The sequence below is a fragment of the Vidua chalybeata genome, chromosome 3 (assembly GCF_026979565.1).
Source record: "Vidua chalybeata isolate OUT-0048 chromosome 3, bVidCha1 merged haplotype, whole genome shotgun sequence".
Classification (NCBI taxonomy): Eukaryota; Metazoa; Chordata; class Aves; order Passeriformes; family Viduidae; genus Vidua; species Vidua chalybeata.
The window spans coordinates 56,295,499-56,422,331 of NC_071532.1; the positions used below are offsets into that span (position 1 = coordinate 56,295,499).

A 126,833-nucleotide genomic window follows, 5' to 3' on the forward strand; every position below is an offset into this window, starting at 1 on the left:
AAGGGCTCCCTACCTTCCAATGCTCCAGAAGATACTGCCAGCTGCCTCGAGGATTGGTCTGTTGGGAAGTGCAGATTAATGACCAGGTTGCTGCACAAGAAGAGGAATGTGTGACCACACTGGTTTGCCACACACAGTGATAGTCTGGCTGACAGTCCAGACCTATACCCTCTTTTAATACAAGCTCCTTGTGTTAAAAGGGCAAGGTCAAGTGAATTGCTCAGCTGTGCACATATTGTCCATATGTGCTTAGAGGCAAAATGAAACTGCCTCAAAGCTTATACCCAGGCTGGGCTTTCTCAGCTGCTCGGCTCAGATACAGAATAAATACTTTACTGCTGTTGCACTGCATCCTACTCCAACACACAAGCCCCCAGTTCTTGTAGGTACCAGTCCTTATAGGCAGTATTTGGGATCTGTGTAAGAAGGATGGCCCAAGAACCAGCCAAGGAACTGCACAAATCCATCAGTGATGTAAAAAAGAGGACATGAGAAAGTTGTGCGTAGTTCCTAATTTAATCTAATATAGTAAAGTTGGCAATAAACTTTCATTTACCTCTGGCTAAAAGGACAATTTTCTTGAAAATCCAAGCCATGAACCTTGTCTTTCCTACTCTCTAGTCAATTTGTGACCTGGGACATGTGCTTGGGTTATTGATTTGGGCTGCATGTATAAAAAGCCCCAAAACCAGTATAGAAACAATCATCACGTGGGGAAAAAAGAAAATATGTAAATTTATCCTCTCTCTCCTTGATTTAGAGTGGATATTTAAACTCATTTGTCCTACCTGATGGCTGTCCAGTCATGGGGAGAGGTACTTTACTTAATCCCAATTAGAAACATTAAATTAATTCATGAGAATAGAGAAGGAACCTGCAATTTCATCAAACGCATTTTCAATAGCCTACTCTGTGGCAAGGGAGGAAAACAGAATGTGGTCTGAATGGCACTGACTGTTTCTCCCACAGGGAATGTATTAACCTTGATTATTCACGTGCACATAAATTAGGGTCTGGGGATGCTTTGCAGCTGAGGATTCATCCTATGAAGAGACAGGTCTGTACTGAAAGAGAGAGGCAATATAGAAGGCTGAATGATGTTGTTTAAAATAACTACCTCTATTTGCAATGCTGGAAACTTTGTAATAGCTCAGTGTTCCAGAATAACTTTGGCTTCCTTAGAGGTAATATTCATTTTTCTTTTGTAGGACAAAGAAAGAAAGAAAGTTAAATAAAAGTCCCTTTGGTATTAACATAAGCAAAATGTATTTGTTGTTACATATTGAAAATTGTTAGGTTGCACTTCAAACCCACAGAAACCCCAGCCTACCTTGTTTAATTAAAACCTGAATTTGTTTAAATAACTCTATACTGTAGACATTTAAAACAGAAACATGGTGATGTCTTGAGGAACTATCGGAAAGGGTGGGTGGAAGCAATTAATTTTTGTACAGTAGCTTTCAATCAGTTTTTCTGTAAGATTTTTTTTTCAATCCAAGCTTTATGGAAATGTGATTAGTATTATAATGGCAAATTCAAGAAAATTTAATACAATTATTTCTTCTGTTCTACAGCACAAAACCTGTAGAAACCCTAAAAAACTAGCAGCTGAATTTTTGGGGTTTTTTTGAGTCTCAAAAAAGTCAGGAGAACCTTGCAAACAGCCCTACTCCTAGAAATTAATGGAGATTTTCTGAAAAACATGGAAAGAAGTTAGAAAATGTTGATAAAAATACAACAATTGTGAACATCAAAGTACTCCACTATTACTGCAGGAAAAACATGTAAGCACTCCTAAAAGGTACAGACAATCATACTAAAGGATTCTGGTCCCAAAACACTTTCTTTAATATTTCCCATTAAATCCTCTGGACAGCTGTTTTTGTTCTGAAGGAAAAAGAAAAAAGTACTCTAGTATCAAATATAGCCTGTATTTTTCTTACTCAAAGTAAAAAATTGCAATGAGCAAATGCCAGTAGAGGACAGACCCATGGTGGAACAGTCACACAACGACCACCCATGGGCACGAGACTGCCACGTGGTGGGCACTTGCACCATTGTAGGCTGCAAGGACACTTGAAGGCAACAAATGACACCTGCTCATCACACATTTTTACTTTCAGAAGTCTCTTTATTGGAGAACTCTTAGGGCTCCTTATTCAGTGCTGCAGAAAATTAGTAAGATCTAAATGTTCAAAAAGGGATCCAACACATCTATTCAGAATTGATTAACTATCAAAGGCTAAGTATGGTAGTTAAAACACCTAATTTAGGAAGTCTCTGAGACTTAGGAAAGCATATGGAAGGAGGGACCATTTCATGCAGTCCTTAGCCTTCTTGTTTTTCTTACTTTTGGCCATATACACACAGGCTATAGCATTTGATATCCTCGCATGGCTAGGATTTGGTATGAGAAGTTGTTGTGGTGTAGGAATGGAATTACATAATTTACTGCTCCCACTAAAATGAAAACCACAACCCACTCCTCTCCTCCCCCTGCCTCCAGTGAGACAGACAAAGGGCAGGTATCCTTAGTTGAGATACGAAAAATTTACTGGAAACAGCAATGAAATAGAAAACTATGTTTGCTTCTTGCCTGTTGGTGGGAACACAGTTGGTATTTTGCTGTTTTTTGACCATGTCCATGAGAATGTGACAACAATCATCTTGCCATTTTACTCCAAAGACTTGAATTTCCTGGGCAGGTCCTTTAATCTTACTTTGTTTTATGGCAGAACTGGCCTTCAGGAGGATCTGGGTTATCTTCTCCCCTTTCTCAAAAATTTCCTTTGCCATGTTGCTCCATACAATGATGTCATCAAAGAACTGCAGGTGTTCTGAAGCCTCACTGTTTTCCAGTGCAGCTTGGATCTGTCTATGGCAGATGGTGGGGCTGTGCTTCCACCCCTGGAGGAGTCAATTCCCAGTGTACTGCATGCCCCTCCAGGTGAAAGCAAACTGAGGCCGGCATTCTGCTGCCAGAGGAGTGGAGAAAAACACATTGGCAACATCAACAAGCCACATCATCCTCCTTGGAAGGGAGAATCCCTTATTTCTCCCTCCCCCTGATGAAGTGGATGGCATAGAGTAACAACCTAGACACACACACACACCTCCAGGCTCTGCCACCTCGTGGCTACAGCTAAAAATTAACCTGTCTTTGGCTGAAACTAGGACAGAAGTCTTACTGTAGTCAAAAACAGATCTATATTAAAGAGAACAGTAGTAAAAATAGAAGAATGCTCACAGTGAACGTACAGAGAGCAGAGTAAGATGAATGAGATACTTGCAATAAATCTGTGAGTCTGTAAGAGAAAACATGGTTTTGGGTGCTGGCTATAATTCCCATTGCAAGTGTCCTTTGCTGAACATTCTGAGTTACATACCTACAAGGAACACAAAGTCCCTGTTTGGACCCTCAACTGATATACCAGTATGTGGTGATGAAAGGGTCCACAAAAAAAATTTCTCTGTTTATAGCTAGAAGCAAGAAGAATTCACTACTGGGTTTTGTCTAGAGATGCAGCAAAATACTGCATTTGCTTCAGAAGTGAGTTTCACACTGAAGCTTGTGTTTTCAAAAAAAAAATTCCAAAGGCTATTTCAATGCCATCCTTGGTCAGCTCCCAAGTCAGTATATGCCTGCTGTGGACAAGGCAGAACCATTCATGGACTACTTCATCCAATTTCCCAATCAACACATTGAGACAAATGTCTGGAATCAGCTGAAACTTATCTATTAGGTATCAGCATTACTAAAAATATCATTAGCTTAATAAGCATCTCCATCTCTGTGACATAGCTAGGAATCCCCTCCTGCCTCTGCCAGTGACCAGCACACAGTGCTTCTGAGCAAGGTGACCCTCACTTTTCTGCTGCCTCTTGCCTCTTCTTGCACTCACACCCCTTGCCCCGAGACAGCTGTATGATCTCTTTATGACCCCTGGAGATATCACATATCTTGCCCTGGAGCATTAGATTTGATTATCTTTTTCATTAACTTAGCTCAGATTGCCACAAATGTTATTAGTGCTTATGAACTACCCTTTTGAAATCTAACAGTACAGTGGGTAATAGAATTACATCCCATAGCAACGAAAGCACAAGACAACAGAGCACCATGCAACAGAGCAATTCTTTCCATTTGTCCTCAGTATAGCACCCTTCACTTGCAAACTCCCTGTTTTTATGTATCACAGGCAGAAGAAATTCTTAACTGTAGATGTGATTCACTAGTATCTTTCTAAATAGAATAATCCATTTATTAGGATCTGTCTTATCAGATACACCATTAGTTGTTCTCAACAGGACAAAAAAGTGCTCCTAAAAATATTTCTGATTTCAGAAAATAAATTTAACCCAGAGACTAATTTGCCCCCAGATTCATAGCAGAACAAGAAATTTGCTGTTGCTGTACCAATGTTACCACCATGAAGCTGTAGGAGTGAGTTTCCACATGGCAGGAATCTGGTGGACACTTGTAGTGCTACTTACTGAAGTAAAGCTGCATGACTGAGCTTTCAGAAACTCACTAAAATTCTAAACAAAGACCTGGAAAACATCACTGAACTTAAATGGAAACCACCAAGGGACTGCAAATAACACAGACCTTGAAAGACATTTGCCCCAAACTGGGGCAAAATAAATACAAAATATTGTTTTTTCCACAATCACTTTTAGGCACAGACTCATAATAGGCCATGTTCAAATCTGTTTTATTCTATGAGTAACCTTTGATACCAGCTGATGGGGAAAAGTAAAGCCCATTTCTGAATAGCCCCATTCACAGGGGAGCACATAGCCTAATAGAGACTGGTAAAACCTCCTCAGAACAGGGGTGTTTAGGGAACAGGAAGGAGGGGTAGCAATGGTCTCCTCCCACTGGCCAGCAGGCTGAGAATAGCTTCTTTCAGATAAAATATCACAGGAAACATTCTCCGCATATTGGGCTAACGAGGGGCAGGGGCAAATGCAGAGACAGAAATCCAAAAGGCAGATTCTGTATGACTATGCTGCCCAAGGTGTGTGCTGAAGCATATGTATAGGTAGACCTAAACCAGCTCCATTATCAGAGCCAGCACAGTTACCACCATGCCAAAGGCTTACCCAAGACCTGGGCAAAGACTCTGACAGCACCTCATTCTAAGCACCCCTGCAGCTCCCCAGCCTTCATCCCCATACCTGCTCTGCCTGGGCTTCTGACTGCAGCACTGGTGTCATCCCAGATCTGTCTTCCCCATCAGCCCACAGTGCAGGAGAATGAGTGTTTATAGCAAATTTACAGTCATGCCCCACATGATCAGACTTTTCAGATCATGATGTCGAGTGAGGTAACAGCAGTAAAGAAATGATAACTAGATGTCCTTTGTAAGAAACATTGCTATTGTCTTTTTGATGCTAAGAAGAAATACAGGGAGAAAAAAATAGAATAAAAATATAAAGTAAAAGGTAAAAGAGGACAAAAATTATCTCCTCTATTTTTTTAGAGCTGGATTTTTATTTCCAATTGCTAATATATCCTTCTTTTTGTATGTTCACAGAGAGGAAAACTGTCTTTTGTTCCATACTGCTATGACAGGACAGCATGGAGCATTTTAAATCAGCATTTCAAAGCTTCAGCTGTTCCAGGAATAGCTATTCCTATTACTTCACTTCTTACTTGCACCAAATCAAAACACAGCTTAGCTTATTTGAAGAGTTCCTTAGCTGATTATATCTAAGCCTCTAAAACTTTATCTAGGAAAACAGTTTCTAGCTATGAACATGAAGGAAGCCTTGAATTCCTATGTAATCATAAATAGCAATGTTCAAAGGGTTCAGGGTTTTTATGGGTTGCTTGTTTCAATTTTTTTTTTTTTAATTCTCCTTTACATGCTTTGAATGAGTTTCATCTCCTAGCCCCCTGAAGAAATCTATCACAAGTCTGAAGCCCTGTCCTTACTGCCAAGGGTATCCACAGCCTCCTCTCATCATTAAGGTGGGTCTGTCCTTCATTAGCTCGACCCTCTCCAATTCCTCTTGTTCACAGGAGCCACACCTTGCTGTCTATAGGGTTGGCTTGGATGCTGGAGTAGCCACATAGGCTCCTCACTCAGCCTAACAGAGAGCATCTCCCTAAGGGGACTTTGCAGCCCCCTGGAATTACCTCCAAGTGAAACCCTTCCTCCCTTCCCACAGCAGAATCAGTGGCCAAGGATCAGCAGTCACTGGGACTCTGCTTCATCTGCATCAAGGATGGTGCTGTTCAGTATTTCCCTCTGCCTTGCTCCAGCACTTGTTGCTTATGAAGGGAAGCTGGGAAGTAAATGCCTCTACAATGCACTAAGTCCAGGGTCAGCACATATGCTGACCCAACTCTCAGGTAAACCACAGAGACATCAGACACCATGGGAGACATTTTTAGAGTGTCTGATAATGTCAAATATTTTGGTACCCAGGGAGGGTGGGATAGCTGGGTGGTCAGGTCAGCATGTGCCACAGCAGTCCTGAGGCTGGAAAGTCAAAGAGAAATCCCAAGAACACAAAGAATTTAAACAATATTTCTTGACAAAGATATTTCCACCCTTTTCCCCAAGGCCAGAAAGGAAAACATTTTCCCCACACAAATCACTGACCTAAGAGTTCAGGAGATGCAGATCTCTTGCCCAACTCTACTGTTACTTTTACCCTATGTGTAAATATTTATTAACCTGTCACATCAGCAAATCAGTTCTCTTGGGTTGCAATCTGCCACCTGACAGGTTGCCAAGGGGTGATTAATATTCACCATCTTCCCTCCTACAGAAAGAAGCTGCCACTTTCCCTGGCTGGTCCAGGAAAAAAAAAGCAGCCTTTTTCACAATGACACTTCAAAATCCCAGCACTGTTCAAACAATTCACTTTACTCAACTAACACTTCTTTACAGACAATTGCTCTCTGAAATTGAAAGTGGATATTATTGGACTATTTGAAAAATACAACTGTGTGGGACAATTAGACTTCTTGAAGTTTGCTATTCTACCAGCCAGTGAACTCGGCATGTGGTTTCTTCCAGTGGGGTCAGATCTGATTTATGCATACAGAGCTTGGAAATGGGCTTATCTGAAATTTTCCTCTGGATCTTTGGGATCGAAGTTCATTGAAAAGATCAGACTAACTACATAGGCAAAACCCACTGTGAAACTCTTCACATCACAGATATATTATGACTGTAGTCATTGGTATGTGGAAGAAGAAACTCAGACGCCACAGAGGTTCCGTTACTTAAAAACTTATGAATGGGTATTTCTAGAAAATACAATGTGCACCATAAATGAGTGAACTCAGAGATCCAGGCATTCTGCCAGCATCCTTACCCTCACCTTGCCTTGTCACCAAAACAGTGACAGAACAGACTTCTGCCCTGCCTGATGCTCCCAGATTATCTTGCAGCAACAACACAGTCCCTGTTCACTGCACGTGGAGTTCAGCTTGGGACAGCTCTGCACACGTGGCTGATGCTCTTTTAAAGATTGCCAAGGTGCTGCCCCAATACCAAGTGTCTTCCCACCAGCAATCAATCATATCTTACCTTGCAATCAGTGCCCTGCAGTCCATTACAGTTAATCAATGCTGGAGCATCTTCTGTGTCCAAAGAGATAAATAAGCTCATTTTTTAGTATTGACTGCAACTGTTTGCTTTTCAGTGTGATTTCACTCCAAAATAAAAAATAATTAGGACCTATATAGTGCTTTCTCTGTATTACAGATTTGTCCTGCCCCTACTAACTGTGAGAGAGTCTGTCATCCTGTGCTTTGCCAGCAGGGACACACATACACCGAGGATCCTACTTTAGAGCTTTTTGCAGCATGAGAACCCAATTGCTCATTTTAGTCAGGTTCGTCTCAGTAAATGAAAAAGCAGCAAAGCTTTATCTATGAAACCAGGCAGGGCTCCTGTCCAAGCCCTGATGTTAATTGAGGTGACCTCTGAGAAGCCTTACCTCCCACCCAAAATCAGCTGCCTTTGAGGTTGTGCTGATAGCAAAAATAGACGTCATATGTGACCAGCACTTGGTTATTTCCCCTTCCTCAGCTAATGCCTTATTATACAAGACTCTGAGGGCTGTGGCTGTACAACTAACAATCTGTGAAAGCATATTTCCCCAGCGGTTCCTTCCGAGCAGCATGAAAGTGTCAGATGAGGACAGAAGCTGGCATTATGCTACTGGCATGACTGAATCACAACAGGAGCTCTGTTGTTAACCATTTAACTGTCTAAATATATTGCACAGCACTGTCCTGTCTGGTTTCTGCCCAGCATTATTCCTATTAGAGAAGGTTCAGGGAGCTAATCGTCCAGCAAAACTGTGTGATGAGCCTCTGAACAGACACCAAACTGAGAGATCCAAGCAACTGTTCAGCAACCTAGCAATGGTGGCAAAAAATGCCTCAGATTATGCTAAATCCTCATCTCTTTCAAAACCAGGTGCATTCATGGCAATGGTTATGGCAGATCACTGTAATCTCTGAAAGTATGTCAGCCTTCTCTTCAGAAGGCAAAGGCTTGAATTACCATGACCCTTCTTGTGCTAGTTTACAATTATAAGTGGTCTCTTTATTTCCGTAGTGCTATTGCTCACTGCACTGCAGTACTTCCAGCCTCGGCAAGATTAAAGGTAGTAAGAATCTTAACCTTACATTTCATTGCTCTTGTCAGTTCAAGTTAGCTACACAATGTCATTATGCTTTTATATATAATACAGAAAAAACAACTTGTACTTCTAGTATTCTTTTTAACTAAATCCATTCCTTTTCTAGGCAGGAGATAGCAAAAATTAATGTCTGCTCTCATAATATTCCCTGGTCGCTGAATCAATTAGGATTCATTGACTCCTATTAATGGTTAACAGGGCACTGTGTTCTTCAAGCAGACCATAATAATGAGGCTTTGACTCTGTGAAACCACACTAGATAGCCAGGAAGTCATTTAAGTTACATGCAAGACTTGGTTTGCTGGAATCAAGAAACATGAATACATTTTCTTCAACACATTGATGCCAGCCAAAGTTCTCACAGCACAACTTTAAAACATGATGTCCTAGGTTCATCATTTTTACATAATCCCTTTTATTATTTAGTTGTGTTTCAGGAAGACAGAAAGACAACTTTTCTGATCACTGTCAGACACAAGACATGAGGAAATTCAGGGTCTGTAAATTTTCAAAGAATATTTTTAGGAAATACTGTTCCCTAATATTAGTGCAACAGTCCCATTGGCAATTTAAATTGATACTCTAAGTGATAATAGGGCCATCTTCATTTAGAATTATATATACTTCTGTTCATACAGTTATACAGCCTGTCATGAAAAGGTTCTGAACAATTTTGCTTGTATACTTTAAAAACAAAAACCAACTTTGTGCTGAAGCCCATACAACCGTCCTTGAAATGTGATGCTAATAAGGAAATTTTTTGTTTTTCTACTTATAAAGTTTAAGAAGCAAATTAATTTGTCTCACTTGTGAGAACAGCATCACCAGTTCCAGTGGTTGTTAGCAGTGTAAAGCAAATAAGGTTGGGATCCCTGGACACACTGTGCTTCTCAGAAATAATTGCTCTCTTGAAAGAGTTAAGAGCCTCTGCCCTTTCTAAATGTGGCACAGTAAAAACATTGCTCTCACTAACAAGTGTGGTTCAGTAATTGGAAAGTAATTTAAAATTCTAATTCCAAGTAATTTGATTTGCAGGAAATGGCAGTTAATTACTCATGCAAATGCCTCTGTTAGGTGTGGCTGGACTAATGCACAATGCATGGAGCAGGGAGAGCACACCGTTCAATGTCCCTCAGACAGCCTGAGATATCTCTCATAATACCAAGTAGACCAATATTTTCTCCTGCAAATCACTACCTGTTGAAAGTAATTTCCACATAGAAGTTTAAATTAGAGGTGTAGTGCAACATAAGGAATAACTGTACTCTAGCCAGTTTTAACTACTCTTTGCAGTCTCGTGGCCAACATGCCCCTCTGTGACAGTCCCTTTCTGTTTTTCTATGTTTCACAAGGCCTGGCCCTTTCTGCCATCACAGTTTCATCTCCAGGCCATGGAGAACTTCCAGCATGTCTAAAGGTATGGGTTTACAACCCTAAGCAGGCCCTAAAGCTCACACACAAAGGGTCAAGTCAGACAAAAAAATGCCCTGTTTGGAAAATCCTGCCTAAGGCAATGTTTTGACAAGGGTAACCAGCACCTTTTCCATGTGGAGAGGTTGATCCTACTGTGCTCAGCCAGGGCTTTCCCACTCCCTCTTCACAACACATTTGTAGCGTGCTAGCCCTCACTCTGTCACACAAGGTTAGCAATGCTCCACTGGTACTGTAAGTACACTCACACACCTATTTTTGGCTCTACTATGGCACAGATTCCAGTAGTAAATAAGGTTCTTGCTATCTGCAGTCTACTTATCCAACCCTAACCCTGTGAGCTGGGAAAATACCACTACACCCACAGCACATGCAGGGAGAGAGGCAGAGAGAGACTGAGCTGTGGCACAGCAGGACTGAACACCCCACTCCCATGTAAGCACACAGCCTATCCTACCTGTCTATGCTTTAATAATTTTTCTTTCTCCGAGCACATAGGTTTTCACTTGAGAACAGTGTGATGTGTCCTGTGTACTGGCCAAGGATGGGGCCAGGACACCAGCAGGCTGCTGAGGTCCTGGAGACCATCTCTCTTCAGCTCCAGGGTGCATTGCAACATTCAGTCACAGCTGTGGGTCAAAGCGGCACCAATTCCTAAAAAATTATCAGAAGCGACATAGGAAAAGCAGCCTGACCTATGAACCAAGAAAATTTGGAGGAACTGTAGTAGTGAAAAAAAGAGTGGTCAACTAGAGAAGCACAAGCTACTTGGGATGATCAGAGTATGAAAAGTTAGTAGGGCTTTTATAATGAGAAAATCTTTCTTGCTCTCCCTGGAGAACTGCAAAGGGATCCACAAATCTGAAGATAAGACTAATTTGGTTGACACTGACTGCCTTGATTTTCAAAAACATCTTCTAAAGCATTAGAAGAAACCAAGCATCTATGGAAGGTCTTTGCCTGGTTAGGAAACAGAGTAGCAACATTTTCTCAATGAAGAGTAAGCAACAGTTCAAGAGGGGTCTGTGCTGTTCAGTGTATTTATGGAAAATTTAGAAAAGGGTGAAGTAAGAAAACTTATCAAGAATACCAAGTTATTCAGGATAGTAAGGACTAGCACCAGCTGTGAAAAATTGCGGAGGAATCTCATACAACTGAGCAAGAAAATCCCTCAAAAGCTTTACAACAGAACTGGCAAATGTTCAGAGGAAGGCAGAAGAGGTAGAGAAATCAAAGGTAGAGAAATCTGCTGTACAAGGAACAAATGAGTGAGGTAGGACACATCAGTCTATGAAAGAGGTGACTTCTGGGTATACAAAAAAAAGTCTGCAAAAAGACTGATTGTCTGCTTCTCTAACAGTACCAGCAATAGGGGGTCGTCAGTTGAAGCTTGAAGGAGCCAAAATAACAGCAAAAAGAGCAGCAGGAGCTCCTTGACAAAGGGCACTACAGATGGTACAAGTTTTTGTGGCTTCAAGAGAAGGCTGGACATATTCTCACAGAGGGCAACTGCCTGGGACCACGAAGCCATGAACACTCTGACTTCAAAAGCATGAAGCCTGGGAGAACATCAAGTGTCACACATACCTGTCTTGCTCAGACTCTTCCATAGGTCTTCACCTATGGATACTGTCAGAACTAGCACTCTGGGCTGGGCGAACCTGGGTCAGGGTCTGCATAACCAATGTTATATTCTGGAATAACTAAATTCTCTTTCTTACAAAGAAATTTCAACATCTTTCTTTATGAATTGACTTACTTCTGGGGTTCTGTGTCAAATCTACCATTTTCCTTGGCTCCTTCCCCCAACAATTTTCTAATTTTGCCTGAATTGCATATTTTTTTTTAATTTCATACCAGAGGCAAGCTTGGCTAAATCTCCCAGGCTCACAAATAAGAGCACCAACACAAAAGAGCATAAACATAATTTTAATATAACTTACAACTTCTATGCTACTGATGATTTCAAGGCTTGCAAAAAGTTTTACTGCTACTGCCAAAGTTCAGTTTAAGTGAAGAAAGGCCTTGCAACCAGAATATACTGGCATTGCAAAATTCTGTCTCAAGTATGCAAAAATGCTTGAGAAAGACTGTGTGACACATATGAGGACAAGGAAGACATCCATGAGATGATTTGTGAAATATATTTCAGTCATTCTCTTTGTTCAAAGCTTGAAAAAAAAAAAGAAATTGTTGAAATGGGACATTATTTTACACATGAAGTACTTGGAGATCTGGACGCAAAAACTATTCGATTTTAGTAGGAGTCCAGTCATTATGTAGTGCTGAGCAAAGCCTGTGTGTGCTTAATAATTTTTTTTCTCCACCAGATTGCTGCCTGGATTCTCAAGCAAATCAGTATGCCAGGCAGGGGAGAAAGCATACTGCAGCAAGAAAAGAGGGAAAGGAAAATAATGCTGTCATTTTCTATTTGCACATTTCTGATGCAAAAGGAGAGATATAGAGGTTATCCCTTAAAGCAGAGCTTGCCTGGTATTTTTGGTTCCCTTTTCACAATACTCACAAGGAAGATAAACAAAGCTTCACCAGACAGAGCTTCTGCAGGAGCAGCTGTAGCTGGAAGACATCTTGTTCTTGCTCAGCACCAGCATCCTACCTTCTTGCCCTGAAAAAAGCCAAACAAACCTCTGTAAAAAAAAACCAAAAAACCCCAGACAAACAAACAAACAAACAAACAAAACAAACAAACAAAAAAACACCCCCCACACAAAAAAAAAAAAAAAAAAAAAAAAAAACACAACAAAAAAAGAGATCTAAAAAAAATCCTGATGTAGTTCCAGGTTCTGATTGTGGCACCAGATGACCACTGTAGCCAGCTGACCAGTGGCCACCACAGGGCCAGCATGGCACAGGGTGTCCAAGGAGCACCACACTGAGTTGCAGCGCCCAGGCCTTCCTGGGTGCCTCCTGCACAGTCCCAGCTGGGCCTTCCCCATCCCACCTGCTCTGCTTTAACAGCCCAGTTTCTTTGTGACATCTTACTTTATTAGCAGAATCAGGGAAAGGGCTGAGGAGGGTTTTGTATTCTTGAGTGTTGCGCTACACATGAAAATTGTTGATATAAATGCACAGAGATTCATTCCCTCTCTCCCTTCACACAGCACTGACAAGTTGTTCCATTCCCAACAAGATTAATGAAGCTGGTTTCCTGGTGATTAATATTCTATATCTCATGCACCCTCCTGATCTCAGCACACCACCTCCACCATGGTGGCCTCCTGGAACCACCCCAAACACCTCTGGCTCTCTCCACATCCCCCCACCTTGTCGTGCTTTCTGCTGGCTGCTGAACTGAGGGCAACACCTGCTGCAGGGGGTTTGAGCCCTAGGTAGAAGCTGCACGGAGAAGCTTCTATGCTCCTGCAGAGCCTCTTTGTTCCTCCCTTCTGACTAACCACCCTAACAGAACTTGGAACAACCCCATGGCTTTTGAAACCCCATGCTTCCATCAGATCTGCTCAAGTGTCTGGTGGATTCAAAAATTACACCTGGAGGAGGAGGGATAGGCAGCTTAGAAAGACAGTGTAGCTGCTCAAGCTACATTTCCTTTGGGAAGTTTGACTAATCTTTCCACATTCTAGTCTGAATTTTCATTCAACTGTTCATCCAATATTTAACACTCTGTGAATTTTTTAAGGCTATTATTCCACAAACTTGAACATTTTCTGCTTCCATGATGTTCGAATACACTCTGACTGGTGAGTTCAAACAAGGTGACATTTTGGTGAGCAAGATGAAACACTGTAATTGACCCTGTTTTCCCATTTACTTCCCTTTTTAAAATCCCAGTAAAAATAGAATTCCCTCAAGGAGGCTTCAAAAAGTACTTGAGGTCCTTTTTTATGAATTGAAAGGATCCACAGGAAAAAAAAAAAAAGAAAGAAAAAAGAAAGAAGACATTTTTCATGTAGAAAATGGCACTTATAGAAACATACATGCAAGGCTGTAAGCAATCAAGCCGCATGCCCCGAGGGCCATAACTGTGCTGCACTTAACTTCAGCTGAAGCCACTTTACTGGGGTATTTGATTTACTCTAATGACTACTACTTAGCTCAAGTTCTATCAGTAGAAGTCCCATGTAATTGGGGACACATTTATCTGGAGCTGATGGACTGTGTAATGTTTAACCAAGTATTAAACAAGTGTGTAAGTTTAATCTCTTTTTGATTGATAGAGGAAGAGAAGATTCACAAAACAAGCAAAGGCAGAACACATTGAATTTCACTTTTAGAATTGTCTTAACTAATTTGTTTCACTTTTACTCTCATATTTTTTTAAACCCATTTATATTATTTTCATGACCTTCAGGCTTACTCTATAGGAGTAAGCCTGAAATATAGGAGGTCAGATTAGATGTTCACATCAAACCCATAGAAACTGAAATCTGCATAATCTCAGAAGACATGATTCTTCCAGCACCCAGGCAGTGATGGAAAGGATCTGCATGCATTTGCAACTCAGAGATTAGGCTGGAATGCCTACACTTCAACTTGAAATGGAGAGCACGTGGCACCTTCACTGGCATCCAAGGGCAGGTCAGTGCTTATGCCCCATAAAACCTCAATTATGACTAAGCAGACAATTGCCTCTTAAACCTTGAAAGTTCTGTCTATATCCTAAGGAAACTGGTTTGTAAACTAGGCTAGATCAAAGACAGAAGCAGGGACAGAACCTTGAAGGTAGGGGATAACAAGAATCAAACCAGGCTGAGGTATAAACACATTATCTAATCACTGTAACAGTATGTGCAACCAGTAACCAAGGGGAAAAAAAAACCAACACAAAAAGGACGTTTTTCCAGACTCACCACAAGTACTCAGAACATCACTGTGCTTTAAAGGCACAACTTGCTTCAATCCAGTTCAATCCCTCTCTTGAGGAATTGCTCCCTTCTTGTGCCGCCAGCATCTCCAGCGGAGCCAGTCCCACGGCCATTCCTGCTGGCTGCAATCAGGCAGTGGAGCCTGGCAGCCTGTGCCAACCTCCACAGCACAGCCTGAAGCAGGAAGATAGGCAGCACACTGACTTGGTGTGGAAACAGAGAACACAACTTGTGCATTCCAAGAAATCCAGAAAACCAAGAAAACCAGAAAATTTACTGTGAAATAGAGAAGACTTGATGCATCGTTTTCAGAGAGCACTTGTCTGTGAATGTGAATGGGACAGGAATGCCCCAAGAGCTACAGGCATAGATAAGAAAGGTGTTCAAAAGGCAGAAGACCCCTATTTCTAGACATTTAAGAGTTACCTTAAATTAATGACAGTCCTGCAGACCTCCTCAGCTGGGGGGAAAGAAAAAAAAAAAGAGAGAGAAAAAAGTCTTAACCAAGTAACCATTAATATGCTGCACGTTGCCTCTGGAAAAGGCAATTGTAAATGCAGTGTTTGTAATGAGACAGTCTGGACTGAGACCCAAGAGAGCTTTACCCAAGCATACAGGCGTGTAGGATGGGTTTGCTCCTGCCAAGAGATCTGTACAGGTCTCTCCCATAAGTTACAATTTACATGCTCCTGAGTAATCAAACTCATATAGGGGTTTTCTTGGAATGAGCAAGGAAATGAAGTGACATATTGATGCTGTGGGAAGAGCGTATGGACACGGAGGGAATGTGTCATTTTATACTTCTCTACAACCAGAGGATGTGAAACATAAGCTACAGGAGATGTTCACATTGCACTAGAAGTTCTTGAGATGTGAAGCTTGATTTATCAGCTGATAAGCTGATAAACAAAATATGTTTTAAGGTAAGATAAGGTAAGGTGGGCAAAACTGGAGTAGTTGCCAACATCAGAGTCCAGCCAGGACACAAAAAATGAAGGAAACACTGGACTGATTCAAAATGTCTTTCCTTCTGTGTCTGCAATAATTATGAGCACTGAGGCAAATCTCCACAAGATGATTATAGTCATGGCCTTCGAGGCTCAACCAGATACCTGCAGAACTCAACATCAATATTAAATTTGATGTTGAGAGGTTCCAGCTGGACTGATGAGAAGGAAACTGGGCAAAAAGATTTTTTAATCTTTTCTAATGATTTGTTTTTCATACTGTTTTCAGCTCTTCCTTATTCCTCTACCAAGTGTGCATACATGGATGCACATATATCAACCTTATTTTCCTCAAGCACTTCTCTTCAGCCTCTCTTCTTCTAACAGACCATTTTTGTTTCTATTTCTGCTTTCCAACTTTTTTCCTTCTTTGTTCCAGTTTTCTCCCTTGACTGATTATTCTTCCCTTCATTCACCGTGCTTTTCTCTCATGGCCTAAAACTCTGATTTGCTCTCCTTTTAATTTCCTAACCTTTCCTGCCTTAGTGTTTCCACCTCCCACACCACACCCACACCACACCACACAAACATAGAGCACCATAGAAACAGCTTTAACCCTGATGAGCTCCCTCTTGATAAAAGCTTGCAAGGTTTGGACTGACTCTATTTACAATGTGTCTTTCAGATGAGAGAGGGACTTCTTCCTTAAAAATAAAAAAATCCCTTGTTCCTTCATTCTCCTTAGCCTTATCATCCATCAAAGCAGTCAACCCTTTATAAGATGAGCTGCCATGAGGGGACTCTGTTGGCAGGGAACCTGCTCTGGCTGGGAAGCTGCCAAAGGCTGTAAAAGCACTGACAAACATCATGAGAGAGAGAAAAGGAAGCCATAGCCAGCATCTTAGAGACGTGTTAGTATTATAAACGGGATAAAAGGCACCAAGATGCTTCAGAGTTAGTGTCCCTAGTGCAAAGCCACAACATTTTAGAAAAAGAGTGATTTAGAAAGGATTCCTTTTCTCAGCAGTTACCAGTCCAGAGCTAGCACTGCTCCTCTCCCCCACTTCTAGATTCAAATACAACCAGCAGCTGTTCTTCAAATCCTATGATGCTGACAGAGCAATATCTTGTCATCAACCAAATTCTCCCCACTTGGAAAACCTCCTATTAATGAGTGTTTGCAAAAAACAGATGTAAAGAGTCTCCCAGATGTAACAAATAGAATATTTATTTTCCTCTAATTCTTTTATACAAAATTCTACTTGAATGTCCATCTGATCTTCCACATCAGATGAGATCTAGGGGGAAAGTGAGAACAGCAAGTTAAAGAGGTGATGTTTGTATGCAAGTACTACAAATCATTCAAAGCCTCTTAACTACATTTGCTTCTGGCCTGCAAATGTACATCTGTTCCCACAGCTACTTTTTCCATTCACGTTTCTCCGTTCTTTTCAGCAGTTTGCTCTGTCCATTCATAGTGTCTTGGCTCCACTAGGCTCTAAACGATTTGGCATTCCCTGCCCAGCACCTGGCAAACTGGGACCCCAGCACTGACAAAAGCCTGGTGTGCTCTAACTGCATAGATAACTGCTTAAACAGAGAGACATTTGTTCATGAAAAGGATGGATCTAAAAGCCAAAACCTGAAAGTAGAACAGTATTTAACCTCACACCCATTTTTTCCCCTTCCCTTTATCTGTGTGAAGAAAGAGGTTTGAGTGAAGCACATTTTTAGGCTGCACTCCGGGAATTTTCTATGCTCTTTACCCCAGCATCACAGAATCAGTGTGATGTGCCCATCAGTCAAAATGGTCTGCTCATTACCACTAGCAGTATTGAATCACTTTGCCCCAAAGGACGGGATTACAGAGGAAGAGAAGCTGGAGACACTTACTGCAAAGAAAACTCATTTTAATATTTGGGATTTCCACTTCTCAGGAAGCTGGTTTGAACAAGCCCAGCATCTGCAGAAGCTACCCACAGAGGCTAAAGGGCTGTAAAACTGATCTGTCTTTAAATTGGAGAAACCTAAATGGTGATTTGAAAAGCATCAGGGTATGAGCCCACTTTTATCTCTACAAATAAACTCAGGAATGTTTCACACACATGCAAAAGAGACCAGGAGAAAGGTCCAGGCCTTTTGCCACCTTCAAGAGTTCATAAAGATAGTGCAGAGCCCTAAAAGAGAGCCCTAACCAGAGGGGAGCACCTCAGGCAGGGATTTCTGGATTTGCCTCATGTCTAATTAACAGGATGTTCCTGCTAAATACAAACATAAAGATGGTCTGTCAGGACATCAACATTCATGTGTCCCATTCTTGTAGTGCTAAATATTTTCCCTTTCAGATCTGAAGGCTAGAAGTCAGGACACAGTATGTCACCTCTTTCAGATCTTCCTCTGCTTCTGAAGCCCCTGGCAAAAGACAGCAATGTGTACAGCTGCAGAAGCTGAGTACAGAGTAGATGTCCTCAGGGCACTTGAATCCCAAACCTGGCAATTTCATTCAGCTAGTTGTACTGGAATAAGCTTTCTGCCCTTTTATAAAATATGCTGAGCCTTTTTAAACATCTTCTACTGCAAGTTTCTGAACAAATAATTCATGCCACCCTCTAACAACCTTTCCTTTCTACAAAGACTAACATCCACATTGATTTGTATAATATTTAGACTATTTTTTTCTTTCAAAGTTAGTCTGTATTTAAAACAGATCATTGTGTTTCTACATATTTAATGAATATGACTCATAAAACCTATTTCATCTGGGATTTTTTTTTGTTATCCTTATGTTTTTTTGATGTTGTTATTTTTGGCTACCAAACAAGACTATTTTGGTGAGGAAAGAGACTCTGAATCTTATGGACCTCACAAACATTATAAGAAAAGATAGTGCTCATTCAGGTATACATTAATAATTCATAATGCAGCCTCATTTTTAGCACCATAAATTCAACCTATTAATTTGCAAATCCATTTTTGCATTATTCATTTTCTTCTAATTGCAGAAAACCTTAAATAAAGTAGGGAAACACTGCCATGCTAGGAATTGTTAGAAGTTAGAAACAAATAATATTTTTCCTTTAGAAGAAAACCAAGAACAGAGGCACATTTTCCAATGTGCGATATTTGACTTCGGGGCTAAACACAGCTTGACCTTCTTAGCCTAATTTTTTTGTGGAAATACAGCCAGTGCAATCCCAGTGTGTGCATGTATGCGTGTGTGTGCCTGTTACGGGTTTCTTAAACCCACAGGCCAAATTCCATGAAATTTCACAAAAGAGCAAAATGCCCTTATGCAGTCTCAGTAATTTTCATCTATTTCAAGTTGTTTGAAAATAGATAATCACAATAAATAGCCACAAAGAAAAGTGATATTTTTTTCTTGCTCTGGCTTAACACACGTTTAATTAGAAACTGGAGAAGCCCCATGGAAGGGAGGTAAAAATACCCCATTTACAGGAAAAGCTCATTCAGCTCTCTTTTTAATTTCAAAGGCTGATGTTTAGCTCAGAAAGAACCATCTATATTGGCAAGCATCAAAACACATCTGGTTTTGTGCTACAGTACATCTGTACTGTATTCTCTGGACCAAGGGCAGCTACTACATGTAAAGGTCATGCCTATGACAGAGACTTGTCACAGTGATCTTCATCCTCTGATTTTAGTTGTAAGTAATTCTGTCTAAAGAGCACACAGATCAGCCAGGCAGTTCATATAATTCCCCCAATGTCCTGACTCACCAAACCTGGATGTCTCAGGCCACTGCTGCTGAAGGAAAGGCCAGGTAAGCCAGTGGCTTCTGATAGGTCTCTCTTGCTGGCCATCTAACTTAATACCAGATAGCATAAATTTATTGAGACAATAAAAAAAACCAAAACCAAACAAAAAAAAAAAAAAAAAAAAAAAAAAAAAAAAACCAAAAAAAAACCCCAAAAAAACAACATTAGTAAAGTTACTTATCTCTTACAGCACCACCTCAGGATTATTGTGTAATCGTCTGCCCCCTGCAAGAAACCCTACAAGGAAATCCACAAGCAGAGCACTGGGAAGTTCTGAAGAACTCCAATAACTGTTTGCAAGAGAGTGGATAAATACTAGTTTGACTCTTGCAACAGCTCATGACTTATTTAGCATCTCAGAGGCTGCAAGATGTGTGTCCAGATTCAAACAGGGCTGTGACTGCATTCAGCTACTTTGGCAGCCAGCCAGTTACCAGAAAGGATTGATATATGTGTATTTACATGCCAGCTGTGAAAACATGTTGAAGGTATCGAAGTAGGTATCAACTGCACTTGATATCTTACAGAAAAAATAACAATAATTTTAACAGACACTGAAAGATATGCCTCAGCCTCGCAACTTTGTCATCACTGATATAAATGGCAATTGCTATGAACCTAAACGGGGCCTTACTTTGGGCCAGTCATGCGTAGTTTTCTACACACACTGCACAGTGGGGTCCAAATCAGTATAGCCCCTGCCTATGACATGAGAACAGATTTCTCATAAGACCAAAACATTCACTATTTGTACAGATTTTGGATATCATGCTCGTAATTAATATTTTGGATTTTCTATCAGTTGCTTAGTCAAGAATAATGTATAATGAGAGTGCCTGAAATGTAAATTATCCATATGAGTATATATCCAGTGAGAAGGGGTACACTACCTGGAATCTGGCCCTGTAGGTATCTGTTTTAAAGAAATATTTAAGCTGGGAGAACTCCAGGAGGTAATGAGGCTGCCACTGCCACTTTGTTGCTGCAATGGTACAAGGACAAAGAAAATAAGTTGCCTGTCATTCCCTTCAGGGAGGCTAGAGCCAAGAAGCAGCACTAAATGCTCGTGGTCCTGAGCTAAACACCCCTTCCCTGCAGCCTGGTCTCTTCCAGTTAAAAATATCTCTGGTTTCCCTCCAAGCGAATATTAAGCTTATGGTTTGAGAAAGCATTTGGAAGAAGATAAATGCAATTTCAGCATTGGGATTTTGAGGGTTAGCCACCACATTGATTTTAAAGAGTATTGTTAATACTAATTCTCTCCCTCACCCTGCACAAGCTCACACCAAAGGGCATTAAGCCTCAAGAGACACATCTGAGGACATTCCTAAGGCAGCCCTAAAACCCCAGTTTCACCTTCTACAAGGTAGTATGAGGGCCACAACCCTAGATATTAAAAAAAAAAAAAAACTTACACGAGATCTGCAAAGACAGAGCATACCATCCACTCTGTCCTGCTTCTTTTTTCCTCAAGAACACCAGCAGGAGTAACAAACTCTGAGACTGACCCCAGCACAAAGAAAACTGTCCACCAACAATGACTTGTAGGGCATCCAGGACATTCCAGTGCACACACGTGCAAAAAACTGGGTCACCACTACTTCTTCCTCCCTTTTTTCTTCTGCAGGCGCTCTGCAGCATGAGGTAAAATCCTGCAACTAGATCAGCAGGATCACAGCATTACAAAACCCATCAATAGATCAAGTGCTCAGGGACACAGAGGTCTAAAACACATTGTGAGAGCCTTTTCTTAGCCAGAAGCTTCCCATTCATCTTATCTGCAGTTCAGTGAAGCAAAGTATTCAATCAGAATTAATTCTTACTTTATAAAAAGTGAAACACTGTACATTTTAAAAACCTTAACAGAGCTTTATATCAATAACAGAGGCAGGCAACAGGAAAGTTCTCTACAGCAGATGCAATTAGGAAAAAAAAAACCAAAAAAAACCCATAAACATTTCTCATAGTTCTTTGGAAACATCTATTCAAACCAACTACACTGGGCAGAGCTGGGGTTGTAAAAGTGCTCTTGGTTCAGGATATGTTCCATCACCACCCACACTGGAAAAACCCCACACAAGGGCATATTTTCTCTTCCTGCTATAAAAAGGGGAAAATGAAAAATTTTAGAGCTTGGAATGACTTTCTTCGGATGTGAAGGTTCCCTGGGCTGAACTATAGTTGGAAACATTCACTAAAGGATTGGGCAAGGGGATGTGAGAAACTTTAGGTGGAACCCCACAGAATAGCTGAGGAGTGCACCTCATCCTGCATCAGTGAACATGTCCACAGCAGTAATGCTGCAGCCCCAGCTGCAAGCCCCCTGAAAAAGCAGGCAGATCAAGAACAGGGGTTTCCCCCTGGAAACCCTGCCCTTCACCACTCAGTCATTGTTTCCCACACAGTCTGGCATGTGGGGCCTTGTATTCGCTAATTTTAATCTGGGTAACAGCATTTTGCACAGCTTCCAACTTTTACTTCTGCAGTAGTCTGAGGGGGAAAAAACTCTCCACGCTGACTTAGCCAACTCACCATGATGTTAGTGACAGAAGGAGGCAGGATAAGGGTGGGGGATTCAAGGACAATCCCTCAAAACATAAATGCCAACTTGGGAAAGGTCAGCTGAAAGAGATTCTAGACAGAACTGAAACAGGGCTGAGCAGGTAAAGCATACATACATTTTCTGCTTTGCTGGAAAAGAGCAGAACTCTAAATCACATCTTTAGATATAGGTATTTAATAGGCATTAAGAAAAAGAAGGTTTCCATAAAAATTCTTCCACTACACCCTTTTTTCTGCATGTGTGTGTATGTTTTCTTGGGGTGGGGTGGAGGAAGACCAATATGGGGATTTTTTAACCGTGTAAGTACTGTTTGCTGAATTTAGACCAGAAACCTACACCTAATGCATCCCAAGGGCAAGCTGAAGGTTGAACCAGAATACTTCAACACGTGCCCTTTTCCTCATCAACTCCCTCAGCATGCACCAAACCTGTATTGTACCCAAAATCAGTGCCTGAACAAGCTTGGCACCAAAGACCAAGGTGAGGGTGGAGCTCACCTTGCCTCACAGCAGTGTGGCACAAGTCTGCAGAGACAAGCTACAGAGCTGCATCCCTTCCTCTTCATCATCACATCACATCACATCACATAGGATGATCCAGCCAGTGGCTACCTGGAAGCCACATTCTCTAGCAGAGTTACCAGCACTCCTAGCTAAATACCAAATCTTTGATGCGGGGCTGTTCTGAAAGTTTTCCTAGCAGTTTCTTCTCTCTGTTTAATTTGTCCTCTATAGGAAAACCGAAAACCACCAGCAAGGAGGAAAATCTTATGCAATAATGAAACGTGGAAATTTCACTCTTGAACTCTCTTTCAGTTGTCTACTTAAAAGAAAAAAAAAAAAAAAGTAGTTTCAGATTTCTGAACAGTTGCCTGGTGCCATTCAGCAAGCAGCATAAAAACATAAAAGCACTTGTCACCACATTCAAGGGACTCATTGGGAATCTGCCTTTTGCCTCACCTCAGGTCAAATCAAGTCATTGGTTAAGGTCTTTGAAACTTTGTAGAATTTGTTATCATAAAAATGCTAATATATATATGCATTTTATGAGTATTTTGAAATGAGGAAGAAATACAATTTCATAGAGAAATCCCTGTACTATATGGCACAGAGTACATGGAAGCAAAATTACCAGAACACTCTTTTATGATGCCAAATATATTGAAAGCAGGAACAACACTCCCGTTACTTAGCATTTACAGGCCATTCACACAACAATCCTCACTCATATATCCATCCCTTCAGGAACCTAGATATTCAATGCATAACGTGAACATAACATGGAAGTGTTTTCATCTTTTACTTGGGTAAATCACTGATTTTTCTGCTATTAGCACTCCCCATCGTAACTAACATTAGTGAAGGAGGGAGAAATCCAAACCCCGAGTAACCCGATATTTTCACATAAATGGGCAAATGAGATGAAGAAGAGACAGAGAGGTTTCATTCAGCACTGTTTGGGAGAGACAGCATAGCTCACTGCCATTGAATATAAGTTTGTCAGGAGAATTTAGCAGGGGAAGAGGTCTGGTCACATAGCTGCATAGCCAGTCAAGAAGCTGGCACAAGGCCACTTCCTGAACACATTCAGTGAAACTTTGCCTGAAAGAGCCTCCAGTTTCATTCCCACTCCCGAGGGTGCAGCACCCTGTTACAGTCAGGTTTTGTGGCTCTTGAATATTGCCTTAGCCCTAGTCTTGAAATGCAACAGATGATGTTATGCAAGTATCATTTAAAAGCAAATTACAATAATTGCTTTAGAATATAAGACACATGTGTAATAAATTTCTACTACCAATCCTATTTATTGCAAAACCCAATGTTGGTGATGGCCCTCACTGCAGTCTAGTTATTCCTACCAGAAACCTAATCTCCATCTCAGGTCCTTGAAGCAAGCAAGGAGAAATGCTGCAGAAGCAGACAGGTTTTGACTGGGTTGCAATTTAATTTAAGGAGCAAGTGAATCCCAGGGCATAGGTCCATGAAGAAAGCCCCATGCTCACTTTTGAATGAATGTATTTTTCAAGCATCAACAGAGAACATAAGACAATCTCGAGGATGCTTCATGCACACCTTGCTTCCTGACCATTTCAGCCTCATGCTAACACATGGGGCATCTGGTATGATTTGGCTGATAAAAGGAAAACAAAAATCTAACAGCCAAGCCAACTGAATAGCAGGGAATTTCCAAGTGCCCTGTCAGAGAGCTGTGGCTCAGTAGCTGTGGAGGTCATCCTATGACTCAGTCAATGGTTGTTTCATGTGTCAAAACAGAAAATGCTAATAGGCACCTATAAATAAGGCATCTGAGCAGGGCTTTGCAACAGGCATTTTCCTGCCTTGCTGTACCAACTTCAAGATCTGCAAGAAGCTGGAGAACGTTATCACACAGACATTTCCATCCCAAACAACTCGCTGTTTTTTTAGGAGCAGCCAGCCATCATAATTAAGCTGACAGCCTATTGCTAACACTTAATTTATCTAATAACACTATTGTCTATCAAACATATTCTGCACTAAGTTCAGCTAGAAGTCTGGAATACAGATGGTCTTGCAAAATCTGGAATAACTCACACTTAGTGTGAAGGGAACTACAGCCTCATTTATTTAGCAGTCATTGACTCAATATATAGCTCACATTACTTCAGTGCAGATATTTACGTCTGAAGCAGTGTTCTTGTAATGAAAAAAGAAAAGCACTGAACAGCACACTGAACATTTTCCAACATGGTTAGAAAATGCAGCACCACGTTTAATACAGAAACAAGTGGGATACAGAGACTTAAACAGGAAAAAGTAAAAGCTCCTAACAAGGTGATACAAGCATCATATCGTTTCTTGTGGACTAAGCTAGCAGAAGTTGCTGCAGAGGTTTGAGCACACCTCACCCATTCATGTGTCTGAATGTGATGAAATAGGTAGAGAAGGTATAACTCGTTCTTGTATTTGGCTGTGCTATCTCTTCTGAAGTGGAAGCCTTCTGTGCATCCCAAGGTCAACATACAGCAAGCTCTGGATGTGCAGCAGTCCTCCTGCAAAATCACCGTCTGTCCTTGTTTCCTACATATCCACCTGCATACACCCCATCCCCCCCCCCATCCCTCTTGGATCCCAGTAGTGGCTTGCTGCTCTCCACTCTTACAGAATGGGCTGAGCCCCATATCCTGCACCAACCCCTTGCTCTCTCTATATTGAAATCTGAACATTGGTTCCCTTCTCACAGAGGCAGAAGTAAGCCTTGCATGGGAGCAGGTCTGGTTAAATCACACAGAATGGCATTCTAAGCAGGAGGGATTATTGCCTGGAATTGTAATGGGTCACCCAGAAGAGAGCATCACAAAGTGCCAGTCCAGTGGTTTTATGAATGCAATTCACAGAGTCCCCCGACGTCTTGCTTTTCTAAGGCTTGCTGTAAAACACTGCTGTATACTTCAACGCACACACTGAAAGAAGAGGTCCATTTCTTTCCTACAGAGGAGTCTGAACAGCATGAGATTCTTGAGGACTAAAAGAATTCATTCACAGAAGCATTGTAATGGGTGCTAATCAAAGGAAAACCCCAGAATGGAAAGATTTGCTTGTCTGAAATCATTGAATGAGCATCTTGTTATAACACACGAATGATTTGGGGTATTTTAGAGCTGACAGAACTGTTTCTCAAGTCAATTAAAGTCATATTTAATAAAGAATTTTAGAGAGGGAAATGCTTTGACACGTCTCTTGTACAATAAATTTAAAATAGCATCAACAGAAGAAGACCCTCCCATTGAGAAATAAGGTTGTGTAGAGGGAAATATTTTATGTTGAAATTATGCTGTTCAAAGTGGGGGGAGGTCTTGCATATTTTTAAACTCTCTGTCGCAAAGAACTAAGCAACACAAATAATTTTCATTTCCCCAAGCTCAGACGTTTTGATGCCAGCTGTGATCTTTAAAAGAATCTCAGCCTCAGAATTCACATCTAATGCCATTTTGCTATCCCAAGTTGCTGTAATTTAATTTCTGCTGCTTCTGACTACCATCCTTCCCCCTCACCCCCCAAGACAGAAACAGTCAGAAGAGCTGATTCATGGAAAACATGTGATCAGAACTCTCCCACTCTTCACAGGAGTTCACACCAATTTGGCTTCTATACTTCCGTCTGGCTGGTAATCAACATACTCACTCCATCTTGGCCCTACCAGGAGCAACCTGGGGGCTTGTGCTCTCTGTACAACCTGTTTTCGGGACACGATGGGGTGAAAGGATATGAGTCTTTTCCTTTGGCAGCTGTTTAATTTGCCTTTGGATAAGGAATATAATCGATTTGCATTTATTAAGGAAAAGAAAGGTCTACCCATCAATGTCTATTATCTGTCTGTCATACTTTGATTTACTGAGGAATCTTAATAGATAAGCACTGATTCCTCCCTGATTACTGAAATCATTGATTGAACCTAGCAATAAGTAACGCATCAATATTAACGCTTACTCCAAAACCACAGCATCTGCTGAGCGGGTCACACCTCTGATGAACATTACCACTGCAGCGTGAAGACCAAACAGATGCACCCATACATCTACAGCAGATGGGATCTGCTTTCTCCACTCAAAGCCACTCTGCTGAATCTTATGTGGGCCTGCCTTCAGTGTAGCTGTGCAACAAACAGACTGAGCAGAGAATAAAACCCCTTCCCAGCCCCTTCATGAAAGGCTGCCTTACCGGGACAACAGTGGCCAGTCTGAGCATCACTCCAAACCCAAGGGCAAAGGCTGCCTGCAATGGCCCCAGAGGGATTTACTGGCAAATTTAATATTCAAGACAGAGAAAAGAATTTTCACAGCCTTCAGCAGTTAGAAATTTTTTTTCTGGTTATTCTATGCTCAGCTGTCTTCTTGTCCTCCCCTGAGCAGCTGCCCTTGTGCAGGATGCTGCAGAAAGCATGACACTCCCTCCTGCAAACAAGCCAAATCTCATAGGGATATCCCATTCACTTCCAGAAATGAGAAACCCTGACAGAAGGGAAAAGCAAATATTTTAATACTCTCATCTTTTCATTTACCTTTCTGCAAGCTTGTTTTATCTTCTATAGTCTTCATCAGCACAGAAGTGCAGCTGAAGCCAGCCATTCCCAAGGCGGCTGGGAATGACCAGCACCTCAGATGCTCTCATCCACGCTCTGCAACATCCATCACAACTCATACAGGCACATATCTGGGTTGGCTGAGGCACAGATGTGGTTTTCTGTGGTAGTCTGTTATTTTACAGTTTGTTCTTCTGTAGTATGTTTTGATATTCCTTGTTACAAGTTTGTAATGGTTCAGTCTCTCTACCCCATTTGGCTTCCCTAATGGTTCAGTCCTGAGTTGTTCACCACAGTTTTCCCCACCAAAATGTATGTCAATCCACATGTCAATCCACCTGTATACCTCCCTTGTTCCCTTGTCTCACGCCTGTCTCACGCCTGTCTGTCAAAGATAGCACACTCCTTTGGTTCTGGAGTGCTCCCTGTCTTTCATCACTTCCTTGAAGCAGAATTGGATTGTAAGGTTTGCTCCCTCCCCATGTTGGCTTCTCTTGGGGAGCCCGTACCCTGCACACCTCCCCTAATGCCCTCCTATTGGCCAAAGGTTGTGTCCTCCCCGTGTTCCCCCCATCCCTATAAAAGTAGTTCTTTCATGTTCAGCTTTGTCACTTGCTTTGCCCCACTTTGAGATTAATCCTTGGACACTTAGGCAAGTGTCCATCCCTTATTCCTTTGCCTTGGTTTCCTCATGCCCTGTGCCTCTCCTGCACTACCCACACCGCAGCGATCACCGCCATCCGTACCGGTCTCGGCAGAGACCCGGGGGCGGCCACTCGCGTGTCTGCCCTCCGGCCACAGGCGGGACAGCGAGCCGGCGAGCCTCCATCCTGTGGCCACCGGGAGCCAGGCACAGTTTTCTGCCTGCTGCAGGATACAGATTGCCTGTGCTTCCTGCTCACGAAGTCCCATTTCTCTTCCATCCTTTATTTGGAATCACTCCATCTGAGTTGTGAGACACCTTCCTATGGCTTTTTGAGAGTCTGCTTAAAACAGGTGGCTCCAACACAGGTTCCCTGTGTCTCATAGATTAAAAGGTGGTGTTTTTCAGAAGCAGAACTAAATGGTTGAACATATTTGGAAGCAATTTTTCAACACAAATCTCCCAGATCATGGTGACAGGAATAGATGCTTCACCAGCCTATCTCACAACATGAAACTTTGTGGAAAGTTTAATACTTCCCAACAGAAGACAGAAACATGTTGACTCACTGCTCTGTCTTCTCCTAATAAGAGAGACAGAAAGAATGGGTGGGCATATGCTTGTCAGCAAAGGTAAAAAATTGCCATGGGAGTAAAACAATACATACAGGAGACCACAGAGCAGCCTTTTATCTGTTTAACTCCTTCTGTTCAGACAGACATGCAGCAAACAGCTAAATTAGTCCCAGTTACCAACAATGTAAAGCTCTCTCCAAATTCACTAAGTAATTACATTAAATTCTCCTTTACTTAGCCCAGGCAACATGAAGGGAAGCAGAGTGCTTAAAGAGGGAACAGGACTGCGCAAGCACAGGGAACAAAAAGCCTTCTTAATAAACTTAAGGTTTTGGAGAACAGAGTACAACAGGTAGAGGTAGAAGAGACAAAGAATAAAATATTTAAATGGTTCAATCAAAAAATAAAGCCAAACACTGAAAGGTATTTCTAATTCCTTAACTATTTGCTGAGATTTTCATCAAGCACTGAAGCAATTGTGCTCTTCAGTGATTATTGTGTCAAGTATCAAGTTGTTACTGCAGACTAGGAATAAAAGTGTCATGCAAACAATTTCTATGATTTTGAATCGGGTAAAACAGATGAGCAAAAAAGTATCAGCAGCACTATTCAAAGAACATATCACATCAAAGAGAACACAAAATAGAGCAGAGGGGAAGGGAATGCAGTTCAGAAAAGATTTTTAATTTAAAATTAAGAAGTCAGAACAACGTAGGATGGGAAGAAGATGAAGTCTCAGAATAATTTTGTCCCACAGCAGGATCACCTTGTACCTCTATTTTTTCCAGGACAGATTTGGCTAATCTGCCTTAACCACTTTGTAGTGATGAGGCATCACCAACACTGCCACTCTGGAATCTATTCTAGTGCTTTGTTTTTGGAAAGATTTTCCTGTGTGTTATTTGAATCATCAGACTGCCCAAGGGCAAATATTGACTGCTTCCATTTATTAACTACCAACGGGTAGTACCTTGAACTTGTTCCTATTGAACTGTCTCACCATATTTCCCAGCAATTCCTTCAAGTTATCAAAAAGCTTTGGGATCTTAAAAGGAAGAAAAACCCAATATATACTACCCAAATCTCCACTTGATCCATCCTATCATTTTGAATACAAACCTTTAATGTCACCGGAGAAAATGGGTATTGTATAAATTTTGATTCTACACCTCAACAATTCCATTTTTACCATTTTTCTGTAGTTTACTTATAAGGACATGTGAAAGAGTGTCAAATGCCAGGTCCTGCTGATTCTTTTTTACCTACCAATGGGCTGCTATTTTAGAAGAAAAAAAAAAATAAAATGACTGGTTTAACAATTTGTTCTTGATAAATTCATAAAGGTAATCTTTATTTGTTACCTCAAGGGTGCCTACAAAATACATATAATTATTTGTTTCAGAATTTGTCAGAGAACTGAAGTGACAGGTTAAAAATAACTCACCTGCTTCCCCTTTTTTAATTATCAGTATCATACTTGTATTTTTCTCATTGTCCAGGACCCTGACTGTTCTGTCACCTCTTCTTCTCATCCAGAGGATCAGAGACTGTATAATATCATGATCACCATCATATTAATTGCTCTCTAGCATAAACTTTTCAACTCTTCCTTCTAGTAAGAAATAAGTCTTCGAGTACTTTTCTTCCTGTTGCTTTTACCACCTGGTGTCATAACTCTCCACCAGTACACTAAAAATTGGATGAACCATCTGTGTTCTGTCATGTTTGTTTTCAGCAAATGCCTGGGTAATTAAACCCCCATTAACAATACATGCTGCTCTGAAGGATTCTGTAAGTTCATTTTTGCTAGGACATCTCTGCCAATTCTTAATAGCAAGCAAATTACATTTGGTGATTTGTCAGTCTGGGGAAACTAGATATAAGTTCTCAGGGATCAGATACAGTTTTTCCTCTGTCCAGGGTTCAGACGAAATTGGAGAAAGGAAGAATAAACATTTATTTGTATAATGAGCAGGTAGACTCCAAGAGGAGAAAGACTGCCATGCCATAGAAGCAGCCCACAGCAGCTTCTTCACTTTCCACAGTGCCCTGCATCATAGAATTCATGCTGTTTGGAAAGATTTACAAGGGTTTAAATCTCGTGTCTGAGAGCACAAGAGACAGTCTGGTGGGGTAGAGCAATGGTCCGTCTGCATTGGTATTCTGAATGTGAAAGATCCAAGCTGCAGTGCGCCAATGAGAACTTCTTTATCCATGTTCTTTGATGCATGTACAAAACTCGAGCAGAGCAGCAAGACAGGATCTCCCTGCAGTGACAGAGACTTTCCAAGCCAGCTTTGTTCATCCACATTTGCAGACCTTCTTTTTTTCCAACACTAACTAGCCAAGGGTAGAAATCAGACTCACTGTACATCCCTTGATCCTCTCCAGCCCCATGTCATAGGTAGGAATTACCAGGGAGACCCACTAGTCTGCTGCCACAGCAGGTACAATATGTCACACAGGCTGAAGAGCAGCAACTTCACCTTGGAGATCCTTCAGGAGTCCAGGCTAGATGCCATTTAGTCCTAGGAACTTCTTCATTTACCTGCTTAGTCAAACCTCACCTATAACCTTCCTGCTGTGAGAAAAAAAAAAAAATCATTGGGTGTAGGAATCTCCCCAGCAGCAAAGACACATGCAAATACAGTGAGTTCTTGGATATGAAGTACTGAGAGCACCTTTGACCAGCAAGTGGTCCCATTGATCCCACAACTGGCTTCCCAATTCTTATACATTTGAAGAGCTTGTCACTAACAGCTCAAGCATCATTAGCAAGGCTATCTTCAAGTTTTATCTTTTCTCCTAATTGCCTATTTACTTCTCATAATTTTTGGACTCTCTTCCTTTGGGCAATTTTCCCATTTTTTTTTTAAAAATTCACTCTTTGTGATAGCCTCAACTTCTTTATTAAGTCTTGAAGGGATTTTACTGGATTTATGTTTTCTTTCTAATTGTAATGCAAAGTTTACCACAACTTCTAATACCGTAATTTTTAGAAGCCTTGATTTTCTCACTTCCTAGACTAGTGTTTTCAAGGTTGTTTTATTTTCTTTTTTGAAAAATTGCCTCATTTCCACAGAGCGCCCTGTCTTGAAATTGAATATTCATGTTCTGAATTCACTTGGCTTGTTTTTTCTGAAATCTAATAATGTTGAGACAGCTGCCTCCTGAAGTAGGTCTCATGAACCACTTGGGTCCAAACAGAGATCAGTATCTTCTGCAAGTTGTTCTACACAGCAGGAAATACTGCATGTCAAACTTTTTTACCTCCACACCTTGCCCTGACAAGGCATCAATGCAGACTATAGAGGGATAACACAACTACCCCCTTTTGCTCTCTGTTTTGCAGGTGCAGCTCTTCTCACCTCACATTGCCCAGTCCTGTTATGATGATCAGTCCCTGTCCTTAATCAGGGGCTTGACAGTACAGTCCCACCATGCCACAATTAACTAGGGGTTACACTGTGTGCCTCTTTTCCTTGGAACATTTTTATGCCATTACACTTTATATTATCCTTCAAATACAACGTCACTCCCCCACAAATATGTCCTGCTTTCTTTTCCTGTGAGATTGGTAGCCTGGCAACACCATATCCCACTGATCCGACTCCTCCCACCATGTCCCTGGGATGACTGCTCTGCCAGGGTTCCCATTTGAGTCCAGGAATGCTCATTATCCCATCCTCATTTTTAAACACTAAATGCTGCTGTAAGAGCATGGGTTTACTTTTCCCTAGCTCTGTCACTGAGCAGTGCTGGCCAAGAGGGACCACAGGCAGCCTCATTTCCTTGTTCATTCCAATCTGTTTATTTCCCTCCCAGCCTTTCCAGAGTCACAACCTGACCTCATTTAACCATGGCATAGCCTGCACAGGTTCCTCTTGTCCCAGAATTGTCCTTATTTCCTAAAACACTTTAATCCTACCTTTCTGCCCCATCACCTCCTCTGTGAAGGCTCTTTGCCAATGGGAATTGCAAGGTAAGCATCCTGCTGGAAGGCCAAGGTCCATCCATCCATGTGGTCCTCATTCTGATTGATATCAGATGGATACTACCAGGAGAGGGTGGGACCAGTTCTCCTGTATAAATACAATATATTTGTAGAATGGTTTGATTGGAAGGGACTTTAAAAATCATGTATTTCCATGTCCCCCACCATGGGCAGGGACATTAGATATTAATTAGATATGTTTTTAATTAGCAAGGATGAAGAAATCCCAGGTACCGCAAAAAAACCAACAAACTAGCACTGGTGTTCAGCAGCACCCTTCCTCCCACATCTGTGCTGAAATAAAACCAAGGAAGATCTCTTGTTCATTGTCCTCCATCCTGAAAGAAGTTGAGCCTAGTGCCTTGGAAAAACTGCAGTTTGAGTCATTAACATTCAGCCTACACAAATCCTCTCTATCCTAATGCCTGGGCATTGTGCTCCCTTCACAGCATCCCAGCAGCTACTGCGCAGCGCAGCATTGCAGCTCAGCGCTCAGCACTGGCCACACCCCTTGCAAAACGTAGCTGTTTTCAATGGCAGATAAAACAATTATTTAATGTAAAATCTTCAGCACAAAAAGGCGTTTTTACTTTTCAGAGTAAAGATGCATGGGATAGAAGTAATCAAATGCAAAGCTGTCTAGCTAAAACTCAGGGGTTGGATGGGTTTTTTCTTTCTGTTACACAAACCAAAATAAACATGTTTTAGCACATAGGGGCACTTTCTTAACATTTTAAAATACTGAATAGCTTTGTTTCCAATCCAAAACCTAAATAAATCATACTTCCAAGCCAAAGGATTGGTTTTTAGATTAAAACCACAAAGTAAAAAAGGAGTGTTGTGGGCCTTTTTCTGGCAAGTTACATGAAATGTGGTAACCAGGAACCGCACAATGCGAGATTAGAAAACCATATGAAGTGATGAAATTATGTATATAAAACTTCATTTTGCACAGCTCCACAGGGATAAAAGTGCTAGTTCAGTGAAAGATATTATTAGAATTTGTAATGCTCTTGCCATGGAAATAGCTGTCGTGTCACCCACCAGGATTATGGGTGGACAAATAAGAAAAGCAGATGATACATGAAAGCAGGAGAGATGGAAGTATTTTTCAGAATTAGACAGCAATGACAAGGGAAATGAAAATGACATGTAAGGTCTAATTGGAATTCCTTTAGTCACTTGGAAAGGATATTAAAAAGCCTTTCTCAAAGCACTCTTATCAACATTTTCTTCAGGAATTAGTGTACAGCATAATTTAGTCAGTGCATAAGCATATTAATTTTTCATTCTGTGAGCAGGCGGCAGAAAGCTTGCATATATTAAAGCCAGCCCGTGGGCCCTTGTTTGGGCCACAGCAGAGAACAGAGCTGGGCAGCAGCAGGCAGCTGGCTGCCCCCTGTGCCCAGCTCCTGGGACACTGTCCTGCCACAGCCCTCAGCCTCAGGTGATCCACAGCCTTAATTTTGCCACATGAGCTCACCGGCAAGAGGCAGCAGGAACACATCAGAGCTAGGGAAGCTGAGCTAGAGGACTAGGAAAGGACATGACACAACTGGGTTGCTTAATTTCATTTGTGCTTCTTCATCCTGTTCAACAAACCATGCAGAAGACCGTCAAAAGAAGTATTTAAGATACAATCACGTGTCTACTGTCTTTGAGCACCACCCCAATCCCCATACACGCTGACCCTCACTCCCAATACAAACCTACCTTGAAAGCAGTGGTCAACACAACAGTAAGGGAGGCTGAAAATAAATGACCCACAGCGAGCATGAGCTGGCTTTTCCAACCCAGTAAGAAGTTTCACCTAAATCCCACATACTGCTCAGCTTCTCTGGGAGACAGCAAGGCCCAGAGGTTGTGTCTATTGGGGAAGGTACTCTCAAAGCACCTTCTGCCACTCAACAGCTGGGCAAGAACTAGCACTCATGGACAGGAAAAGCTGCTAATTTTTCTCAGCCTTTCTTCTGCAGTGCACTTGGGGGTCAGTCTTACCCAATCACTTCTCTCTTAGGACCAGTTCACGTGCCTGAATTGCTCTGCTTGTAGCACATATTTGCCATTAACCCTCCTAGCCCAGGCTGGCAACTTAATTGTCTCTTTATCTCAACATCCTGCATCAACATCACAGTCCCAGTGAAAAACAGATAATGTGAATAGATATAAGAAAAAAAACCTGGCCTTGCAAGATTCATTACTTCTTCACCAGCCTGGCCAAGACACAGTGATCTACACAGAACTCAATGCACTGGGACTAGCCCATGGCTGAGCACTGAAACTGCTCAACACAGTCACTGCATCACAAAGAGCCCCTGACCAACCTATTTTGATGTTGAGGTTAATGCTGTTTTTAGAAATTGGTCAGATTAAATGACCTCCAAGTATTCCTTTCAGTAGTGCTATTCAACTCTATTCTTCCAAGAACTCCTTACCGCATCTTACTGAAGATTCCCACTTTTTTAAGATAATCCTGAGCTATAACCTCACCCCAGTATCAGTTTTCATCTGTATTGTCCTTACTGCATTTAACAGGGATCCTTCATGCAACCTTTGGGGTGAGATGAACTAGAATAGGGGCTATGGGGTTCTCCCCACAGCAGTTGTTGGAGGACTCATGTTTTTCCTCCACGCATTGCAAAATTGGCTTCTTTTGACAGAGGAAAAAGTCCTTGATATCAAAGGGAAATTTATGTAACATACTTGGAGAAGAAACTTCTCGTTTATTAGCCCTCCCCATTCTCTCTCTGAGACAAAGGAATGACACAAAGGCTGTGAACACTCATCATTGGGAAACCAATCTAGTGAAGTCAGAGCAGAAAGTGCTATTTTACCAAAACATGTTCCCTAACATGTTAATAACTACTAACATTTTGTATGTCAGTTTTATTTAACCATCACAGAGTAGTGATCGCTATCAGTGTGTCAGGTGTTTGATGTAATCCCAGATCAAGTTCCTGATTTGTATGTCCCTGCTCCCTCAGCTCTTATCAGGCCTATCATTTTATATGTGGAGTCATAACTGTTTTGCTCTTACATGCATCCTTGAACATTCATTTATGCTGAATGTCATATGCAATTTTTTTTTTTTTTTTTGCTCAGTCACCCACTATTACAAGGTTCTTTACAGCTGGTTCTGCTTCTTACTAATTTGAACAATTCAATGTCCTCAGCAAATGTTGGCAGCTCACAGCCAACCCCTTTTCCAGGTCACATAGAAATCTGCTGGACTGCACAGACCCCACAAGCTCCTCTGGTGATTTTTCTCCAATCCAAGAACTGCACACTTTTTTCTGCCCTGGTTCCTGACCTTAAACCTACGTAAGGATTTTCCCGTCTGTGGGTTGGCCAAGAGTGATATTCCAGAAGGCAGCAAGTGAATATCCTCTACTCTGTGCCAAGATTCAGATCTTCAGCTTGTGTAGCTGGGCTCTGTCTCTCTGACCCACTAAACTGAAACCACATTTCTGAATTCCTGTAACTACATCGGTAACTACTGCCCCACAGACAGAAGATATACTGGTATATTTCCTGTTTGCCTACACCCATTCCTCACATGCCAAGGCCCTGCTAAGTTAGAAGGGGGCCTACAAATACATGAGTGCTGTTTTTATCAAGATGCTGTTCCCTTGGTTTCAGGGCAAACTAAAGCCTGGTGTGCGAGACTGCTGCAGAGATGTTTCCTGCTTAAACCTGACTGCCAGGCATCAGCCACAACATGGGTAATTGAAATCTGAGAAAAAAAGACATTACTTCTGTCAGTTGTTCTTGTTTACTGTACAAGTTTTATTATGTGACTTTTTTTTTCCAGGGCTCTTCCATTTATTTGCTACACAGAATATTGTTGGATTTTACTTTACAGTTATTTTGGTTTCACCTTTATTTTTCTGCATGAGGTACAACTTAATCCCTGCTCCAGAGAAAGCATTAGTTACTTCCTCCAGTATTTTTCAAGACTATCAGATCTCCAAGCATGTCAGAAACATTCAGATGTCAAATGGGGAAAAAAATACGTGCAAACCCTGCCAGAGTTTAGACATGCAGCTGACTGCTGCCACTTGAAGAAAAGCTCAACTGAGAGCCAAACCTGGTTTACATCTTTTACCATCTACAGCACCAGGGAAGATGGGATCTTTTGCCCATGGCATATGCTTCCTGACAGCAGAATAAGAGTCAAAGGGGAAAACCTCAGGTTGTCATCCCAGACTTAGAAGTAAAGGCTGCTTTGGTGGACAGTTTTGGGTCCTCTACTATGACCCAAAACCTGACCTCTTTTGCCTTTCAAATCTAAAATACAGAGACACTAAATCTCAAATAAAATGCTTTTACCAGCATAGTCACAGCGACGCCCTCCACAACAGCTTCAGAGGAACCAAGGAGATGCTGGCTGGAAGGCAGTCCAGTCCCCCATTCATAGCAGGGCTATCAGTAAAGCCCACATCAAGTCAGTCACAGATTTGTCTATCTCAGCCCCAAAAACCTTCAAAACCCCTCTGGGTACCTTTACTATGCAGTACCCATCTCCTTTTACCTTGGCTCCAACCCAAGCACCCCATGGTGCAGTCTGTGGGCATTGGCCCACGATATACTGAGGAGAGATTTGGGTCCTGCATTCTGTGTAACTATTTTCTGAGTTCTTGAGCATGTCACCATTTTCTGCATCGAACATTGCTGCCTCCTCTCTGTTAGCCAATCCATATTTACCCTGAATTTCTTTTAGCAGCTACCATACCTGCAGGATTCCTTCTTTGTTACCCTTAAAAGCCTGCCTCAAGTCTTTGCTCCAGCTGGGCTTTTGTCTTCTTGATTTCATCCTTAGGCACACGGGGCATGCTTTTATACTCCCATTATCTGTCCCCACTTCCATCATCTTCGTGATCCCAAGTCTCGTCCCAGTTGTCTTGAAATGCTGGTTTTCAGACACATTCAGCCTGGGGCAGACAGCTGGTATGAAAAATTACAGCCCAGTCACCAAAATGAGCATCTTATAATGAGCAGGGTCAGGAAATTTCAATAATTAGTAACTCAACTCCTCCCACTTATAATTATTTACTGTAGCTATTGCAGCCAGTGCTCACTATGCTCTGACCATATAATCCTTTTAAGCAACCCTGAAGTGTATTTATGTTACTCAAATAAATACAGCATTGATCTATCCTAGCAAATGAGTGCTAGTGCTTGGTCTGTTTAATATTATTGTATTATCTTCCACTGTTTCTGCAGCCCTGGACATTTTAAATTTATTTCTAATATTTATATCTTCTTTTCCCTCAGCCACATATAATTTTATGTTTTCTAGTCCTTGCCAAGGTTTTTACTACATCTGATGTCACTTTCCACTTTTTTTCATTTCATCTCAAGCTGTTCCCTGCTGCTCACCTGCTTCTCCCCTGGACCTCTCTCACACAATCAGTTCCTATCTTCATATTTCTTCTCAGACACAGCTCTTCCAGCTTGACACAAGCTTTTGTTCATATAATTTTATTCCAGAGCAATCCAGTGTCACACATTATCTTCCCTCCTGCTGTGGGGAGAGGCAAAGTTCAAGCACAGAGTGTTTCCCTAGGACACATTTGCTCTCCCCTTTGTCCTCTGTGCTAACCTCATCCCTGACCCTTGTGGCTGGCAGCTGTCCTGGGCAGCCTGTGTTTCACAGTCCAGACCCAGGTGCAGAGATGTCCTCAGCCCACCCACAGAGCCAACGACCCTTTCTGACTCTGGTGGAGCTATTCCTGCCCCTTGGCTTTAGTGGACAGAGATGAGATGCTCTAATCAGGGCTGTTTCTTCATCCAGGCCTCAGCTGGGTGTTGAGTTTGTTTGGTTTTTTTTCCTCCTTCCCTGCAGGGACCCAAGATCACTGTGTTACATTCTACAAAAGTCATTGGCCTTTCTTGGAAGATTGAGGTCAGTAAGTCATACCCACTCCTCCCACCCAGGTGCTGTAAAGCTGCACAGACAGCTGTCCCTTACTGTTTCTGGATGCCACCAGCAACAGTGGGAGGGACACTGTGCCAAGCTCCTGTGGCAGTAGCCAGGAAGAATACCATATCCAGCAAACTTGGAGGCAAAGCCCCCTGCCCTGTACTTTCTGCATTATCTTGGGCAAGTCCAGTTGCTCCACAGCCCCTACTGAGAACAGAGCTTTCCTGAATCTACTTAGTCTCAGACTGGCCTATCAGATACCCTGAGAATATAGAGAGCACCATGAATATTGCTAAGATAAATAAACACAAATTTGGAATAAGAAATCAAGAAAGCTGTCAGAGAATGTTTTCTATTTTCTTTGCCTGGGGGAAGCACGATCACTATCCATTCGCTTTGGCAACATCCACCACGCAGAAGGGAAAATAGAGGGAAGCTGGCAGAGCAAGAGCTCCAGCGTAGGTCTACAAGGACATACCACAGCGAGATTTGCCCACAGCAGATGCATCTTTATAAAGGAAAGTGCCTGGCTCCCATTGTGGCTGACCAAAAGATAGACCCAGGAGCTGCCAAGCAGCTGAACCTACAGGATCATCATTCTAAGAGAACTGTCCATTTAACTGAGCAGTCAGCCCCACATAAAAATCCAGATCAGCCAGATGGTCTCTTGTTACTGTGCAGACCACTTGGTATGAGGCAAATGGCCTTTGCACACTGAAGTGTTGCCTAATTTGTTTTAACTGTTTAAAAATTGAGTGCATCCTCAACACTTTAGCTACTCCTGCTTGTTTGCTTCGTTCTGTTAGTAGGTCTTAAATATTTAAAAAGCTCTTACAAGGTACCTTCTAACAGCAGGTTCAGCTGTTGCTATGCTGCACATAAATAATTTAACCCCCCGTGGAATAAAAATGAAGCCTGGAATGGTGCAGTGGTATAACCTTTATATTACACCTCTGTGTGCTGGCAGATGGGAGACTACAGCAAGGGGCTTCAGAGGCTGCAGCAAGACTGCTCAACATGTAAGGACTTTTGTGCTCCCACTTCCTGTCCCTGAGACCCCAAAAATGAGCTGCCTCCTCTCCCTTCAGCTCTCCCCCTTTCCCCCTTCCCTATTTGCTCCACGCACCTGGGAAGGCTGCTTGTCACTACAGGAACACGGCAGAAGTCAGCAGTCCTGCCGCCTCCAGGTAAGTGATGCTTTATCATGGCACCAACAGGCTGACGGGCAAGGGATGTGCTGGAATCTCCCTATGCATGGAAGGGATAAGAAACAGCATTACTGCAGAGGACAAGCTGTACTTTGGCTTTCCCCACTGTCATAGAAAAAGCACTTTCTTTCAGAGGGACTCTCACAAATGTTTCTGCTTTTATTGCTAATAACAGCCTTGCCTGCTCCTCCAGCAGCTCTCCTTTCAGGGGCATCCTCACAGTTGTCAGTACATATCACCAGAGCCTTTGCAAGGGAACCAGATTTCCCAGACAGCTTTGCCAGCAGAGCAGAGCCTCCACCAAGCCACACAGCAGCAGAGCAAGCCTCCCTGCAAGCCTCCACTGGGGACAGGCATGCAAAAAGCAGCTTTGTACCTCTAATTATTTGACCCATCAGCTTGCCTGAACATGTTCAATGGTGTTTTCATAGACAAGCTGACTAGGAAAGTATTGAGCCATCAAGGCGAAAGAATTCACAGAAGTTATTTTGTGTACCCACAGCTAAGGTGAAGGGTGCTGGGACTCTGTAAATACAGCTCAGAGTATTTGAACAGGACAACAAATTGAATTTTGTCAAATTCAAGTTTCTGGCTACAAGCTTATCTTTCTTTTTTATGTAAAAGTGCTTCAGACCATAATGAGGGGAAGGGAAGCAAACAAAAAGCAAGTAAATTAATACAGATTTAAGTACAAACATCAACTTCGCCTGAAATAACCTGGCATTGGGAGGCACTGCTGGGTAACAGTGCTGCAGAAAATGCAGGCAGAACTTTAAAAATAGTAACATGGGAATTATTAGCACACCAGCTTGCTATTCCCCTTCAGCTCCGTAACTCGAGAGGGCTCTGCTTCTGTTAAGCAAAATGCAAGGCACGTCCCGTGGGTAGCATTAGCCTCGTGAATACAGCACTTCCCCCACTGTTAAAAATAACCTTTCTTGTCTCTATGTGCCGGACTTTGGGGTTGGTTTTGCTTTCTGCTTTACAATATCAACATAATTTCCAGGCAAGCTAAGAAAATCTACTTTATCAGGGTGAAAGTGAGGCATGTGAGTTAGGTGACTTAGACATCCTGTTTATTGGATGCAATCAGTCAAGACAGTGAAGTGTTTCATGCCACCACAATGCTTTGTGGCCTCAGCAGCTTTTATTCTGGCAAAATCCCTGTGACAAAACTAGCCCTGGACCATTAGTGCAAGGGGAAGTTGATGCACAGAAGCAACTGTCATAAGGCCACAGAGAAGACTGCTGGCACGAGAGCAAGCCTAAATTACAGTTTGAGGAGATAATGTTCTTTATCAACTGCATTTTTTTTTTCTTTATTGCAGCCAAAGCTCATTTGTATTGGGAGTTCCTCCCTGCCAAACGGGAAATCCCCAGAACACCACCCAGGTGAATCAGAGCAGTAGTAGCTTGGGAGATCCCTGTAATTGCTCACAGGAGGATGCTGTGCAGCTGCTTGGCTGTAAGCACCAAGCCTCAGCTCAGACAGAGACCTGTGCGTCTTCCTCGCAGTGTTGCACAGCACTGAGATGCTACAGCTGAACAGAGCCCTGGGGACAGGAGGGAGGTGAGGCAGGAGGCAGTTCAATCACCCTCCCCTGTGGGCAAAGAAGAGCTGCCAAAGCAGGAGGGGTCAGGGTATGGATGAGGAATGGCAAGGACAGACACCAGAGCTTGAACGCTGAAGGGACAAACAGTGGAGTGTCCCATGGGAGCAAGCACAGCAAGGAGCAATCTGGGACTTTCTCTGTAATGGGTCAGGAATATTTTACTTTACTTTTCTACTGAGCTGGATCAAGCCATGGTCCAGTGCATGCTACCAACATCTGAAAGCAAGTATGCCAAGGCAGCGTTACCTAACCACAGCAGCCAGTTAAACTAAAGAGCAATACATGAACCTAAAATCAGACAAAGCATTGAAGAAACCTCACATGTGCTACTTCATTCCCAAAGTATCTATAGGGTTTTAATGGTGCATTTGAATCATCCAGTTCTTTTCAGGCTACTCACTGGGCTGGAAACCTTGCATTCAGGCACTCAGGTCTCTTCTTACCCACCAGCTGGGTCAGAAAAAGCTCCACAAGGTTTTCTGCCATCTCCCAGGCAAAACCAGTGAGGCTACAAAACCAAGAGATAATGACTTCATACACAAAACCCTTTAACAACACTCAGGGTCCAACGTTTATTTCATTCAAGTCCATTAAAGCCAGCTCACACAGCAACTCATCTATTGCACTTGTCAGCAAACACTGTCTGAAGCTGACCTTCACTCAGACCACAACATCCCGAGATCTGATAACAACTCCACTTCCTCCAAGCCTGTCCTGAGCTCAGAAATTCACCATTTGGCTGTAGGACTTCAAGCTCTGTTTGCTGACAGTGCACATTGCATACCTGAGCCTGACTCTTTATTCTTAGCAAGTTACCAACAACTGCCTTTGCTTGATTCATTGATTTATTCCCTTCCTTAGGCTGCTCCAGATGACCTTGTTCTGCTCCACACACCAGGAAGACCATCCTCTGCAGCAAAAAATATTCATATGTCCTGAACTGAGGCAGGCAACCACACCAAAACACTTCTCCCCACTTCAAATAGCAGAAAGTGCTGCACACCACCACGGACAAAGGAGGAAGCAGTGGTCAGTGTAAAAGGAGTATTTTACATATTGCTACCTTCTGAATTTTTAAGAGTTCTTGGGTAACAGAAGTTGGTTTGAGAGAATGTTTTTTTTAAATTTAACCCAATATTTTTATGGGGGAAAAAGCTTTTGGCCTGCCCTAAAAATGAGATGCTAGCATTATCCTGTCAGAATATGGCAGTTTATTTAACCATAACGCCTATCTTCTTCTTTTTTTCCTCACTTAATGCTATAGCACCAAGCAGTCACAGACCTTCTTACCTAGGTATATGCTATTTGTTTATCCATCAATATTCCAAAGGTTTTCAAGAATGGCCAGCAATCTGGGAGCCTCAAATTTATATTGCTCCAGGTGTGAAACATTGTGAAGAGTATTATTCTAACAATAAAGGTCCATTTAAAGTGTCCCATGTAGAACACCAATAAATCAAGGCACTTCAATCAGTAGTTTTTATTAATGCCTCAGCCTTTGGCCTTAACGACGTTGCAGCAGAATGAACAGTGTGTGTTGCTAGTAAGAGAAAATCCTCAGTCTGCATAAACTTCAATCTTGACTATTTAGACTACAAGAACCTTGTATTTGCCCATACAGTATTCCTCTACAGCATAAAAAAACAGCATATCTCTAATGTTCTGGAAGGATAAAGATTATTTTCCCATTAGTAATAACGAATACCTTAATCCTATTTAAACCTTTGAAATATACCAAAACAACAACATTGCCTCAGCAGGATTCCCACTTGTTACATCTGCCACAGCTCCTCCTTCACAAGTGATCTTATATTACACAGTTCAATTTTTTCAGAGTTATTTTAAAAACACTATTTATGACTCCTGCCAGTGAGTCATAACTGAAAGATGATGGAGGATGGAAACGCTCACATAGAGAAATGTGAGCAAAGCTTCTCAGCATTAATTTAGGTGTTTACCTTAAGTAGTAAAATCTCATTAATCCTCAAAAATTAAAGAGATCAGTGTGCTGTCTCTGATGTGTTCAGCCTAGAGAGGGCCTTTGCTACCAGGAGGTAGGTCCAGCTGGAAGGGAAAGATGTTAGAAAGCCACTGAATCAGCCAGGAGATTCCCTGCAGATTTGCTTTATTTTTCCAAGTCACTGCCAGCTTCCTGTAGTTTCCTCCTGAATGCTTTTGACATATCAGCTGCTCAAAGGACCAACTCCACTCCTTTAGGGAACTAGAAATCAGGGAATAAGGAAGGAAAAATACTGATATACCATTAGATATCTGTCCTGAGAAGCACTAGCACTGAATTTTTTGAGGGGCACCAGGATTTCCTGTCCTTCTTCAAAGAGATTGATCATAACCTGTTTTGACAATGTGATCTAATATGAGATACAGGAGAGTTCACATGCTTGTTTTCTAAAGGCAGCAGTCTTACACAAAGCTTTTGGCACATCAACTGTCCTCTGTGAAGAGGAGAGGAAGCGCTTCTCCTTGCTCCTGACACTGCTGCTGACAGGCCCACCTGACATCTGTAGGTGGGAGCATCACCCATGCCCAGGCTTTCAGCCATGGGACTTGCTGACACCACTTTAGGTGTGAACTTGTGAGAATCTGTGTGTTTTATCTGAGTCCCAGAAGGAGCCAGTAGGCAGGTTGTGCTCACTGGAGTCTTTCTCTTTCCCTAGGTGGTGATGGATAGCACACCATCATGATCCATGTAGGGATAATGCAAGTAGTAGGAATGAACATCCAGTTTCACAGCAGTGGGTAAATGCAAAATGCTGTCTTATATCCTCTTGTGGTATACTTCTCCAAGATCTGCAACACAGGAGACAGATGACAAAATGGCAGACAGTAAGGGATTTTTAGGTTGGAACAGGATAGATGGAGCAGAAATCTGTCTTGAACAGGTCAGCAGGAATAATAGATGAATAATAGATGAAATAAAGAACTAAATTCTGTTTAATTAATGCCAATGAATAGGGAGGAAAGTATTTTGTGGTCTTTAAATACAAGAGCTCAGTCATTTGCTATGTCTAAGTAAATAATTACAAGTCTTTAATGCACTGCTGTGGCACTGACCTCTGGCTTAATTTCGAGTTGTCTGACACCAGACAAACCAGTGGGATCAACTGCTCTTCATGCAGACCTGGTCTATCTCTGGGAACCCTTTTAATTTCCTGCATTGCCCTAACAGTGGGAGGGTTCCAATTTAATTTGAATAAATCCCAACAGCACTCACACAAATCTTGTAAGATAATCCCTGTCCAAAGCTCTATACAGAAGGTAACTGCTGGTTATCTGTTTCCCCTAAGCACTACTGCAGTCCCAGACCATGAGGGAAAGATCCGTGGATAATTGAACCCCACACCTAATCTGTCATTTACAGAAAAAGGATATAATGAATATGTTGTCATTTCAGTTTGCTCCCCCTATGGAGCTCCCCACAAACATGGCATAGAAAGCTGTGTATCCATCTCCTAAAGGCCATTACACAGCTCTGAAACCTTCTGCCAAGTTTTGAGCATCAACTACTATTCATTTATTAGAGTTGTTTGCTCTCAGTAAGTGACCCTTTTAAAAATGAAGAGAACTCAAAAGACTTTTTTGTTTTACAGGGAGCCCAGCATTTGACAGCCTTCTTCTGTCCCCAAAGGGCAAAATTTGGAAGTATAATTGCTTGGGGTGTTAGCTAGGCTCCACTGCAACTCACTTTCAATCTAAACACATTAAAAATGAGCTTGCTTCTCTTTGCCCTCAACTATTTATACCAAAGAGAGAGAGCTGGTTGTTTCTAGTACTCACTGAAGGAGTGCTTTTCTTTCACCAGGGTCCCTGTGTACTGCAGTAAAGCAGGGATGAAGTGATATATAAAAGCCCCCATCACCAACTTACTTTAAAGGAAGGTTGTTTTCCAGCTAATGAAATGAGTAGCCTGCATTGAAATGGATAAAGAGTAAACCACATCTAATGCCAAGTAACACCAGCATATTTTAATTTTACCTAACTTGTCTGCCTCGTAGGGTTTTGTGCATGAGCAGGCCTGAGCTTCTACCAGCACAGGGAGAGCTCCATGGGCTACATGAGATGCATCCAAAAGGGCAATATAGCAGATTAAGAGTAAGGTCAGCTCCAGCATCTACAGATGTTATTTCCCTGATTGTCTCTGACTTTAATGCTTTTATCACAAGCCCAGCATCTTTCCAATGATTTCTGTTCCTGAAATTGCTGGAGCTGGGAAAGGAAGTTTCAGTCTCCTGTCAACAGTATGAACAAATTACAAGTGCTCCCTGAGAAAGCAACTCAAGGAACAATCAAAGCATTATAAAAGATTTAGGTCTCCTGCCTCAGAGTGCCTATTTTATTTGTCTTATAATTCTTGAACATTTGAGATACGCAAGGTTCAGACAGTGAGGGAACTTTGAAAGAAGTGAAAGAGCAGCATATTCCATGCCTGCTGTTTGATCTGGGGTCCCCTGCCCCCCTGCATATTTGACAGTTGCTCCACAATTTCTAATTAACAAGACTGAGAAAGGACAGCTCCAAACTTATTTATTTTTTTAAAAAGCCAACTTCAAAAATTAGTTCCATCTGAGATTTTTGAACCAAATCTGAGTTCTAAGTGCTTTATTTTGGGCGCTTAAACAACTAAAATAAACACACTCTCCTAGGGAAGAGTCTGGTTGTGTGAGAAGGAAAAGATGTGAAATTCAGGAGTGGGCTGGGCATGACAGCCTAACTTTCTCCAGCAAAGAAAACAGAGCAATACTGTGGGTTAGTCTGATTTATTTGATCTCTCTTGAATCCCTGCCTAGTTATCTTTGCTGGTGCTGCAGATGTGGCATAATTTTGACATACCTGAATGTCTTTTACAAAAGGATGAGAGCAGAAGAGAAGAATTCTGAGGGAGGGTGGAAAGTTGTTAGAGCAGATACTAAATGCTACTATAAATAAAAACTGTAAGAAATACAAGTACTAAATTAATTAGGAAGCACCTAACAAGTTTAGAACTGAAAAAATCATGCTAATTTCAGGAAGCACTCAGGTTTTGCAGATTTCAAAGGTAACCGGGAGAGGAAAATGTTAAACAATTATCAATTCACTCAACCCTGGCATTAAAACTTTTAATTTTGAGAAGCTGACATATCTTTAAACACATTGTCCATGTGCCAAGCACAAAAAACCCAGCCTCAGACTGATTAAGTGCTGAGCTGAATGTACAACTTCACAGATGAAGAAATAATCAATACTTCAAATATCAGCTCTTGGCCAAGGCACATCAGAGGACAAAAGAAAGAGCCAACAAATTAGGTAATTTATTAAAATTCTAAGGATTTACCATTATAAAACAAGCACTACTGTGGTACATTGTTGATATGGAAACAGAAATACCTTTGAGACAATTCTAAGGAAGGGAATTTTACAAACAAGTTTTAGCCTTTTTCCAATATCAGATCCTTTTGTGCCTGGTTATAAGCCAAAACCAGCACCAGAAAAATACCCCAAAGGTGCTAAAGCTTTTCTTATGACTATGAAACCTATATTAAAAGGTTAACTGGAGTTTAGGAGGCATAAATTAAATTAGTTCGGAAAAAAGAACATTGAACAGCTTCATTTTCTCAGTAAACCAGACACTGCCAGTTGGTAACAGCATATTTACAGCTATACCTATTTGAAAGGTGTCCTTTTTAGGTACCTATATCAGAGGAACAAAGTTATTGATATGTGTGGGTTGGTAACAAACTAGTGCACCTCCCAAATGAAAACATGCTAACATGCTCTTTCTTAATTTAATGCCTGAAAAACTGCAGTATTCCTTAGTGGCAGTGGCAGCAGAGACTGTACACATCACAAATCACTGCAAAATGGAAAAGGGTGATGACATATCCTGCTGCTCTGCCTGAGACACTGGCTTCTTAACAACCCAAACACTGGATTCAGGATTAAGCAATTTAGCTGGTATTGCAATAAGCAATTTCTGCAGTTACAGAAATGTGTTCATGTCTACAGTATTCTTCAAGGACCAGTACTCATCACCACAGGGTACCTGTCTGGACCCAGCACAAAGCCCAGTAGAGCCTAATAGAAGTAGGTTAGTTTCTGACAAGCACTGAGCTCAGGAGACATGGATGTGGGTTTATTTTTTCTTTTCTTAAAGGACACAAGGAATATGTCCATTTGGTGAGTTTGTGTGTCTGCCACCATTCAGTCCTTGTTTCATCACTTACACTACACCCTGAGGTTTCTAAACAAGAACATTTCTGTGGCACTGCAAATGCATCTTCCAGATATCTGGGGGAGAAAATGAAAACCACTTTTGTATTTCTTTCTCAGAATGTAAGAGAAACTGATTATTTCTAGGAGTTTTGTTCTCTTCCTATAGTCTGTGGCTGAGTTACATACACACTCTGATGAAAACTTATTCAAGGAAATAAAGAAATTATGCAAAAAGTGAGTAAACTCCAGCAGTATGAGGCCATAAATCAGAAGACACTAAAATTTACAGCATCTTCTCTAGTCTTTTGGATTGACTTGGTACTGACCATGACACACCATGACACATTTCCACTTCCATATAGTATTAAACGATCCCTAAGAGAAATAATTGAGCTGTTAAACTTGAAGGAATGGGGGAAAATAATGCAGACTGTTGGCAAACACACCATGAGGTACAGGAGACAATGGGCACCAAAACTGACTTAGTAACTATTGCTTTGGCAGGCTTAAAATTGAGTCTGGAAAGACACAACAGAAAAAACACAGTTTGTTGGGTTAGTGGCAGAAACTGGGTACAAAACTGTTGCAAGAGCCAAAACCTTGCTGACACTGATTGTAGGATCCTCCTTTAGGAAGGCAGGAAAGACTCTTATGCTCTTATCCCCTTTGCCCCTAGAAGGGGTGGTAAAACAAGTCTCTGTCCTTGAAGAGGATCAGCTGCTACATTTTTTGCCAAGTAATTATGGGCTTCAAGTCCAACCCAGTAATATACAGTTAGGCAGACCAAAACCTCTGCTAAGGGTTACCACAGGATATTTTTTATTTTGATCTTAGGAGGTAAAAAGTTTAACTAAAATACCAATAAGATATCTGAGTTTACTACCAAACAAAACCTGTTAGCTGTACCTCTGTCGCCCTGATTTTTCAAGATTTTCTAAAGCCTTCTGAGTTTACATTCTTGTAGCAAACTTTCTCACACACTTTCTGTAAATAACTTACTGTTTTTGCATTCCTTCATAGAGACGGAGAAATTTGATGTACTGGTAGTTTGTCCAGTGTCGTTGGAGAGGTGGCACTTTCACCCTCCAATCCACTGTCACCTTTGGAAAACTATAAATGCTGGAGCCAAAAGAACTTTCAGTATTATATACATTTCTTAGAATAATTTTTTAAATAGCTCAGTTTCATTAAACAACTGATGTCAGTTTTTGTTGGAAAACAGAAAAGTCTGTAAACAGTGTAAGTTCATAGAATTTGGTCATTACTTCCACCAAAAAAACCACAAAACAAATAAAATCCCATTAGCTCTTTGATTATTACAAATAGCAATTTTAAAACTTCAGAAACACTATGTACACACTGATGACAGAATCCTCCAGTGGCAAAAATAAAATTTACTGCACTAAGCACTTATCACATTTTCTCTTCTTCACTTAAATTTCTCTCTAGCTTTCAACAGCAACTTTAATTACATTCACAACTCCTATTTGCTTACTTCAGAAAAAATAAAAGTAGTACCATGAAAGTCAAGCAAAAAGTACTTGAGTTATATATAAAATGTGTAGCTAGTATTAGTAATCTGATTTGATCACTACATAAGCATGTTGTTACATTGCCATAATACATAGAAATCAGTTTCCTTTTAGGTTCCTCTACTTTAACAAAAATCTAGAACCAACCAAAAAACAAAACAAAAAACCCAAAACAACCAAAAACAATCATAGAAAAAAATAACACCAAACAAACAAAACCCCATGAAGCAGAAGTCTAGAATTTTAAGGTTTTTGATTACCTTGACTGAAACTGAATAACTGATCCAATGACAAATTATCTAGAAAAGCATGCCATTTCAATTTGGACATACTAATAGATGTCAATCTCACCTATTCCCACAGTAGCAAGCTCAAAGGGCTCATCACCGTCAGGATGCTCTATTTTCTTCAAGTTTCTTTCCTTTATCTTGCAGGTATTTCTCCTCGTCAGGCTTTTCTCCCACACATGAAAGCATTGACATCTCTCATTTTCTTTCCGTACAGAAATATATGCAATAACACAAGATTCTTCTGTTTTCCTAACAGGAAATTTTCTTAGTGATGTTTTTTCCTGGACTTCTCGACATCCAATTTCCTTTCTGGCTTCCTCCCTATATCTCAACACCTTTTGAAAAGTATTGCATGTGGTTACTCAGGACCCAAATACAATCTATGCATGATGTTACCTATGACAAATCTTATGCAGCCAAGAAGCAATTTTTCCTTTTGTTACAGCACTTCACCAGAGTTTTAAGTTCAGCTGTTTGTTCAGAGTAAGACCTGCATTTTCTTCTAGCTTCCACTCAAATAGATCTTCTGTTGACGTGGCTGGCAATAATTTTTTTTTACCCCGAAGCTGCATGTTTACATTAAGACTGTCCTGAATCTAAAAACCCATTTAGAAATAAATTGCTGAGTAATTTCAATTTCACATACGCTGTTTTACCTACCAGCATAAAGTACTAAGAATTCTTACTAAGACTCTGTGTCAAAGAGTTTCAAGTGCACAAATAGGGCAGATATTTTGCTCCTGCTTTTCTTGGCCATATTCTCTGAGAATAGAGAAACTCTCCCTTCACATTCTGCATGATGTTCCCTGCATGAATGGCAACTTCAGGAGTAAACCCCACTGTTGGGGGGAAGGAACAAAAATAAGGCTGGCAGGCAAATGGCTCATGTCCTTTCTTCTGTGCCACAGGAATACACCATCCTGTCACTGCAGCCTCCTGAAGCATACTAAGTATGATTACACAAGCACTTTGCTTTTCTTTCTAAGCCCACTGTCAGGTCCTGCTGTAAAACATGCAAAAGCTAATTATGTCATGAATCAGACTCCCAAAACACATGCTCTTGCAGGCAAGTTTTTAAGACTGCAAAGGCACTTCAATCCAATATAAAAACCTCAGCTTCACTACATATTTATGAGAAGGAACTTCAGTTTCTTTCATTAGCCCCTTAAAAAGCCCAGAGGAAGATCTCATTGCAGCAACTTGGCCCTTCTCACGAAAGCTGTCCAGCCAAGACAGTGAAGAGACTGGGCTGTAAGATTTAATTTCAAGTTGTTTCAGTAACAGTGTGCTATTTATATGCCCCTTGAATATTGCCCCAGAGCCAAGAACACCCACACAGTATAAAGACATAAAGCACAATTACATCTTTAGTGAATGGGTCAATTCCCCCCTCACAAACACCAAGGCCAAGAGTAGCTCCATTAAGTAAAAATTAGCAAGAATGAGACCCCAAAAGCGCCCAGGAAATCAGGCCAGCTGCAAACAAAAGCTATTTAGAGCTTGGTTTTGCTCACTGACACTTCTAAGACAGCAAAACCTGTGGTGCTGGAGGAAACTCTTCTCAGAAGTGACTTAGCCCATCTCCATGAGGCAACAAAACAGTAAGGACTGTCCCAGCCTTCACCATTTCTAAGTGCACCACCAAACTTACTGGTTTTAGAAGGGGTACACTGCTACTTTGCACAGCTATTTCAGTGCAAGATGAATACGATAAAAGACACAAACATGTCATGAGTACAGTTAGGTGGGCAGCTTTTAGTCAAAAAACATGAAAGAAAAAAAAATTGTGGATAATATTTTTTGCTGTAGGTAATGAGAGAATTGGTACAGTTGCCATTAATTGACATCTGATTTAGCACACTGTTATTATAAAGGGAAAAAAGTGATATTTGAAACTGTCAGTGAAGTCACAAAATGCATCTGAGAATGTGAAAATTACTAGAACACTTATTGTTCAAATTGTGGGCTGTTTCAGACTCCATCTCAAAACTCTGAACGTTATAATTGCCAGCAAGTCCAAACCAGAGATAAAGTGCAACTTCAGCAAGATACGAGATTTAAATTTAAAATGCTGCAGGTGAGTCTTTTCGCAGGGGTGCTGGAATTTCTAGAGGATCCAAAAAGGTGCCTAAAGGAAGAAAGGTAGAGTGTCTCCTTCTGAGAGATCCCTTTCTGCCACACCTTCACTAGGAAACTGAGAGCCACCCAGTGTAAGCCTTCCCCTATAGTCCATCTCTGGTGGGAAAAAAAATCTGAATTTATCAGCATTTATCTGCAAGAATTTCCAAGCTTTTTTTTCCCCATCTCTTTTTAAATTCCCTAGGGCACAGGGAAGGAAAGTTTCATCTGGAGGAGACTTTCAAAAGTGAAGCTGTACACCAGGTTACAGGAGTGTGAGTGATTCTGAGTACATTAAAAGCCAGTTAGGGTCTATACAGCCGAGTTCCCATGTACTTACCACCTTACAGGCTGCTCTTTTTGACAAGCAATTCCATTTACAAACCTACTCAGCAACAGTAGTCTTGTAAAGTGTACATGTAACAAGTCACAAGTTGTTCCATTTATTTGAGTAAATATCTGGTAAATAAAATCATCAGTAAACATTACAAAATTAAATACATTAAAAAAGCTTGCCAGTATACATAAAATTCACAAACATGTACTTCTTTTGAAAAATAAAATATGTTCAGAGCACCCTTGATATAAAATGCCTGACTAATGTCACCTACCAGTAAATGGTAGCTTATCAAACATTCTAGTTAGGACATTTTCCAGAAGGGAGCAGGGATCTCTGCTCTTGCTCTTACAAGTAAGAGAGCCCAAGTTAAGAAGTCTCCCACTTCTCAGGGCAGAGCCATAAACAAAGGCTGTATTACTCCTTGCTTACCGTAATAGGAGAGGAATCTGCATTAGATTAAGACCACATCATTAAAAGCAATACAGTACTTGCAATTCATTTTGGTATCACTGCCTTTCCTCCAGCATGAACCAGCTTTTAAATGGTCATGGACATTTCTCTAGATATCACTCTTCAGCTCCAAGACACCATGAGGTGGAGAGGAAGTGATCCTGGCAAAGCATCAAAATCAACCAAATAACTTTTAAGTCTACAAATTAAGCCCTTAAAATTCCCAATTTTCATATGCTGCGGTCTAAACAAGGAGATATGATGAGATTCTTCACTGGGCTGCTTTAAGGGTATTTAGAAAAATGGCAGCATTCATTTTAGTGATCTAAATTGGTACCTTTTGATAGCAAATTTGCAATAACCACCATTTAAATAATTTACTATAACAAACTTCTCCTTCCATCCATGTGAAACAGTATTCACAACCCACTTTAAAATTTATGTACAGACAAGCACAAGAAACTTGACATCCATGAGTTAAATGTACAACCAACTTAAGAAACGTTATCCAGCTAGTTGCAAGAAGAAGTCTCCTAGCTCTGTAAATTTACAAGATCTTCTGGTTCACCACATAGGCTTGCTGCCCCTCATCTCTAACTCTTGGATTCTTCACTTGCTTCAGTAATCCTCAGGTGAAAGTTGAGCAGCATCCAAATTGCTGATATTTTTGATAAAAAATAATTGACACTTAAAAAAGAACCCTTAAAACACACCAAAAAAAAAAAATTCCTTGAGTCAAAACTGAATAAAATCAAAAAAGTTGTGGAGAAAGACAATTATTTTAATAAAGGTCTTGTATTCAAAGTCCCATTTCCCTTGCCATGTCTTTTACAGAGTGCTATTAATTTGAGTTATTTATATACTCTTCTTTTGAGGGGGACTGAGTTTCCTCATTCCTCTTATCCGAGTTAGCAGCTCTTTGATAAATTCCTAGGAAAAAAACAGAAAATATTAGTAATTTTAATGGTCCCATAATACTATAATCAAGTTTTTTAAAAAAAAACATGGACGATACATTTTTATTTAAGCTTTTAGTGCTAAGATGGGATTTCCCTGACCTGATCACCAGGAACGTTATACACATCTTTCCCATCCGACAGAAGTGTGAACAATGAGCTTTTCCTTGTGACTGTGCTGGCTCAGTTATAACCCATCTTTCAGGCTTGTACTGCACAGGGCCTTAAACTGACCACTGAATGAAGCAAAACCTATGGCTGGATACAATGCAAGCAGTCAAAGCAGACTTCCACAGTTTAAGCCTGCACAGAAATCAGCATTCTTGCCAAAAGAGGTGTTTCTCCTGCCTCTCTCCATGCTGGAACCAGTATTTTGGTTGGCTGCATACTGAGCTGTACAAGAAAGCTGATCTGGCTAAAAAACTCAGCTGTTTTTCCTCTTGCCCTGCTACTTTCCAAGCTGGCTCAGCTCTCTGACCAGGCCCACCACCCAGCCCACACTAACACTTGTGTCAGTCCAAGGCAAGGCAGGAACAAGGAGCCAGAGGTAGCACCACTGGTATATCATAGGTTAAGCTGGTTGCAGAACTAAGTGAATGACACTACTTTGAAAACAAACAAACAAAAAATTAACCCAGCCCTTCCCCCACCCCCCCCAAAAAAACCCCCAAAAAACCCAAAAAAAAAAAAACCCCCAAAAAACCCAACAGAACACAACAGACCAATTCATGGACCAGGCCTTTAGTCACAGTGATATTTTCCCCAGTTTCAGCAGATTTCCTCTCTAAACTGTGTGAGAGCAGAAGCTTACAGATTTGCATCTCTGAAACTCTTTTGGTATACAATTTCTTGCAGGTCCATTAAAAGCTAGGTGACCTCCTTACTGTCACATTGCGAAAATAATGTTTTTCCACAGTACTGTGTATACACCTACAAAATGGTTCTTATTAAATCAGCTAGCTGCAAACATGGAATGTAATTATTCGGTTAGGTTGATGTGAAAAGCCAGGTTAGACAGGGTTTTGAGCTTCACAGATGTTGTCCCAGCCCTTGGCAGTCAGGCTAGATAATCTTTAAGGTCCCTTCCAACCCAAAACACTCTATGATTCTATGAAACAACTAAAAGCATGATTTCCTGGGTGGATGCTTGAAGTTAAAAATTCCCATGAACAAAGTCACCACTTAAATGACAACACAATACCTTTCAAAAAAGGTCAGGCTGAAACATGTATTGCAAGGTGCTACATTTCACGTAAGGAAAGTCTATGTAAATGTGTATTTTAACCTGAGAAATATGTCAGGTTTTTCTGGTGAGACCTTGGTCCCAACAAATCAATTTCCTTTCCTGACAGATTATGCACCTCTATAGTGAACTGCATATACTGTTGCACCATGGTTATTGTTGCCTCCACACTACCTGTGACTGCAATGAACAGCAGCAAAGGCAGAGCAGCTACACAACAGTGGGGTTTCCAACCTGAACTAGGTGAAGGCCACTTCAGGAATACATCTACGTATATCAGTATTATGCTTCCCATCTGGACAGAGAGCCTAATAAGATGGTCAGAAAAACAGGTTTCTTAAGACCCCCAAATCCTCTCCCTCCATCCTCTTGAAGCTGTCTTACTTCACACAAAGGCACAAGCCACTGCAACAATTTCACTTTAAACTAGTTACAGTCCAGTACTTCTCCACTGAAAAATCAGCAGGAGGAGGAAGACATGCTTACTCTAAAAATGCACAGCTTTCAACAAACTTTGCATTAGTTCTGTGTCATCATATCATCACTGTAAGGATCTGATAGATAATGCAAAACTATATGGCATGGTGCTGCTTGAAACACACAAACACACTTTAGGATATTTTTCCTATCAAACTTATATAAAGCTGTGCAGTATAATCCTTAGAGAAATAAAGCAATCATAGAAGATTTTTACTTGGGATTAGTGTCATTTGTATTGCCTCTCAGCAAATATTTCCATTTTAAAAAACCAACAAACTGTAGTCCTACCAGATTAAGACAGCTTCGGAGAAGAATGGGCTGAAGTGCAGTTCTTCCCTTAGAAAAAAATTTTAATTGTCTGTTCAAGTCACAAATACTCTACAAGAACTGCATCTCAAAACTCTCCAGCAGCTTCACAGAAGTAAGAGCCTTATGGGAAGGGACATCTGCAGAGTGGGCAGGAACACCTATGGTACTCTGTAGTCATTAGGGACACCCCACCCTGCCATTCCTCTGCCTGTTCTCCCACAGCTCAGTAGAGTCTGGAGCAAGTTTCTCTTAGATATGAAATGTAGCCAAGGGTCAGTTGCTTTTTAATATGACATTATAGCAAAAGAGAGGAATTCCTCCCCTTAACTTTGAAGAGTTATTAAAAGCACCTTCTTTTGCAAAACAAGCTATTTGCTTGAAGTCTTCAGGCAAGTTTAACACCACCCAGAAACTTCTTAATGCTGCCAAAATAAATGAAACTGTAGGGTTAACCCCCTAAAGGAGATCTGAAGCAACTGCAACTATTCTTAAGGCAGAGAAGGCATTCATTTGAAGAAGTACATATAATGATTTTAAAGGCTTTATTCCCGAGGAACTTTTTTTTTTTTTCCTTGAAATAAGGGTCTGTGTTACCCAACAAAAACATTTTGCATGTGGCAGACATTTTGCATAATGCAGCAGCACTGTTGTGCACTTCCTGTAGACACCCAAACCAGAGCACTGGTTCAGCACATTTCTGATTTAAGTATCACTTTGCATCTGACACTCGCATGGAGCTGGCTGTCAACCACACAGTTGTGCTCTGGTACTTGTGCCTTTCTTGCTTTGCTTTTTGTTCCCCATGAAGGAAAGTTAGCGTTCTAGAAAAGATGTACATTTTCCCTCACGGAGGCAGGAAAAGAGACCTCGCAGCATTTCAGTAAACCTTCACTTTATAACTAATCAGCTCAGGTTTATGTCACCAATACCCATTTTGTTTTCTTAAGCCATTGCTCAAAAATTGCAGTGCCGTTCCTTGTGGGCATTTGAGTCAAGACTTAATATCCACATCTATCTCTACGTTGTACACAAAAATCATTTTACACAGAGCATTTTACTGAAATCCCCCCTAACAAGATATGCTGAAATTTAGCATCAGACGTTTGAAAGGTGACCATGTACTAATCTATGTTAAAAGCACTTCTGTAATACAGGTTGAATTATCTACCTATATCTACTGATTTAATTCATGGAGTTAAAAAACAAGAATAATTCAGCTAAGGATTCAAGAACTTGTTCATTATTCCTTGAAGGGTTATAGCCAGGAATACACAGGCTACATGCACTTCTAATACAAGAAAAATCTCACACCAGCACTTTGCCTTGGTAAATAAAATAAAAAAGAAAGTTTTTAGAAAGTGCAAAAATGTATGCAAACTTGGTTAAAACTCTTTTTTACAGATTTTCTGAAAGGAGGCACCCTTATTATAAGTCTTGAGGATTTTGTTAATTTCTAATACTAAATCCTTGTTTCTAGAAGACATCTTTCTAATTCTAAAGGCAAATTTTAATGAGAGACAGACTAAATATATAGTTCATTTGAACTCATCTATATTCAGCCTTTGGCAAAAAAATAATAAAGGCAAAAACAAAGGTGAAACGATAATTCAGAAAAGGGGAGGAAATCACTTCACCTCTCTGCTTTGGTGGTGTGACTCATTCTTTTAATGAGGTCATTTGACAGACAATGAATTTCAGGCTTCCTATTCAAGTCTTCCAATTAATTCTGGAGACTAATTAGACTCTGCCTCTCCAGATTTCTCTTCCTTGAACAGTACACATGTACTAGGACTAGTTTTTAAACTAAAATTTAGAGTTTCTAGTCCTCCTGCTTCACTAGAGCATGAAATGGATCCTAAGTTAGCTTTCCTTCAGAGCTTTACTTCCCTATAGCCAGGTCAAAAACCAAGATTTCCTTAACTGTTTGCCCAAGGCCATTTCTCGGAGATGGCTTCATTAGTTGGATGTAAAAACTAAAGTCAGCCTGGAGAGTGATCCCACAGCTAAAGCCAGTTGTACAGAGAGAAGGGAACTGCTTTAGGAGAGCAGGACCAGGAGATGCCTTCTATTAGCAAGAACCAGCGCAGCATCTCTGTAGCCTCACTGAATGATGCCCTCAATGTGCCCTCTCCAATGAGGCCACAGCACCATTAGTGTCCAGAGCACGAAATTTTTGGAGCAATTCATCTTCTTGGTGAGCTCTGTATAAAGCACTAAGTATACACCACAAAGCTACAGTAAAGACTTGCATCCCAATTATTCTTCAATTTGGCAGCATGTAAACAAGCACAGCTTATACTTGCTCTTCCCTTCTGATATTGCTATGGGTATTTAGAAGTTGTGTTCATGCGTACTTGCAGAAATGAAAACATGCAAGCTTAATTCCCTCCAAAGCTGTAGTACAATATAGGGCAGATCTCAGCAGGCACATAAAAAGTTTTAGTTCACTGAATTCAGTGGTCAAATGGATGAACAAGAAATCATGTTTTACTTGAAATGCATCTGCCTGCATTGCTTTTAAACAAGCATGTTTTCTAACCTTTTTTTTTTTTTGCTATAAATTCTCCTATTTTATTTCAAGTAATATGGACATAAAATACATTTGCTGTGACTTAAAAATTTACCACCCATCAGCTGCCCTGGCTTGCCCAGATGTAAGGCAGCACACTACATGGAGGCTTTAGTACACATCTGCAGGGACTATTGCTTCTTGTGGGTATCCCTACATATTGCCGCTTTGCAATTACATAGAAAAAACAAACAGGAACATTGATTGGAAATAACTCCTAACATATTAGGACCAAAATAAACATATGGTCCTTCAAAAGTTATGGGGTTTTGTTTCAGAAGCATTGACCTTTCTATTAAGGCCTGTATACTAAAAACATACCTTATGTCAATACATACACAAAACAGCTTTTATCTTTAAAAACCACAGTGCCTAGACAACTCTGAAAGTTGCATCACAAGCCTGTCATTTGCTCCAGCTAGGAATTAAACTTGGAGAAACAGTTAAGCAAATGCATCTCTACCTTTTTCAAGTGTTAGAAGCTGCTGAAATAGTCCAAACACTTAAGTAATTGAGTAGTAAGTAACTTAAATCTCTGCCCAAGTTATCCAGAAAATATGCACAACAATTCAACATAGTTTGTTTGCAAACCATATTAAAAATTATTACTAGAAGTTTTCAGCACTGCAACTTCCTTTAATGATGCAACTTCATCTCCTTTTTCTCCTATTTTTCACTAAGTGAAGAATTATACTAACAAAATAGATTTAATCCTGCCTGAATGAGAGAGATCTCCAGCCCATTTATCTGAAGCTTTGTATATTTCTATAAGAAAAGAAAGAAGTAAATAAACTGCAAATCTAATTTATTCAGCTCTCTTCAAATACTCATTATCTGCAGACCTTGTGTTGCTCAGCTGCATCTTTTGGAGCCGGTGAGCATAAAAATTACCTACTCATTGGATTTCTCTCCCATAGCAGTTTAAGAGTTTCTTTGCCATTTTGCCTGTCATCACTTTGACTGTCCCACTAGTGGAAGCTCTAATTCACATCAGCCACAAATATTTCAAATTTTCTCCAATGCCCAGTCTAAATAAGTGGCCTTGCTGTTACCAACAGCAGAGATAACAGCAACACAGATTTAGTCAGCCTTCTTCAAAATATATGTCTTGAAAAAACCTCATGGATTTCACAATCACAACTGTCTTCCTATCCTAAATAAGACTATTGCGAAGTATCTAAACATCATCATCAAGATTGCAGATTATATTTAAATCTGTTATATTCACTGTGAACATCAAGATTCTCCACCATCAGATGATGACAGAGAACACCAGACAGAGCTGAGACAGCAACTCAACAGAGGCCAGGGTGGGATTTTCCACAAGTGACGTGTGGGACTGTATGAAGAACTGACTGCTCTGGCACACAGATGATGCTGGAAAAGGATGCTGCTCCCTGCTCCTCTTCAATCATGAATGTTCAGATCCAAAATTTGACTATGGCACTGATTTAGCAGATACTAAATCCTTTAAGTTTGTGTACATAATAATTCTTTACATAAAACTCCCACATTAAGCATATTTCCATACAAATTAAAATAGCCATAACTGCTACCTAAGAAAAGCTCTTAATACTTTAAAGTGCATTCAACAGTCTAGCTGTATTTCCATTAGAAGAAAGGTTTTGTAACAGTTCCTCATTAGTTACTGTCAGCTACTATCTTTGGCCAAATTATTAAAGAGGTAGGGAACTCTTTCCATGTTTTAAGTGACCTGGATAACTCAGCTTCCTGATGAAAAGTCAATCCAAGATACATACAAACGTTACTCAGTTTTTCCTTAACCTTTAGTCTAAATGGAAGATACTGAGCAAAACTGACTTCAGATATACATTTGCAGGTTTAGAGGGTTTTTTTCACAGCTGGGCAACAGCTTTGAGTTATTAAGCTTTTTGCCTGTACTATTTTTCTTTGTTATGAATAGCAGGAACATCATATTACATCACTTTTCTCCCAGTTAGGGATTACTACCTTTTCCAAATTGTAAAACTCCTGATGATAAAACCCCTAGTGCACTTGACAGACTGTATTTCATTGGTCAGGAGAAATTCCATTAGCTCATATCCATTATCCACAAATCTTCTAAAACTCCTTCCACAAGCCAACTACCTCAGTAGTTTTGAATGGTTTGCAAATATAAAAAGATTGCAGATTCTCTAGACTAGGTGTGGATCCTTATTAGTAAGTTTAAGCCAACTAAAAGACTCCTTAGTCCACATATGGCAGGATAAAAATCGCTATTTTTAAGTGGCCTAAGCTAGCAGTCATGCAGTGTTACCGGGCTCACCATGCCATAGATGAAGAAAAGTTGCTGTCATAAAACACATCCTGGGATGTGACTCATTTTGGAAACTATCCTCACAGAATCAATTAAGTTGGAAAAGGCATCTGAGATTGAGTCTAAACTATGACCAAATACCACCTTGTCAACTAGACCATGTCACAAAGTACCTTTCCTTGAACACCGCCATGGTGGTGACTCAATCATCACTTCAGCAGCCCATTCCAATATCTACCAACCCTTTTGTGAAGAATTTCTTCCTAATGTCTAAGCTCAACTCCCCTGCCATAGCTTGAGGCTATGTCCTCTTCTCCTATCACTAGTCCCTGGAGAAGAGGCCAACACCACCTGTCTACATCCTCCTTTCAGCTAGTTGTAGAGAGTGAGTGGATTAAGTACCCTCTCAACTTGGCTATCTCTAAAGATTGTCAAGGAGGATGAAAATTCTCACAGATAAGGGAGCTGCCTCCATCCCACCCACAAAGGATTGAAAACACGGGTCACCAGTTCAGTATTAAAATCTCACTTTGATCCAGGTGCCTTGAGGGCAGACAATGATATGTCCAGGATGTTGTTTCCTTCAAACTGCCACACCAACTTAATTTACCAGTATGGCACAAATCTTTCCTTTCAAGGTTTCCAGTGGAACACTCACTGACATCTGTCATGTGCCCTTATCAGCTCTCTGAAATTTGTCCTTGCATTGTGTCAAACTTCACAGCTGAAAAAAATCATTCATATGGCATGTTTAATGAAGAAGGAAGAAGAGCAATTATTAGTAATTATTGGATCTCTGCCCTCTTCCTCTGCCTTCAGATAACACAGAGATAACAGGTCAGCACATGACTGACTCTTAAACCCTTGCAAACTGTTTCTCCCACTTAGTCATGACTCCAGCTTTCTCTTACTAGCCTGTGACAAGAGCCACGCCAGGTTCCACATGCCATATCCATCTTCACACCTATCTTAAGAAGAAGCACCAAGGTTCAATGGCACTTGCTTAGAGAAGGCTGGAGAAGGCTGTGACAGAGTCATTTGTAGTGTAGCATTACTACAGTGAGACAGCTGAAGACTTGGCATTATGGCATCTCCATAATGGAAAATGTGTGTTATCTGCTGTAAGGCAACCAAGATACAATACATAACAAACTCTACAGGTGTTATCAGCTGAGTCTTTCTGTGTCAATTCCCCAATGTCAAAAGGTTTGTACCAGCAACTACAATAACAATTCTGGAGAATCTTCCCAATCTACCATAGAAATCAATAAAAATGGAAAAGCCTTGAAGAAAATATCTCATGGACTGTGAAGTGCCTATTCAACTGTACCAGCAGTTCTTCTTGATAGTCTGACTATCCTTAAGCCCCACCAGTTTATGTGGCTACAGCTGCAGATATACAGAAGAACCAACCTATTTGCAGCCTTATTTCAAAACCAAACACCTGGCTTCTAGTCATGCACAGTTGAAAAGCCTCTGACAAGAGGAATTCTGTAAGCCAACCCCTCTTAAATACTGTGCAGCAGTCACTTCTGGGAGAGAACTGACTCTATAAATGGAACTAACAAAGTGACCCATGACATAGACTTTTGATTTTTACAATGAGTCGAAGGGTTTTTTTTTTCAATTTTTACTGCTCCTAGTAAGTATATATTACTGTATGAAAAGCAGGCTATATTGGCACTGGACACATTAATAGATACACAAGCTGAAAGCTGAGTAACTAAATCCTGCTAGTAGAGATTATCTCACAATTTTATTCAAGTCCATTCACACAAACAATTAGCTGAGCTGCATATCTGCAGAGTTCTCAGAATAAATTTTACTGTCCTAGATAAAATTAAATTACTTCACAGTGAAGAGCATAGTCCAACATGCAAATATTTTAGCCATCTGATGATAACTATATTTAGATTTCTCATAACATGGCAGCTTTAAAAGTCAGTATAGTCAGTAAGGACATTACAGCAAATAATATTGATAGTTCAGCTGGAATGACCAGCAGTTCCTCCACAGGATACCATCACATTCCTATTGTAGCTAAGTGACAGGCACAAACATTTTTAGGATATAAAGCTCCAAGTCTATCAGCTAGCCATTAATATTCATCTAATTACTTTATCATAAGAATTAAAATAAAGTTACTTTAGCTTGAACATAACTACAGTTTCCCCAGGTAAATAGCATTTAAAAAAAGTTTTACCTCTGTTGGTTTGTAGCAATCTACAAGAGTTTCCTAGAAGCAAAATATGAAAGTGTCAGTATCCATACAGAGTAAGAGTGAACATAAACAAGTCATGGCATGAAACCTGGCAAGGGAGGGGAGAAAGAAGCAAGAACAGGAATCACTGAATAAAGATGTTACTGAAAACCCAAAGCTATACAAGTCACCTTTGCTCCCTATGTGGATCAGAATGATTTGTACCAGGAGAGAAATGATGGCTTCTTTCTCCAGGTATGAAGTTACAAAATCCCTGTCTCTAAGAAAAACTGAGAAGAGGAAGAGAATCCAAGAACATTTCTCCCAGGAACAGACATGTGAAAGGCAGCTTTCTGTGAAGACATGAGAGTCTGCAATGCAGAAATCGAGACATTAGTTATTCCTAGCTGGGCAATCCTAGCAGAGGGCTGCTGCAGCTAGTTTAGGCAGAAGCAGCAAAGCTGTTTATGAATGATGAGCAGACAGCCTGGGGCCATGCCCCACGTCTCTGTGGCTGGCCAGCGGGCACCAGGAAAAGGGTGCTAACAGGCACGAAAATGAGATGTGCTGCAGCAAAGCACCACATTAGTCACCTCCCAGGAGCAAGCTGAGGGCAAGCCATGACTCTAGAACAATTTTCCTTTTCTTAGTGCATCTGAAAAGATTTTAAATGGAGACATTTCCTATTGGTTTTATATATTGATTTAGAGAGAGATTTATATTAAGGCAATAATATTTCTTTTCTTTTCCCCCTCATCCTTCCATTCATCAACTCCTACCACACACAAGATTCAAAAGTTTAGAGAGCTGGTTTAAACTGCTTAATTTTGGCAGATAGCTTTTGAATTTCCCAACTAGTTCCTGTTCCTGACCATCTTATCCTTTCTTTGAACTTTTTGATGGGTTCCAATTTCTTTCTAGTGTAGACAGAAATAACTGCCAGTAGTCTAAGCACAATGGAAGATTTCTGGTCTGTATACACATTTCTACTGCTGAAGTGAATCACAGAAACTATCTGGTCATCATAACTGACTCTCAGTCATATAGCTTTTCCCATATGCTGTTCTTCATTTTTCTATGTTTTCTCTTCTTTATTTTATATACTTGTACAAATTGGAATAAGGCTAATTTGGCTTAGCATATCTCCCTCTATTACTGGGTTCTTTGAACTTCTATTTACTAGTGTTATCACCTACCTTCTAAAATTTTTTTATCTAAAAGGATTTTGATTAACTTTGAACAGTCTGGTAGACTATGCTAGACTGATCAAGGAATCTCTCCTTTCTAATTCTACATTTACAGTGGATTCAATCAAACACAAGATATCGATCCAGATGCATTACTTCAGCCACCTTCCGATTTAAAATTATAAAATAATATTACCTGTAATTTGAGAGCTCTCTCCTCTTCATTGGCTGCATCAAGAAGGTCATCAATGTCAATTTCTACCTCTGGCATTTCTTCTTCCTGAAATGCAAAAATACCCACTTAGTCCATAGAGCTATCTTTTAACTAACCCCAAAAGCAGCCTAGTGATAGCACTCAAACCCATCTTCCTGGAGGCAGACAAGGAAGTCAGTAGGGGATGATGGCTTGATTCCTTGCTCCCAGGCCAGCATCAGGCCAAGCCCCAGCCTCACAAGAAGTGACAGCTTTTAAAAAATCCTTTGCTCTCAGCCAGGATGTGTTACTAACTCATGGCCAGTAGGACAAGTCATGCTACTCTCATAGTACTGGGCAAGAGGATGAAGAAGAAAAAGTAGAAGGAAGAGGAAGTAGATAACAACTGCAGCAAGCCACAAAATTGTTTTGAAAGCATTTTGGATTGGACTGCTTTTCTTGGTAACACTGTGGAAGATCTCCCTTGTGTAAAGCTGGCTTACAAGGGTGACATACATGCTCCATCAGAACTCAGATTTTCAGTACCTGCAGTGAAGCACAAAGTCTAAGGCATAGAGTACTTTAGAGAATTTTTCTTAAACCTCCTCCACCCACACACTTCTCTCTTTGCATCACCAACACATCAGATGCCTTGTTCCCTGAGTTACAGCAGCAGTCCATACATTTTGAAGGACCTCTGAACTCTAGAATCTCAATGAGAATTCATCATCCACATATATCACCATGTATTGCATTTTCAGTTATGAAAAAAACATTCTGCTGGCCATTTTATACATTTTCTCATCAAAATTGTTATGCAGCTCCTTGCTGCACATACAAAACTCTGGTCTCAGCCACTCTCCCACACCAAGTCCAGCCTTGACAGTGGCCTCAGTGCCATGGCACACAGCTCCTCTGTTGCCCCTCCTCCATCTAAGCCAACACATAGGCACTGCAAGACTCTCCTCTCCCACAAGTACACTGCCATCAATCGACTTGCTGATGTGGCATCACTTTGGCACCTACCTAATGAAAACATGGACCTGAAGGCCTCCAAAGGGGAGGGTGGATTTAAGAGTCAGGATGAAGCAAAAAGACCACAGCAGCAGCTGCTGCCTTCTTGTACCCCACCAACACTTCTCAAGAGCCTTTAAAGAAGCATTTTAACAAAAATGCGGTGGTTCTAGCAATTGTGAAATAATTTAACAGCTCCAATAGCAACTGCCTCAAGCAATACCAAAATTATTCTTCTACTGGGTAAAAAACAGTCCAAACATTAGCAATGAAGATAAGTTAGTTCAAGTTAATCTAAGTGAAGTTAAGCACCAAAGTGGCAAACGAGTTGTATCAAACTCCAGCTAAAATGCCAACTGTTCAACATCTTTTTGAGTCGGAGGAGGAAGGACAGAATTTGGATGATTAAGTCCCCCATTCCCCATCTCTGAAGGAAAGTGTGCAGGGACACTATAGCGCAGTCATGCAGGCAGTTATACCCAATGAACAAAAATACACAAGGCACACCCTTTGCCCAATCAGCCTGGTCAGAAAGGAAGAGTGGACATTTGCTGAGATGAAGATACCAATTACTGTAACACAATCTGGCAATATGGGAGTTTCTAACCCAATGCAACAGATTCACTAGCAATTTAAACAAGAGGAAGAGAAGTCTTCCATGGGCTATATATTCAGTAAAAGCCATCAGAATTGGAAAGGATAAAGAATAATCCATAACAGTAGTACAGTTACTTAGTAGTTTATAATCCCAACTCTATGCTAATTTGCATATCACACCAAGAACCAGAAATTCCCCACATAGGTAGTAAACCTCCTGAACATTTTATCTAAGCAGCTCAGCCTAAATACTGTTGAGACAGGGTGCCTGGAGTTACTGCTAATATTGTAAACTTATCAAAATACACATCCACTGAACTGTGTAAATAGCAATTGTGCATATGTCTGCATTCAGAAGCGCTGTTCAGCACATTGAATATTTTGTCAGTTACACATTTTGAACTCTGTCCCTTGGAGTGCTATTCTAGCAAACTGAAACAATGTTGAAAAGCAGCAGTGAGGGGAAATTGCCTAGAAGGTATATAATGCTTTTTTGTGATCATAGTTCATTGAAGTTGAGTGCTCCTGAAAGGTTAGTTTTACTCTGAATGGTACCAGTTAAATGGAAGAAATCCTTGCTTCTTCCTTCTTCTTCAAGTCAACTTTCTCCTATATCTTTGAAGTTCACAGTGCCATCAATTCAGAGGGCAACTGCACCAGCAGTTCACTGAAATTTCAGTATAAGAGGTAACACAGCTCCTGTATATCACAAAAAGTGATAACACAAAATAAATTACAAATGTTTATGAAACAAAGAACTATAATTGTATCTGACACAAATGGCATTCAATTAAGTTACATCTTCTGTAAAATATCATGTGTATCGTCTTCATTTCACAGCAGATTTGAACTCTGACACATAACATAAATGGAGGGGGAAGCCCAAAAAGGTAACTCTTGTTCTTATTTTTGGCTGAATGAACAAACAATCAAAACATCTTTTCTCCATCTGAACTACTGCGCCTGCACGATCTGAAGAGTTTTGTGTAAGGCATGAAAAACATGCCCTTAGGTCAGGAGCCTGACCACTCCGTAACAGCTGTAATGACAGAGGGAGGAAAGACAAAGTCATGTCTTCTGTTTGACAGATTCTATTGGTGAGATTAGTCTGGTTGCTCCAATTACAGTTCAGCAGCTAGATATAGATTGGGCTGGGCCAAGCCTGAAAGGGTCTGTGCATAGCCAAAGGATGGTATTTTAAGGGTCTTGTTACTGTCATGAGGCTGTGCAAAAAGACAAACACTGCCACCAGTTCTGTTCCAGTAAGAGGGAGACAAAGTGATGCATATAGCAGATGTGGGGGGCAAGAAACCACTAGCAGCATCTGACAGGGAGCAGCCTCCAGAAAAGCTAAAATAGGGGTGTGGGGGTTCTGGGTGCAAACATCTATCAGCTGAAACTTTTGGGGGAGAGGAGGATGGACACTCTCCTTTCAAGCACCCTCTGCAGTCTGCATTAATAATGTAGGCAGGACATGAGCTGATTTGTGCTTAATCATTCAAAAGTCAGAAAATATCAAAGACAGCTTCCATGATATTTAATTCAACTTAAATCAACTTAATTCAAACTTAAATTCAACCTTGCATTGAAAGACAGCCCCATTACTCTTTAGATTGCATGAATTCTTTGCAGGCTACTGGCAAAAGACCTTGGGCACAGATATGCATTAAGTAGTAAATAGCTGTTGCAGTTTAAGACATGAAAAGCTCTCCAGCTGGCAGTGGTGAATGAAACAAACAGGTGAAAAACGATTACTGAGACCAGAATAAGTTCTTCAAAACCAGCTCCCACAACAGCTAAAGCCAAAGGGCTGGATTTTGCAGGAGCATCTTGAAGAACACTGGCACACTCCAGTCTGCTGACCCTAAGAACAGCACCTCCAGTACAGCAAAAGCAAGCCTGACATCATTCCAAGTATCTACTAATTAAATATTTATTGGAGGCTTTAAAATTTAAAGGACAATGGTTGACCTATGGATAACTTCCCACTATAAATCCATCTGGTAAATTAACCTATTATCCCACACCCTCTACTGTCATTCACTGTGCATCATCACATTTGCAATGCTGGAAAATAATTAAATAGGCTTGTTTGATTTTTACTTTATATTTTTAATCTAGGAAAGAAAGGAGAAGTTAAACACAGCAAGGCAAGTTAAAATCATCATTTGTATTGTGAGTTTGGAAATAGCAGGAAAGGATAACAAGAGAAAAATGAAGGAAAACGAAGGAAAGATGACTTTAAAATTCAGACATATGAAAGCTTCAGATTGTATGAATCAGGAATTTCTCTCATAGTCCTGGAAGATCGCAAGTAAGTGATCAAAATCAAACTAGAAAATAGGACCAGTTTTTCTGGAAATATCCATTTAATATCTGAAAATATTTAATTATTTTAGAACAGCTCTAAACCAATTCATCTGCAGACATGGATGGCACTGCAAGACAGGGGTGCAAGTCTCAGAATGATAAATAAAAAAACCCATGAATTACCAGGACTAGAAATCATTTGTTGCATATGTAACCTATTGGGATTATGAATGGATTGCACTTAGTCCAGGTAAATGAATATGACCAAATAGTAATTTTTAAAAAACACAAAAGAAAAACTAATGTGCTTCTTGTTTCAAAGCATTCAGTTGTTTTAGGGGACTTATGCATGAGAGGAAAAGTGGATAAAAGTGAAAACAAAAAAAATAGTTTAAGTGATCAAAAATTATTAATCCAGAATTAAAGCTCTTTTTTGTTTAAAGCCATTCCTAGTTAAGTGCAGAGTCAAAATGCACAGCTAAAATAAAGCAATTTGCAAGACAAAAAGATTGCTCGGTCTATTGATTGGTGTGAGGAAAAGAAGACTAGGAAAGGATGCTGAAGACAGCAAGAAGGTACTCAAAAGTGCCAGGGTTCATGAAATTTGCAGTAGGAACAAGAATCCTCAGTGGTAAAACCCAGTTACTAAATGACAGCATGTTTTCTCCAATACTAAAATATTAAGAGCAGTAATGCCATAGCAGACATGATGATCTAATGTTAGACATGAAAAAAAATTAGCTCTCAGTTTTTTGGTCCAGGTGAGGCAGTTCATGCAACAGCGAATGTTAGTTTGTACTGCTGATAACCAGTGAACCCATTTAGAATACTGCTCCCAGTATGATACAATCTTTAGCACGCAGTTACATATTATTTTCTCCCCCATCAGGCACTTATCTCATTAGCAACCACTCACTGGTGAAATCTCAAAGGCAATACAGAGAGCGAGGCCCCACACTCCTGAGCACATGCCATTCAGTCTTGGCTCCAACTAAGAGGAGGAAAAACCCGTGTTGTACCCAATCTGTTCTAACCAGAGCAGCAGCCTCTTCTACCAACAGCAAGTGTACCTCTATCACTCTTGTTTATTGAATAAAAGTGCAGAGACATTCAAGGCAAAGTTACCAGATTTCTTCACCCATTTTGAGTCAATAATCCTACTGTTTATAAATAATCATAATTTATCTGTGGCAGTGTGGCTCTTTAACAGAAACCTTCTCTGTGCTGAGCCTGTCCTCAAGTCTGACATCACATGGATCCAGTTAAATACACAACAAAGGAGGGCCACAAAGTCACAAAGTGCACATCTGTCAACAGAATGGCTTATGCAAGCTGCCCAGCATCTCACTGGTGCACCAAATGCATCTACAGCTACATAACATGGTATGAAGGGCTGGATGAAAGTCAAGGACACGATGTTTTATCTATATGGTGCAGATCTGACATACTCTCACCCAGGAGCTAGCAGTCCATAGCCTTGTGCACACACCACTAGAGGGAGGTAACAGTTTGCAAACACAAGGGCCCTTGAAGTTGCTGGTAAAGCACGGAAAGGTCTTCTGAGCCCTACATACAGTTCTTGGTCTGGAGAACAAGTCTAACTTTTATTACAGTACACATTGCCCTCTGCTCCTGATTTTAAAAATGTAGTCCTCAGCTTTAACATCTTGTTTCCTGCAAAATCCTACCCCTGCTCCTATAAAGATAGGATTGGGTATTTGCTTCTACATCCATCCTTCTCTAGCCCTTCTCTGCAACTGAGGGCCAGAGAAGGGACTGCTGGAAGCAGAAAAAGGAGCAACTCAGCTCCCAGGCACCGTGATGAGGGCTCCCTGCCAAGATGAAACTACAAGAGCCCAGCCCCTTCTAGTTACCCACAGTGCAAGCTTGTTCACATATGCCAATCTTTGAGCTTATTGCCAAACTTTAACAAGTTCAGGCACATGACAAGCACAAGTGAAAGAGGAGGGGAGTTGCTTGATTAAACTGAGAACACTTTCATAAACTGGCCACAGGCATCTCCAACACACAACAAATCTCGTCCCTCCAAAATTTCCAAGATCACACATACCAGAGTTTCAACTTGGCTGTTGAAAGTCCTCAAGCAATGTGGAAACCACTTTTTTTTTCTTTCTGATTTTAATCTCAACATCAGAAATAACTGAAATCTTACCTAAAAAGCTTTTCAAGATATTGCAGCTGACGCAGGCACATACTGTGAACCTCCTCAGCTCAGATTATTTCAATTTGGACAAGTTGAACATTTTAAGTGTGTTTGCCAGTTGTTAAATCAAGAGTAATGCCAAGAACAATGCTTACAGAGTTCTGCATGGAGGACTACAAACTTTGCTGTGAAGCAGAAAGGGAGCTTACCTAGGAATTTGCAAAGTCTAGCAATACAGAGGATGAAACAAAGCTGCAGGAAAGGTAAGAAGAATGGACAGACACTTAAACACACAGTGATAGTGTTTACACGGGCAGGCATTGCTGGACCGCAGCTTGCTCGGCCAGTGTGCACAAACTGCATGGTCCAGAAAACATAGCTGCAGCTTTCAGACCAAGAGAACAAACCCTGTTGGCAGAGCATTTATATTCAAGTGCCATAGTTTATTAACATAGCAATTAGATTTCCAGACCAAAGCTTACCCACAACCACCTGGCTCAGAGAAGAAAGGAACTGCTTGTAAAAATCCTGTCTGCATCTGCCAACTTACCCTATGTTTGTTAGTAGATAAGTGGGAAAGAGCCTCAAGCTTATATTGGAAATACACATAATATTACAAGGAAATCTCAACTAGGAAATCTGTTGGAAATTCATGTCTGAACCCACAAGGAGCACTCTCAAGCTCCAAGATCTAAAACATAACCTAACAGCATCCCAGATCCAGGTCAATATGTAAGTTAGGTGTGTGTTGCTCCCAGCCAGAGACACACTATAAGAAAAAGCACAGGATTATATGTTAAAAGGATACCACCATACTCCTTGGATAATTGAAAAAACATGCCTATCCCACAGTCTAGTCAGCCTTTCTTGAAAGAGCACTTTTAGGAATTCTTGGCCTCCTCCATAACCATCACCATCATCTTTTCCTGTCATACAGTTTGGAGAGCAGTTTGAGCAGTATGTTCCTTACAGAAAAAAGGACACAGTTTTGATTTAGTCAGTCTACATAATGGCAATTTTAGAGATTTAGAGTCAAACAACAGGACATGCTCCCTCTGTGAGATATGTTACCTGACATGACTTGTCAATCAGTACTTTTCTAAGCTGCCTAGAAAGAGTAAGTCATGAGGGTCACAGATTTGTGGGGTTTGAGTTTGGGTAGTGGGAAGGAGGAAGGAATTCAGATCAGAATGATCTCAAGCAGGACAAAACCCTATATAAGGATATCACCCTAAGCAAACTGGAACACTAATCCTCTATATTAATGTTACTTACTTAACAATAGTCAAGAACAGCTCAAGCTTCCTTACTTAGAAACAATTACAAATAAAAAACATGGTGTAAGACATTTGAAAATTTCTGGGAATCCCTTGTATAAAGGATAAAGGCATCTTAATGTCCATGTACATGCCAGCAGTTAGGTACAGCTGCAACTTCAGACTTCAAGAGGAAGTGAAAAATAAATTAACATGGCAATGGTTATACAGTACACACAAAACACATTCTAGTTGTGAACCTCATTAAAGCAATTAACAACTAAGATTTTTAATAATCAGGGGAGGATCATCCACTCAAGCCAAGTTCTTCCATCTCATTACCCAAGTGGGCTCTTTCTCTTGCATCAGTCACTGTAAGCCATTGTTTGTCTCAAGCTGGCACTATCATAGATCAGCCTCTCCTCTTGGCTCTCAAGTGACAGTAGAGCAGAAGAAACAGACAGATGCTATTCCAATTACAAGTTCCATTCAAAGAGTCAGCCCCTCTAAAGCAGCAAATGCACTTCAAAGTTTTTACTGTAAAATTGCTCACAAGTACACAAAAATGGAAACAGCACAATCCTGGCACTCAGGTGATACAAAAGGAAACAAGTCTCTTGTGCCCTTATTCCAGGTGGGGTCCCTCTATCAGCAAGGAGGGATCAGGGTTTTGGGCAGAGATAAGAACATCAATCCCTCAATGCAATTCCTGTGAAAGCTCCCTTTATGGGCAAGCCTTTGTGAAAGAGTACAGGGAAAGGACATCCACATTCAGAGTACAAGTCTCCCCACCCAGCCTCCCTGAATATCTTCACCCACCCCCAGAACACAAGCCTTCTGCATTGACATTCAACACAGAGTCAGCTGCTGTCTTTGCAGATGCCACTGCAGTTTTGCCTTTCCTTCAATTAGAAGGTTAGAGGGCAGAAAGACGATGGCAACACACCATGATTCCCCCCAGACTCCTTACAGTTACAGGCACTAAATTTAAGTCAGCGGTTAGGTCCTAAATCACAACATAGTTAGCATAACATTTTAACCTGTATAAGAAGTGAGGGGAAAAATAAGACGGCCAACTGTGTCAAAAAGCCAGCTGAAGGAGGGGATAGGGGAAGTTAAGCTAAAGCACAGTGAGACAGGTACAAGCACTGCCAAAACCCTTACTCAAGTTACTCAGGGAAGGGGAGGCAGGGCCAGTTTCTGACAACAACTCAATATATAGAAGCTGGGTCTTCCAAATTAGAACAGTGGAAAATCTGGACCACGCCCCTGCTACTGTGTTCCACTGCATCACAGACAGATGCTACCCATCACACCTAAACTGCCTCAGTGCCACACAGTTATGCCAACACAAAGCTTCAAATAAAACATGGCACCACTTCCCAAACAACAATAGAGCAAGTAGTTGAAAAAACATTGATATATCAACTTGAAGGTAGAGCTTTATAATATTAGCAGCTTGCAACAGATGAAGCATCATAATTTCTGCAAGTTGTTTCAGTGTAGATTCAGGCCTACCTACCCCCAGAACTGGTGGCAGTGGGATTTTCAAACAGAGATCAGGGGCTCTCTTTAATCAGTACAGGCAAACTAGACATTTCACTTTACATTTCTGCACCAATGTGACCACTACTGTCAGAGTTGCCTTTGTGTTTATATAGAGCATATGAAAATGGTGACATGGTGACCTCAGTCAAATACTCTAGAGTGCCTCTGCAGAAGAAGAAATCTTCGTTCCTCTCTTTCCACAGTTCTCCAACCTGCTTGCTAGTAGGGCTAAAAAGCTGCTATTGAAAGAATAATGTGTTAGGAGAAAAACCAAGTTTTATTGCACTTCGAACTCTGCCAACTCGGCTGAGGCCACGCTTGCCTAGCAGACACACTGCCTACTGTTGGTCACCAGCACACCCATCAAGTTTTCTTCCTGGAAGGAAGGCTTTCTGTGCCCTTTCAGAAGACCATGCCTCTTTATTTAGATGCCTGGGCTGCCTGCCACATTTCACTGGCTGCACTCTCCCATCAGCAGCAGGGAGGTAACTCATACAGTGTTGGATGCAGCCTGCAACTCCATGAACAGCACTGGAGGCTTGTGCAGGTGTCTTGGCCAAGAAAGATAAATAACAGATCCTTTTACTTTTCTGTTCCCCACTTCTGTTCAAGATTTTTTGCCTCTCAGGTTTTTTTTTTTTAATTTCTTTATTCATTATTATATGGAAGCTAAGGAAGTAATTTGCAAAAAATCAACAGGAGTAATTTTTCCTCTAATTAACTGCTAAATGAAATTTTATAAAGGTAAAACAAATGCACGCACACACTACTTATAGTTGTTTTTTTTTTTTTTAATCAAAACAGTTTCTTGGTATCCTGTGTTTTAACAAGTTTCAAAAGAAGCTATTATGTCTGTGGCTGAAAATACTTATCCTGGGCCTTGAACTTGCTATTTTTAGTTTGGTATTTATCTGTTGCTTGAATGGGTGACTGAAACACTAGTCAGGGGTCAAACACTTGCAGTGCCGACTCTGGTCTGTCCATACACAGTAGTTCTTGTATGAGCAGCTGTTTAGGAAGTGCTTGCTCAGAGCCCCTGCCATAAAGCATCCAACACTGTAACAAAATTGGCTCTGACTTGGAATGGAACAGCGTATAGGGATCCTTAGCTGGCCAAAAAAACACAGTTTGGCAAGAGTTGCTTGGTTCATGGCCTCATTATTCATTTAAATACTTCCATCAGTTTATTTGGGAAATGGAAGTTGAGAATCAGATACAACTTATTTATTCATCTTTTACCATGTATTTGATAATTTCAGCAAAAATTGTGACAGCTCTTAAAAATAATGATGGTTTTGACTGTGACACTGATGCAACTGCCCAGTACAACTGAAACATGGCCTTTAATACGTAGAATATTTTTAATATGTAGAATATCTCTTTGTGCTTTCCACTCCTGGTTGGGAAATTCTTGCCTAGTATCCAAGGAAGGGTCATCATGGTGCCAATGCAGATGCTTCTATTAAGTTAGAAAAAGCCAGTTTTGCCCAACATTTCTCTGCAGAGAAAATAGGCCAAGCCAGTAAGAAACATACAGAGAAAGCCGCATTTCATTATCACTTCACAATTTAATAAAAGTCTCATCTGAAGATTTTGTATCAGTGGAAGAAAGAGAAAACAAGTAAGTGCTGGAAGGTGAAGCTGAATGTGCTAAGTTCAGACTATATTCTATCGTTGTAATGCTGTATTAATTCCTTTCAAAATAGGGATTTTCAATGGAATCATTCAGATCTCTTTCTTGCACTGAAGTGTTATCTTCCCAGCTGGTTTGTTAACTGGGATTTCCATCATGCAGAACGGCCCTTCCTTCACACATTTCGCAACCTGACATCTGCGCTTATGGGTTCTGTGTCATTTTTATCTTGTTTTAGTCAATATCTAATTGCCAGCAAGCTTTGAACCACTCACTTTCTTTCCAAAATCCTTTTATTGTATCCAAATGTAGCATGCTTGAAAGGAATTTAAGTTTTAGTTACCATTTTAGAGTACCTCCATTTAAAAACTCTCAAGAGTCTGTGAAATGCCCTGCCATTCATTTGGTTTCAAGTATACACATTCACACTTTCCTGAGAGTCTCCAAAAATGGGCTGTAAGGAGACACTCTATTTCCACATCAAGACCACATCCTTGCCACCAGCACACAAATGCAAGAGAAGAATTCATTGCCAAGAAGTCCAAAGCCCAAGCAAAACAAAAGCAAACCCTTCTGACTCCCAGCTCCTCCCACATTCTTGCACCCATTTCACTATAAAGTCCCCTATGGGCACATTTACTTACCCCAAGCTTTGCTCGCTGCCAAAGTATTGCTCAGTAAACAGCCAGTAAACCTTATAAATTGCGTTGCCATCTTGAAAATGCAGACTGCACAAGTGTCCCTTGGCTGAGCCTGCAGATGATCTGCAACAACTGTTTTAAGAACAAATATCAGCCTAATGGCCTTCCAAGAAAGCCTGTGCCACCAGGAACTCCCATTTCAGCTCCCTTGATCCCTAAACAGTACACTTTTTCAACTGAACTGTCACTTTGCTGTGGTCAGCCTAAAATTTGTTCTCTTCTACTTCACTTCAAGATTTATCTTTCTTAAGCAGATATCAAATACATGTGAAAATATTTGCATCCATTTTTCAGAGAGACACAAACATGCAAAGTCAGGGATTGTCAGCAATCTCTAATCATATGCATTTTTTGAAATTGTCACAGGCTGAAGAAAAAGTGTGTTTTTCTTCCATATGGCATTCCAAAAGAAGTAAGTTATGATGATATGCATATATAATTTTTTTTAAGAAATAAAAGCTTTGTAGTTCCATAACCATAGCCTGAGAAGTAATTTTAGGCATACAGAAGGAGAAAAGTATAATGTAAGGCAAGATATTTGTTGTTTTGGCTTTGTATAAAAGTAGAAAACTGAAGTAATTCCTGAAGCTTCTAATTTACTTACAGCTTTACTTTTTAAATGCTAAAGAGCCTATCATCTTCCACAACATACTCTCTTGCCAGCAGCAAACATGTGACAGACCTTTTCATATTGGATAATGAAAAATTGCAGTGAGATACATAATCATGATAGTGTTAGCAAACCCAAAACAGAATGGAGTCAAAGTACTGAGGTGTCCTCTGCTCCTCAGATACACAAACAGGCAATATTTTCCAGCACACCCATAAAAATTCCAGATGCTCATGCAACAGCTGCTAGTCCTCACAAATCACTGTAGCAGAAAGATGATGTAGGCAAACAAAGAAAGTCCAGGGCTGATGAAGGCCCTTAAAATAGATGACTTTGCAGACTTGCAATAGCAAAAACAGAGAAACTGCAATTGGGCTGAAGAGAGAGCACTCCAACAGGCTGCTGAAGGGTGAGCACTTATTCCCCCCAGCCTTTTTTCTTAGCAGTACCGCTCCCATGTATGTGCTAAAGAAAACAACTGCTTAAACTGTTTCCTATGACTGAACTACAGCTCCTGGAAAATACTGCTTTTTTAAAGCTGTATCAAGCCTAGCCCCTCATTTTTAGGGTTGGAGCCCTAGCAGAGGGACTATAACCCTCACGTTATCAAGTTAACAAAAGAGTCAAAGATTACTCTTATGTATCTTAATTAACACATAGGAGGGATAAGGGAAAAAAAAAAAAAAAAAAAAAAAAAAAAAAAAAAAGAAAAAGGAGGAGGAGAAAAAGATTTTAAGAGGAATGTAATTTTCTCAAGTATACCTTAAATGCCAGAAGGCGCCACTTTCAATTATCAGGAATACCAAAGATTCCCAGAAAGGAGAGAACTCACATACATACTCAAGCTCTCATTTCTTAAATAGTTTCCTGGTTCTGTAGGGCAACGCACACACCAAGACTACCTGGGTGTAGTCTTGCAACTCCTGGAAGCCCCAAACACAATCAGAGCAATGTTTCTGGTTAGCACTGAGTTTCCAGAGGCCAAAACACAGGTGTGTTATCAGAGGCTTTGTCTGCAGCCAGCTAGACACAGCTTTTCAGACAGAATCCAAATGATTACAGCAGTCTGTCAGTTTTCTCCTGAAGTTCTTTCCATACTATGCAAAGCCTTTCCAGCAGCTTAGGTATATTAAAAATAGAGCCAAACAGTAGCTTCACTGAGACTGATGTTGCACTGAATTGCAATACTATTTCATGTTACACCATCCAAGAGCATACTATATACACCGTGCACACATACATATACACTAACCCTTCAGGACCATGTCAACAGATCAGAAATATACACCTACATCCACATATGCATGAACAGTTACCCATCGTTACAGAAAATTATCAGAAGAAAGGGAACGTACATAAATTTCTGCAATGAAAGTGTAGCTAGCAATGCCTTGAAGAATCATGGCTTGTCATAGCACAGCAGAACATATTAACAAGCCATCTGTTCATTATAACAAGCTCAACAGGATTCATCTTCTAGATGCAGAGATGCTACCTACAGCATGTCCCTTGATCAAGCAGACAGTTGTTGGATATTGCCAAAGTCTCATCACATCCCTTTCAGAGAGCATGTTACACATCTCTGCCACCAGCACAGTCTGGATTTAAAATCTGTCTTCCCAGGGGGCCGTGCCTTTGAGCAGAATTAGTCACACTAACTAGCAGCCCACAGTCAGGTTCCTCCAGCTAGGTACATGCAGACAGAACCAGTGCTATTTGCTTAAAGCTCTCAACTTCTCCTCTCACCTTGGAGAAAGATGCACTGTATTTCCAGGAACACAAACACTGAAGAACAGGAAATCTGTTCACAGAGGGGTTACTGGCTCTCTAAAAAGAGACAAGAATGATATTTCTCTCTAGCCTTATGCAAGCAAGATGACTGGTCTTTCAGTCTCTCCCCCCACCCCCCATTGCTATGTTTCTCCCTTCAAACAGAAAAATTATGAAACAGCTGTTGCTTTGCCAGCTTTGTGAGAGGCAAAGAACAGCAGTCAGAAGTAGCAGCAGGGGAACAAGACTGTAATATACTCCGGATCCCATCTGTTGCGAGTGGGTTAACAGAAGACAGAGGACAAGGAGACAAATAGGGACTCCAACATACAGTCAAACATCTCTTTCCTCACCCACTATCCTATGGCCTTCAGCTAAATACCCAGCAACTGCAGCAAGAGAAAGGACAAAACTCTTCAAGTTAAATGTACAACATCAATCAAATTAGTATCTTGATAGTGTTCACAAGAAAGTTGTTTAATTAATACACTGTCCCGCCAGTATTTTGGCTTAGCTGTTACTCTGCCATGTGGCAAACTAGACAAAGCAGATGGTCAATAAGCTCTGTTAAACTGTCAGGGCTAGCTATTATGAAGATACACAAAACAGCTCTCTGCTTTTTTCCAAAATTTTTAAGCTAAATCTCAGCAACCTCAGCTCAGTTTCTCCTCCTAGAAGAGCTGGCATCAAAAGAGTCAAGGTTAAACTAGTAACTTTCCCAAGACTCGGATCTTGAAATTCAGAGCATGCCAGACACCATGCTAAGAGATGTTCAAGTTCATTAACAGCCACAAAAAAAATGTGAAAACAGCCAGTATCATCTGCACTACACCAAGAAACCTTGTGGTTTGCATCTTAAAAAATAATAATGAAAAAAAAAAATTAAAAATGTGTGGCAAGTAAATCAGGAGAGCTGCGATTGAAATTGAATATTAACTCTTCAGCCTTTGAATTCCAAACAGGAAAACCAACATGGCATAAATCTTATTAAAAGGAGTGCTTAACAAGTCAAATTTCAAAATACATACTTCACTAAAAATGTTGTCATATAAACTCTGAAACAATCTCAGACACTTTACCTCACATGTACCTCCAGATAGTACTTTGATCCTCACAACAAAGACAGATGCTCCAAACAAATAACCAGAGTTGAAGTCTGGTTCAGCAAAGAGCACAAGCTTTGCCACATCAGAGGATGTGTTACTGGTAGTATATACAGCTACATCTTGTTTTGTTCTGCTAAAATCCATCTGTTTGTACTACAGTAGCCTCTTTGCTTACTCATCGTGTAGGGGCCTTGTTCTGAGCCATCTCCAGAGCTAAGTGTTTTAACATTTTTTAAAAATTCCATCCTGTTTTGCTCACAGGCCCAAAAGGAACCCAGGCTAAGCTTATGTGTACTGCTCCCTGGCCAGATAGCAGCTAAAAACAACACATATCCTGCTTTAGCACTACACCTAGCTACAGGAGCTAAATTTTGCTTAGGATTAAAAAGTTTTGAGCCCAAATCTCTGAAAATCCCTATGAGGAGAGGTTAAAAGCTTAAACATGTCTTTCAGGCCCCAGAACACATGAAAGTGCATCAGAAAAATACTGTGATTAGAAGTTAAAATGCAGTATTTTACTTAATAGACAAACTGGGAATGACGCCGCATGGTAACAGTCTTGAGATGATGTTCAGTGAGCTGATTCCCCTGTCTCTGCAAGCTCATGAAAGGCAAGTGTCCTTTTGAAGTGTCCTTCTAGAAAGCCACCTTTGTGTTCACAAACAAAGTATTATTAGTTAAGTCTTCTGCCACCCAGAATCTTTTCAGGGTCCAAAATGGTGCTCATATTTAATATCCTATTTTGAGTCCAGCCACCTCAGATGAGAGCTGGAGACTACCAACAGCTTTTGGATGGACTGAACACTGTCTCACTTGGGTGCATTGCAATCACCATCACTAGACATTCTTCAGGCAGTACTAAATCTCATTTGCATTTGCGATTAAGTGCCTATCACAGTAGGGCTCTAATAATGGTAACTTTGTCTTGCAAAAGGACCTGTAACAACAGCCAAAGCCTTTTTAATAAGTTCTTTGGCATCATTCAAAAGCTGCTGGCAAGAGCAATTAAGAGTAAAGAGACAGGCCAACTTTGTTTTTCTAAATTACCCCATGATTTCTGTAATATGGGCTCAAAATTTCTAGTTCTTGAACTCAGCCAATACAATATATTTACAGCAAGGAGCCAGAATAGCTTGAGCAAGCCATCAGGTGAGACTAACATGTGTTTTGTCCTTCTGGACAATACTAGCTAGTTTCTAGCCTCTGGCACACTCTCCAGGAACCATTCAAGGAATTTATCTGGATTCACACTTGACTTGCTCATTCCTGAGTCTCACTTTCCTTTAATTGTCTTGCTTCTTGGAAACACTTGGAGGTTAGTTAGCCTCCTCCAGTCTTCACCTTCCCTGCTATCAGATACATACATTCATCACATGACAACTAAAATTCATACATACAAAGCCATTTAACATGTAAAGAGTCATATCTAACTCAGGAGCAGACATCTTCCAGAATGAGAATTTCATCTGGTCAAAATAATTTATGTTGGACAATATTTTAAAGCTAAGCTACAAGTTTTTTAATTTTTTTTTTTTTAAACCAAGGCCCAGGGCTCACAAGTTGGGATTTCTCTCATCTGGCTTTCTATGTCTACCATAGAAATAGTATCATGCCCCATTCCTGGAAGTGCTATGCCCCATTCCTGGAGTATTCAAGGCTAGGATGGATGGCACTTTGAGGAACCCAGTCTAGTGGATGGTGTCCCCGCCCACATCAGGGGGGCTAGAACTGGATGGTCTCTAAGGTCCCTTCCAACCCATTCAATGATTCTATGATTGAGCAACCATCCATCTGCAGCAAACAACAGGAGACTGGTAAGGGAGCATCAAGCACTACAGCACAGAGGTCTGTCTCCCAGCAGATGAATCTTACCAATGATATCTCTCATATAACTACATGGAAGACCTACATCCGCCTGTTACAGGAGTAGCTGAAGTTCACTGCTGCTATTCTTGATCCTGAAGGCAACATACAGCATCATCGTAGTCCAGGAAATCTGGATACAGTGCTTTCCTTCAGACCTTGATAAAGTTAACCCATGTACCATGATAAAGGTTGGGTCAGGACATGGGACTAAGGACAGTCTGATTATGCTGCTCATAATGCTAGAGCAGAAGACACGTATTGCAAATCACGACTAATGTAATTTCATTTTTCCATCTGTTACACTGTATTTTAAGACTAATTATTTTACTACCACATCAAAAGTTTTGAAGATGGGCACTACCAGCTGGTTACCTTGAACAACTGAAAAATGTTCATTTCAGTGACCAAAAACACCACACACAAAAAAATCCAAACAAACAAACAAAAAACCAAACCACAACCCTAACCTTTCTCAAGTCAAACATTCATCTTGGACAGATTTTAATTAATTTACTCAATATAGTGTAGTAGTCTCTTCTGTTGAAAATTATTTTGTACTTCCAGATACCAAGAAAATGAACTAATACAATCTGAGCATCCTTTCTGCTCCAGTTCTTAAACACAGTTCAGCTTTTTATCACTGGTACATCTCAGACAAAGAGCTGACTATTTTGCATTCTTTTCACATTACTCCACCTTTGAAATAAAAGATAGGATTGGAAATGTGGGAGAAGAAAACTTCAAGCAGGTAAACACTGCAGCTTAAGATAAAATGGTAGGTGTAAAGGACAGCAGTGTTCTCACTGCCACTGTACTTAGCATATACTCTGAAACCCAGAGTTTCAAGTGCCAGTGAAGTACATATAAGAAATGTAACATCATTACTGTACAGGGCATAGCTGAGGAACTAATTCCAAGGAATCCAAAATAGCGTCCTTCTGTAGAGCTCCTTCTAATTTGGCCCATGCCTACAAAACACCTGCATATTAACCAAATACCTGCAGCAGCCTATTTCCATTCAGGGACAAAATGATAGCCATAAGCAATCACACACCGTCGGCAAACATTGAGCCTGACCTTACAGTCATGGTTACAGAACTGCTGCCATCAAAAGGAATCCAGAAGCACTCCTGTGCATTTTTAAAGTACCAGTTGTGTGCTAGTCTATGTCTGATACAGAATAGCCAGTTCAAAGGAACTTTGAATTTGAAGTATAATACTCTGTTAAATGAACAATAAAGTTATTTTTAACTGGCTACTTTTTTTACTTTTTTTACAAAGTCTTAAGATTTGAAGCCCTTGTAGAGATCAGCCTGGACGCAAACATGTTAATGAGGAAGACTCCTTTAATCTTTGCTCCTCCAGATTCTCACAGGGTTTTCTATCTCCACCTACAGATTTTCTCAAATGAGAGATATTTTAGGGAACACCAGAAATTATAATCAAGTCTCCAGACGTAAAACTGCATGAACACACACGGAGAATCAGGTGGAAGGAAGGTAATAAGATCAAAGTCAGGCACTCCCTTTCCCTCCCTGGGAAGAAAAGATAAAGAGAGGAAGCTCCATGCTGCTACTGTCTCATGTTTCTGTTCTTTTCCACTTGAAAAGATTTCAGTTGTCAAAGGAGTTTTCAGTGCAAACTACATCCAATGCATCCCAAAAGAGTTGACTTCCACAAGATTTCTTGTAGATGAAAGCTGGTATTCCAAGCGATCCAGGATCACTAGGTTTTGGGAAAGTGAGGTGGTGTATTTTCAGGTGGATCATTTTGTTCTGTTTGTTTGTGGCTTGCTTTTTTACACTGTGGCACACCAAAGAGCAATGAAATGGCACATCAACAGAGGAGATCCAGGGAAGGACTGGTAGCTTGACAATGTTTCACATCAGCGTGGGACTTGTTGCTAGCAGGTCATTTTCTTTAATGAAACATACACTTTAGAGTGAATAGTCTTCCATAAACAAAACAAAAACCAAACAAACAAACAAATATAAATCTGCCAAGATTAGTCTGTCAGTATCCAACAAAGGAGCTACTCAAAAGAAGGCTGTGTATCACTTCTGTGTTTGAATTCCTCTTGTCTGTTCTTACACAGAGCAGAAACAATGACATGGATTGGGAAGCACCAGTGTCGAGGAAGTGTGGGTTTCCTCTAATTCATGTCTTGATTCCCAGGTGCCCAAATAAAGCCTTTACCTTTTCAAGAATACAACAAAAGCTGTAACAACTTACCTGTATGGATTCACTTAAAAAAGCATGAAGTTGTTTGCTTTAGTGAAGATACTCATAGCGTGTGTAAGTTTTGTGGAAATAAGCAGCTTAATCCTATAGGTATTATTGTGTTATCATTATCTCTCTGGCCAATTTCAAGCTAGGGTGATAAGAGCATTGCAGAAGACACACACAGACGTATTTTTCTTCCAAACATTTCTAACGTGTCATTTTAGCTTAATAATGGACATAAATAAACTTAATGCCTTTAAAATGCAGCCAACCCTGATCTAGTTACAGTCCAAACTCATATAAGCCAGAGAAGCAGCTTTCAGGATTTGTATTTGAATGAGTTCAGCAAGCTGTCCTGAGCTTAGAAATAGTGTTTATGCCCATTAAAAAAAAAAAAAAAAAAAAAAGTACTCCTGCTCAGCTTTTGAATACCTTGTAGTACCAGTTCAGAAGACTTTCTGCAATAGAAGAGGACCTGTTTAAAACTGATAGTGGTAAATCTGTGTTCAGGTAGCTCTAAACTCTCATTTCCCTCCTCTCAAATCAAAAGCCTGAGCTGTAGAGGACTCCCATGCATAGTCATGGTTGCATGTAATCACTCTGTCCAACCTACATTACCAGATTCCTTTAAAAGTCTTGTCAGGCATTCTAAAATATGCTAGCATACCACATTAGCCACAAGCTGCAAGGGATGCACATTTCTTTAATACTGTCTCATATCAATGAACAAGGAAACAAAACAATTAAAGAGCAAGCATAATCAAAATGACAGGTGGATTCTGAAAATCACTTCAGGCTACAGCTAATAATAGAATACCCAGTTTCAAATTATAAAGTCTGGATGAGCTGACTGACACCCTCAAATTCTAAAGAAACACCAGTTCTTTTCCAAGAGCTGGTCAGGATGAGTGAGCATGTGAAAATACAGGAGGAGAATGAGAGTTTTCTCATGCAGTAACTGGCCTGAATTCAAGCTCCTGGATAGACTTTTTGCTCCAACTAAGCAGAGCTGGGCTGCACACATATGCAACCTCCACAGGCAAGCTTTGCTTCAGCAAACCAAATCAAAGCATTTGAAACTTAGCTCAGAGAAGGCAGTGGCTGGCACAGGGACCTACCAGTCAGCACAAACTGGTATCATCAGCTCCTTCCCACTGACCTTCACTTGGTGCAAGTCCTCTTAATCATTCAAATGGCCAGTGCAAGCAGAGTTTAAAGTTCACCTCACCACTTTCAGAATGTCTCTACAATGAGCACGTCTAAACATGAGAAATTCCTCCAGTGCAGCAAACACTTTCCGCCCCTGCATGCCCCTATTTTCTGAACTTCACTGTCAAAGTAACAGCTTAGGAAATGTCTGACTCCTCTGGTAGAGGGCTTAGAAAGCTTGGGCCATTTTTGAGGTCCCTATCTGCTGATTCAAAGACAACATCAAGATTGGAGGAGTGAGAACTGTTTTCTGAAGATAAAGAAGAAAAAAAAAAAACGTTGAGATGTTTCTAAAGAAGCTACATTTGGACACTGTTTGAGGACCCCACTTTCTCATTACTGCCCAAAGCTGCCAAATATCTACTTTTAAACCTTCTCTTATTCTTCCAAACCCAGATGGTTTGGAAGACAGAAGATGGAGCAACCCCCTCAAATGCATCTTCACAGCTTGTAGAAGATATGTGTAAAAGACACTGTACCCATAATTCCTCCCACCTTAGATAAAGCACAAATGGTTCAGTTCTGCACACACAGTGCCAAGCACAGAAGTCAGGACATTAATAAATCCCACATTCATAATAAACAGTGCTGCCTTCCATAACAAGAGTTCACAGGGTAAAATCCACTGAATATAGAATAAGTGTAGCAGTCCTTGCCTGGTCATTTCAGCACAGCAAAAAATACAGGCAACCAGGCAGGATTTTGTGACCAGAAAAGAGGCCAACACAAGCTTTCTAGCTGGCCTGTGGAATACAGAGTTACAAGAAGGTAGCAGAATCCATTGCCAATCACTGAAATCAAACATACCCAATATCCCTTTGTTTAAAATCCCCATTACCTTCAGCTGCAAGAAGGAGATCACTGTGCCAAGAGTACTTCTATATTTATTCCACTTTAAAAACGCTGAAGATGCTTCATATAATGCCTTTGGCATCTACCACTGAATAAAGACAAGCCAAGGCATAAGATACTTTGTAAAACAAAATATTCAAAACCAAAGTACACAAATTTACACCACCATTTTCCAAAGGGATTAAACAATTATGTAGTTAATTAGAAAAATTAGGACATCAGTTTCACCTTGTTTCTACACAGACCAGAACTCATTTCCTACTGTGGTTTCTGCTGTAGATCTGGGTAACTACTTATAAAAATACACTAAGGAATGAAGGTTAATTTTTAAGTTCCCTTATGCTGTTGTTTTTAACAAACAAACAGAAAGTACACACAAAGAAAAAATAACTACTTTTTATAACTGAAAATCCATGTATGCACTCAAATAGAGAATATTCATATGAAGCCCTGAAACACTTCAGACAGAGCCAAAGGAGAAATAATAGCTGGTTGAGCTTCCAATCTACAAGATTCTGAATGTACAGAGAAACAAGCTGCAGTTTAAAATTACCAGTGTCTCAGTAAGAGCAGCTTGGTGGCTTATGTTATCTATACATTCAATTAGGTGAGAGGAACACTGGGCCAAAGTTTTACATCAAAGCATCTTCATATTGCCCTAGTAGCCAAGGCAACAGCACCAATCTTGTTTAACTTTTTTATTCATGGGAAACTATTCTGGCCTTCTTGTAACATTTTGTTTTATAGCAAGTCGGCATTGGCCTTTACTCATGCACTGCTCCAAACAAGCTCCCACTCACATAAGTAGTCAGTCCACCTTGCATTCAGTGCTCCACTCCCAGTCACCCTGGCCAATTTGGAGCTACAGGCAAAACCCTCACTGCTGCTTTCTTGTGGGCTAGTTCTCTTCCACCTTTTGATGATTATAGCCCTTTGATTTCAGCCCTAAAGCAAATTCAGTTATTTGATACTTTCCCACAAAATCTTCTTCCCTTCTCCCTCAAAACATGCCCCAAGAACAGACAAGTTCTCACAATTCCCTGGGAAACAGAAAGCACTTCAGTTTAATGCAGAAAAAACTCCATGGGAATAAGACACCAGCAGTCCTAGCAACAGACACATGGGACTGAAGTGGCCAAGTACACAGTGATCCCTGCTGCTTATGAGTGCACCGGATCCAGGAGCCCAGGTCAGTGCACCTGCTCTGCATCTGGCTGTTTTACATGCAAGGCTGTCTTGCACACAAAAGGAACATGCCAGCTGAACACCAAATTCATTTGTACACTACAAGCCTGCTATCCTGCAGAAGTTCACAATTCACAAGGAAGTTTGTTTCTGAAGAGAAAGACCTCCACTCTTAGACAGGAATTACAAACAGTAAATGGAGGTGGTCCTACAATTAAAGACAGCTTAAACAGATGAATCATTCCAACGACCTTCCAGTAGTATCTTACCATCAAGCATGTGTGTTATAAAGTGATTGTTTCTGTCTCTGACATGAAGGAAATACTTAGCTAGCCCTTAGTGCAGAAGCTTTGTTCATTAACCTTTGAGCACTCCAGAATGTGCTTCAGAATTAAAGCAATGGAAACAGGAAGAATAAAATTTTCTAAGAGTCAAATGAAAATTAATGTCAGTTTTAGAGACCTGTCTTCCAGTTGCTTGACTGTCCTCAATCACACAGCCTCAATGTTACATTAACAGGCTTCTTCCTTTTAAACTGCATATAATTTTTTTCTTGTGTTTAATCTTGGCAGTTAAATGGATCATTAGGATTGGAAATGTACATCTCTTTGGATATGAATAGGATGAAGCAGGGGAAGTTGTTGTTTTCAAAGCTGCCATTAGCCTGCTGATAGTTTTCTTTAAGGCACCATTAACACAGCAGCAGTCAAGACCAACTTACACTGCTGCAAAGAAACTATTATCCAGCAAATTTAATCCTTTTTTTCTTACCTACAGGAATCTTTGCAGAAATCTTCACAGGTCAAGTAGTACTCTAAATGTTATGGAGATACAACCAGAAAAATAATCAGCTCCTGTAGTTCCTTGAATCCTGCGTTACCTACCACTGCACTTGCAGGAGAGCGCATGGCCAACTTCTGGAGGAACAGAGGAACAGTGGATCAGATATAGTAGTCATGCCCTTACCGTCTTTTCTCCTTCTAACACCTCCAGCCAGCCCCCAGTCCCCGACAGGACTGCAGCACTGATGGACTCTGGGCTTAGCCTGCCCTTCTTCTCCCTTCCTGTCTCCTGCTCTGCCTTTTACAGCTACTACAGCAACAGACTCTGTAGCAAGCAAAATCTTTCAGCATATCAAACTATTCTGATGTGAGGAAATTAAAATAAGAAACGTGGTTTCAGAAGTTGACATTTAAATGGGTTTTGTGGCTGAACAAAGGCACTTCAAAATCAAGTCTTTACATAAAAACTAAATTAATGGTGCAACACACACCTTCTCATCAGAGTCCATATGGCCACTTTGGTTATGATAACAAAGCTGGCTCTGCACTGACCTCTTCAAACGCTCAGTCACGACACACATGTTAACAAAACCCACAGCCCTGTGTTACACTCTGCAGTCCAGACCTGGAGCTCTCCCTTCAAGGACAAACTTCCTCTATTTGCCCCGAACAGCCTTAAAAAACACCCAGGCTCAAAGGCTCCTATAAAAATGTATCCTAAAACAGGCTCTGCCCACAGGCACGCCAGATCAGGAAGCCAAACTGAGAGCCTGGGCCACAGGGCTGTCCCCATGGTCCCCCATGTCAGCTCCTGGGGCCATGAGCCCCTGCCCCAGCCACGTCCCAGCTGCCACAGCCCTGCCCAGCCACCAGCCCTGCTGAGCTGGACCCACATCCCAGCCTGCCCTTGGCTCAGCCACAGGGAGACACCCAGGGCTGGGCTGCCCCAGTGCCCTTGGCTGCCTGCTCCTGGCTGGGGGTGGGACAGGCCCTGGCTGCCATTCCCTGCCCCAGGCAACGCCCATGGAACAGGTGTGGCAGGTGGGTGACCTGCAGCAAGGCCCAGGGCGGCATGCTGCAGTGAGCCCCACACAGCACTGCCAGACCACTGCAGAAACCAACACTGCAGAGCAGGTTTTCCACCAAATACCATTTGTGCAGTCATTTTTGACAGAGGCATCCCCAGCTGAGCTCACGCAAGGAACCCTTCCTGCCCAGCACCAGGGAGCCGGACACAGGCTGCCACTGCTGTTGACCATTGGCCAGTCCCAAGTAGTGTCCCTCAGGGCCAAGTACTGGCCTTAGTCCTGTTCAGTATCTTTACTGATGATCTGGATGAGGGGATGGAGTACACCTTCAGTCAGTTTGCAGATGACATTAAGTTGGGAAGGAATGTTGATCTGCTGGAGGGTAGGAAGGCTCTGTGGAGGGATCTGGGCAGGTGGGATTGTTGGGCTGAGGATCAACAAGGCCAAGTACTGGGTTCTGCACTTGGGTCCCAACAGTCCCATGCAGCGCTGCAGGCTTGTGGAAGAGTGGCTGGGAAGCTGCTGATTAAAAGAGGACCTGGGGGTGCTGGTCAACAGCAGCTGAACCCGAGCCAGTGTGTGCTCAGGTGGCCAAGAAGGACAAAGGCATCCTGGCCTGTAGCACAAATAGTATGGCCAGCAGGACAAGGGAGTGCTCATGGCCTTGTACTGAGCTCTGGTGAGGCCACACTTCAAATCCTATGTTCAGTTTTGGGCCTCTCACTACAAGACATTGAGGTGCTGCAGCATGTCCAGAGAAGGGCAAGAGAACTGGTGAAGGGTCTGGAGCACAAGTCTTACAAGGAGCAGCTGAGGGAGCTGGGGTTGTTTAGCCTGGAGAAAAGGAGGCTCAGGGAGACCTTATTGCTCCCTACAAGTATCTGAAAGGAAGTGTTGGTCTCTTTTTCCAAGTAACAACTGACTGGGCAAGAGCAAACAGCCTCAAGTCATGCTAGGGGAGGTTTAGACTGGATATTAGGAAAAATTTCTTCATGGAAAGGGTTGCCATTCATTGAAACAGGCTGCCCAGGGAATTGGTTGAGTCACTATACCCAGAGATATTTAGAAGACATGTGGATGTGGCACACAGGGACGTGGTTTAGTGGCAGACTTGGCAGTGCTAGGTTAATGTTAGGACTTAATGATCTTAAAGGTCTTTTCCAACCTAAACAATTCTATGATTCCACAACCATCCTCCTTTCCCAAGGGTGCCCAGGTTTTTCTTCCCTCACTGCCAGACAACCTCACCAGCAACACCACTGCTCTGCAGCTGCATTTTTATCAGAAGTCAGCTCCAGCATCATTGTTGCTCCACACTGAGTATTACAAGATTTGAGAGGGGAGAATTTGTGTATCAGAAGAGAGGAGACAAGAAGTCACACTCCTTTTCTTCCAGCTTCCACTCCATGTCTCATTTCCTGCAATATCTCCAACACAATGTCAGAATAATGCCAAACTAGAATATCTTAGCATATATTAGTTCCTCTTCAGTAACACACAACCTCCACTTGCTATCATTCTTCCCCTTCTCCTTAGACTACAGCAAGCAAAGGCTCCTCATCTACAGCAGCAGAGCTGAAAGCCAACTGCTCTGCACACAGCCACCCTGCAAGTCAGTCTTTGCTAACGCACAGATGGCTTCCCTTCTTTTGCCTTGTCTATATATGTCAATGTATTTTGTCTTCCAGGGCAAGAAACTCCCAGGCTAGGTTTTCATGCAACTTTCTTAATGTTGATTTGCTAATTGACCACTTGAAAATCAAAGCCAAAAACAAAATCCGCATAAACATGGATGACTCCTAAAAGTAACAATCATATGACATGAAAAACAAGCCAGTGTGGGAGGACAGAGTCAGACATACCCTAACTTCACTGCTTTTATGCTTAACACTGCAGCTGTGAAAATGAAAAGGGAAGAAATATGCTTTTTCAAGGCATAGCCAGCCAGTCTGTTACAATGCTTCCAAAATATACCCCTAATTCTCCTGTTCAGTGCTATGGAAATATTTGCATTTATTGTTCAGGTTTTGCCTTTTCATAACATTTTTTTTTAAGTCAAAAGAATGAGAAAATAGTGGTATTCTGTAATAAAAGCAGATGCCATAATGTGACAGGGTGAACAGGTCATTTCAACAATAATGGTGGAAGACTGCAATTTTCTAACACGTGTATCAGAGGTGGAGCACTAAAATTAAGTAAGCGTTTAGCTGAGTTTCATGAGTGGAAAATCTCCTCTATTAAAAATTTGCCTCATAACATGCCTTTAAGAGGTACAGAGTGCAGAACATCAAACCTGTCTATTATTTCATTTTTGCTGCAGCCAGCACCTCAGACCTTTAGACCTGGTTCCTGATTCATAAGAAAACCCTTATGGCAATGAACAACTTATCTTATTGAACACCTATCATCCCAGCACTGTCTGAGGAAGAGCCATCTACAAAGACCATTTCATCTACTGGTAATAGACTCAGAGTGATGGGGTGACTGCACAAATGTAACTGAAGACACTTGTCCAGATCTGATGTACAAGTTACAAAAAACACTGGACAAATGCTTTAGAAGCATTTCAGTACATCATATGTCTTCAGAGTTAAATGTACAGACATCTTTACCAATTGTAGAAAATACCAGCAGTTATTGATAGTGACCATATTACTTCTTCCTCTAATCCACCCCCAATGGACTCTCCAATACTGGCACTGCTTTAAATATTATTCAAACAAGTCTTCCTAAAATTCCAGCTCCTACTTGTCCAAAGAGCAACATCTAGAGGAAGAGAAGCAAACTTATAGAAAACTAATGTCAATCTCATTTGACTCTACAACCCCTGACTTCTGAAGTTCTCTCTTTCACTACCATGAATATTTCTGTGACTCTTTAGTAGACAAAAACAGAGGGGACAAGTTCAATCAGGGACTTGAGGGCACAGGAAGAAAGCAAACCAGAAGAAAAATTACTTATATTTATCAAACCAGCAAAGCAAGCCAGCAGAATTTGGCCAAAGAGACATACACCTACACACCTGGATCTGAAGTCCATGCTAGTGGAAGAAATAACCTGGAAAAAAATGGAAACAAGGCAGGTAGCCTACTATATACTTTATACATGCATACTGCCATCTCTACCTTTGTTCTACCTCTCCAGGAACAACTTTCCACTTTCTTCTCCAATCTCTTCCCACATGTCCCTGATAACCCAGCACTTCCCATTCTGAGGCAGTGGATATCCTTCTACTGCCTATTGCAGAGACACAGAAGCAAGCCCTAGAGGAGAGAGGTGTATTTGTTCTTTACTAGTAAAAGTCACGGCATTTATGACAGATATGACTTGCTAGGACAAGGGTTTTTAAAAAAAGTTACCAACGACTCCAACTTCTCAAGCACTTACATTTCAGAGCAGTTCTCAAGGCAGGAGATGTGTCCATGTGGTATGCATCCTAAGAGGATAAATTGCCCTAAAGCCACGGGCAGTGAACACGGGGTTATAGCCAGCAGGTGGGGGTGTGGGCAAGACACAAGACAGAGCAGTTCTCTGGGATTCATGCCATTGCTACTAAATGATGAAAAACAAGCATCACATGAAATACAAGAGCAAATGCCACAAGATTCTGAATTTTGAGAACACTCCACCTCATTGTGCCCATAACTTCAATAATTAAAGTCAATCCCCTGCTACAATGGCTGCAGCTCTATCATTTCTTAGGACAACACAGAAAAAAAATTCACTGGCAAGATGATGTGATTACAGGGAAAAGATTTTATGATACCAAAATGCCTGTTTTCCAAGAAGGGACTGCCAGTCCTAGTAGAGCATACCAGGTATTCCATTTGTCCAATTCTGTTTGTTAATTTAAAAAAAAAAAAAAATCACTGCTCATTATACAAAGAACCTTGCACTCTGCAACTTCTGTGTCACTAGTAAGCACAGAGAAGAAACTGATACCCAGTCACAGACTTCATTTCATCTTCTTCAGTACTAACACTGCTATTTTGCTGTTTTCATAACTGAACTGTCAAAACAACTTATCCAAATATATCCAGAACATGCTGGTTAAGGAATTGTTGTCTAATTTGTGCATTCCTACAGAAGTCTAAAGGAATCACTCGAGTGTGAAATTGCTAAATGAAGAAGAGGCATTGATCACAGACTATACTGAGCAGAGGAAGAGAAACATTCAACACCTCCTAACCATACCCATAACATAGATTCAATCTCAGCAAGATATTTGTTGAAAATCAAGTGCTGTCTCCAGAACAAATGCTTTGTGTTCTCAAAACAAAAATAGGACATGCTAAGTCTATGCCTGGATGTCACTTATGTTAAACAAAACACTCCAAAGCAGATAGGAAGGACACATCATGGGTTTTGTCATCATCCACTTTCACATCAAGCAAAAATAGTTTGGCAAATAGTTTAGCAAATACATGTGGTACACCAAATCACTCTTACCTAGTCACTCTTGAAAGGCACAGAGCTTAAGCCACCAGGTTTAAATGTTGCTACCTTGATGACTATGCAAGTTGAATGACTTTCCACATAGTAATCACAGGACATACCTACCTTCTGCGATTCACAAGAGCAGGTCACTCTCCATCTCCAAGCAACAACAGGCACAGATGACTGCTTCCCTGCAATTTGTACATAATTCTGCCTACAGCAAGAATGAAATAATGATTAGGACCATGCTGCACTAGGTCAAATTTGACAGATTGATTGCTTTTTTCTAAGAGAGAAGATGAAAAAAACCTAAGGAATATATACTCCACGAAAAACTTTTGATCAAACAGGATCAACACCAGGTCCTTTGCAGTCTGAGAATTTGGGCTAAACAGCAGTGCAATTAAGTAGGTTTGCCTCTTGGGCCACTTCAAGGATTAATTACTCCATCAGATTGTTTGAAAGAACACAAGGAAAGAACACGTGATATAATGAGGCCTCTAAATGGCTCTCCTCATCTCAGTTTCAGCAGCCCTGTAAAAACAATCTGTTAGTCTCCAGTATTGATTTTCTTTACACTGAGAAACTGCGTGTAAATTGACTTCTGCAATAAAAGTCATACAGTATGGGTACATCAAGCATCTGACACAGTCAGTCTTCTCACCACATTTTTGTCTTACCAGCCAATTAAAGTGTTACTGGTTGGAACAGGAGACAGTTTTCAATCATTATTATTTCTTTAGCCAGAAGTATTAGGTCCTTTAAGATTTAACACGAGAGACAAGATGTCTGTTTTCTGGGGGGGTGGGGGGTGGGAGGGGGGGGTGGAATGTTTTATTCAGTGGTATCAAACAAGTGCACTCATATTCTGCAATGTAATCTTTTTGAAGAAATTGAATATGCAAGAGATACACAGAGTTTCTCATGGCTTGTAACAAGTCATTCCTCCAAGTGGTGCCTGAGCATAGGAGTGTGCTCTACACAGTGACTACTCTCCCTCCCCCCAGATACTCATTTGGAGCAGCAGGCAGGCCAGGGACTGGCAGTCAGTGCATTCTGGCTCTGGTCCACTGGTGTCAAGAAATATCAGCAGGAGTTCTGACATGCTTTAAAGCAGACACTCCTCTTCCCTGGGGGCCAGAGACACCACTCGGCTACACAGGCAAGTCCCTGAACTGCAAAACATGGAAAAGTGCCTAAGGGATCTTTAAAATGAATTCACAAACAACTCCAGATCCGGGAGGTGGCAGAACCTGCTGTGACTATCCCACCAAGGATGACAAAAAGAGAAGGGGGCTAAAGACTATATAGGACCCCTGTTTGATTCCAGTGCTGCTTCTCACTGTCAGATTCCCAGAAAAGTATTTTGGCACATAGTCCTGCCTCCTTCCACTTGCTACATTAAATGCACTACAAACTACTAAACAAGAATAAGAGCTAACAATTCTAATACTAAATGTAGTCATTACATATTTTAAGATGAAATCTGATAAGAATCTAAAAAAAAAAAAAAAAGAAGATGAAAAAGTGTTCAGAGACATACTGGGGAAAAAAAAAAAAGGCAGAGATGTTTTTTAGGTGTTGATTTTTACAGAGTTAGTCCTGGAAGCCTGTTGCCCCAACCTGAGACAAGACAGTCTCCAGATCACACAGTGAAAGATTGATACTTTGCTGCCTCATATAAATGAATTGTCTGGTTATCACAAGTACTTCATAACACTAAACCAAATCTTCTTCCTAAGAGTTTGGGTTTAATAAACAAAAAGTAGTTGGCTAGCTACAAGCAAGTTGATTTAATCTTTAGCTAAGCAGACTAGGCAGTACTGCAGCAACAGCTGAAGTAAGACCTGGAATGTTTCTGGCTGCCAGTGAGCTAGTTACCACCAGCACTCCTTCCCCTAACCAGTTTTTGCACTCAGAAAGGATTCAGTTTTCAATATCAACATAATCCAAATTCTAGGGAGCTTTGCTAATGTTTTAAGAAAGAAGACTAAGCACTTTTACATCAACACACCTAAAACAGGAGTACAAAATTTAACTGTAAACCTAAAATGGCATGATTGCTACCAGCATAACAAAAAGACACAATAGTTTATTCCAGAATATCTGGTTCTTTTCTGACAAAAAAAAAAAAATATTTGCTATGTGCTTCACGTACTATCTTTTAAAATGTAAAGCAACCAACTGTAAAGGCTTAGGGCATTCTTTATGTTTAAAGTGTGTCAAAATGTTATATACCAGTCACCTAAAGTAGAACTAATCACTTGTATCATGCTAGAGTTAATTTAGATATCTACTTCAAAAAAGTTATCATTCAAGTGCTAAAGTAAGTTAGGATCTTAAGCCACTAACATGTTTTCTAAGGAGTGCTAAATTAATTCCATGAAATATTAGTAAGCACATTTCTCCCAGAGTCTGCAGACATACTCAAAAGATGGATTTTGTTATAAGGTAGTAAGTAACCTACAGGAGAATCACTGTCTTCATATTTCTCCCCATTTGCTGTGGTTGTCACTTGAGTCTGATGATGCCCAGAGTAAGAACAGGCAGTAAAGCACATTTACAATCTGTTTAAACTTCACCTCAGAGTGAAAGTCCAAGCAAGCTCATTCCAAGCAAGTATTGGTCTTTCACTTATGTCTTTCTATATTTTATGGAAGGAATGGGAAAGATTCTAGTGCCTAAAGGGTTTAAAAGTAATATTTAAATACATAAAATAATGCGGAAAGAAACATCATATAACCAAGTTACTCCATTAAAAAATTATATCAAATGCAAAGAGCTTATCTGCAAATAAGAAGGCAGACCATGTGACCTAGGAGATCCTTCCCAGTTCTGTGTTCTGGAAAGTAATCCTATTAAGACAGTCTGGTAAGAGGATTTTCATTAGGCATTGATTGTGCCATCATTTGCACTTATGAAGTCCAACACAGAGGACTGAGGTGTGTGTGATCCTCTTCTTGGCAGCATATTTGGAATGGTGAACTCTTCTGAGTCACCATTAGAAGTGTCACCTCTAGACTAGCACCACTGCACACACTAGCCATTCACTTACTTACCATTAGGCCTCTAAATTAATGCTATCTTCTATGCTACATTTGCTTTACAGGCTGAACAGTATTGCACTGAATTAATAATCTACAAGTGTTCCAATAATTAAAGACCTATAGTAACATGTTATGATTTTTCTCTATATTTAGATCCACTAGATCTATGCTACTGATAAATAATCACATGGATTGAAAATATACAATATGCCTTCTGGGGCTGCAATCTGTGTGTTCCCTGAAAATAATTTAAGATGCCATGCTGAACTGGTTCCTAGAATACATATCATGCTTCCAGGGTGGGAGGGAGTGGTGGGGAGAGGAGGGAACAGTTCTGCTAATGAAATGTGATCCTCAGAATTAAATACTTATCACTTCAAAGAAGATTTGATTTGTTTCAGTGTGTACCTCTGCCCAAGCAATTCCTTGTTCCAAGAAGATCTTTAACAGGCTAAATTTATTCTATCCTTTGAAATAAAGTTGTACTGCTGCTCTAGGGACTGCATACAATTAAGATTTTATACCCCTTCTCCAGCATTAATAAGTTCTAGAAATCTTGACTTCCATAATTCCATATGTCACATGGGAGAACAGCAAAAGAAGCTGCTAATGTTTTACAACAGGCAGCTAAAAGTCGCGGTGACAAAGATGGATGGCCACGTCTAACCTACTCAATTTGTGCTGTCAAACAGAAGTTTCTGGAGTTAGATGTAAGGCAGGGAAAAATGAGATCTTGGCGTTTGAATACTGCAGGCAAGACACAAGACTGGAAGAACGTATTGATATTGCTGTTGCCGCTTTATCACCTGTAGTGACAAGAGACAAGGGGACCATAACTCAGACTGAATCAGGTTAGAGTTGGGATAGGTTTTTTTTTCGCCATTGCTATCTCCTGCACTGTCAGAATATTATGTAAAGTATGTATACATTATGTACCATAGTATGCTTTTCAAACCACGGGTTTTTTGGTTGGGTTTTAAGTACCGTTACAGTGTTTTTAAAGTGGCTGATAACCCATTCTAAAGGGAGAATTATGGAAATGCCACCAGGAATGCAATCTTTGCAAGGTATGAACCAAAAGAGAATGAGTTTAGGGTGGTCATAAGAGTCAACTATCACACTACTTGTTCTAGTTGAAGTAAGACTTAATTTCACATATTTTTATTTACATACAAGACCTACCTAGAATCATTCCCTATGCCTTATAAGAGAAGTAAAACATTCCATGAAATAGGTACTTTCCTCATTTAAATACAGTTATTTTTGTTTCAGGCATTTCCTTAGACAGCACAGGTTAGATCAGCTAATGCAAAGCACAGAGAATAAGGAGAGACTGTCATACCACAGGGTTACAAGGAACCAACAGTGCTCAAGTCAGCCCAGCACCTTCAACAAAGCACAATATAACCTGCTCTCAGCTATCTGGGGATGGATCATCCATGTTGTAGTTTACTTGTGCTACAAGTACAGACACATCCAAGCTACACTCAAGTCCAAAAGCAATATAATTAATTTTTGTTATAAACCTGAATGGTTAAAAGGGGTAGATTAATGACCAGTTCCCATTCTTCCCCTGTAAATTCACTGCATGATTTGTAGCAGAGTTTACCCTTTTTTTTTTATCCACAGTTTTTCCATTGTATCCACATTCTCCCACCCACCCCCTCCTCTCCTTTGTTACCCTGGATAATCAAGTATGTAAAACAATTTGCCTGAAGGCACAAGAGTCTTTGTAGCCACAGATTGGAAGCTACTGTTAATAAGAAATACAATTATAAAATCTTAAGTGATGTAAGCAATCAATTATGTATTCACCTTGTTATAAAACAACCACACCTACTGCTTCAGCAAAGAGACCAGTTGAATCTTGAACAGAGAGGAAAAGGACAAAAAAATTGCTATGGAAATGCTGCTGAAAGATAATCTGTGTTGTGAAGCTTTAAACTGGAAGTCAAGAATATTGCTGTTGATTCAGATAAAACAATGAACTATGACCAATGCAGAAATGACATCAAGACTAAACAAAGATCAAATAGTAGAAAAAATAATTTTCTTGGAATCATAGAAAGGTTTGGGTTGGAAGGGATCTTAATGCTCATCTAGATCCAATCGCCCTACCATGGCATGGGGACATCTTCCATTAGGCCAGCCACATCCAACTTCAACACTTCAAGGGATGCGAAGTTCACAACTTCTTTAGGCAACCCATTCTAGTGCCTCACCACCATCACAGTGAAGAATTTCTTCCTAATAACTCACCTAAGCCTGTCCTCTGTCAATTTAAGGCCATTCCTCCTTGTCCTCTCACTACACGTCCCTCTCAAACTGTCTTGCAGGCCATGTCTAAGTCTCCCTGAAGCCTTCTTCAGGCTGAACAATCCCAACTCTTGGCTTTCACATGAGAGGTGCTGCAGCCCCTGATCATCTTTGTGGCCCTCCTCTGGACTCATTCTTACACGTCCATGTCCTTCTTATGCTTGGGGCCCCAGAGCTGGATGCAGTACTCCAAGTGGGGTCTCAGAAGAGTGAAGTAAATGCTGAAGAACTATCTCCCTTGACCTGCCGGCCATGCTGCTTTTAATGTGGCCCAGGATGAAATTGGCTTTCAGGGCTGCAAGTGCACATTGACAACTCATGTTGAGGTTCTTGTCAACCAACACCCCCAAGTTTTCTGCTCAGGGTTACTTTCAATCCGTTCTCCACCCCATTTGTATTTGTGGTCAGGACTGCCTTGACCCACGTGCGGAACCTTGCACTTGACTTGATGAACTTCTCTCCTTGAATTCCTTTGCACTGTTGTACACATTTTGCATGCAAAAAAGAAGGCAAGTTCAGTAGCTGAACAATGGTACTAGTTTCCTACCAGAGTAGGGTCTTTAGAACTTAAGGCAAGATCCTAAGAAGTTCATTTAGAAACAAAAGGCTCTGGCTTTGTCACAACCAGGTGCTTGCTACCCTCACAGATCCTTAAGCCCACTCCTCCAAAAAGAACTGCATGCATTTTACAAGGTTTGTTTTAAAACAACATGCATTTCTTAGGCTTCCCATTTTCTGCTCTTGGGATTCAAATACCTTTCTGTGATTGCTACACGATAGAATAAGCCTTTGCTACACCTGTTTTGCCTGTGTCCTTTACAGGTCTCTGATCACAGCAACTCTTCAACTGACGCAAGTATGTTACACAGTATCCCTGCCCTCAAGAGAGGACACCAAATTTTCTGCTGTACAACATGGAGATCTGTAAGAGCTGTCCAAAATAAATAATCCAAAGAAATTTCTAAGCACCTTGGTGGGCCTACAAGTTCTTTACTCCAGTGTATCTGAACTGCAACATTCAATCTCTCAAAGAAAGAAATCCTTTATTATGCCTCCTACTAACTTGCATCCTTTTAAAGGAGTGACACTCGCTCTAGTTCTCAGCTTGTTCTCAGCCTCTTTCCACTTCTAATCCATTGAGAAAGAAATCCACATGCAATTACCATTTCTGAGATCTTAGTCCAAGTTAGAAATCTATTCAAAGAGTGAGACTGTAGGCAAAAGTTTGTTTCTGTAGCGTTTTATTCAGTGGATTTTCTTACCAAACGCCTTTCTGAGAAATGAATAATGAATTTCAAACATTATCTCACTAGAGCCTGAGGCATAAGTAGTACCTGATCATACCATCAGGTCCACATCACCACATGGCAGCCTTAGCAGCATGCTGACCGGGCTGTTTTGGAAAAGACTGTGTGTGGAGGGAAATGTTAGCCTATCCCAGCAGCTTCAGGAAGACAAAGAGGGTGCTCTCCAGCTCTGCAGTCACTGAGCAACCAGACAAAGGCAAAGGGAGCTCTTGATCCCTGCAGGACTGAGTTAAATTGCTCCTTTCCCTCCCATACTCCACAGCCAACATGCAGTCCCCTACCCATTTCAGTGCTTCATGCCACTCTCGTCATTGCAGTATCTGTACCAGAAGATGGAAGAAAATCTTACACATAACAATTCTCAGTCTGGCGTGGGTTTGTACTCTTAAAGGAAATGCCTGAAGGGCCTTTATGGGCAGCTCTTCCAACTGCATTTTATTGTACAGTGAATTTTTAAACACAATCTCAGGGTATTTCCATTCCTGGAATGGAAAAATAATAAGCTTGGACACAACACTCTGGCACTGCCAGACCAACATCATATGCCCTGCCAAGCACTGACTTCCATACATCACTAGACATACCCTAATAAAATATTTGATTACTCAGCTAAGCTCAGCAATATCTCAGAAGGCAAGTCTTGTATTCAGCTTTTAGAGTGTGAAGTCTAGGGGCTCATTTGATTTGTACATGTAAATCTCTACATTAAAAAATATTCAGCAACAAATCCATACACAAGCAAAACCTTTCTTCATTTTTGTGCAAAAATCTGTGTGCCATTTATAGCAAATGCTATCATTCTGGATAGACAGGACCCCAGAGCACAGAAATTCACCTGCAAAATCAAATGGTTTCTGGGGACAAGTCCAGTGGTCTCTTTTTTTCATATACAAAGTCGTACAAGTTTGGCAGGTGCACACAACATAGATTACACATCTGGAAAACTGGTCTGTCACCACTTTCATGCTGAACTACAAGTTGCAAACCATCAGGGAATGAATAGTGATGATGTAAGTTGTTCTGTGCAACATTATTTTGCAATTCTTAACCAATAATGGACTTAGCCCAAAACACAAAGCATCTGTGGAGAAACTATTTTTAGTACCAAGATACCTAATAAAGGTCAACACTGAAGCCAGTTCAAGTCCTGCAATTAAGGCATTGCATTTTCAATATACTAACCTGCAACTACAACCTCAGTTTCAGCATTCACAGAAACCAGAACAAACAGGTTATAAAACTTTTTTTTTTTTTAAATTAATCAGTCCCAGATGCAGACAGCCAGACCGATACTCACCTGAAGCACCTGACCTGAGTACCTTAGCCTGGCAGGTGCTGGTGCCAAACAAATCCTGCTTAAGTCTCTCTCTGGTCCTATTAAAGTTTTCTACCTTGATAACCTTTACCATTCAGGTAAAGGGTCTTTTATCCCTCGAGTCTGCATCATGTGGAAGTAACGTTTCTAAACCTAATCTCTGTGTCATATAACTGAGGTCTGCATTAAAAATAGTCTCAAATAGCTCCTTCTAAGTCATATTTCCAACACCATTATATTGCTTGGCATCCAATTTTTAAAACTAAAAATGTACCAATAAGACAAGATCCACTAGAAAAAGAACACAAACAAACCTGTCTCATTATTTCCCAACCTCATCTCTTAAACTTTGTTGCCATGCCAAGACAGGCTTACAGCTGACTTAACTTGCAAGTACTTGAGAGACTATGAGGACATGTTTAGTTTTGAATAAAGGCAATCTTTCTGCAAGTATCCACTTACTGATGAATCTCAGCATAATAGCAAACATTATTTAAATGGAAAACAGTGAGCAGGCACTACATTTATGCAGTCCAAAAAAGAGATATGCAAGTCTTCTTACAGACTTTCAGTACACCACATTGCAAGCACCCTCTACTTATTTCTGCTCTTCCCAGAAATGAAGTGCACTGCTCCTTACAAATGGAGCTCTGAATCAGAATAGCAATGAAACAATTACATTGGTTAGCTCTTCCAGGATTAAAAATTCAATGGCTATTTCTGACAACCTGGAAGATTTTAGATTGTTACAGAATTTAAATGTCAGTGCATTGGGAAGTTATTGTAGATCTTCCACAGAAGTTGAAGTGAGCAATTCCCAGCCCCCTCCCAACTTGCCCTCAGACAGGGTTATTAACTGTCTGCATAGGTGATTAAATTTCAGCCTGAGAGCTACATCTCTAAGCCTCGAAGTAATTCAAGCAGATTCAAGCAAAGCATCTTGCATTAAATTGCTATTGTCTTTAATCACTACAGTCATCATACATCTTCTACTTTATTCTGATAGCATATTAATAGCTTGACCTTTTCACTACCATCATCTGTGCTGACTCTGGATAGAGTTGATGTATCATAGCAAAGAAGAGCAGAAGGTGACTTAAACATTTTGCCCTTGGCCTTCAAATCTAAAAACATTTTGTTCTGTTATATTAAACAACTTTTTCCCCTAAAAGTCACCTCAGAAAACAAATCATCTAACAAGTTATTTTTATTCAGCTATATATGGTGTCCACCTTAATGGAGACCTTCTGAAGCATACATCCTTCTACTTTAGTTGGAAGCAACAGCTATAATAAGGAAAAGAATGAATTATTTTCCTCTAACAAGCCTGTGATTTGAATACTATGAAGAGCAGCAGCAATTCCATTGGGCTTTGCTTTGGTTGTATATACCACATCCTTTCTTATGAACAGAACAAGCTCACCTGTATGTGAGAAGCACACAGCCCAAATAGGTCTGGTGCTTTTGAACAGCAAGAGTCAAACCAGAGGACAGTTCCAGCAGGCCAGACACTAACTACGTTATCAGCTTGCACAGGCACAGAATCATCAGTTCACACAAACAACTGTAAACATTTCTGGCCTCAGAAAAACCCTCACAGCCTACAGGCTATGTGGCCAAACAAGTCATGAGACTGGAGAGACAAGTCACACCAAGACGAAGACTAAGAACTGCTTATTTTTGTTATTTTTAACTGGAGTTTCTATTTGGATCTTTCTTTCCCACAGCTCATGGATGTGAACAGTTAAGGAGGTTTAACTTGACACATACACATTTTTTATGTGTCATTCTAACAAATTTGCCAATAAATCACTTTTGAGATTAAAGGAGTTTCTTTAAACATTTGTATTATGCGTGTGCTAGATATTCCATCCAGGTTATTTATATTTTCACATCCACACCTCAAGGACTGTCAAGCTCTTGTCTTCCTAGCTCCAGCATCCTCAGGAGTGAGATATTGGCTCCTGGACATGCTAGCTGCAAAATTCACATCTGGCTTCAACGAATCTCAATTCAGAAGTCTCTAACAAAAGTGAATTAGACTACTGATGGGAAAAGTATGTATGAACGTCAGTTTAGCCTTAACGTTTTGGTAAGACTAAATACCCGAGGTGGAACGAGATACGATCCATAGGGAATTAGAAGGTCTACATTTTTAATGAAGCTTTGACAAAACAAAGTACTGGTACTTCTTTTATTTACAACATCGTTTTCTCCACAAGGAAGACAACAGTTGCCATTTCTTTGAAAAATCTTGAAACATCTTCCTGCTCATCTGTCCTCTACAAAAGAGAATTCATTCTGGCAACACTCGTTCCTTGCCCAGAGTAGCAGAAAAACAGATTTGATACGTACAAATCACGTACATACAAGCCCCCAGAGTTTTCGATTCTCGTCCTAATGATTCGCGAATTGCTCACTGATATTTCCTGGCTAGTATCTACCCCGCTCCTGTAGGTCGGGATAATGCAACACCACGATCCAGAGGGGACCGTACCCGCACCGGAGTCTTTCCTCTACAACAGCCGCCTCCGCACAGCCCCCGCGCACGTCCCGCTCCCTCCTCCGGTTCGCCCTGTGCCCAGCACACCGCTCTGCTCTGCGACCCGCCGAGCTCCCGGCGCTGGGCCAGCTCGCCTCTAACGGAGACTGACGCCCGCCCAGCCCGTGGAAGGCGCCTCGGAGCGCCGGTCCGCCCTGCCCTGGAAGGCTGCGGGGACAGCGGCTCCCGGGCACCACAGCCGCGGGCGAACCTCCTGGCATTCCTGGACCTGCCGCAGCCGCCGGCCCCCCCCGCTCCCCGGAGGAGAAGGACCCCTCCATGCCCGGCTGTGCGGCAGCCACCGCCCGTCCCCAAAGGGCGGTCCCCTCTTATTCACCTCGGGAGGGCACGGGGGACACCCTTTCTATAGGACATGGGGGACCTTTCACCATTCCCTGAGCCGAAGCACCACTGAGGCGTGGGGCAGCGGCAGGGTGGAGGCGGCGGACCGGGAATGTCATTTGGAGGTGGCGGTGACAGCGCTCCTCTGCCCACCGCCGAAATGCGACTCGGGGCAGGAGGAGGATGCTAGGGGCGAGGGACGCAGCGGCGGGCGAGGGAACTGAGGCGACAGCAACCGCGCCGGGGACCCCGCGACTCCGGCCCCGCACCTCGCAGCCGTAGAGCTGCCCCAGCTGCTCCACGATCCACTCCTCCAGCACCAGCCGCTTCCGCAGTTCCTTCCGATCGTATTTCACCGTCACTTTCCCCTGCTGGTGGCGCCGCTGCTGGACCTGCACCACGGCCGCCGCTGCCGACACCGAGTCCTCCCGGGAGGAGCTGCCGGAGGAGCCGCCGCTCCCGCCGCCGCCACGGGGGCTCTGGAAGAAAACGCGGTTCCCGCCGCCTCCGCCCGCTGCTGCCGCCGCCTCGCTGCCCCCGGTCGCCACCGACATGCTCCGCTCCGCCGCGGCTCCCGCCGAGCCGAAAGGCGCCCGCCGCCGCTACCGCCGGGCCGCAGCAGCCGCCGCTTACGCGTGTGCTCCGCTCCCCCGCACCTGCCGCTTAAAGCCTCGCATGGCTCGGCGGCGCAGCGGCCCCGCCGCCGGGGGTGGGTCCGGACCGGCTGGGGCGGGGACAGAGGAGGGGCTGTGTGGTACGGCACGGCACGGGTCGGGTTGGCGTAGCGCGGCACGGTCGGAGCGGCTCGGCTCGGCACGGCACGGCACGGCACAGCGTGCCTGCTGTCAGCAGCTAGGAGCGGAGTGTGGAGCACCCCGAGAGTGCCGCGGGGCTGCCCCGGTGCCAGCGTGGCGTGGGCGGCCGCTCCTCGCCGTCGGCGGAGGCGGAACGGCTGTGCCCACGGCAGGGCGCTCCCGGGGAGCATACGCTCGCTGGGTGGTTTATGACTTTTTTTTTTCTATAAGGAAATGCAGTATTGTCCCGTCACGCACACCACGTTTATATACATTGCATACCTGCAGCACTAAAACGCTGACTGCGATCGTTTTCTTCTCTTCGTGGTGTGTGTGTGCGTGGGTACGCGTGAATGATTTCAGGATAGTGAACCCCAAGAGCTGATATTTCAAGCTATCAGCAATCAGTGTAAAAATTAGCCATGTGGAGATGGCTTTCTAAAACAACCAGGTTAGCATCAGTGCTTTCAGGCGCTTCTTGTTCCTCAGGAGATACTGAGTGAAATCACTTATAGCCCATCCTATACACCAAAATGTGCCTATGACTGCAAGTAAGCAGCCAACATAGCACAGGCGCTGGTTAGGGATGCCAAACCATCCCCATTAGCAAACAGGTTCTCCTGTGACAAGGGGCAGAAGTCAACCTCTTGCATGTTCAGAGCAGGGATTGGGAGTGCTTGGTGTCCCAGGTTTGGATATGGCTGTGGGAATTATCTGCTGTCCACACTGCCGTGGAGGTGAATGTCCTAAGTCAGCAGGGAGCAGAGGGGAAGGAGGCATGGATCGCTGGCCACATCTACGTGGGTATATCTGCTTCAGTTGGATCCTTGCTGCTGTTTGGCATGGCCATGTGGTAGCAGTCACATTTCAGGTTCTGCTCTCAGCATTTGATACACCACTCAGAAGGAGGCTGGCATGAGGCATTTGAGCCTCATCAGGCTATTTAGGTAAAAGATTGTGACACTAAAGGGATCATAATCTGATAAAATCTTATTACTGGTCTGAAATGCTAGGATAGCTTTTAGATTTTCATCTAAAAAAGCACTGGTTTTCAAAGCAAAGCATATGGAGTTAAGCTCTTTATCAGTGTGTAGGGACCACATGATTTTCAGAGAAACAGAGCAATTGCAACTAGGTACCAGTGTAGGTCACACTTGAAGCTTGGGCTGCAAGCAGAGCTTGAGAAAAATCATATCCCACAAATCTGAGTTTATGCAAGAAGTCTGCCCTATTCACGGGGCAGCCATTACGCAAGTGAATATCAACTTCCAGATGGGTAGTGCTGCCTGCCTGGCTTTTATAACTCTAGGCTTGTGTAAATGCAGTAGGAAAATACCATCATCAACAACTTGTTCTTAGAGAAACCAAAAAGAATACAAAAGAGTATTTGAAAGAGGGGAGTGGCTGTTTTTTAAACTTTTGTGTTTGGAGTGGCCTATAATTTGGGTCTACAGCTCGGCATGTCATGTTGGAAGCCTAGTGCTGACGTACTCAGCCACAAAACTTGAAACTTTCTTGTTCAGAGCAGGAACATTTTCATCTATATAGACTGGTTGATATTTACAGTTGCTGAGAAAAAAATTGATTAATGTGAAAGAAGGTCAATATTGCTTAAGAGGCTTTTAAAAGCCATATTAAGCATCCTACTTGGGATATATTCTATGAGATATAAAGTAAGAATACCCAAACTTTCACCATAATAGGATGCTTTGTGAAGCCAAAAGAACACTGAGGTGTTCTACGCTGGACCTAAACTGACTAGAAAATACTGAGCTTTTTCTTCTCTGCTGTAGCAAATATCAGGTGAACAGATGGCTAAAATATTTTCTTTGAGTGTGAGAATCCAAGAGGTCTCAGCTGAAGGACTTTTCTGATACTATCACTAACAGGATATTGTAATCACTGCAGACATTTAAAATCTGGTACCCGCTATTCAAATAACACTTCCACAACACTCTGAAAGTAGAAAATGAGATACTGGTGATTAAAAAGCATGTCCTCGGAGGTTATAATTTCAAAGTCACAATTCTAACATAATGCATAGTGCTTGGTAAATGTGGGTGGATGAGAAACTGGTAGAACTGCCAGCATTGTCATGAGGCAGTTTTATGTGCCATTGGTTTTTCATTCAGTTTTTAAAGTGAGCGCATTCCTCAGGAAGCCAGAGCAAAAACTGCTGCCAAGAATCTTTTCTGCAGTGATTTTGCTTCATTTGAAAGAAAGAACTAGTTGTTTAAAAGTCAAAGTTGAGCAAAAACGTTTAGATCTGCTAATATCCTGGGAATGAGCAATGCAGTACAGTGTGGGCACAAGCTCTGCTTTACTCCTGAGTGGCTGGAGGCATATGAGAGCATTTCTTGGAGAGAGGTTTCCTCACAAATACTTCTCCATACCACAACGGAACCATTAATGGTTACACCCATAACAAATACAAGAGTAAATGTGGCAGGAGAAAGACAATCCTTCCCAAAACTTCAGCCTTAGTTTTAGACCTACCTTAAGGAACTAATTCAGGGCATAAGAGAATAGGCTTCAGAGAAGAGATTTTTTCAGCAGCTGAATCAAAATCACAGTGCAGCATTTAATCTAAAGCTAATGGTTGATCAATAAAGCCAAAGGGGAGATAAAATACTACACTTTTGAAATATTGTGCTCTTTCAGTGTGATCATGTCTAGAGCTCTCACAAGAGCATTGTATCAGGTGACAGGACAAGTAAAGAACAGACAACATGAAATAGTAAACACCAAAGGCAGAGGAACACTTTCATAACTTGTACTTCCTTATGTTTCTTTCCCAAAGAGTGGATGTGGGAATCTCTTGTGAATGTAAGCAACATGAGGCTGTATCCACTTCCCATGTAGATATCATAAAGTCCTAATCTGTTTTCCAGCCAAAGAAAATAATACAGAAGATATGGACTAATTTTTCAGGAGGCTTAGGCAGTGACCATTAGGGATTCAAGGCCCTGAGCATTAATTGCCTTTTCACCTTTAGTAACCCTCTATGACAGCACATTTGTTCTCTTCCTAAACAATTGATACTTCCCATCAGTGCTGGCCACAAATGTCAGCATAGACTCATTTCTATGCCTAAGAGGTTCTTCTCCAGGCAAGCTTGATGTTTAGGAAATTAACTTTAGATTTGTTATCTCCAGTGATAGTCTGAATACCCATTTTCCTATGCTGTCAAATACTACAATGGCCAAAACCAAGACCTCTTTTGTAATGCTGCTCTCCATAGGTTTTCCTTCCTCAGAGGCTGCTCGAAGGAAAGACCTCTGCAGCTTGTGTGTTTTCCGTGGCTTTCATTTGTTTCATGGCAACTTCTCTTAAGTTTTTCCATGCTTTTTTTCTGAACAACTTTGGAAATAATAGTTGCTGGGCTCTGAAATAAACCAGTATGTGTCATGAAATTTTTTTTTCAGCATTTGTTATTTTCCTGAGTCATTTATCTTTCAGGGATTCATGTGAGTTTAGTTCTGGTGCTTTCTACCTTACATGATAAGGTATTCATGAAGAAATTAAGAGCTGAGTGAAAGACTCATAGCTGGAGATTTTCAGCAACCCAGAATTGTTTAAAACTGCAAAGTACACACCAGTCGGTGATTTTATTTCCTTATTGAAATGCACATTTGCTTTTACATGTTCACAGAATCATAGGAGTCATTTCATGCTTTTATTCCTTGGCTTGTTAACAAAATACTCAAGAGTTGCCAGGGAATCTCCTAGGTGTGTAATGATAGACTCCATTATTTTTGCAAGGCCAGACAGTTTTTGCCTACTGGCTAACCCTGCCTTTCAAAAGCTCTGTGTGGCATCTTGTTGGTGAGCTGTGAGACCTCACTCCATGCTCACCAGTGAGATTCACTGTTGCAGGGCTTCTCTTTTGCATGATTATTGGAAACTTCCTTCAACCAGATAGTCTGTCTTGTGCCTGGTGACGGCATCTGAGGAGCCTGAAGACACCATCCTGAGTTAATTGATGTGTAAGAAAAGTGTAATTTTGTGTAAGAAAAGTGTTTCATCTGTGAGGAGCCTTGACATCCCGTTCAGCTGGGAGGAGGTCTCACCTCTGTGGTGTGGGTGCTGGGGTCATGGATCAGTATTGCCATTCTCCTCATCAGTAAGCCTCATCATCACTTCAGGGGGATACTACCATAACTACCATAAACCACTGCAGAACTAAGTTTTGCTTTCATCATTGCAGTACCCCATGTGTGTCAGACCGTTTGAATTTAGCTTAGGGCTATGAGCTGCTAATGGGCTCTGTGTCTCTAAGTGATTTCCTACTTTGCATGCCCTAATTAATGCCCCTCCCTCTGACTGATAAGCTTCTTGTCTTTCCAGATATATTATGATTTTGTTTTCATTTATAATTGCTTTTAGTCTATTTGTAATATTGATGTTCCATACTCCAGAGACACTGTGTTTGTGTCAATCTATCACTCTCAGCAGTGCTGACTTTTTGTTCTTACTCATCATCCTTTTGATGCTCCAAACCTCTACTTTTTTGGCTTGTTTTGCCTTTATTACAAAGCTCATCACAGTCTGGCTCATACAAATGTTTGTTACCAAGGGCTGCTTTGTCCTTTGTTCTTCCTTGTGAAGAGAATAGTGGCTCATTGCTCAACCTGCTGCTGTTTTACCTGTGGTAAAAACAGTAACTCTAATAATATGAGTCAGATAAAATAATGGCACAAAGTAAAGGTTTGTTATATTGAAGTGTTTGCTCTGGTGCCTTTTGCTTATACTATTATCTGTTTATAGCTTGAATGAAACTTTGGAATATTTGGATTCCAGGAGGAGAGTGTTTCATATGCTTAAGTTACACTGGCAAAGATACACTCAGGTACAAGGTAAGTGCTACATGAGAGAGAAAAAACAGAGGGAAAAATAAATTTCCACACATGCACTCATTATTTCCTAGAAAATGTGCACAATGACAATTTCTTCCTGTCTCAGAGCAGAGATCCAAGCATGGAATGTGACTGTAGCCTCACTTCTTCCCTACACCAGTAGTGGCTAGACACCACAATGCCCTGAATCTGCCAGCAGTGGCCATATCTCTGTGGTAGAATTCCTCCAAACTCTCACCTTACTCATGTAGTGTAGGGCCACAACATACACCTCTGTAGCTGCTCCCAGACAAGAAGACTCATTAGGACTTCTCTATACCAGCTGTCCATAGGAGCAGTCTCTCTTTCCCCCAGTTCTGCTGATGGCTGCCCAGCCAGTGTCCTCAGAAGGCAGAAACCTGCCCTTCAGGCTCCTTATGATTGCCTGTCTTGGCAGTTTACATGGGATCTGGGATGTTCAGCTCTGGCTCTCCCAGCTGCTCTTGCAGCAGCAGTGATGGGAAAGGACACAGAGTCCTTTGGAGCAAGAGGTCTCTGTGGAAGGGCTCCAGTGTGCAAAGGCAGGCAGCCTGGGCGCCCACTGTTGTGTCTCAGAACACAGTCAGAAATTTAGAGAGCTCTCAAGTGTCAGGTACAACACCTCCAAGCATCTCTGGTGCCTGCTGTTCAGACATGTTAGGATGCACAGACTGTGCTGTCACAGCACTTTGTGTGGAGGATAGGTGGCAACTAAAGAAGTGGGTAACCTCTGTTTACTTGCACTTGCCCTCAGTAACATCAGCAATTCCTGGTACAAATAGCCTATGATTGTTCACCTGAGCACTACCATCCATGCTGTCACTTTTATTTAGAAAGATGTGACAGCCATCCTTTTTTCTGGAAGGGATTAGTGGAGAGGTAGGGAATCAATAAAGGCAAAGATTTGAAAAAAAAGCCAACAGCAAAACAAACCAGGAAGCAGGGTTGGACAATTAACATCCCACAGCCTCTAGTAATATTGATTGTTGTTTTGCCCTTGAATTCCACTTTGCTTACATAGAAGTATTAACCCTTTGATAAAATGCAAAGGGAGAAAATGAGTGAAAGTGTTTGTACTAGTTCATAAAAAGAGATAAACAAAAATATTAAAAGATAGTATGGGTTAGAAAGTAAGACATTAATATCTAGATTGATAATTGTCAGGATCAGTCATCTCCCAGACTGGTATCTGTCACCTCTGCTACACAAATTTCACTTGCACTCAAGAAATAATGAAGAATGATAATATGTTATTCTGCATAACTTAGCCAGCCTGTAAAGGAGTAACATAATGTGGTTTACCCATTTTGCTTGGCAATTAGTGGTGAGTGATGGAATTTAGGAATGAATCTGGGAAGAAAAAAAAAGAAAGCTAGACTGACAGTAATGACTTAGAAATTTTGATGCCAATAGTCCTGCTTTCCTTTAGGTCCTCTCACCCCTACTTCTTAATGCATTCTGCAGAAGAATGTATGAGAGTGAGCCCAAGATTGTCTGAAAACTGGCAGCTAAAACCTGGCTGGTTTTGCTTGTTGTACAACCAAGACAGACATGCTAAACTTCCCAAATCCTTAGTTACCTCCTTGGGGAAAGCAGGAGCCCTACTGGGCTGTCTAGCATGGCAAGAGTCTGTGCCCTCCCTGGCTATAACAAGAGATGCCAAGAGCACGTTAAAACATGAGGTAATGGATGCCATCCCAGTACAAGCTCTTTCAAGCTAAATGCCATTTTGAAGGAGGAGGCATAAACAATCAAGAAGTCTTGCTGGTAAAAGCTATCAGCTAGGGTTTGAACAGAGAACAAAACAAGGAGCAGAAGAAGAGCAATACTACTTAGGTGCCTTTCTGAAAGATTTTTAGGAGAGTGCTGAACACACTTTTCAAGTTGTTGAATATACCAAGTTGCCACTCAGAATCCAGTAAATTAAAAACATGGAGGGTGCAGGATTGAAGACAGATCAGCAATATGTAGAACTGCAACAAAACCAGTTCATCAGTTTTATATGTATATCACAGGATGCAATTCAATAAAAGAAATGCAAACACTCCATATTCATCTGGAGTAGTCAGCTACACAAACACACAATTGGAAAATGTGAATTTGACAACAGTTCTACCAACAAGGACCAAAAAGGGATCTGAATTGCAGACTGAACGTGAGTCAAAAACACGCTGTGCTGAAAAAAGCTACATTGCAGTGGAGTGTATAATGAAATATGGCATGCATATGAGACATGAGGTAACTTTACTGTGCAAGATTCTGTGGGTAAGGGCTCTTAATTCTCACTTGTTAAGTGAGACTCCAGAAGAGATTGGACCAATTTGGTAGAAATTGAAGAGAAGCAGCTGGAATGACTGGACATCTAAAAGACATACCCCTTTTGAAATATCCTACAGGGAAAGACTAAAGGAAACAGAAATATTTTGTTTATAAAATGCAGATGTGTCAATAAAGCTGGGAGAAATAATGTGCTCTGGATCTCATGTGGTGAGTGCAGGGGAAAATGACCCTAAACTGAAGCGAAGGAGATTTTGATTAAATGTGCTCCAAAAATTTCAAACAGTAAGGACAGAGAAACGACAAAATATGCTGCCTAGGGAGACTGTGTAATCCACATCTTCAGAGGTTTTTCAGAAAGAAAAAGGCTAATATTTATTGTCTACTTATTTCTCTGCAGAGAGTTTATTCAGCCTGAAGGTAACGAGATGAACCAGGAGTCTCTCAGGCTACACCTATCCCCCTAAGCTCTCAAGGGTCAGGAGAAGGCTCTGATACCCAGCTATTCCAAGAAGCCACCAGGGTTGTCCTCATTAGAGCTCAGCCCTGCCCTGGTCACTGACCTGAGGAAATAATCTCCAAAAACTGTCCCCAACATCCACTTTGGACAAGGCTTTCATACATGGGGGGAAAGTATTCCTCTGCACCATGGTATTTACCCTTAGGGAGAAAGAAGAGATCATGACCCCATTTCTTGTAAAGACAAGCCTAAAAGTGCCCTCCAGTCCTAATTTCTCTGGTTATTTCTGTAGCAAGCCATTTTTAACAAGGAGAATCCAAAAGCCCTCTCTAAATATGTGCAATTTAAGTGAATAAGCTTTTATGTGTACAACAACAAGCTCTGGGGCATTCATGCAATTTTGCTTCACTTAGTAGCTCTGTATAAATAACGTAGGAAAAGAAACATTCTATGTGCATGCATAAGATGTTCATAAATACAAAATAGTTATAATAATTCATTCCATTATTACCAAGATGCAAGTCCCATTATCCTAAATACTTTCACAAATATGTAGCAAGAGACACTCCCTGTCCCAAACACTACACAGGTTAAAAAATCATGGTAATGTGAGAACATTTTCTTAAGTGAAAAAATGAGATTGTCTGAAGCAATTTTTAGTATAAGGCACAATTTAGCTCTCCCCCTCCACACTTAGGCTTAAGTCATTTTCTGGGAAGTTCAGCTAGTAAGCTTCATATAATGACATGACTGCTCCAAAACTTCCTTTTCTTATACAAATATACATATTGGTTAATCTCTTAAATGTCTGTCCAGATTGTCTCCATTTAACAAGCTTCAAAGAACTGGGTAGTTCACAGATGATTTTGGGGCTTTTACCTATTTTTTCCTATACTTAACTTTCAAATTGTAATTGGAGGAGAGTGAAATGCTGTCAGGTTTTGTAAAAATTAATTACTCTCTTTTAAGTGTAGTCAACTTTAAAGCTATTTTATCATTCTGGCTTTGCATGTTTCTAAGCACCACTGAGAGTCTGGGTATCAGCACTTCAGAAAACTTCTTCCTAAACTGAAATTCAGAGAAGTGTTGCAAAATGAGCCCATATATTTCTCACAGTAGTGAAAATACCATCTGAAAAAAGTCAGGGTTATTTTCTTTTCCTTTTAAACCCCCATAAGAAAAACACCACAGGCATTAGCTAGTTAGTAACCTCTTAGTGCACTGACCTGTTTGAAGTTCAGAGGAGGGTTAGTCAATATATTAGCCTTAGATAGGGTACCATTAGTAATTTATGCATGAATTTTATTACATAGTTCAATCTTTGTCTACCCCACAGCCTGCAAATGCCCCTCTATCACACACTGCTACATAAAATGTGAGTTATGAGAAAAAAGTTATTAATTCTACTTAAATTTTGGTCCTGTGCAAAAGGCATGGTATTGAGGTATGTTTGTAATATTTTGCACTTAAAAGATGGTATTATGTTTCTACTTTTAAATATGGCATCCCAGCCAATGTTAAATTAATCATTAATCAATTAGGACATTTCTAATGATTATTATTCCAATGCCACTCTCTATTGATTCTGAAAAACTTGCTAGATTGACCTCCAAAAATACCCTTGGCATTTGAAGAAATTACATGTAGATGGGTGCTAGCTTCTGTGACTGAGTAAGTTAGTAATTCATCTCTACAGAACAGACAATTAAATGTCCCTGGTATGTTGTAAATGGGAAAAGATTGCAATCTGCCATGGAACATCCTGAGAATGGAAGCTTAATGAATCAAAGAAAAACCAGTCAGAAATTGAATTTGATAAGATACACCTGCTAAGTTATGTGTTTTCTGATGGTGAGGCTGTATCTAAAGCAGCTGTTCTAAAAAATGGAAGGTGAGTCTGAAAAATCTAGAGGCAGAGCATACAAAGAAGATTGAACCAATGTTAGTTGCTGTGCGAAATGGTCCTTCAGCTCAGATGCCTGTTGTTGAATTATCTACCTGTGACTATTTTTTGATATATAAGTGCACTTCACCCTGATATTTTTTCGAGCAACAGTACATTTATAGTCATCCATCTAGATTATTCCTGCTAGGATACACAGTCCAGCTCTGTAGCACTAGGAAGTGAGACAGTTATAGGTAAAGTTAATAAATCCTCTTTGACTGCCTTCCCCTTTAAGAGCTGAATCCCAAGCCCATGGTTAGGCAGCTACATTTTCCACACAGTACAGGGGGCATCTCAGAAAGGAAGCCAAACATACCTCTTGCTTTTGCAGAAGCTGCCCAAATTGAGTTTGAAGCAATGAGCCTCGTTCAGAATTGCCTCCACTGATTGTGAATGGGAGCTAAGAGCAGCTTAGCAATGTGGTTGCAGCACTTTATTCAGGTTTATTGAGCCCACTTCTCAGAGCCTGACTTCAGCAGAGGCTGTGGGGCTGCCCCGGCAGGCACCAGAGGAGCCTCCTGGCAAGAAGCGCTTTTTTAGGGTGACTGAAGCAATTCTTTAGTCAACTTCTCCATCTTTCTGTGTGAGTCTTTTGACTATGGAGTTGCTCTTTAGGCAGTGGAAAACAAATACCTCTCCTTAGCAGTTAGTAAGCCTGTCACACCCTAAAAAATTCTGCCAGCAATTATGATGAAAAATACTACTAAACAGCCTTTCTATGAGTTTTTAAGTGAAGTGTTGCAGTCTTTCATGGATGGAGTGTCTCCTGCTAGGCTTTCTCAGTTCTCTTCCCTCAGATTTGGGGCCATAGGATTTTGGCCTACTGTCTCTTAGTTAAAAGAGAAAAAAATATTTTAAAAATCATAATTAAAAAAAAATAGAAAAGAGATGTTTCAATGAAAAGACACGCATTTGGCTTCATCTCCAGTCTGATATACCTGATAGCAAATGCTGCACATCTCTGCATCCTTCAAAAGAAGATGGCACAGTGCTTGTGTAAGTTATATTTTTAGGAATCTCTTTCTAAAAAAGGTGAAAGTTTAAAAAAAAAAACAGGTGTTCCTTCTTTGCTGAAGGGAAATGGAGGAATTACTTCTGAATTTACTCTGAATTGATAGTCCTCTCTAATGCATGATGCCTGAATGGATATATTTTACTGTACAATACTGTTATTCTTATAAGAGATAGGGTATTTATGGCAGTAATGATTTTTTACATTAAGCAGTTCAGAAATTACCATGTGTTTGTTTAATTTTTTTACCCAGCTGATCTCCCTCTTTCCTGTATTAGCTATGGGATTTGTTAGTCCTGAATCCTCTCAGTTCATAGATTAGCATGACATGACATGTTTCTTTTTATGTCAAAACATTTACAGTGTACTTATAAAAAGTAATAGAACATTTAAAATAAGCCTCTCTCGTAGCACATTTAGGTTGTTTATTTCTTATTTTCTTATGAGTACTGTCAATAAATGTAGTTCTTAGCAGAGCCCTCTACATTTTTGATAAAGTCAGATGAAGATTTTTCTCCCTTACTGTTCCCATTAGCCACAACAAATCTTTCTCTTGCTGCCTGTGCATGTTCTGACTGTCATTTCAACACTGACTCATCGCTGAGAAAAGATTAAGACTTTGACTCAACAGGTTATAATCCTCTGCCTGCGCCAGGAATGCAGTGCTCTGCTATCTTACAACTGCCAGCCCGTGCCTAAGGAGGCATGATGGCCCTGTCTGATGTAATTCAGCTTGTCCTGATTAGATAGGGAGAAAAATACACACATATCTAATTGAAGCATGGGAATTATTTTACTGGATTACTAATGCACTTGGAAAATCGATGGTAACATTTACTAAATAAGTATTTGTGCCCATGTGTAACCTGGCCCAGTTCATTACACAGGATGAAGGTTGGAAACTGCATCCTGTGAAGTAGTTGGAGTTTTTCCCCATTGCTGAACAGGCAGCATTTTTCATGTTCTTTCCAAATCATCCTTATGGTTCACAACGATCTTCTTTCTCTCTCTACTGCTTTATTTTATTGCACAAATGCTAAGAATGGCACTTGTTCCAGAGAACATTACCAGAGCTTTAATATATATTTCAGTATATTGCACATATTGAAGAAAACTTACCTTTAATAAAATGTAGCAATGCAGTTACATGTAACACAGCTCATGAATTTTCTTATGCGCTCAGTTTCCTACCATCTGCTTTGCACACTCAGTACTCAGGCTTGTGGAGCAGCTTCCTGGATTTTGGCATTTTTATTGCAGATGCCATGCTTCTTCCCTGTTACAATGCCAAGCTTTTCTTTAACCTGAAAAGCAACATACACAGGTTATACACTAGACATAGTGACAAAGATGGAACAGTGCAATTGAAAAATAATGATTTCCATAGGAAACAGCCTGAAATGCCTGGTAGGATTACATCATATCAAGTTGGCAGATACTGATTATCAATTTATATTTAATTGTCATTAATTGCCATACTGAGGTAATGTAGCCATTCAATTTAGAAAAATGACAGAAAAGTCCTGAGGATCATTACAAAAGCATAGTTTTCATTAATATATTTTGGGCTTTGTAAGTGTGTTTTGCTTCCCAGAGGGCATAGCAGGGAGAAAGACAAAAGTAGGTTTATGGCACTCACGTAAGAGAAGGACCCTGCCTGGTAACAAGGGAAAGGCTGCATCATCACCTCTTTGACCTGGAGTGTGGGGAGAACAGGGCAAAAAGTTTGAGCTAAAACCAAGTGACAGCGCATAATTCAGAAGTATAAATAGGCCCTGAATTTCATTAATTAATCCAAGAGCAGTTCTGTTTATAACAAATTCCTGACTCTTTTTTTTTTTGGCAACATCCAACAGGTCCTGCTCTCCCAGCACAGATGCAGGAAGGTTCACAGCAGAGCTGTGATGGGGCAGGTTTAGGGCAGGTCATGTCAGTCCCCTCTGTAGAGTCACATAGCAACTTTGGATGTGCAAACCACTGCTGCTTCTCTGTGATGCTAGAGTCATGCCCACTGCACTCTGGCATGCCTGGAGAATGCAGGGACTCAGGCACGTCACAGCACGGCAGAAGTCTTCCCATTCTTCAGCTATCCATTCTAACCCTGCTCCTCCTTTCTGTGCCCAGTGTGAAGCCTCAGGATGAAAGGCAGCCCCACCAAAGTCAACAGCAAAACTCCACCTGTGCAGAAGAAATTCAGCTGCTGCCTGGAGCTACAAAGTGGCTCTCCTCGTTCAGCCTTAGTGTCTGCAGGAAAAAGACTGAGCAAATATGCAATTTTGAGATCTGTGAACCCAAACACAACGTCAAGGTATTCTGACACAATTTCAAAAGCCAAATGCATTCAAATATAGCAATTTGTGTCTCAGCCAAAGATAGCATTATGAAGCACAGTATGTGCTTCAATAGCTGCAGTTTTGTCCCGTGCTTCACTGGGGACATCCTGCATGTTCGAGGCCTGGCCAGGAACATGCACTGTGTAAAGTCAAAGCAGCTACCTAGACCAAGCACGAGTAAAATCCTTGAAATTGTCATTCTTTCCTGAACACTGAAGACTTATTGAAATCTATAGCTGAAACCCAGCTCAAAGACAGCTTTAGGGAAAGTTCATCAGAACTACTCTATTGCGGCAGTACTTCCTCTCAGCGAGTTGGTCACTCATGCCTTCCCTTGCCACAATCTCTTGATGACCACAGGAAGCAGATGTTTTTATTTCCATAATACGTTTTCACTTCTCAGGTGCACTTCATTTGCTCTTATTAATAATGGAACAGGTTTGATTTGGAGCAAATTTGGCTTCTACAGCCAGCTAGGTAGAAGAAGTATCAGATCTTGATTGTTGTGAGATTTTTTTCCCCATTATTTTAGCTGGGAACCATTTCACACATGTAGGGCTTTTCTTACATTTACTGGGCTCTGGAAATCAATCAGAGTGCAGGAAACAAAAATCTTGAAGGTTCATCAATATTTCAGGCCCCATCAACAACACATTCAATTTTATTTGGAAAGGGATTGGAAATTTTGCTCACTTTTCAGCTTTGAAATAGAGCAAGCCCAGCTCTGTGGAACTGAAACCTTGAGCAGGTGACAGTGCCAGATGCTCCACCTGCCCCTTGCTGCCACCCAGTCCAGCAGACCCACGTGGAATGCCATCCCTGTGACCAAAGAGCACTGCAGAGCAACAGAGATTTCACATGATTTATTTGTGTCTCCCACACTTAATGTTGCAAAGGGCGCTGATATGGAGGGAGCAGACAATTTTTAGTCTCTCTCTGAGACTTTGGACCAAAATTCTTGCCCTTCTGCCATCACCCTGCTTACAGATGGCACTGACCATTGGGAGAGCAAAAATTCAGTCTTAACTGGGAATCCCTCCTTTCCTCAGGGCTAGCTTTTAGGCTGATGGTCTATTTTTTGCCTCAAGGTCAACAAAACACTACCCAGAAAAATTAACCTAATTTCCAGAAAACACAAAGGCAGTAGTAAATCAGGCACAACAGACCTGTAGACATTTGGAAAGATATGAAAATTTATTTCTTTGCTTGAGTGCTACAGCTTTCAGTTCTTTCTTTATTCTTTTTGGTTAATTTATTTACATGATTATTGCAGCTTTATCTTTGCTTGACAAATAGTGGGAATTTCTGTGGCTTGGGCTACAGCAACATTTTGAGGGCCTCTTACAGGACCTGACCCCAACAGGATCATAGCTTGTCCTCATATTTTCTTTTCTGCAGAAGTTTAATTTTTTGAAATTTAGCTCCTATTTTCTCTATTTTCTATTTTCTCCATTTCTCTATTTTCTCTATTTTCTGTTTTGTATAGGCTTCTCTATTTTCTGTATGACTGTTTCCTTTAAGGCTCAACAGTTTTCTACCTGTTGAAAGTGTACCAGAGATTGACTAATGGAACAAGTGTCATGATTCTGGAAAAGTATTTCCAAAGCATGTATATTCTTGTTTGACTCACGTTGTTTCTCTCAGTGGGAGAGTTACTGTGCTTAGGAGAACATGTTATGTACCAGTTAGTCAGGTAGGCTGGTGATTACATGTAGGTTTCTAAAGGAACATCATGCCTTTTTGTGCAGTTTTGACTTGCTTTTAGGTACTTTTTTGGCAGCTTGCTCCTTCTACTTTTTTAAATGCCCCAAACCACACCATTGTTTTCAAAAGTCTTAGAAAATTAGATATGAATGATTTTATTTTATTCTTCCTGGTCAATAATTATGCACTTCTCTCTCTATTTTTGCTTTCCTCATATTTCAATGTGACTAATGTACAGCAACACAAAAATAAATCTTGCAATTACTGAAAATGCAGTTCAGGGGTACAGAGATCAAAAAAAGAACAACCCACAAAGAAAGGGAGGTTTGATTTTTACTTCTTGGCAGGCAAGGCAACATGTGAAATCAAACATATAATTAGGATCTAGCTGAAATGGTAAGCCACAGCCTTCAAGAAGAAGCTGCGTGGCCACGTTCTGCCCAGTGCAGTCCCAGAGAGGAATTCTTCCCAGTGCAACTGCAGGGAAACCCAGGATTCTGCTGTGCTACAGGCACAGAGGCAGAACATAACTTTTTTGGAGTTTTTCCCACCGTTGCCATTTTCCATGGGTGGGCAGGGATGCACTCTGCTCCCTCACCTTCTCCATGTCCGGTGTGATTTTCTCTGCCTGCGGCTGCCCCGGGGGCCCGCCCTGGCAGCTGTGCGAGGTGGGCTCGGCAGCAGCCCCGTGCCCTGGCTCCAGCACCCCCTGGCCCAGGCACTACCTGGCCTCTGGTGCCCGGAAAGCTGCGGATGTTAGACAGGACTCCTCTCTTTGCTCGGTTTTGCCCTCCTTGGGATAAACAAGGATCCTGTACTGTGGGCAGGCTGCCCAGAAAGGCAGGCAGGCTTGGAAAATGAGACTGAGGCTTTTTCTGTAACACTTCCTAAGGAAAAAGAAAAGATGTTTTCTTTACTTTGGAGCAAATAATGGGCATGTGATAAATCAACGTGAGAGAATGGGTATGGCAGTTTTACAGCAAGAAAAACTCACTGGGGAAAAGCACTAAACTCTGCCTCTTCCTCTTGTCTCCAAACGCCCTTACAGGTTAAACTCATTTATTCTGTATTAAATTTGCAGAGTATTATCTACACAGTCGTTCTGGGTTTTTTAATCTCTGGAGACTTAATTCATGAGAGATACCCCAAGGTGTAAAATACACCATTTTGAACCAAAAAAACCAAACCAAAACAAACCCCCAAACAAACAAACACAAAAAACCAAACAAACAAGAGAGAAATTCTAAACAAACAAAAACCTCAAAACCAACCCAAAATCCACCAAACCAAAAAAAACCCGAAACCTCACGTTGGACTGGATGTTGTTCATTTTAAACTCTTCAGTCCCAGATTATTCTTGCTTTCTATAACAGCTGCATACCCAAAAGCACTTCTCTCCTTTAAGTAATGAAACAATGAGATGTTAGTGCTATACAGCTCTTATGCAAATCAGGGTGAGGGAAAAACTAGAGTTATACACAGGACAAGAGTAGAAAGAAGTTGTAGATGCTCCTACAGGAGTGACAGAGAAAAGTGTGAGGGTGTGGAGAAGCCTAAACTTCTCCATTTGCAATAGCACTGGGAAGAACAGCAGTGGACAGAGGCAATTATAAGAGAGAACAAAGGGCAGGACTCACCAGGGACCCCCAAATGTGTTTTACCTGACACACATTGCGTGACACATGCAGGTAGTTGCACAGACTTCTGAGAGTTAACTCCACACCCTGAAATTCCCTTTTAATAACAGTAAGTATCACACACAGATAAAATCGGCTGTGCTCCATCATTCTTTCCTTCTCCCCCTGGGAAGAGAGTATGAAATCTGTCCGGGCTGGCATCCACGCAGCCAAAGGCTCATTCTCCCTTCCACATCCCCAGGCTCATTGTGCACACATCTCTCTAATGTGCTAGAATTGGCTTAATTTGATCTTGACAAAATAAAATTAAGTAAGCGCAAAACCACTAAAGTTATTATAGAGAGTGACTTTCTAAATCACGTTTAGCTTCATGCCATGCCAGGAGATAATCCCCAGCTAAATCCAGCCTCAACTGAAAAGAAATATGCAACTAATTCAGCTCACTATGCTTTAGATCTCAACTGCAGAGTAACTAAAACTACTAACCACTCTTTTAAAACTTTGTCATTTCCCAGGCTATTTTAGCATGCAATGATCTTGATGATCACTCGTAAAATCAATTTCAACTTCCAGGCACAGATGATGTTAAATTAAAAAAATATATCTCTTTCAGAAGTCTCTCTCCTACCAAAGGGTTTAGATGATCTGCCACTTTCCCAGTTTGCTCAAGCTGAGCATACAGAGGTGGAAAGAAGTTCTGTCTTCATTGCAGAATAAAATGTAAGGGTATTCAACTGACAGAAGCTGTGATTAAATTGTGATGAAATAAATTCACATTTAGATGTAAGATCAAATCCTGAGTAAGTGTAAAATCATTACAACCCTGTTGAATTAATTGAATTTTTGCTCATTTTCATCAGCTGAGACTGACTAGAGCTGAACGTTTCTGAGTAATCTTCAGCTCTCTATTACTAGCATAATTAGTAATTTGCTTTTCCAAGCATCTTGCAGTGTTTCTATCCATTAAAATATGTGGAGTTCCTCGTCAATGTGTCTTGTAGCTTGAACATGAAGCAGGGATCCTGCACCAATTCTTGCTGAATCAGGGCTCAGTGCATATACTACCAATCACTTTTCTCACAAGGGTGCTTAAAATAGCATCGTCAGCCCATTGTAGCTCACTGGGAAATCTGTCAGCAAATTTCACATTTCTATTATTACAAGACCAATTTTAGAACTAGAAAAAGAAATCATAGCAATGATAAAGCTCCAGGTGGAGATGGGTCAGTACTGCAAATACTTTCATAATGAAGTGCTGAAAATTCATTTTTAGCATTTTCACATTATCTTGAATTGGTTTTCCACAAACATTTGGTCGATTAAAATGTTGATTGACAGCAGTATTTACACTTCATTTCTTACAAAGCTGCATATGCAATTATTCATGGCTAATGAGTTTGCATTAGCATGAACAATTACTCTTGCTAGAAATGCTCACGCATTTCTGAGTTTAGGAGAGCAGGTAAATCCCTCCATATTGTGGGCAGTATTGAACTGTATGCTTCCATGTCAAAGCCTTCCTCCAGGCTCAGTTTAAGTTCATCTATTGACATGAGGGACCCCATAATGGAAACTGTAATGAGACTGGGGGAGGTGGAGACTGGGTGCCATATGACTTATTGACTAGTATGCTTAAATAGCTGACACCATGCTATTGCCCAGAAACTTCATAAAAACATAAACACAAGTGGTTAAAATATTTCTAATAATACATCTTGAGAGAAATCACTAGTGCTTGTACATGTGCTATAATTAGGGAGCATCCATTATTTAGTCACTTCTGTCAAATATTACTTTAAAATCAATCCAGTCTAGGACTGGGGTTTTTTTTCCCTTTTTAACCAGACTGCAGGCATCCTGGTTAATATCAGAAAATAAAGGACTTCTGACATGCTCCTAAAAGAGAAAAGTGCAAAAAATTCCTCAACATCTATGAAACTAGACACCTATTAGTAAAGAATTAGGTAACTCTAATGCCTGGAGTAGTCACTGTGTTGAAGGGAAAGTCTGATTTAAATCATAGAATTGTAAGGATTGGAAGGGACATCTAGTTCCAACCATCCTGCCATGGATAGGGGTGCCACCCACTAGACCAGGTTTTTCAGGGCCCCATCCAACCTGGCTTTGAACCCTTCTAGGAAGGGTTGTTTGAACAACTACTCCTGGCAACCTGTGCCACTGCCTCACTCCCCTTTGAGTAAAGAATTTCTTCCTGATATCTTTTCTAAATATCTCCTCTTCTAGTTTAAAAACCTTCCCCCTTGTCCTGTCACTGTCTGCCCATGCAAGAAGTCACTCTCTGTCCTTTTTTATAAGCCCTCTGTAAGTATGGGAAGGCTGCAGTGAGGTTCTCCCAGAGCTTTCCCTTCTCCAGGCTGAATAAGGCACACATGCCTCCTGGAATAATTTTCTGGGCTCCATAGCCCTGTTCCAACCACATTCTGAAGGGTGTCTTAGAGTCCCTCCCAGCATAGCACACCACTGAGGTGGTCAGAGTGGTGCTGCTGAACTGACTCACTCTTGAGAGGGCAGCTGGAGACCAGACACTGTCTGAAGACGTTTTAAGTAATGTGGAGAACTGGCTGGCTTCAGTTGGAAACCAAAGCAAAAAATAAAATGAGACTACAATAACTTGCTGTGCCTCTGAAATTTGAAGGCTTAACCATGCATTGCAGATATGTCATTATGAAATATGACTTTGTGGTTCTTCATGGATATGTCCCTCAGGGACCAAACACCACTCTGTATAGGTTGTTTCACATTTGGTTGACTTTGAGCAAACCTTTAAAATCTATAACTGTTATGACAGTCAGTGTAAGAAACACAGATCATGAAGAATGTATTTAAGTACTTACTATCCTCCTGGGTTTTTCTGAATTTCAAATAAAAAGACAATAAAAACCAGGTTTTTTTTTTAAGGACAGATTTTTGGTGCAATTTTGTGTTCCAATCCTAGGGATAGGAATCAGGACGCAGATTTTTACATCATCATTTTGGGGTCCTAATAATAAACATGCATAAACTATTTTTTAAATGCAGCAGAAATTAGGAACCTGAACAATGCATGCTGCTATAAAACATGTCTTGTAGGCTGTAAAAATCTTCCCTTACCCATATGCTTCTTCAAAGAAAATTAAATTCATAATCTCTAGGTATTGTTTTGAAAAATTGATCTGAAAGAAAAGATCTGAATATAAGAAGGATTCAGAAAGACAAATTAATAAAAAACCCCAATCTAACAATTCTGTCTGGACCCTAAACATTCTGCTAATAAGCAAGACAATTGCTAACTGCTGGCTGGGTGCTGCTGACTTGTGCTGTTCCTGCTTCATCTGCCACCATATTATTATTATTTTGCCTCAAGCATTGCTGTGGAGCTCACTTTAGCTAATGATCATGCAACTAACAGTCTGTCAGCCTTAATATCTACGAGAAACAAAATGGAATTTGTCCCTACACTATTAGCCATGCTTTCTAAACACACTTCCTTTGGCCATATGTATTGAACATTATTATTTAGTGCCTACTCTACTATATGCCTACTGGATCTGTGAAATAAAGAAAAAGTTTATAGGGCAGTGTGTAGAAGCCTACATAAACTTCCTTGGCACTTCCTTGAAATACAAAAGCAGATCAACTTAGATCATTGCTCAGTTTTTGGAGTGAATGCAAGAGATGAGCAGTAGCAGGTCAGTAGACTGGCAGCCAATAATAATGCCAATTTATTGAAAGACTCAGTTTTTGCCTGAGGTCATCTAATTACATGTACTGTAACCGCAATGAGGTTTAACACAAGGGCAATTAAAGCTTCCATTTTGGGGAGGTAAAGAAGTCTAATTCCAGGGTGAATCAAAGGCGAGGAGAGGCAGCTGGGGTAAAGTCAGCAAGTCTCCTGATCTGTGAGTCCCTTAAACATGGTAAGGATTAATATTGCTAGCAATTGCCACCCTGACCACCACTGCTCCCAAAGCGATGGGTACTGAGCTGAGCCAGGAGAAAAGCTGGCTGCCTTTGGTTCCCAGAGTGAGCTGGGAAGCCTCAGAAGCCTTCTCTCTGCCCTGCTGCATTTGCTGCAGTACTGCTGAGATGACTCCTTTCTTATGGCAGTGAAGTAATCTGTGAACTGTCAGGAAAGCATGAGAAAATGGAACTGGGGAAAGCAAGCAGTGGGTTCCTTTCAGGCAAGCTATTGTTGAGTCAGAGCCTGTCCCTCTAGACTATGTTTCCCTGTTCCACAAATAGCTTTGCATCAAAAAAAAAAAAAAAAAAAAAAAAAAAAAAAAAAAAAAAAAAAAAACAAAACAAAAAAAAAAAAAAACCAGGAAAAGTGAAATGACTGTGCCTTGTTTTCAGCACTGTTTTTCTATCTCTGAACACAATTATCACTTTCTCTCCTGTCACTTGTTCAGTTGGTCAAATTTCACCTCATTAGCTAAGAAAATGAGACGTACTTGAGATTTACTGGTTCTTTTCAAGTGCTCAGTGGCAGAGACAGGAATCTTTTCTCCTGATTTGGACTTAGACAAGCTTCAGTTTAGGACCTCCTGACATAAACCCAAATTAAGTGCAAGGAAGCTTTTGAACCTGTAGGGATCTCCCCTTCCTCTAAAACCTGGCTCAAGGAGTAAACACTCACTGCAAGGCAAGTGTAAGGCTTATTGTCTATACCTCAGCTCTGCTATTTGTCAGCAGAGTTGAGGTCCTGAGTATTTAGATATTCCCACTTTGAAGCTAGTGAAAATACAGTCAGTTCACTGATACCTGTTTAAGTTTTGCTAAGAATAACGGATTTAATTTTTCATGTGGTGGAAGGTAATCATCCAAAGTGCTCAGGAAGGGTTGAGTACTAAATAGGTAGGCATATTAATTCTCTAAGTCCTTTAATTAGCTTCATTTCATCATATTTTACTTCCTTATACCTGCCCCAGGGTCTTACAAAACACCTCACACCTGCTGCCACATTGTCTCAGTATCGGTTTTCCACCAAAGCCAGTGTGTACCCTACAAAGAAGATTCCTACACAACCTTCTTTACTCTCCTACATATATTTTGTTATACATTCTACATTATGCTCAGTAGGTATGTGTTTTACTGACATAGCTTCAGAGCTGAATATTTCAGGAACAAAGACAGTCTCTTAGAGAAAGGGGTGGTGTGTATATAAGCACCCAACAGGAGATCTGCGTGCAGTTGTTTATATCCTATGCTTTAGGAAAGATGCAATCAGACTGGAAAAAGCCCAGGGTAGGCAAGAAGAGGAGTTGTGAGAAAAATGGGGTTGTTTAGTCTAGAAAATGGGGAATGTGAGAAGCCTTTCAATATTTAAAACATTATTGCAAAATAACCTGAATGAATAAATTCCTATGTGACTGAAGACAGGGAAAAAAGCAACAGTTTATGCTACAGCGTGAGAGATTTCAGATGACCTTCTAGAAAATCTTTCTAATGGTTAATGGCAGTTCAAGACTGGAGTATCCACTGGGGAAGTAGTGGAAGTAAGAAGAGATAAATCCACTGCTTTTACAGGGGTCTTGACATAAGATTATTAACAGCTTAAATGTGTATCTCCATGACATCCATCTCTCGCCACTCAGAAAGGCAGTTGCCTTCAGATGGGACCTTCTGAGGCAGATGCAGGTGTCTTCAGCACAACAAATTGACCACTGCTGAAGCAGGCCAGGCTCTCTTTCCATTTACTGGTTCTGTGAGGCCAAACTATGGACCTTTCACTCTTTTTCTTAAGTGGAGAAACAGTTATTCCAGTATTCAGGTGGGAAGTGGCTTGCTCAGCTGATTAGTAAACATTGCTAATTATTCTGTGGTTTTGAAGTCTTGAAACTATATATTCACACTCTGCTGGGCATGAGACACCACATCAGAGACTTGAGGAAATTAAAACAAATGAAAAGCAAGTTTTTGCTTTATAAATCATATGTAAAACCATCAGAGTATTCAGAAATCCTTTTGTGTTTTCAAAGAAGTTGTCTCAAGTTAGATCTTCATCTTCAAGGTTTTCATAAAAACCGAAATGAGAAAAACATTTAATATAATAGCAATTGGGTAGAGCACCCAAGACTTACTTTATTTGAATGTTCTCCTTGGCCCCCAAACCACCAGTGTTAACTCCATAGAAGACTCATACAGTCTTGTATTAATTGAAAAGGTCCTTTGTTGAAACAATACATGAGACTACAGATGTCACCTGGAGGTAAAAACATTCAGCATCTCAACACTAGAACTGTCTGAATAGCAAAAGACATAGGAGCCAGTCCTGCTGCAGTGGAAAGCAGGACAGGGATATTTTGTCTATAAGTGAAGGTCCTGGAGAAAGCTTAATTTTGTACAAACTTTCTGAGGCATGAAAGGTATTAATTTTAAACAGTAAATAGCAAACTAAACACAAGATTAAATATAGGACCTTCTAAATAACTATATTTGCAATTTTATATTAACATTATAAAAATAAAATGATTGCTAAATTGTGTCATTCTGTCTTACTATACAAATTCAAGTGAATAATATATTTTCACTGGTAGTCAGGTTGTACATACACACACTTCTATTGTAGTAGGAATTACTGTTTTCACTTCCATCAGTTGCAAGGATTATAAATGTTTTCACTTTTTACATCCTTTTCTCTGGAAAATTAGCTGAAAGTGATGGACACACACGTTTTGCCACTGAATAAAATTTGCCTAGGCTTAGAAAACATTATAGAGGGAAGAATATATCTTTTTCATATTAGGACAATAATAATATTTTTAAATCCATTTGCATTTTAAAAGAGTGATGTAGACTGCTTAGGAAAAAAGGGAAATTTGAGTCTACACAGTATATTTGTTTTTATGGTAACTGCTGTTCTTCCAAATATAAACAAAATGGGACTTATAGCACAATAGGGCACTTAGAGCCCATTAGAATCTTATGCTCTATTTCATTGGGTTTTTTTTTTAAATAAAGTTTAAAAAAAGGAGCTCCTACTTGAAGTTTCAAACTTAAAGCAAAAAGCACTTAGAGTTAACCACGAGTGCATA

The 126,833-nt window shown here is 41.0% G+C and overlaps 1 protein-coding gene and 1 long non-coding RNA gene across 2 annotated transcripts; one reads left to right on the forward strand and one right to left on the reverse strand.

Moving 5' to 3' along the window:
* Window positions 1–51,818: 51,818 nt before the first annotated feature.
* On the reverse strand, window positions 51,819–103,445 carry PPP1R14C (protein phosphatase 1 regulatory inhibitor subunit 14C). The gene is made up of 4 exons (XM_053939546.1): window positions 103,033–103,445; window positions 63,607–63,690; window positions 62,227–62,259; window positions 51,819–53,118 (listed from the first exon to the last, which is right to left on the reverse strand). Exons 1-4 carry the CDS (start codon window positions 103,315–103,317, stop codon window positions 53,044–53,046), a joined length of 477 nt encoding a protein of 158 aa, XP_053795521.1. The 5' UTR covers window positions 103,318–103,445; the 3' UTR covers window positions 51,819–53,043.
* Window positions 68,653–78,914, forward strand: LOC128786336 (uncharacterized). Its single transcript, XR_008430248.1, has 4 exons — window positions 68,653–68,907; window positions 69,846–69,951; window positions 75,193–75,238; window positions 78,839–78,914. It is a non-coding gene; the product is annotated as an uncharacterized LOC128786336 (long non-coding RNA).
* Window positions 103,446–126,833: the final 23,388 nt, after the last annotated feature.

Excerpts from the sequence above, each read along its gene's own strand:
- PPP1R14C (XM_053939546.1), bottom strand. The coding sequence starts at position 103,317 with ATGTCGGTGGCGACCGGGGGCAGCGAGGCGGCGGCAGCAGCGGGCGGA. Across the intron at positions 63,691-103,032 it reads GGCAGCTCTACGGCTGCGAG|GAAGAAGAAATGCCAGAGGT; the intron begins GTGCGGGGCCGG and ends TTTGCATTTCAG. Across the intron at positions 53,119-62,226 it reads ATTGCTACAAACCAACAGAG|GAATTTATCAAAGAGCTGCT; the intron begins GTAAAACTTTTT and ends TTTTTTTCCTAG.